Source organism: Thalassophryne amazonica, chromosome 3 (genome assembly GCF_902500255.1).
Source record: "Thalassophryne amazonica chromosome 3, fThaAma1.1, whole genome shotgun sequence".
Lineage (NCBI taxonomy): Eukaryota > Metazoa > Chordata > Actinopteri > Batrachoidiformes > Batrachoididae > Thalassophryne > Thalassophryne amazonica.
The window spans coordinates 83,986,500-84,130,678 of record NC_047105.1 but is presented as its reverse complement, the minus strand read 5'-3'; the positions used below and the strand labels follow the sequence as shown (position 1 = coordinate 84,130,678).

At 41.9% G+C, this 144,179-nt stretch overlaps 2 protein-coding genes across 5 annotated transcripts in view; both read left to right on the top strand.

The window, feature by feature from the left end:
- The window catches only part of LOC117507190 (calmodulin-binding transcription activator 1-like), a gene marked incomplete at its 5' end in the record, with an annotated part of 313,536 nt that extends 260,442 nt beyond the window's left edge, over positions 1-53,094 (top strand). Inside the window, 10 exons of the mRNA XM_034167003.1 lie at positions 2,409-2,593; positions 2,667-2,745; positions 2,839-3,106; positions 16,269-16,801; positions 20,553-20,710; positions 20,821-21,067; positions 37,284-37,352; positions 39,350-39,495; positions 39,750-39,821; positions 48,742-53,094. Coding sequence (XP_034022894.1) covers positions 2,409-2,593; positions 2,667-2,745; positions 2,839-3,106; positions 16,269-16,801; positions 20,553-20,710; positions 20,821-21,067; positions 37,284-37,352; positions 39,350-39,495; positions 39,750-39,821; positions 48,742-48,817 — 1,833 coding nt within the window. The remainder of the gene's footprint in view (positions 1-2,408; positions 2,594-2,666; positions 2,746-2,838; positions 3,107-16,268; positions 16,802-20,552; positions 20,711-20,820; positions 21,068-37,283; positions 37,353-39,349; positions 39,496-39,749; positions 39,822-48,741) is intronic.
- A 30,487-nt stretch (positions 53,095-83,581) lies between these two features.
- On the top strand, positions 83,582-135,478 carry si:ch211-160o17.4 (homeodomain-interacting protein kinase 1). Of its 4 annotated transcripts, none has more exons than XM_034167000.1 (18): positions 83,582-83,902; positions 91,557-92,293; positions 102,521-102,712; positions 102,816-102,997; positions 103,084-103,207; positions 104,066-104,185; positions 104,385-104,471; positions 112,092-112,276; positions 114,710-114,860; positions 114,943-115,129; positions 122,055-122,170; positions 123,279-123,413; positions 125,421-125,578; positions 128,295-128,363; positions 132,283-132,450; positions 132,573-132,787; positions 132,871-132,983; positions 134,473-135,478. In XM_034167000.1, the coding sequence occupies exons 2-18, from the start codon at positions 91,559-91,561 to the stop codon at positions 134,923-134,925; spliced, it is 3,390 nt and encodes a 1,129-aa protein (XP_034022891.1). In that variant the 5' UTR covers positions 83,582-83,902; positions 91,557-91,558; the 3' UTR covers positions 134,926-135,478. The 4 variants fall into 4 exon arrangements, with proteins under 4 accessions (XP_034022891.1, XP_034022890.1, XP_034022893.1 ...); XM_034166999.1 differs by having other exon boundaries at positions 83,583-83,902; positions 125,418-125,578; XM_034167002.1 differs by lacking the exon at positions 123,279-123,413 and having other exon boundaries at positions 83,583-83,902.
- Positions 135,479-144,179: the final 8,701 nt, after the last annotated feature.

Genomic DNA, 144,179 nt, shown 5'->3' with positions numbered 1-144,179 from the left:
ATCAGAGGTTGTCATCTACTGTCTGCAGCAGTTTCTTCAAAACATAAAGATCAATTTCTTTCAAATTTGGTGGGTACACTTAGTGGACAAGTCTCTCACAATACAGGTTGTGTCAAGGTCATAGGTTTAAGGTCAAGGTCAAATCAGAGGTAATTATCTAAATCATGTTAGTGGTACTATTTCATAAAAGCAAGAGTACATCACACAATTCAGTTCAATCTATTTCGGTTATTGGCGCAAAATCACAACAAAGAAACCTCAAGGCTCTTCACACCAGTAAGGTCTAACCTAACCAACACCTAGAGCAAGCACACAGGCAACAGTGGTAAGGGACAAAATTACCTCTAATGATTTGAGGAAGAAACCTCATGCAGACCAGACTGAAAGGGGTGACCCTCTGCTTGGGCCATGCTACAGACACACTTGACAATACAGATATAGAGGAAATTTTGGGAGTCCATGCTAGTGTTCAGGACGGGAGGCTGGCTGGGGAGGGGAGGGGAAAGGGAGAGGGGGTGGTTTGGGTCCACAGATCCCATCTATTTCATGACCATTACAGAACAAGACACCCACTCCCACCTCTGGATGGAGCCACACCTCGGACAGAGAGAAAAAACACAGTCGGGCGGCAGAAAGACTACAAATAAGTTATAATTAATTAAGCAACAAGAAAAACAGAAGTACTAAGGTGAGCCCGAGCCCTACCTTGACTAAAAGACCCAGACTTTAGGTAAATTTGAGGCCATGACCCGCTCTGTTTACTAATACAATGAATTTAAAAGGGCAGGAAGCATAGTAATATACTATGCCAGTATGCTAGCCATACGAAAGGGAAAATAAGTGTGTCTTTAGTCTGGACTTGAAAGTCTCTACAGAATCTGACTGTTTTATTGGCGCAGGGAGATCATTCCACAAAGCAGATGCACGATAAGGGAAAGCTCTGTGACCCGCAGACTTTTATTCACCCTAGGGACACAAAGCAGAGAGAATGTAGGGTTTAATTAGGTCAGCTAAATAGGCAGGTGCTAGTCGATGAATAATTTTATCGGTTAATAGCAGAACCTTAAAATCTGTTCTCACTGGGACAGGAAGCCAGTGAAGAGAGGCCAAAATGGGTGTGATGTGGCCAAACTTTCTGCTTCATGTCAAAAGTCTGCTAGTAGCATTTTGAACCAATTGGAGACCCCTAATGCTGGACTGCAGTAAACCAGAAAATAGAACATTGCAGTAGTCCAATCTGCATGAATCAGAGTCTCAGCATCAGCCATAGACAGGATGGGATGAATCTTCTCTATATTTTGCAGGTGGAAGAAAGCAGTCCCCATACTATCTCTAATGTGGAGGTCAAAGGACAAAGTAGGATCAAAAATTACCCCAAGGTCCATCACTTTGACAGTGTGATGTATGATACACAATCTTAGGTTAAGCATTAGCTGGTCAAATTGATGCCGATATCTCACTGGACCAAGAGCCGTCATTTCAGTCTAGTCAGAGTTTAAAAGTAGGAAAATGCTAGACATCCAGCTTTTCACTGATGCAAGGCAATCCTCTAAGGATTTTATGAGATTACCAGCAGTTATCGGAATGTATTATTGAGTATCATCAGCATAGCAATGAAAGGTAATCCCAAAACACTGGTCAGGTATGATGTCAAGCATGCAAGGGCATTCCCAGTAATCCCAGAATGATTCTCCAGCCTATCGAGTAGAATACGGTGATCCACAGTGGTTGTCCATGAATAAGTGTTTCTACCGTTTTGAACAAGAACTTTGAGTTATGCTTGTTTTTGTTGATCAAATGAGAGTAACAGGCCTGTTTTCTAGCCAGTAGTACATGTTTATAGTCTGAGACAGCATCACACCACGCGAGGTGGAATACTTCTAATTTTGAACTCTGCCATTTTCGTTCTAGACTTATACTTGAGGTCAGAGAAGTAATCATTGTGTTTTGGGGGTGTGTGGTTTTAATTTATGTGGAGCAATCATGTTGAGTGTACTTTTGAGCGCTGAGTTTTAAACTGTCCACAAGAGTGTTGTAGTTGAGAAGTTGATGTGTCGCCGCAATGATAAATAAGGTTGTTCCACTAAAAATGGCAGCGAAACTGTAAACGTATTAAGTGACGTATGAGGCATGATGTCAGTATTTGTGACAGCAATACCATGTGTGAGAACCAAATCCAGGGTATTTCCACTAATGTGTGTCAAACTCTGAATGCATTGCTGGAATCCTAATACATTCATAATTTCCATAAATTATTTGAACGATCAAACTCCTCTTTATGGTGTTTCAGTTCTCTTTTTTTGCAAAAACAAATGTTTTTAACACATTGAAGAAACTCTTTATCCTTACAGGAAACACTTATGATGATGAAATCTTCATGTGCTATTTGTCTTCATCTGTGCTGTCAGCTTTCACCAGATCATGGTTCATTTGAGGGCCGTGTGGTGGTGGTATGTGAGAAGATGATGTCTCAGCCATGCTGGGCTTCTTCTAACCAGCTTGTCCATAGTAAGAACTCTCGAGGAATGACCTTGCTGCATCTGGCTGCAGCTCAGGGTTATGCAGGCCTTATTCAGACACTCATTCGCTGGCGGTGAGTGACACTCCAACACAACATACAGTCTTGATGGCATAAAATCTGACAGTAAATTTCACTTGTGTTGCAGCACTAAACATTCCGACAGTATTGACCTGGAGCTGGAGGTGGATCCTCTCAATGTTGACCACTTTTCCTGCACTCCTCTGGTGAATGATTAATGCATGTGGAGATGTGTTTGGGTGTCTTATTTCCCACATGTGTGTGCATATGCCATTTATTTCTCCCTTTGGTCTCTCCAGATGTGGGCATGTGCTCTGGGTCACACTGAAGCAGCATTGGTGCTTTACCAGTGGGATCCTAGAGCACTGGCTATTCCTGACTCGCTGGGGCGCTTGCCACTCAACATCGCCCGATCCCGTGGCCACACTCGATTGGCTGAGCTCTTAGAGCAGCTGCAACAGACTCTTCAAGCTCAGAGCCAGCCTGCTGATACTTGGATGGACAGATGGAGAGGAGAGTCACAAACCAGTGGAATATGCAACAGCCCAACAACCAGTCCTAAATCAGGTGGGCCAGCCAGCAGTCTGCTGAGTTAAATAATTTGATGTTAAAGGGTCATTTCACCTAAAATATAGGCACAACATGGCAAAGACATGTTGGGACATGCCCAGCTCTACACAATTTCTCTTATACTCACTCGACTGGTAAGCACTGAAAGCCGAGATAGGCATGTCCCAACTTGTCCTCTGGCACTCCGAAACGGAGGTGTTCCTTTGTCTCGCTTCAGCAGCGAATCGGTCGTGACGCGCGAAGCCTCCACGCGGCTTTCCATGACAAAATCTCTTGTTAAAAGTAAAATCTGCCGGAAAATGGCTGATGTCCAGCTCTTGTGATAACCAGAGAAATTGCACACGACGGTCCCGGCTTCTGCCTCTCGATGGCGGCTCGGAGCGCGGCACGCCATGCGCGATTGTGGGCCGTCCTTAAAGCTGTAGTAACACTCCTTATTCTCTGTGAAGCCCGTAAAATTTTCACCAAAACCCAGATAAATTTTTTGAATGGTTTCCAGCTGCCTGTCTCTAACAGTTTCTGAAAAAATTCTGATGGAAAAAAAAGCCCAAATCATTCCGCCATTTCCTCGCAATGAAACAACGATGAGAGGGGTGGAGCAGTGCTCACTCAAAGCCTGCCCACAGGTGAATGACGCAACTGACAGGCGTGGAAAAACTCACGCATGCGCATGAAGGTTCAAGCTTGGCTGACGTAAAAATATATGAATCAAATCCATATAGTTTTTGAAAAAATAAAAAGGTCCATTACTTTTCTAACAGACCTCGTATACTCAATTCATACACAATACATACTCACTCTATGCACTGTATATCTGGCGTTAACCGCTGATATCCGCAATTGACGGGGATTTGCGGCTTGGCAGCGGACTGGGACAGTGTGTAAAACAGATATATTGCGTGCCCATCATGTCCACATCACAAACTAAAATATGTTGTAGCGAATGCATACAAATTGGCCACGAATAAAGTGTTTTTATTACAACTGCTTTGCAGCTGATTTGCGGACAATCTGTGAATGCATAACAAACACGTCACGTAGACCCAAAGTATTATATGTGGCAGAAAGCGACATACCTGCCAGTCAGTGCCAGTCCGGCTGTGTAAATCCACTAAGACGTAGCTGCTGCAATCCAGGACTTTTATTTAACACCAACAAAAGGAAGAGTTGCTGTTTAGCCACAACTCATGCTGACGTCTGTTTTCTGTGACACTCTCAAAAAAAAAAAAAACCCACCGTCTCACACCCCGAGCGGCTTCCCCCCTCCCGCTCCCCAAACTCATGAACAGTTAACCCTTGCATGACAACACTCTGTGATCAACTTGTCCAAGTCCAGCAAATGCCCCAGAGGCTGTATTGTTGGTGTGAATAGTGATGCCGACGGCCCGAGTGCGCTTATTTTATGACCGCATCGTGCACGCGCAACACATGCACGATGCATTCATAATACACCCGTAATACTGCCATGATAATCTCAAAGTGTCGGATCAGTTTCCTCACTATATGCGTTATATAACTGTGATTGTTCATCATATATTCGCTATATACTATTAATATATCCGTAATTCATACTGGGACATTTGTCATTTTTGGCCATTTTTGTTGCGGACGACAACAAACACCTGTAATTTGTGTTCTCAATTCATGCGCAATTAATCCTCTCCCCAGTGGGACAGGGCCCTAAAGATTCATCTGTGGTTTCTGTTTGACACTGATACTCATTTTTTTCTTTAATTTTCTACCGCTTATCTGGGTCTGGGTCACGGTAGCAATAGACCGAGCAGCTCACCCAACATTTCCCTATCTTCAACTAAGTCCTCTAACTCCTCATGGGGAATATCAATGTTTTCACAAGATAACTGTGTAATATAATATGTCCAGCATGTCTTGGGTTTTCCCCAGGGTCTCCTCCCAAGAGAAATGAACAGGGCAGATGCCAGAACCACATTAGCTGGTTCCTTTTGATGCAAAGGCCCTCTCAGATATTTGAACTTGTCAACCTGTCTGTGAGTGTAAGCCCAGATACCCGATGGAGGAATTTCATTTTCGTCACTTGTATCTGCAACCTTGTTCTTTCAGTTATTCGCCCAAAGTTCACGACAATGGGTGAGGATAGGAGTGCAAATTCAGTGGTAAATCGAGAGGTTTGCCTTCAGACTCAGCTCTTTTTTTTCAAGATGGTCCAGTACAGCATTCACAGAACATCAGGTGTAGCTTCAGTCTGTCTGTTGATCTCACAATCCATCTTACCTCCACTTGTGAACAAGAACCCAAGGTTCCTGAGCTCCTCCACTTGAAGCTATAACTCTCACCTGACCCAGAGGGGAGAATCCACCCTTTGCTGACAGAGGACCATGTTCTCAGATTTGGAGATGCTGATCCTCATTCCATTTGTTTCACAAAACATAAAAGCTCAAGCCTGTCCAGTGTACATCACTGTTTGATGAAGCCAACACATTCACACCATCCACAAAAAGCAGAGATGCAATTCTGCGGCCACTAAACTGGACACCCTTCAGTCCCTCACTGTGCCTTCAAGTCCTGCCTGCGAACATCTCAGACACAATTGGTGACAATTGGCGGAGTCCTGCACCTACCAGGAACAGGTCTGATGTAATGCAGAGAATGTGGGGACAGCTCCTACTTTGGTCATATAGAGACTGGATCGCGTGCTGCAGTGGTTTCGGTACCACATATTCCCACAGCATCCCCCACAGGGCACCTTAGGGGACCCAGGCGTTCACCTTTTCCAAGTCCACAAAACATGTAGACTGGTTGGTCATACTCCCATGCCCCTTATAATATCCTTGCAAGGGTTAGTTGTTCCTTCTGAATATGAGGTTTGACAAACAGTCTAAGTCCCCACTCTATATAGTACCCTAGTATAGGCTTTCCCAGTGAGGCTGAGAAGTGTGATTCCTCTGTAATTGAACACACCATAACTGAACACACTCTCCATTTTTTCAAAATGGGGGCCACCACTCCAGTTTGCCAATCTAGAGGTACTGTCCCTGTCTTTCATGCAACATTGTATATCATTGTAAAGTTGTACAACATGCAGATACTTCACCATCTCAGGGAAAATCTCATCCACTCCCAGTGACTTGCCCTTAAGGAGTTTTTTGACCATCTCAGTGACTTCCACGAAGGAGATGGCACCAGATCCTCCCTAGTATTCCATCTCTCCCTCCTTGAAGGATGGCATGTTAGCAGGGTTGAGGAGATCTTCAAAGTGTTCTTCCCAGCACTGACAATATCTTTACTCCAGGGGAGGTGATGGCCTAGTGGTTAAGCATTGGGCTTGAGGCCAGAGGATCCTCGGTTCAAATCCCATCCTAAGGGCCCTTTGGCAAGGTCCTCAATTCCCTAGTTGCTCCTAGTGTGTAGGTGCATTGTGGTGCACTTTGTGCAATGACACGACCACACCTTAGCCTGATGATTTTTGTACTGCAGATGTATATGAGCACCTTGCATGGCAGCACCCTGACATCGTGTGTGAGTGTGTTTGTGTGAATGGGTGAATGTAAGGCATAATTGTAAAGCACTTTGAGCATCTGATGCAGATGGAAAAGCACTACATAAATGCAGTCTGTTTAGGTTTACAGCCAAATGCATGATTACACAATTAATTATGAATGAATAATGAATTGATCAGCACAATGTTCTTGTAGAACAATGGGATTCAAGATATTAAAAAAAAAACCTTTAAGGTAAAGAGAAGTCACACAATATATCCATTTTGTTTAGGTTTTATTACTTAGCAGTTTTCAGTTATTATTTTTCATTTTTAATTTTTTTTAGTTATTTAATATTTAGAAGCTTTTCTTTGCTATAAGAGCATTTTAAATAGTTTTGCACAGTGCTGTACAGTATGACCTTTAATAAGATAATGTATAGCAGAAATATACAGTTGTGTTTGGGAATTAAAAAACACTCATCATGGGCATGAATGCCATGCTATATTTGGGCTTTTAATAATGTCTGAACTGTTCTTTTGCCAGGGTGGAATGATTGCACACCATACATCATTAATGACTTTAAAAGCAAGAATTGGGTGCACAAGGTTGAATTCATTTTGGCTTTTCTCTAATCCACACAGGTTCAAACGTATACATACAGGTTCAAATATATGCATACTTTTGGTATCTACAAGCGTCTGGCAAAATTTTTTTCTGTATATTTGACCACTATTCTTGCTAAAATTGGTAGAGTTCATTCAAATTGGATGGTTTCCTAGCACAAACCTGGCTTTTCAGCATAGCCCACAAATTTTTCATAGGGCTGAGGTTGGAGCTTTCAGAAGGACATTTCAGATTCCTGCTTTATTCAACCCTGCATCAGTTTTGATGTGTGTTTGGGATCATTGTCCTGCTGGAACACCCAATTGTGGCCAAGTTTCAACCATCTAGCTGTTGATGTGAGGTGACATTGAGGAACTTGTAGGAAGTACTCTTTCTTCATTATTCCATCCACTTTGTGCAATGCACCAGTACCACTTGCAGCAAAACAGCCCCAGAGCATGATGCTGCCACCACCATACTTGACAGTTGGTTCAGTGTTCTTAGGTTTGAAAGCCTCACCTTTACTCCTCCAAACATACCTCTTGTCACTGCGGCCAAATAGCTCAATCTTTGTCTCATCTGAAAATAAAAATTTTCTCCATGTGGACAGCTGCAAATTTCAGTTCAGCTTGAAGGTGTTAATTTTGGGGCAGGTGCTTCTCTTCACTGTGAACAGTGACGCTGGTTTTCCAGCAGTTACTAGTTCTTGGGAGTGTCAGGGGTTGAGTTTTTTTTTTTTTTTTTTTTTTTTTTTTGCTTGTCTGTTTTATTTTCATTGGTTTTCTGTGTGTTTATTCTCTTGCTGGGTTTTTATGCTTGGATCTGTCTGCCTCTATCTCTCTTGTCTGTCCCTGGGTTCTTGGTGTTGTGTGTTTCTCTCTCTCTGGCCACACCTTTGTTCTGGTGCTTTCCACGCACACCTGTTCCTAATTTGCAGCTCATCACCTGAGGTTATATAAGCTCACTGGGTGCTGTTGTTCCTCGCCAGATTGATGCGCCTTGAGCCTTCTCTCCAGGTCTGCATCTCATGTTCCATAGTCCTGTCTGCCTCGTTGTGTTTATGACCTCCTGCCTGTTTGAACAACCACACCTTAGGCTGATAATTTTTTGTACTGCTGTGTTTTTTGGACTGCTTACTTGTGTACCAACCAGAGTTGTTTGTGTGAGCCTCGCATTTGTGTCCAACCATCTTTGCCCAACCTGCCTGTCAGATCAATCTGGCCAACAATGGACACAGCAGGCTCAGACCCATTCCAGCTGGCGGTACACCATTATAGTCGGCAGTTTGTACAGCAGAAAGATCAGCTCACCGCGCTTAGCTCCAGGTTTAGCGAGCTACCTAAATGCCAGGACTCTTTCATGTCATCAGTCAGCGCACAGATGAGTCAGCTACTGCTGAGACTGAATCCTCAGGCTACGTCAGATGCAGCCATTGGTAATTACAGTGTTCCACCACTGGGGCCGTCAGCAGCCTCACCAGCTTCCGTACCTGCACCTGTGGTCTGCAAGCAGTTGTCACAACCTGAATGCTTCTCCGGCATTGTGAGTTGCATTTTGAACTTATCTATGTTTCCATCCGAACGGGCAAAGATAGCATATATGATAACTCACCTGACCGGTCGTGCTGCTGTGTGGACTACGGCAGAATGGGGTTGACAATTTTCTACCTGTGCTTTACTTCCTGCCTTCACCATGGCTCTTGAACAGGTGTTTCAACACACTGCACCGGGACACGAAGCTCCCTATTGAGGTTCAAACAGGGCAGCTGCAGAGTCACTGATTATGCTGTAGATGTCCGTATCCTGGCAGCCAAAAGTGAATGGAACCCAGCTGCACTGTTAGATGTTTTCTTCCAGGGGCTGGCAACTGATGTACAGGACTAGCTGATCGCCACTGACCTCCCGGAGAACCTGGAAAAGATCATTGCGTTGGCCATTCGCACCGACCAAGGCCTGCAAAACCGACCTCACAGAGGGAGTCACCAACTGGCTTGCTGGGCAAACACGCCTCCGAGCCGCTCTTCCTCCTCCTCCACTCATGCCCAAACCAACTCGTCTCTGCACAGCACCAAGGAGCCCATGCAGCTGGGGCGAACACGCCTGTCTCCAGTGGAACGACAGCGCCACCGTGTGGATGGACTCTGCTATTACTGTGAACAATCAGGACATTTATTGTCAGGCCAGGGGTGCCACTGTGTGGCCAAGGTTGGAGTTACAGGTGAGTCTAAATTCCATCTCCTCTGTCTCAGCTCAAAATATAATCCCAGCTAAATTAATGTCTGATCACTCCACCATAGCCGTGTTGGCTTTTGTTGATTCGGATTCTGATGCCAACTTGATTCTCTCTTCTCTTGCCATGTCCCTACGCCTTAAGATGTATGAGCTGTCGCGCCCTCTGGTAGTACGTGTTGTGGATGGCCACGTATTGCGTCAAATCACCCACCATACTCAGTCAGTGAAAATGTTTATTTCCGAGACTCATTCTGAATGCATAAGCATCCAATTTTTAGATAATATGACTCAACCAATCATCCTGGGTCACCCCTGGTTACAACGACACAGGCCAAATTTCAATTGGACAAAGGGCAAAATTATTTCCTGGCGCTTGGCTTGTAATAATGTATGTCTGTCAAAACCTGATTGCACTCCCCTGGGATCAAATCCGGATCTGGTAGGCCGAGAATGGTGAATTCCACAGACCCAAAGCGTCCTTTATGGACTTTGTTATTACAGAAGGGGAAATAAGAATGGATCCAGAGAAGGTTGCGGTGGTGCAGGACTGGGCCGTTCCCACTTCTTTTAAAGAAGTACAATGATTCCTAGGTTTTGCAAACTTTTGTCATAAATTCATACGTAGTTTCACTACAGTTGCGGCGCCACTGCATGCTTGCATGCTATCACCTCGTCTCTCCGTCCATTCTTCTGGATGCCAGAGTGCAAAGAGGCATTCAGAGTCCTAAAACATCGCTTTACCGTGGCCCCCGTGCTGCTCCTTCCTGACCCTGCTTGTCAGTTTGTGGTCAAGGTCGATGCTTCTAATGTGGGGGTAGGCACGGTCCTATGTCAGCGAAATCCGTCTGACAAGAGGCTGCACCTGTGCGCCTTCCTGTCAAAGAAGCTGACTGCTGCAGAGTGCAATTATGGCATTGGCGACCGCGAGCTGTTCACGGTTACAGTGGCCCTGGAGGAGTGGCGGCACTGGTTGAAGGGGGCACAGATTCTGTTCATTGTCTATACCGATCACAAAAATCTTGAGTACCTATGCACTGCTAAATGTCTCAATGACGTGATCCGCTGGGGCCATGAGAGCCATTTGTTTTGTCACCCAGGGATTATAAAGACCTTGTTTGTTGTCCAGCAGAGATTCTGGTGGCCAGGTATTTATAAGGATGTTACGGAGTATGTTAATGCCTGTCATGTTTGTGCAATGCATAAATCATCCAACCGCCCACCTGCTGGTTCCCTGTTACCACTACCTGTACCTACTCGCCTGTGGACTCACATCTTAATGGACTTTGTAACCGGTTTTCTGCCCTCAAAGGGTCACACCGCAGTTTTGACTGTTGTTGATCGTTTGTCCAAGATGGTTCATTTCATACCCTTACCAAGCTTTCTGTCAGCTAAAGAAACACCCAAAATAATGTTATCCCAAGTTTTCAAACTTAGCGGGTTGTCACAAGATATTGTGTCCGATCGGGGAACACAATTTGTGTCTCATTTTTGGAGGGAGTTCTGCCGTCTCCTTGGGGTCATGCCCAGTTTAACCTCGGGCCCTGTTTTTACTGTCCGGTGGCTCCTGGACTCCCTCTGCCGTTGTCATGATATCCAGTATTTGGTCGATTGGGAGCGTTATGGCCCAGAGGAGCAGTAGTGGATTCCATCCCGCTTTGTGTTGGATCCCAGTCTCATCCGTGACTTCCATGCTGCTCATTCTGGTTCCCCTGAGCCGTCCAGGGACGGGGTGTAGGTGTACTGTCAGGGTTTGAGTTTTGTTGCTCGTCTGTTTTATTTTCGTCTGGCTTGTTTTATTATTTTCATTGGTTTTCTGTGTGTTTATTCTCTTGCTGGGTTTTTCTGCTTGGGTTTGTCTTCCTCTATATCTCTTGTCTGTCGCTGGGTTCTTGGTGGTGGGTGTTTCTCTCTCTCTGTCCACACCTTTGTTCTAATGCTTTCCACGCACACCTGTTCCTAATTTGGAGCTCATCACCTGGGGTTATATAAGCTCACTGGGTAATGTTGTTCCTCGCCAGAATGATGCAACTTGTGCCTTCTCTTCAGCTCTGTAATCTCGTGTTCCATAGTCCTGCCTGCCTCATTGCATTTATGACCTCCTGCCTGTTTGAACGACCACACCTTAGCCCGATGATTTTTGTACTGCAGTGTTTTTTGGACTACCTACTTGTGTACCGACCTCTGCTATCCACACCACCAAGTCTTTCATTAACCAGAGCTGTTTGTGTGAGCCTCACATTTGTGTCCTACCATCTTTGACCAACCTGCCTGTCAGGGAGTCTTAGTGGTTCCTGGGTTGTTCTTGACCAGGTTACTGTTGGAAAAGAGATTTTTAATCTCAGTAAGGCTTTAACCTGGTTAAATAAAATATCTTATTATTATTATTATTATTACTACTACTATTATTTTATTTTATTATTACGTCTGTGTCATTTGATGTCATTTGATTTTTAAATGGACCACAATGGAAATAAGTGTTTTGACTTTCTTGTGCCATCCATATATTTTCAACGTATTTTCAATTATATTATGTACTCACATTGAACTTACTAAATAAAATCATGCATGCATGCACGTTTTTAATAAAAAGATGATTTACCACCCCCCTGCTGGAATGGTGTGAGTCCAGAATGTAATTATCAATGTCCATTGTTCAGTGTTGTTAGCTAGTATCCGTAGTTTCTCCAAAAATATATGTCCTATCAACGTCCCGTTTTGACGACGTTCATCCTTGACCCAAAATACATAAGCACACCAAATGGCAGCTCTCCCCAGTTTGTTGTTAAAAATTGTACGCACGCATGCAGAGATTTTTGTCTTCTCTGCATTCTGCCGCAAGCAGGTGCTTTTATTTTTTACACACCGATAAACAGATATGGTGGCGGAAGACATCAAACGCACCACCCGTTTCACTCATGGTAACAGCAACATGACACTTAGCTACACCCACATGCCTCAATTTGGATAATGGACTTCTTCAAACTTAGTTCACATAAACAATGTCAAATGTGTATGTGTTGTCTTTAATTCTGATGTGTGCCATTATTACGGTAAACAAGTAATAATTGTGGAGTAATTGCTGTCTGAGGTAACTGCAGTGTAAACATAATTTCTCCACTGTGAGATCAGTAAAGTAAAGTATCTCTCTCTCTCTCTCTCTCTCTCTCTCTCTCTCTCTCTCTCTCTATATATATATATATATATATATATATATATATATATAGATATAGATATATAGATATAGATATATATATATATATAGATATAGATATATATAGATATATATATTATCTGTGCCCACCACTATATATATATATCATAAAGATATAGAGGTGATAAAGATAAACCACCCAAAAATGTATCGGAAGTTACAGATAATCGATAAATTCCGGTGTTGTCTATGGGACATTTGCAGTTACTAAAGAGCTGAAATTGATTTTTAACACGATTTCTTTTGAAAGCATCAAAAGCGGTAAAAGACCTAAAGAATAAGTAAGAATGTTTGACCATGCTGCTCCCTGCAGGAAGCAGCACAGACAAATCCTGAGAGCACCCACGAAATCAACTCTTTAATAATCATAATCATTTTTCTTTCAACATTCTACCCCTGCTGGAAGCTCTTGTTTACAACAGCGCTCCCACCACAAAGGCACACTGAGAGAAGTCATAAAACCAACTCCCTATCAATTTCAACACTCCGGTCAGGCGGAGGTCTTGAAAAATAAAGTCATACTAACTTATGGTTTTTTGAAAATACTGATAGAATAACTCCATTAATGTCAATTCTGTCATTTGTACAAAGTTAAAATATAACATATATCTTTTAATGTTGAATAAGGCACTAATTCTGAGGTTTTGTAACAAACAGACCGCAAAGCATTCTGGGTAAAAGTGCTAAACAGTGATTGGTTCAGTAATCCATTATGTAAACCAACACGTTAATGTGACGTGTGTCGTGTGTTGGTTTAAAGATAAATGTGCTTTTGTAAAATATTCCATTTTAAAAAAAACAGGCATTTTTACCGAGCTCTGGAAGTGTCATTGCAATTGCATGTTTTAAAACTTTTATGATGTTGTAAAACGTGCACTCAATATTAGTAAGTAAGTAAGTAAATTTATTTATATAGTGCCTTTCACAGACCAAGGCCATGTACACACGTTGTCGAGTATTTGTAAAACCAAATATCTTACCCTTTCAGTTTGGGGAAAAAACTTCATCCACACTACGTCGTTTAAAAAAAAAATCCATCCACATCGAACCGTATAAATGTGTTGTAATTAGTTTGCCAAACCTTTGGGTGGCGGTACTGATTAAAATTTTATCCAATCAGGAGCCTTATTCTCTTGTCGTCACTTCCACAAAAACTGAAAACATGGCGCCAACCTCGTTCGTGTGGACCGATGAGTCGGAATTACTTCTAACCGTAGTTTTAGAATACAAAGTTAACAAATATATGCACACAAAAAGCGCCTGGACAATGGACAATACCAACACTTTGAGAGCAGCCATGTACCCAGACGTTTAATACTGCCATGAACACTCCTGGCCAGTAGATGGCAGTAGCGGCCTTGAAAAAATGTCAAACAAAATTCCAGATAATCCATGTCTGCTACATTTAAGATGCATGGAATTTAACAAACGCAAATACACTAACGTCTATAAACCCAGAGAATATATTCACGAGAGTTTTAGGCACTAGATTTTAATGCTGTTATCTGTGGACCCTGAACAGAGTGTCTGAAATGCATTTGTCCTGTCGTGAACGTCTGAGATTACCTTATGCTACCCATAATGCATTGCTGCCTGGCACAGCATGTGCTCACAAAACCTTAAAAATTAGCACATTACTTTAAAACGAAAACATATATCTGATATTTTCACTTTATAAACTTCAGACATGACAATAATTTTAAATAACTGTTTAAAATGAGTGGTTAAAATATGAACCATAAGTTAAACATGTACGCCTCTGGTTGACTTGGTGACATTGTAATTATATCAGTATGCTGTTAAAGGAAATGACTTTTTTGGTCACCGGTTCTCCTTTGCTTACAGACGATAGAGTGGTTTCTGTTTGCAGAGGGTAGAACAACATGCCTATTAGGAAACTTTTAACAGGTAGGTCTTAACAGTTTTAAAAATGTTTTTCACTGTTCAGCTTAGTTTAGTAAGTTATCGGACGGTTATTCATCGGAAGATAATTAGTCCGATGATGGTTTTTAAATTTATCTAAAAAGATAATCCAATAATGAAAACATTATCTTCGATAATTATCTGTTATCGTATTATGGGAAGTGTGCCCACTGTACACACACACACATATATATATATATATATATATATATATATATATATATATATATATATATATATATATATATATATATATATAGTATTTTGGCCATTTTTCAGAGAATATGAATGATAACACAAAACCTTTTTCACTCATGGTTAGTGGGTTTTTTTTTTGTTGTTGTTTGTTTTTTTGGACTTTATTTACATCAGTTACGAAGAAATACAAACAGTATGGCACTCTATGGTCAATCTGCATGGAGTAGACAGTTCTCAAAAACTGAGTGATTGTGCAAGAAGGAGAAGAGTGAGGAAAGCCATCAAGACACCAAGACAACCCAGAAGAAGTTATACGTTGTAGAAGAAGAAAAAGAAGAGTCTTTATAGAGTCTTTTTCCTTTTTTTTTTGTTCATTTTAAAGCATTAGAGATCATTGTAGATGAACAGCCTATAATTTTTTGCACCTGCATATAAGTTTTCCCCTCTCCAATCAACTTTTTAATCAAACTACACTGTTCTTCTGAGCAATGTCTTGAACGTCCCATTTTCCTCAGGCTTTCAAAGAGAAAAGCATGTTCAACAGGTGCTGGCTTCATCCTTACATAGGGGACACCTGATTCACACCTGTTTGTTCCACAAAATTGACAAACTCAATGACTGAATGCCACACTACTATTATTGTGAACACCCCCTTTTCTACTTTTTTTTTTTTTTTTTTTTACTAATAGCCCAGTTTCATAGCCTTAAGAGTGTGCATATCATGAATGCTTGGTCTTGTTGGATTTGTGAGAATCTACTGAATCTACTGGTACCTTGTTTCCCATGTAACAATAAGAAATATACTCAAAACCTTTTTAGTCACATAGCACTACTATTATTCTGAACACTACTGTATATTTCCAGAACATCCTAACCAGTTTACTCTCATCTGAGAGTGACAGCTGGTGTCCTCTTACAGCTAACTTGTACGTACTTAAGTACAGTTGTCTGATCTGATGATCTTGGAATCTGTAGTTGTTTAGAAATGGCTCCAAGAGACTTTTCCAACTTATTTAAATCTACAGTTCTCCTCCCTCTCTGAGTTCTTGGGACTTTCCCATTGTTCTGAGTATTGGTCAGTCCAGTGGGCACTGTCAGATACATCGTTTTTATTCTGGCAAAGAGAAACTGCCAGTGGTAGTCAATCATGATCATGATAAAGGAGCTAATAGGCCTTGACCTTGTCATGTTAAAAGACATTGTAGAACCTTCAGCTCCACTTAATAAAAGATTTAAGTGAATGTATGTATATATTTGATTCTGTATGCATAACTGACTCTGTGTGAATTAGAGAAGATCCAAAATACATTCAAACTGGTGCACCCAATTCTTCTTATTATTCTTTTTTTTTTAGTCATTAATGATGTATGCTGTACAATTATTCCACCTTGGCATAACAACAGTTCAAAGACATCATTAAAAGCCCAAAGTTATCATGACATTCATGCCCATGATACGTGTATATAAATGTCCAGCCACAAGTATATGTTGTTGTTGCTGTTATTATTATTGTCCTTTTATATGTATTGATTCAGACTTAAGGAGAGCCAGAACAGAAAGACAGACAGACAGCCAGAATCAGAACTGGAGCCAGACAGGACCCACAGCTCCACAAGGAATCCAGGGGGAACCAGGAGGTCCACCTCCAGCCAAGAGACTGAAATCCACTCCAGATACACAGAAACAGTTATCTAATTCAACATCTGGCACCAATAGCCTCAACTCACTCCTCAACTCTTCCATGAGTCCTAAAGCTCAGCATTCTGTCCTACCTAACACCCTACAGAGTCAACCCTTCAACCTCAGCTGTCAGACCTCACCTCCTGTCAGCTCCAGCCCAAATAGCCTTCAATCCTCAAGCACCCCATTCTCACGCCTGCAGGCCAGGATAGGAGGGTCAGGAGGGGACACCAGGTGGAGTCTCAGGCAGACTCTGGGGCAATGTAGCGTAGCCAGGAGGATACTAGGAAAGGAACGACTGGCCATTCATCTGCGCCAAAGAGTGCTGTCTGACAGAGGAGGGGAAACACAGCTACTGACCTATCAGGATAATGCAGAGGACTTACAGGTAAGGGTGTATTGTTAGATGTGTCTTCTTATAATTTCTTACACAAAACTGAACCTTTTATACTCTATGTGAAGGGATATATATATATATATATATATATATATATATATATATATATATATATATATATATATATATATATATATATATATATATATACGAGGTCTGTCAATAAAGTAACGGTCCTTTTTATTTTTTTCAAAAACTATATGGATTTCATTCATATGTTTTTACATCAGACATGCTTGAACCCTCGTGCGCATGCATGAGTTTTTCCACGCCTGTCGGTTACGTCATTCGCCTGTGAGCACGCCTTGGGAAGGAGTGGTCCAGCCCCCTCATCGGATTTTCATTGTCTGGAAATGGCGGAATGAAAAGGACTTTTTTTCCATCAGAATTTTTTCAGAAGCTGTTAGAGACTGGCACCTGGAAACCATGTCCAGCTCTCCACAATTTCTCTGATACTTACTGGACTGGTAAGCATTGAAAGCCGAGATAGACATGTCCAAACTTGTCCCATGACACGCCAAAACGGAGGTGTTCCTTTGTCTCGCTTCCAGAGCGAATCGGTCTTTACGCGCGAAGCCTCCGCGCGGCTTTCCATGACAAAATCTCTTGTTAAAAGTGAAATCTGCCGGAAAATGGCTGATGTCCAGCTCTTGTGATAACCAGAGAAAGAGCACACGATGGTCTCGTATCCACAGAGCCATCCGTTTAGAAATGGTCCGGTGGCTTGTGCCGCGTCGTCGCAGCTTGGAGCTCGGAGCGCGGCACGCCGAGCGTCCTTAAAGGGGTCCTTAAAGCTGTAGTAACAGTCCTTATTCTCTGTGAAGCCCGTAAAATTTTCACCGAAAGCCAGATAAATTTTTCGAATGGTTTCCAGGTGCCAGTCTCTAACAGTTTCTGAAAAAATTCTGATGGAAAAAAAGTCCTTTTCATTCCGCGATTTCCAGACAATGAAAATCCGACGAGGGGGCAGGACCACTCCTTCCCAAGGCATGCTCACAGGCAAATGACGTAACCGACAGGCGTGGAAAAACTCACGCATGCGCACGAGGGTTCAAGCATGTCTGATGTAAAAACATATGAATGAAATCCATATAGTTTTTGAAAAAAATAAAATGGACCGTTACTTTATTGACAGACCTCGTGTATATATATATATATATATATATATATATATATATAATATATATGCACACACACATACAACCCCAGTTCCAATCAAGTTGGGATGTTGTGTGAAATGTAAATGAAAACAGAATACAATACAATGATTTGCAAATCCTCTTCAACCTATATTCAATTGAATACACCACAAAGACAAGATATTTAATGTTCAAACTGATAAACTTTATTTTTTTGTGCAAATATCTGCTCATTTTGAAATGGATGCCTGCAACACATTTCAAAAAAGCTGGGACAGGGGCAGCAATGCTCAAAGAACACCTGTTTGGAACATTCCACAGGTGAACAGGGTAATTGGAAACAGGTGAGTGTCATGATTGGATATAAAAGGAGCATCCCCAAAAGGCTCAGCCGTTCACAAGCAAAGATGGGGCGAGGATCACCACTTTGTGAACAACTGCGTGAAAAAATAGTCCAACAGTTTAAGAACAATGTTTCTCAACATTCAGTTGCAAAGAACATCTACAGTCCATAATATAATCAAAAAATTCAGAGACTCTGGAGAACTTTCTACACGTAAGCAGCAAGTCCCAAAACCAACATTGAATGCCCGTGACCTTCGATCCCTCAGGTGGCACTGCATTAAAAACTGACATCATTGTGTAAAGAATCTTACTGCGTGGGCTCAGGAACACTTCAGAAAACCATTGCCAGTTAACACAGTTCGTTGCTACATCTACAAATGCAAGTTAAAAATCTCTCATACAAAGCAAAAGCCATAAATCAACAACATCCAGAAACGCCGCCACCATCTCTGGGCCTGAGCTCATTTGAAATGGACAGATGCAAAGTGGAAAGTGTGCTGTGGTCTGATGAGTCCACATTTCAAATTGTTTTTGGAAATCATGGACGTCGTGTCCTCCAGACAAAACATGCAATGAACAGATGCAAAGTGGAAAGTGTACTGTGGTCTGATGATTCCATATTTCAAATTGTTTTTGGAAATCATGGATGTCGTGTCCTCCGGACAAAAGAGGAAAAAGACCATCCAGATTGTTACCAGCACAAATTTCAAAAGCCAGCATCTGTGATGGTATGGGGGTGTGTTAGTGGCCATGGCATGGGCAACTACCACATCTGTGATGGCACCATCAATGCTGAAAGGTACATCCAGATTTTGGAGCAACACATGCTGCCATCCAAGCAACGTCTTTTTCAGGGACGTCCCTACTTATTTCAGCAAGACAATGCCAAGTGACATTCTGCACTTGTTACAACAGCGTGGCTTTGTAGTAAAAGAGTGCGGGTACTAGACTGGCCTGCCTGCAGTCCAGACCTGTCGCCCATTGAAAATGTGTGGTGCATGAAGTGCAAAATACGACAACGGAAACCCCAGACTGTTGAACAACTGAAGTCATACATCAAGCAAGAATGGGAAAGAATTCCACCTACAAAGCTTCAACAATTAGTGTCCTCAGTTCCCAAATGCTTATTGAGTGTTGTTAGAAGGAAAGGTGGTGTAACACAGTGGTAAACATACCACTGTCCCAGCTTTTTTGAAACATGTTGCAGGCATCCATTTCAAAATGAGCAAATATTTGCACAAAAACAATAAAGTTTATCAGTTTGAACATTAAATATCTTGTCTTTGTGATGTATTCAGTTGAATATAGGTTCAAGAGGATTTGCAAATCATTGTATTCTGTTTTTATTTACATTTTACACAACGTCCCAACTGGAATTGGGGTTGTACATACCATATTCACCCATTGGCACGTCCAGGGATCTCCACATGAAATTCTGCCTGGAGAAGGGGTGGGTTGATGCACGAGCATGGCCAATACTATATTCATCAGAAATGTCTGATTTCGTCACAAATAAAAATATAACGCAATGCTAAAATACCCTAGGCCGTATGAGCATTGCCTCCTTTAAAATTTGCAGTTATGTAATTGACATCCCAGTGCAATCTTTATATATGTACAATATGTATAAATTATACATTTATTGTTATTTACATTAATTATTAAAATCCAATTGTTATTTACAATTTGTACATGTTCAATCATGTTTTGTCACGTGATAATCTCACAAGGACCACAATGGAAATAAGCGTGTATGCGTTTTCTGTGTATTATTGATATAGTCACCTCTATGTTTATATTGGTGTCACAGAATAAACTCATTCAATCAATCATAAACAGTATTTTATTTAGGTTTTAACGGCATTTGCAGGAGGGTGTCCATGTGTGCATGCATGAACTTTTGAAAAAGCAGAAGTTACCTTTGACCACGTGTGATGCAATAATCATGCTGTCTAATCAGCATCTTGATATGCCACACCTGTGAGGTGGGATGGATTATCTCATCAAAGGAGAAGGACTCACCGACACAGATTTACACAGATTTGTTAGCAATATTTGAGAGAAATATGTCTTTTGTGTATATAGAAAATGTTTTAGATCTTTGAGTTCAGCTCATGAAAGTGGGAGCAAAAACAAGTCTTCGTTCAGTGTATATATATATATATATATATATATATATATATATATAAGTTAAGTAAGCAAAACATATCAGTACAAGTTATATGTGTCTGAGTAAAGCTTCAATCTCCATGTTGTAGGTGGACATAACAATGCTTGCTGACCACATCATGGATGCTTCAACTGGTAGACTTAAGCAGGAGGGCACAGTTACTATGGAGACTGAACCAGAGCCAGCAAAAGCAGAGAACAACAGTGATGTCAGGTTTCTGTCTGGTTACCTTAGTGAGGTGGAGAGGTGTGTCTGACACTAATCAAGTTCTGCCATTTAGCCTTCGGCACATAAATGGTCAAATAATGTAAATTGTTTTTGCAGTGAGAGATTGTTTTCCCTCTGCTTTTCTGCAGGTTTCTATACTCCAAGCCCCAAACAACTAGTCCCAAGCCAAGCTCCTTCTCAGGGCCTGAAGATCAGCAGAGCCCTCAACCCAAGCAAGGCCTATCCTCCCTGTTTGACTGGAGCGCCATCCTCTCTGCAGCTATGAGGGAGGAGAGGTTGAAAACTGACTCCTCCTGTCTAGCCATGACTGAGGCAGAACAGGCAGAGCTGTATGAGACCATCAGGCACGCTCTACACAGCCTCAGAAAACACAAGGTATACACATAACAAAGATATTGCCTGTACTTCTTAAGTAATCCACAGAGTTTATCAAATGCATTTTGTCATGATGTTTCATGAAATGTTACATCTAATTTTGCATTGCTTACAACAGCAAATCATTTTTAACATTTATTTACTAAGTTTGACTATCTAGAATTCGTATTACAGATATCAACAATGCCATTTTGAATTGTTGTACTGTCATTGTAACTAGAACTATTTTTTTATATGTATAACATTATTCTGACTCGTCAAAATGACAGAGATTTGACGAGTCAAAACTGAATTACAATGAATGGTAAAAGCAGTTTGACTCTTATACCCCCATCACACATAGCCAGAATGAGGCGGAATTGCATCATTTCGGCCCACATCCGAAAAGTGTCCAATTGCAGTTCGAAAACGTTCTGACAGCCATCTACGAGAGTCCGCACAGTTGGTCCCAATTGCCCGGAGGCCCCGAGTGTGATGCACATGTTCAAAACCTTCCGGGCACCATTGAAATGAGACACCTATCTGACAGCGGTCCACGTGCAATCTGACCACAATTTACATATTCTGATGGCGGCAAAACAGGATCCAACTATTTGAGTGCATACGAGGGAACCTCAAGATGGATCTGGAATGGAAAAGCCTGCCGTATGACCTGCGCATGCCACATGCAGGTCATACCATAATGTCCATGCCTCCCCGGAGCACAAAGGAACTGTTGATATGTATGTGGCACGCTTCATCATGTAAAGTGAATGTGAACAGCGGCTGTCAAACCGAAAGCACCATGCGCTACTGTGCGTACACTGCCGCAAATCTGAACAGGCTGTTATATCCACAATAGACCTTACAGTATAGATATTTGTCCATTCCTTCCCATGGGCGACGTAAATAATGTGAACTATTGTCTCCATCTTGTCGCTATATACCATGGATAGCTGCGCCTCTCCGTGGTCTCATGTGCAGTAATGCGTCATTCTATGCGTCAGGCTCGCAGCTGAATGGATCTCGCTGCTGTAATACATGATCACCTTCTAACTCTGTAGGAGATATGACATGGAACTGTTGTCCCAGGGCGTGACAGCATTAATAAACATGAATCTCACCTCCAACAGTGGTCCATGACTGTTTGACAGTGCAGGGTGGACGTGGAGCCGGGACCATAGCCTGTGGTCAAAATCCTCTCATCTGGCTGCTGTGTGCTGTAATCAACCACGCAAAAATAAATCCTGTGTGATAATCCAACCATCGGGGTGTACAGAGTTGCGATGTGCTGCTGAAGTGAGCCAAAACACACAAAAAAGAAATTAAAGTTCCCTGGAAAGACTGCGTCTGACGTATAGGACAGCATGGCCCACTGCCAGCAGTGTCCAGCAGCTGGCAACAGTGCACACATGCACCCCCTACACACGCGCACACGCGCGCATACATAGCTGCTCATTCAGCCATTATGAACACACACACACCCAGCGATCATGTCATCAGTCCAGCACCTCTGCTCTATGCACACACGCACATGCACGTGAGGTCAGTAGCACTGGGAAGTGGAGGACGAGCACAGATGTGATTGCATGACTGAGTGATTGACCGCACCATGCCAGCTTTGACACATATGGCATGTGTCCGGTCCATACGTTGGTTGTACTGCGCTGTTCAGTACTGGCGGGGACTGTGCAAAGGAAGGAACACAGCACTCCCTCCCAGTCTCGCAGTCTGTGTCATCTACCTGTTGTCCACATATGCTTTGGATGCCATCGTGCAGTTGTGGACAAGGTAGTCTGGATGCATTGTAGATTTACCCAAATCTATTGAGGGTCCACACCCTTCTGATTTTCTCTCCCAACTCCTCGTCTATATTTTTGGAATGGAGGTGCTCGCTTCACTACCGGAATTGGACAGGGCACACTGGAGCTTAGCTCCTAAACCAGCTCCTGAAAACCCGGACCAGTGAAAACTCTGGTAATTCGCGAGGCCATTAAGAGGGGTGACCTGAACTGCAATGGACATAAGATTCATTTTATGAAAATAATAGCCCCGAAGTGGTGAGACAGGTCGCGGAATACAAGAGTGCCATGTCGGAACTCTGCAAACGGGGACTCGGTCTTGCGCTCCTGTACCCGACCAAACCACAGCCTCCCAGACACTGTTCAGAGAGGTGTACTGTTTACCTTCACTGTAAATTTCCTTCTTCAGAAGGGCCCAAAAGTTCTCAATTGGGTTTAAGTCGGGTAAAGAAGGGGGCCATGTCATAATTTTTTCATCTTTAAGGCCTTTACTGGCCAGCCACGCAGTGGCGTACTTTGATGCATGTGATGGAGCGTTGTCTTGCATGAAAATGAAAGTCTTCTTGAAAGATGCAGACTTTCTTCTGTACCCACTGCTTGAAGAAAGTGTCTTCTAAAAATTGGCAGTAGGTTTGAGAGTTGATTTTGGGCCCATTTTCAACCTGAAAGGGTCCAACTAGCTCATCTTTAATGATACCTGCCCATACCAGTACCCCACCTCCACCTTGCTGGCGTCTGAGTCAAAGTGGAGTTCTGTGTCTGTTAGTGATCCAACCACGGGCCCATCCGTCAGGTCCGTCAAGAGTCACTCTCATGTCATCAGTCCACAAAACGTTTGAAAACTCGGTCTTCAGATATCTCTTGGCCCATTCTTGACGTTTCAGCTTATGCGTCTTGTTCAGAGGTGGTCGGGTTTCAGCCTTTCTTACCTTGGCCATGTCTCTGAGAACTGAACATCTTGTACTTCTTGACACTCCAGGTAGGTCGCAGTTGTGGAAAATGGCAGCACTGGAGGATAATGGGTTCCTGGTAGCTTCACGTTTGATTCTTCTCAAGTGTCTGGTGGTTAATTTGCGTCTTTTCTTCTCGACACGTTTCTTGCAACCCTGTTGACTATTTGAAATGAAACGTTTGATCGTTCTGTGATCATGCCCCAATATCTTTGATATTTCAAGAGTGCTGCATCCCTCTGAAAGACTTTTTACAATTTTTGCTTTTTCATCATCAGTTAAATCTCTTTTTTGGCCCATTTCTCCTGAGGAGAAGAAACTGCCTAATAATTATACACACCTTGATATAGGGTGTTGATCTCCTGAGGCTACACCCTCCCTTGTTACACAAATACACATCACCTGATATGCATTAAATCCAGTAACCATTCAGGTTTATACAGCTTGGAGTTGAAAATCCTGGATAAAATGATGATATGGTCAAAATAATCACCTGCCTAATAATTGTGCACACAGTGTAATATCGTTCAGTGTTAACTTTGTTGATCGAGCACAATAACTCTGCCTCTGCCAAAAATGTTCTTGTGATCATTGAAGGAGGGGTGGTGCGGAGAGTTATGCCTGTTTGTGTCTGTTCACCTGCTTGGACAATACCGCCCTCTGGTAGGAACTCAGTGCGACTACAGTTACTGTAGGTTTGTTCAGAAGGTTAAAATAACTTGTTGTACATTTTGTTCACACTGGCTGTTTAGGCTGTATTATTATTATTATTATTATTATTATTATTATTATTATTATTATTATTATTCAAGGATAGTGATAAATTAAGCAAAGCTTGTATAATGAGTTGGAATGACTTGTGAGTCCAGAAGGTTTTTAGAACCTTAGACCTCAACAATTTTTAGAAGAGGAACTCAACTTTATTTCCTATTATTTATATAATTTTTTATGTTAATTTGCTGTCTTAATGTACTTATAAATTGTTTAGGTTGTTGTTATCATATACACACTATAATTATTACTCACTCATCACTCATCTTAACCGCTTATCCGGTATCGGGTCAGGAGGGCAACAGTTCTAGCAGGGGACCCCAGACTTCCCTTTCCCATGCCACATTGACCATCTCTGACTGGGTTATCCCTGGGCATTCCCAGGCCAGTGTGGAGATATACTCTCTCCACCTAGTCCTGAGTCTTCCCCGGGGTCTCCTCCCAGATGGACGTGCCTGGAACACCCCCCCTAGGGAGGCATCTAGGAGGCATCCTTACCAGATGCCCGAACCACCTCAGCTGGCTCCTTTCAACGCGAAGGAGCAGCGGCTCGTACTCCGAGCTCTCCACGGATAACCGAACTGCTCACCCTATCTTAAAGGGAGACACCAGCCACCATCCTAAGAGAGCTTATTTTGGCCACTTGTACCCACAATCTAGTTCTTCCGGTCATGACCCAACCCTCATGACCAGAGGTGAGAGAGAGTAGGAATGAAGATTGACCAGTAGATCGAGAGCTTCACCTTTTGGCTCAACTCCCATTTCGTCACAACAGTATGGTAGAGCGAATGCAACACTACCCCTGCTGCACTGATTCTCCAGCTAATCTCACTCTCCATTGTCACCTCACTCGTGAACAAGACCCTGAGGTACTCAAACTCTTTCACTTGGGGCTAGACCGTATTCCCTACCTGTAGTAGGCAATCCATTGGTTTCTTGTTGAGAATCATGGCCGCAGAGTTAGAGGTGCTAATCCTCATCCCAGCTGCTTCACACTCAGCAGCAAACTGCTCTATTGAGTGTTGGAGGTCACTGGCTAATGAAGCCAACAGGACCACATCATCTGCTAAAAGCAGTGATGAGATCCTGAGCCCACCAAACTGGAAACCCTCCTCCCCCGACTACGCCTCAATATCCTGTTTGTGAATATCACAGACAGGATTGGTGACAAGGTGCAGCCCTGGTAGAGGACAACCCCCACCGCAAACGAGTTTGACTTACTGCCGAGCCCCCAAACACAGCTCTCACTTTGTGAGTACAAAGATTGGATGGCCCTGAGAAGGGATTCCCCCTCACTTCATACTCCCACAGCACTTCCCACAGTATCTCCCGGGGTACCCGATCATATGCCTTATCCAAGTCCACAAAACACATGTAGACTGGATGGGCATACTCCCAGGCACCCTCCAGGATCCTTGTGAGAGTGAAGAGCTCGTCGGTTGTTCCACGACCAGAAAGGAACCCGCATTGTTCCTCTTCAATCAGAGGCAATCCCTCCACACCCAGAGCCTTCAGCATTTCTGGACGGATCTCATCAACCCCTGAGGCCTTGTCACTACTATACGGAGTTGTTTGACTACCTCAGTGAGTTCCACCATGGAAATTGATAAAAAATCCTCCATCAGCTTCCAGTTCTGCCCCTACTATAGAGGGTGCTCCGGTCTGATGCAGGATTTCCTCAAAGTGTTCCTTCCAGCACTGGATTACATCCTCAGAAGTCAACAGTCCCATCCTTACTGTAGACAGCTTGAATGGTTCCCTGTTTTCCCCTCCTGAGGTGCCTCACGGTCCGCCAGAAGCACCTTGGTACCAACTGAAAGTACTTTTCCATAGTTGCTCCGAACTCCTCCCACATCTGCTGCTTTGCCTCCCCCACATCAGAGCCTGCTACCCTTTGGGCCTGTCGGTACCTTGCAACTGCCTCCAAAGTCCTCCGAGATAACATATCCCAGAAGGACTCCTTCTTCAGTCAGACAGGTTCCCTGACCACCGGTGTCCACCACAGTGTTTCGAGGGTTGCCGCCCCTTGAGGCACCTAAGACCTTTAGGCCAAAGCTCCCCGCTGCAGCTTCAGCAATGGAAGCTTTGAACATTGCCCATTCTGGTTCAATGCCCCAACCTCCACAGAGATGCTAGAAAAGGTCTGCTGGAGGTGTGAGTTGAAGATCTGTCAGACAGTGGGCTCCTCCAGACGTTCACAGTTCACCCGCACTCTCCGTTTGGGCTTACCAGGTCTATCCACAGTCCTCCCCCATCCTCTGATCCAAATCACCACCAGATGATGATCAGTTTACAGCTCTGCCCCTCTCTTCACCCGAGTGTCCAGAACATGCGTCCTCAGATCAGATGATACGATCACAAAATCGATCATCAATCTTCGGCCTAGGGTGCTCTGGTGCCATGTACCAGAGCATCCTTATGTTCGCACGTGTTTGTTATGGACAATCCGTGACTAGCACGGAAGTCCAATAACAAATGCCCATTCGGGTTTAGATCAGGGAGGCCGTTCCTCCTAGTCATGCCTCTCCAGGTGTCTCTGTCATTGCCCACGTGTGCGTTGGAAGTCCCCCAGCAGAACAATGGAGTCCCCCATCGGAGCCCCATACAGGACTCCTTTCAGGGACTCCAAGAAGGCCGAATACTCCAAACTGCTGTTCACACAAACAGCAGTCAGAGTCCTCCCCTCCTGCCACCCGAAGGCGTAGGGATGTGACGCTTTCATCTACTGAGGTAAACTCCAATGTAGCGGCACTCAGCCAGGGACTCGTGAGTATTCCCACACCCGCCCGGCACCTCAGACCCTTGGCAGCTCCAGAGAAGAATAAGGTCCAACCCCAGTCATGGAGAGTGGTTCCAGAGCGCGGAAGGCGAGGACCACCAGATCTAACTGGTGTTGCTCCACCTCACGCACAAGCTCCGACTTCTTCCACCACAGCGAGGTGACACTCCACACCCCCAGAGCTAGCCCCTGCTGCCCTGGTCTGGTCCGCAGAGACCCTCGACTTTCACTGCCACCCATGGGACAGCGCACCAGACACCAGTGGTTCCCCCTGCGGGTGGTGAGCCCACAGGGTGGAGATGGAAGGTCCAGATTGCCTTTTTGGGGTGTGCCCGACTGGGCTCAGTGGCAAGCCCAGCCACCAGGTGCTCACTGATCGGCCCTACATCCAGGCCTGGCTCCAGATGGGGGCCCCGGGCTTCCTCCTGGCCAGGTCACATTTCCTCTGCCTCGTTTTGTCTTGGTGTCTTGCCATTCTTAGTCAAGCCTCTCGCCTGAGACCAATTTGACAGAGGAAACCCTACCAGATGCACAAAGACTCCAGACAACACAGCTCTCAGGTTCGTTGCAGCACACAAACCTCTCCATCACGATAAGATGATGGTTCCTGGAGAGGTTATTATTGTTTTTTGTTGTTGCTGTTGTTGTTTTCTCTCTCTATTTGAACCCTATAATGTGCTACTTAAAACCCAATACGATGTGCATGCATGTACTGAGCTGGTGAAGTGCATTAAAAGGGTGTGACATGTGAGGCCCAACCCCAAGCAGCCAGAGGAAAGGAGAGGTGCAGTGCAGGGAGCAGGCCACACACACCAGCCCCATATTATTACTATTATTATTATTATTATTATTATTATTATTATTATTATTATTATTATATTTCATTGTTTACATGGTCTCCCTGTGTTTGCGTTGGTTGTCTCCAGGTGCTCCTGCTTCCTCCCACATCCAAAGACATGCAGGTTAGGTGAATTGGAAACTTTAAATTGTCCATAGGTGTGAATGTGGGTGTGAATGTGCTTGTTTGTCTATATGTAGCCCTGCGATAGACTGGCATCCTGTCCAAGGTGTACCCTGCCTCACACCCTATGACTGCTGGGATAGCAGAGACTCTTTCTCTCTGATTGTTCTGTCTGAGTTATTTTCATTAGTTACTTCATCCAAACCATCAACATGTTTATTAGACCCCATTCCTACCAAGCTGCTCAAGGAAGCCCTACCATTATTTAATGCTTCGATCTTAAATATGATCAATCTATCTTTGTTAGTTGGGTATGTACCACAGGCTTTTAAGGTGGCAGTAATTAAACCATTACTTAAAAAGCCATCACTTGACCCAGCTATCTTAGCTAATTATAGGCCAATCTCCAACCTTCTTTTTCTCTCAAAAATTCTTGAAAGGGTAGTTGTAAAACAGCTAACTGATCATCTGCAGAGGAATGGTCTATTTGAAGAGTTTCAGTCAGGTTTTAGAATTCATCATAGTACAGAAACAGCATTAGTGAAGGTTACAAATGATCTTCTTATGGCCTCGGACAGTGGACTCATCTCTGTGCTTGTTCTGTTAGACCTCAGTGCTGCTTTTGATACTGTTGACCATAAAATTTTATTACAGAGATTAGAGCATGCCATAGGTATTAAAGGCACTGCGCTGCGGTGGTTTGAATCATATTTGTCTAATAGATTACAATTTGTTCATGTAAATGGGGAATCTTCTTCACAGACTAAAGTTAATTATGGAGTTCCACAAGGTTCTGTGCTAGGACCAATTTTATTCACTTTATACATGCTTCCCTTAGGCAGTATTATTAGACGGTATTGCTTAAATTTTCATTGTTACGCAGATTATACCCAGCTTTATCTATCCATGAAGCCAGAGGACACACACCAATTAGCTAAACTGCAGGATTGTCTTACAGACATAAAGACATGGATGACCTCTAATTTCCTGCTTTTAAACTCAGATAAAACTGAAGTTATTGTACTTGGCCCCACAAATCTTAGAAACATGGTGTCTAACCAGATCCTTACTCTGGATGGCATTACCCTGACCTCTAGTAATACTGTGAGAAATCTTGGAGTCATTTTTGATCAGGATATGTCATTCAAAGCGCATATTAAACAAATATGTAGGACTGCTTTTTTGCATTTACGCAATATCTCTAAAATCAGAAAGGTCTTGTCTCAGAGTGATGCTGAAAAACTAATTCATGCATTTATTTCCTCTAGGCTGGACTATTGTAATTCATTATTATCAGGTTGTCCTAAAAGTTCCCTAAAAAGCCTTCAGTTAATTCAAAATGCTGCAGCTAGAGTACTGACGGGGACTAGAAAGAGAGAGCATATCTCACCCATATTGGCCTCTGTTCATTGGCTTCCTGTTAATTCTAGAATAGAATTTAAAATTCTTCTTCTTACTTATAAGGTTTTGAATAATCAGGTCCCATCTTATCTTAGGGACCTCGTAGTACCATATCACCCCAATAGAGCGCTTCGCTCTCAGACTGCAGGCTTACTTGTAGTTCCTAGGGTTTGTAAGAGTAGAATGGGAGGCAGAGCCGTCAGCTTTCAGGCTCCTCTCCTGTGGAACCAGCTCCCAATTCAGATCAGGGAGATAGACACCCTCTCTACTTTTAAGATTAGGCTTAAAACTTTCCTTTTTGCTAAAGCTTATAGTTAGGGCTGGATCAGGTGACCCTGAACCATCCCTTAGTTATGCTGCTATAGACGTAGACTGCTGGGGGGTTCCCATGATGCACTGTTTCTTTCTCTTTTTGCTCTGTATGCACCAATCTGCATTTAATCATTAGTGATCGATCTCTGCTCCCCTCCACAGCATGTCTTTTTCCTGGTTCTCTCCCTCAGCCCCAACCAGTCCCAGCAGAAGACTGCCCCTCCCTGAGCCTGGTTCTGCTGGAGGTTTCTTCCTGTTAAAAGGGAGTTTTTCCTTCCCACTGTAGCCAAGTGCTTGCTCACAGGGGGTCGTTTTGACCGTTGGGGTTTTACATAATTATTGTATGGCCTTGCCTTACAATATAAAGCGCCTTGGGGCAACTGTTTGTTGTGATTTGGCGCTATATAAAAAAATTGATTGATTGAATTGATTGATTGATAGGCTCCAGCCCACTGTGACCTGATATCAGTGGTTAAAGACCTTTAGTGGTCCCTCGCTATAACGCGGTTCACCTTTCGCGGCCTCGCAGTTTCGCGGATTTTTTTAGTGCAATTTTGCATGCTTCTTTTTTTTTTCTTTTTTTTTTAACAGTGCATTGTGTTCTGCGTCTTTATCAGGCAGGCCGGTCGCGGCACCGCGATTGCGCTCGCTGCCTCCGATGCGCTTACCGAGTCTGCTGGCTCGGTAAGTGCCGCAGCGGGCCACTCACACCACCCCACTGTCTGCTGTGTGGAGTTGCGGCCAAAATCTGGCAACAGGTCCAGAGACTATGCTCGCTGTTTTGATGCAGAGCGCTCCAGCAGCCCACAAGGATAGAATTCTTGCGGAAAAATCCGCAGCGCTGCATGGTCTCGGTAACTACAGCCACAGAGCTCCATGGCCACTGAGAGAGGTTTGTATCTTTTTAATGACTTGGATTCTTTGCGGGTCCCGCATCCGTCCCGCAACAGTAACACTGGAGGCAGTGAGTGAAGAAAGAGCATGCGCATTGTGTTCTGCGTGTGCCTGTTTATAATCTTCTCGCCCAGAAGAAAAAAGAGTGCCAACAACTACCCATAACTGTGTTCTTCACTCGGAAAAAACCGCATACACCGAGGTGTCACTCGTTGGAAAAACACGCTACAGCGGAGCGGCGCCAGGACGAAGAGGCGCAGTCAGAGGAACTGTGAAATACTGGTCAGTCACTATTAATAATTTCTTATGTGTCCAACCTCGTAGGTTGATCGTTAAAATTAAATTTGTTAGTTCTAAAAGCCATCATAATTATTTATAGGAAAACGTTCTATTTTTATTTCTCAAACAAATGTTTGGGCCTGAAAACAGGTTTTGATCTTTGGTTTCATTCTATAATACTGGACTTATTTTTCTACTGTTTGAACTTTCAGAGTGTTTACACAGGAGAGAAAAGTGAGAAAATGTTAATGCCTGTTTGAGAAAAGTGTATAAAGTGTGTAGTGAGGGGTTTTACAGCCTTAAAACATCTATAATTGTAAAAAAAATAACACTGACTACTTCGCGGATTGCCCCGATGTATCCATATACATACATGTGATAAGGTATATATACGTATTACAGGGCGTGATACATGAACAGACACGATACAAACCCCTCTGCTATGTCCAAATCCTTTTCAGATTTTATGACCCAAAACAGATACATTGATCCTTGGAGATTTCATAATCCACAAACCAAAGAATATTCTTTTTTAATTAATGGCTCTTTAATTTCAAAAATTGTAATGTCGAATGTCTTCCAGTTGTTACTGTATCTCAGGTCATGCACCTTTGACTTTGATATTGCCTTGTCCCCTTACCATACATCTTGACCTCCTTGGAGATTAAACCCCTTGGTACTCACTGACAATACCTTCTGTGAGTATATTTCATCTTCTTTGGATAACTTTTTAATTACTAATAAATCTGATACTATCTCGAATACTTTATTATAGGAAACTCTAAAGGCTTATCTTAGAGGCCAAATTATTTCTTATTCATCTCACCTGTCCAGGTCCAGTAGAGCTAGACAAAAAGACTTTACTCCAGAAATTTTAAAGCTTGACCGTCAGTATGCTCAGAAACCTTCCCCGGAGGTTTATAAGCAATGTCTTAATTTGCAACTTCAGTTTGACTTGATCTCGACGAGGGAAGCTGAGCAGTTGCTGCTGCAGTCTTGTGGTAAATATTATGAATATAGTGATAAAGCTACTTGCTTATTGGCCCATCAACTCAGGCATCACACTGCCACCTCCCAAATTGTACAAATAAAAAAACATCAAGTACTTTGACATCTGACCCAACTGAAATTAATTGTTTTTAAATTGTTTTATGCCACTCTTTACACATCAGTTTCCTCCCAACTCTGAAAATATGAAGCAATCCCTTGATGACCGAGAAATCCCTGCAGTTGATACTATAAACGCAGTAGAAGTTGATGCTCCCCTTAATTTGAAAGAGGTTTTATCCTCGATTAAATTGTTACAGCCAGGCAAATCCCCTGGCCCTGATGGATCCCTTCTAATTTACATAAGAAGTTTCATATGAAATTAGCCCCATTACTTTTGCTAGTTTTTGAGGAATCACTGAAACACAACGCTAATATGAGCCACCATTTCATTACAGCACAAGGAAGGAAAAGATCCAACTTCCTGTGCTTTTTATAGACCTATTAGCCTGCTTAATGTGGATGTGAAAATTCTGGCCAAACTGTTCGTGCCCCATATAGACGGAATCCTCCCTTCTCTTATATAAAATAAAAAGACTGGTTTTATCAAAGGATGGCATTCCTTTTTTAATATACGCACCCTTTTCAATATATACTTTACTTAAAACATCATAGCAATCTTCCTGAAGTCCTAATTTCATTGGATGCCAAAAAGCATTTGATAGAGTGGAATGGGAGATCCTTTTTGCAATCCTGAAGAAATTTGGATTTGGCGATAGATTTAGTTCTTGGATTCATCTCTTGCATACTTCCCCCCCAGCTTCTGTCTGTACTAATAATCTAAAATCTGAGTATTTTACTGTGTCACATGGTACACTTCGAAGTTGTCCACTCTCTCTTTTACTTTTTCCTTTAGCAATAAAGTCACTATCAATAAGTTTGACAACCCTTCCTTATTCCAGGGCGTGACTCATGGGAATACAGAACATATTGTTGCTCTGTATGCAGATGATTTACTTTTATATGTCACAAATCCAACTATTTAACATCTATTATGGCAGTACTACAAAATTTTGGCTCTTTTTCTTTATATAGGCTTAACATACAAAAAGTGAATGCTTACCTATAAACGTAGCTGCATAGCGACTGAGACAAACTCAACTTCCTTTCATTCTGACTCATTTTGGTTTTACATATTTGGGAGTGAATGTAATTGGTTCACCTGAGGCTCTGTAGGCCACAAATGTTTCTGCTTTATTGTCCAACATAAGGTCAGCTTTTCAAAAATGGGATAATTTACCAGTATCTCTCTTTGGTAGTATTAATATAGCGAAAATGAATGTTTTACCCAAGTTTTTATACCCGTTTTAGTGTATTCCTTTGTTTTTTCCCAAAACCTTTTTTAAATCCATTGATCAAATAATTTCCTCATTTATAAGGGGAGGTAAAATTTCAAGAGTACGTAAATCATTTTTACAAAAATGTCAGCTCAGTGGAGGTCTGTCTTTACCTAATTTGATGTTTTATTACTGCTGCTAACATTCAAAATACATTGACTGGCTTAAAGATCCTCATATAAATTGGGGTCAATTAGAAGCTTAGTTGTGTTTGTCTACCTCTCTCCCTGCCTTATTATTTTCGTCACTCCCTGTGTCCCTTTCTCAGTACACAGATAATCATGTTGTACTTACCTCTCTTAAAATATAATATCAATTTCGACTTCACTTCAAATGTATCCCTGCTTCTGCTCTTGGCCCATTATATAAGAAGCACCTCTTTCCTCCCTCCTTCTTAGGCACTGCATTTCATCTATGGGGTAAGAAGGGCATTAAAGGTTTCCATGATCTTTTTAAGGATAATACCTTTCTTAATTTTTCAGATATGTCTTCCTTACTGTTTTTGAAGTTCCTGGAGTCCCCACTGTGTCCCTTACTAACTCGCAGGCAGATGTAATGGGGGAATTTCAAGTTGCGCCAAGTTGAGTCTTGATACTGAGACTTCCGGTTAGTGAGCCTCTCGCTCGTGTGTTTGGTGTCATTTGAAACAACAGCCTGTAGTGACGCCTCACAGAGCAGCTAACTGAAAGGATGTTATGACCCCTCATGGAGCGGCTAACTGATCGGATGTTATGACCCCTCATGGAGCAGCTAACCGATCGGTTGTTATGACGTCTCACGGAGTAGCTAACCAATCGAAGCTGGACGCTGGTTAAATGATGTCTCTGGAAGTCAACTTAAGTTCAGATTTCTTGTTTCTTTTTGGCTTCGGTGTACTTCGTTAGTGCCGTGTGACTGGGGTTTTACATTTGTTACTAGGAAAGTTCAGCAACCAAAATACCAACATTCTGGTTGCAATGAATATGTTTTCACTGTTATTGGATTTCTTTGTGCGATTGACATCATTATTCAAGCATTTGAAAGGCTATTCCTACCACCACACAATTCCAAACAGTGATGAGAAACTTTCTTGACAGTTTTTGTTGTTGAAGGAAACCGTGTCTCACTAAATGGACAGAGTTGTGACGTCATCACGCACGTGTGTAGGCGTTGTTCCATCACAACTTGAAAATCCCCCATTGCCTTTACCTCTTTGCTAGCATGTCACAGAATATTATTATCCTGGAAAGTTCCACATCCCCCATCTATTTCTTTCTGGTTGAAATGTCTTATGTTTTTTTTAAAACTTCAAAAAAATCTAGTTTAGTCTTTGAGGGAGGACTTGGGGTTTCTAAAAGTGTGGCAACCATGTATTTCCAATCTTAAATCCTTGAAAAATATTGGACCTGATTGAAATAATTCTCATGGGAGCATGCATTTTTTTTAATGATTTATTTATTTATTTTAATTGCTATTATTTTGGAGAGGCTATGGTTGGTGTATTGGTGTTGGATATTTGTGAAGGTTCAGGTTGTGGCACATTCACTTACTTAATTGTACCTTCATTATGTTTCCACTTTGTAAGTGATGTGTTTGTGTTTTGTGCTTTGATGAACAAAAGATAATAAATGTTAAATAAAACTGAATTGCAGATATCTTCCATTCGAGCTTTGGCTTGGCAAAATGACATTGCAGACATCAGTAATGAATATCCAATCTAGCTAATACAAGTTAAAATGGCATGCTTACATTTAGGTGTTTATGTATTTGAACAGTTATACAACTTTTGTAATTTTGCCTCTGTACACCACCACAATGCAGATGAAATGAAATTAAACTATCAAAATGAGCTTGTCATGGAAACTTTCAGTTTTGATTCAAGGGGGTTAAAATTGACAAATTACAGCCATTTATATACGTAGTCCCTCCATTTCAGACCCCATAAGTTAGTGGATAAACTTAATTTAAAGCCCCGGTTACACTAATGACAGACAGAGCAAAAGGATTAGTTACGTATTTAAAATTTTTTTTGTCTGTTGGCAAATACACCAGTCTACTGTGGAGTTGGTTTACAGACAAACATGCTGCATTTGTATAGAGAACAGCTCCACTGCATCACCTCGCTGAGAGAGACACAGCGAAATAGAGAGAGACAGCAAGACAGCACGGTGTCTAGTCCTTTCTCCGCTTGCTGGACTTTTGACCAATCAGAATGCTAGAATTAAAAGTCATATAGGGCCATTATTTTAGGCAAAAGTATTTGCAAATGTGTTTTTCGATCTGTGTGTATGTAACCACATCCACAAATGTGTAAAAAAATATCTGTGTTTTTCAATTCATGCGTGTGTAACCAGATCGACAAATGTGTAAAAAAAAAAACGTGCGTGTGTGTGTGTGTGTGTGTGTGTAACCAGATCCACAAATGTGTAAAAAAAAAAAAAATCTGTGTGTGTACTTCGGTTTGTGTGTATGTAGCCAGATCCACAAATGTGTAAAAATTCCGTAGGTGTGTATTGGCTGTGTTCTTACACATGACTTTTGCTACACTCCTGGCGAGTTAGATCTGTAAATGCGTGCAGCGCAGTGTGTGTGTGTGTGTGTGTGTGTGTGTGTGTGTGTGTGTGTGTGTGTGTGTGTGTGTGTGTGTGTGTGTGTGTGTGTGTGTGTGTGTGTGTTTGGAGACTTGTCTGTGCCACCATGGCTATTCAGCTTCACGTCACCAGGGGGCGCAAGCACCAATGATATCAGTCACCCCTCCCATTTTATGCCTGGCCACCACGTCAAGTTGGATGCAATGCATTCTGGGTAAAATTGACTGATAAATAAATGTGTCCTTATTCTGCAGATTGCAATGCTTTATGTTACTGCTGTGGTGAACATGATGAAGTTTCTTAGATCTTGCTAAAATTATGTCCATACGTGCTTTTGATGTTTAAATTATGAAACATGACACCGTAAGTGAGTGGTCAGGTTGTTTAATGTGCTTCAAAATGCTATGCATTGTGCTTTTGGTTTGTAGTGGTGTTGGAATAATCCCACAGATTTTTCCTATTTGTTCACAAAAAGCAGACAGTTTAACACTTCAGAGTTTTTTCTGGAGTCTGACTTGTGCGTTTCAATATTTAAACTAACAGATTACCCCATAAAAAAGTTTTAATTTCTTTTATGGAGTAATACATTATCTTAAAGTTATTTAAAGTAACGTATCACTTCCTAAAAAAGTTTTAATTTGTTTTTATGGAGTGATACTTTAGTTTAGATAACTTTAAACTAATGTATCACTCCATAAAAAACATTATATGAAAACAGAAAGTTATTTAAAATAGAATTTTTCCTCAAAAGAAGACATGAAATTTAATGTACATTTTGCCAGAAGTACATGGGAAAATCACATGTATTTTCAATCTGTTTTCTTGTTTGAAAACCGTTCTCTGGTTCATTCCACCATGAAGGTGTGACTGGTGCCTAAACCGACAAAAGCTACACTCTGCACAGTTTCTCCAGTCACAGCTACAGAAGCCTATAACTCCTTCAGAGTTGTCATGGGTGTCTTTGTGGTTTGCGTCATTATGAGCCACTAAAACCACACCTTTTTTGTTTCACCAATGTGGTGGAAAAAAGAGGCAAAAAGAAGAAGAAGAAAAAAGTCACTGTCCAAATACATATGGATGTGGGTGTATATGCACTAAACTAATTTCATAATAAAATAATTTCACTCTATGCAGGGTCCCATTCAGGAACAACGCAAAGAGATTGCAGCAGTGATTCATCGCTGCTATAAGAGATATAAACAGGTAAGAGTTCATTATAGTTGGACAGTTAAATCTACACTTGCAAATATTCTTGATGAATCAACCCACTATATGATAATCAAAAGTACTAGTCTTTTGCATTGTCTCCAGCAGCATTACAGACTGTTTTTACAAAGTCAGTACTACATGCTCCTGTAGTGTCTACGTCTTAGGAGCCGGTAAAGTCTGCCCCAAAACAAATCTCGCTGCAAGTTTCATTTAGTGCTGCTGTTTTCCTGAAGCATTCACTTTCACTTGTAAATCCCGTTTTCTCTCACTCTCATGCTCTCTCTCTCTCTCACACACACATACACACACACACACGCAGATCAAAGAAAAGCAGTGGCCTTCCACACCACTAAAGATATGGTCTCTATTGCAGCAGTCAAACAAAAAGGTTTTAATAAGCTGCGAGTTAATATACAAATAATGAATGTCTATGAGTTCAATGGTATGAATATTTCATGAGGTGAAAGATGGAACGTACCATCTTAAATATTTGTTCCATTGAAAGAATGAAAAAACATTCATTGTTTGTTTTACATAATGTCAAAAATAGATCCTTTTCATTTGATATTTTATTAATTTAGAAACAACAGAAAAGGGACTTACATTTTGGTGTTCGTCACTGGTGCTTTGACGTCAACAGTCCAACATGAACTTTAAATAGGAATCCAAAATTGTTGTCAGTCAATTTACAAATAAACAATCCTGACGATGTAGTCAGTGATGCTGTGCACTGACTTTGTGTACAGACTACCCTCTGCTTCCCTCAAACCAGCGAAAAATCATGTCTGAAATTTGTCCAGCTTTTCATCCTAACTTCCTCCTCTTCATCCTAACAGCTCTTCATGTCTCCAAACAGCTTACAGCGTAGTGGATTTGTTTGTTTTTTGTGTTAGAAGAATTAGCATTGTCAGTTAGCTCCTTCAAATCATCGTCCGTCAGCAAAACAAACTCCACCATGTTTACCTAAATGCTAATGCTTCATATAGTATCAAAACTGCATGCTAAAAGCAACTATTGCACGGCAAATGAAACACAATGGCAAATGGTATGAATAATCCATGTCATGTGACATGCAAGCCACCAGTCAAATGACAAGGATCCACTCAGCCATTATATAAAACTCAATATTTAGCCTATTTCGTATATAATACAGATATATTTAACATATTGCCATTCAGCCTAAAAATACCAGGATATAATTTTTGGTCCATATCGCCCAGCCCTACTTCGTAATGTTTGAGGACCTTTTGGGTTTTTACCTGTTTGTGTACATCACTGATCTTATGCTATTACATGAGTTTGCACACATTACACACGCAGTCAGTTCTCCACAAGTTCCACTTGTGGAGAACTGACTGAGTGACATGACATAATGATCTGAAGAGCCTAGTTATTTTATTGGTACCCCCAGGGTGATTTTTTTTTTTTTTAGCAGTAGAGTCTTCATACGCACACATATGGGAAAAAGGTGGTGGGCTAGTTTGCACTGTTTTTACTGCACTGCTGTTTTTTCCCTCACTCTTTCTATCTCAATGTGCTTTTCTTAGCATTATTTTAAAATAAAAATGCTTTCTTTTTAAAAAGGAAGATTTAGTCTTCAGAATGTATCTTTCAAAAAATATGTGTCTTGAAACCTGGGAGATCTTAGAATTATACTGTTGATTGTTTTTTGGCTTGTTCCATTTTGTTCAGGGTTGCCACAGCAGATACAGTATAGATCCACATCAAGATTTGGCACAAGTTTTACACTGGATGCCCTTCCTGGAGCAACTACAGATCTACCCGTAGAAACAGCCTCCGGACTTCCTAAGCAGTGTCCCAGCCAATTTCTTAGCAGGACCTACCCTGCTTAGCAGCTGAGATTTGATGGGATCAGGTGTACACTGAGCAGATTGGCTGTTCATCGTATAGTAACATGCATCTTGGCTTTACAGAGGTAATATATCAAGTCTAGTGTGGATGAAAGGTTACACTGTTGTCCTTTCTCTCAGTATGCACTTTATAAGAGGATGACCCTGGCAGCTATCCTGATCCAGAGTCGTTTCCGGAGTTTCCATGAGCAGAGGAAGTTCCAGCAGAGTCGTAGAGCAGCGGTCCTCATCCAGCAATACTACCGCAACTACAGACACTCTCTCAGGTATACATGCACACATGTATACCATCCCGGTCTCATTTCTCTTTTCTTTCATGATACCTTCAAGAAATTTGTCACATCTTTGTGACTGTTTTTAACTCTACTCCTACCCTTCACCCTTACCATAACCCACACCCCAGTGTCACCCCAAATTTTGTGATACCATTACAAATTAATTCTGTGATACCACACACACACACACACACACACACACGCACACGATACTTTTCTCTAAGTGCTTTGTCTCTCTCCTGCAGCAGCCTCCTCACTAAGAAACAGAACCAGGCTGCTCGCAAAATTCTGAGGTTTTTGCTCCGTTGCCGCCACAGGTGAGGCACGAAACTCTTCAAACACTGAAGCACACCAAACATGATACCATTCGGAAGTATAAAACGGTGACACTTTCTAGTTTTGGCTAAGGGCTTTCCAGTTGCATTTTTACTATTCTCACCCTCTCCTTCTGAGACAGAGTAATTTTAGTCCCTTGCCCATGGGACGCAGTGGTTTACAGGAGTAAATAGGATTTGAATGACTCATCTTTCAATTAATTAATTAACAGTTTCTGTCACCACCTGAGCCACAGTTGTCAGTATGGCTTTTTTTTTTTTACAAAAATGCTTGTAACATCTCATTGTCCTTTTTGTGTTGTTTAATTCCCTGATAAAACACTCTCATTCTGCTTCAGTAAATCAAAAAATAAAGTACATAATATTTAATGACCATCATAAATAAGAGATGTCTTAAAGGTAATACAAGTAAATAGAATTAAATCCTAGAATGGAATTACCCACTTAAATAAAAGCAAAATGACTAAGACAAAGTCAAATAATAGCATTAGTGTAAAAAAATGATATGACATTTGATGACAGTTTGTTCACAAACTGAAATGTTGGCAATTCAATCTCAGGTCATGAAACTGTCCTCAAGCTGTGAAATTGATAAAAAAAAATTGCAATAGGTTACTGTGGAGAAGAGTATTTAATTTGAAGAACTTTAAAGTTTTAGACCATCAAAATCACATTAACCTCGTGTAGAAAATTACTGATATTTAATTCAGATAAATACACTGTTTAATATTTAAATTTTTTCAGGTATATTGCGCAAAAATGAAAAATGCTTATGAATCATAAGCTAATAGAACACAAATTGATCAAGTTAAATGTACTTAAAATGATTTAAATGCTTTAGCTAACTAAGTGATTATGGACAGTGCAAGTGGCTAGTGTGCTTGTTTCCAAAGGAGAAGGTTCCTGGTTCAAGACCACCCAAACTTTTTTTATTCACTACCAGATGTGGCATGAATTGTGTTTTTTTTCCCGGCCTGATTCGGCTTGGCTCGTGCTCATTCGTACTAAGTTTGATGAAGCTCTTACAGTTTGGTTGTGAGACTTGAATGTTAATCAATGACCTAAGATGATGACTCAGTCTCTTTGAAGGATCCTTGGGTACTGCTGGAATGACAGCGACAAACAAATTGTTATTTAGGGAGATTCAGATGAGGACTGCCACTTGCATCATGAGGTAGTATCAGTGACACCTCACTGGTCACTGCTGCATTCTCCCAGAACTCACATGATAACTAAACCTAAATGGCATAAGGCAATTGGTCTCCCCAAAAAATGGAGTGAAATAACCCATCAGGTTTTACAGTGTACATTTCCACACGTGTGCTCACATTCACTCACAGCCCACTGCCACACTCGCACCTCACTACATTGGTGCTAATAGTTGGTGTTGTTTTACTGTTCATGTGAAGCCCCTTGATGGACCATAGGCCTCTGAAGCAGGTGAGTCCTCTCAGTCTCTCCCTTATCTCACTCTTTCCTTTTCTCCCGGTGGCTGATGCCTGTTTGCATGTCAGCGGAGGGAGAGGGAGAAGAGATTCTGGTTTATCATCTCTCTCTCTCTCTCTCTCTCTCTCTCTCTCTCTCTCTCTCTCTCTCTCTCTCTCTGCCACTCTGAGGACTGCTGAATGATGCTGGTATTCCTGCATGATAGAGGGATACAGTAACTAGAGGAGGGATCTTGTTTACAGTATCGTTTTCTTTGGGGCATGTTCTGAATGACATCGCGCTGGTACACCTCAAGAGATGTAAGACAATGCAATGAAAGAAAGGCACTGAATGTCTTATATCACTGCATCCAGTATAGTCATTAAAAATGGATGCTACTTTTGCCACCCCATGCTGGCACAGGACACAGAATAGGCACCTAGCATCGCACTGTAGCACTGGAAACAGAGCAGCCAAGGGTAAACATGCAGCTAGCAGAGACAGGCATGAGCACTGGATAGATTTTATTGTCAATGAAAATTCAAAGAAGGATGAGATAGTCTATTCCATTTACATTTGCTATATAATTGTGTAGATATCTTTGAGATCATACATTATTGATGCTAATGCTGGCATGCAAGCAACGTCTTGCTGTCATTGCAACTGAAATATTGAACAAAGCCAAACCAAGATGCTGGCCCAGGTGCCGACTATTTTGTTGTAACCCAAATAATTATACAGCAGATAGAGAAAGTCTATAAACCCTTGGCTACATCACATAACAAAAGTCAGGACTCATAATATAAAAATGTGTTACATTGTGCTGGTAAATCTCAAACTGAAAACAATTCTGTACAATGTGATATCAGTCAATAAAAATACAAAACTCAAAATATTAGTTTGCATGAGCACGAGTCTCTTTAATATAACACAATAAATCACCACTTTGACAATATTTTTCTTTAGACAAATCAAGGGATAAATACAAGAACATTTCCATGTGAGTACATGTCTCTTGGAGGTCATTTGAATAGATCATTAATGAATACAAACATTATAGTACTCAATGGTAAATGCGTCTGGAACAAGGGTCTTAAAAACTGAGCATCTGTGCATGAAAGAGATAAGTGAGGGAAGCCACCCAGTGACAACTCTAAAGGGGGTCGAAGCTTCAGTGACTGCACACAACAACTGAAGTTTTAAAGTCACAAATATTTCAGAGCTGAATTTAACTCTTATTTTAACACTTTCTGTGTTTAAATCAAGTACACATTGCTGGAGAGATCAGAGTTGAACATACTAGTTTTATTACAGTGCTGTTGGTTCATAACCAAAAGGTTGTGGTTTCATGCCCAAACTGATTTTTTTTTCTTGCTATACTGAAACTACACTTTCATATGTGACAAAGTTAACACTCATAAATAGTAAAGAAGTGTAACTTTTACTTAGAATCTGCAAGAGTTACATAAACTCAGGAAAAATGTTCATTTTAACACACAGGAGATGAATTAAGGCTGAAGATTTTATTATGTGTGACAGGAGAAAGTGTGCATACTGTAACAACCAGTAATACCGGTAACTTACTTAGTAAGTATTACTTAGTAACGCGTTACTCTAATTTAATCACTTTTTTTAGTAACGAGTAATCTAACGCGTTAATCTTTCCAAATCAGTAATCAGATTAAAGTTACTTCTCCAAGTCACTTACTCTTATTTTTGCATTATGGGTCGATAGCAGCATGGAGGTCGGGGTTCGACTGAATTGCCCACTTTAAGCGAGCTGCGAGCTTTTCATCCGCGGTTTTCTGCAACAGCTACGACTCGTCCTCACCTCTTAAAGCGCGGTGACAACAGCACACCTGCATTGAGCTTAACAAAGACATTTTAATGCTTTTTTTTCCTCCTTTATTTAGAATTCTGAGCTGAGCCGCTCCGTATCTGCTCGTTAAAAACAGCTGATCCTCCGACGCGTCAACAACTAACACTATTTTCCACTCAAATGCACCTAAACTCTCTTTCTGGGGAGTACATGATGTGAAAATGCAATAAAACTTTCTTACCTGTAAATCTGGTCATGTTTTCTGCATAAACAAAATGTTATCCATTCTTTGTGCTCAAACGCCAATGCAGGGGCGAATTCAGGTGGAATGGGGGCGTGGGGCAAGGATGTGCCCCCCCCCACAACACCCTTAGATTAAAGGTCCAGTTTTGAAGCCTTTTTTTTACTACAACCACTAATACTACTTATGATAATAATAATTTTGACAAGTAAAATGTTTAGAGAGAATTTAAATGTTAGAAAAATGTTAGAAAGAATTTAATAGTTACATTTATAAACAATGTAGGCTAGAAATTGCAAGTTTTACTGTTACAGTGCTGTCAACAGTTAAATATGAGGTCAAGAAAGAGGTCTTTATTTTACTTTTTATAAAACAAGTATTTTCATTGAAGTCAAGAAAGGGTGACTATAAAGTGAGTTTTGGCAAAACAAGTATCAGTCATGTTCAGGTGGCAGGGGGTTGTTGTCAGCAGCTGGGGACAGTAACTAAAAAAGTAACTAGTAATCTAACTTAGTTACTTTTACAATTGAGTAATCAGTAAAGTAACTAAGTTACTTTTTCAAGGAGTAATCAGTAATCGGTAACTGGATTACTTTTTCAAAGTAACTGTGGCAACACTGGTAACAACACACAGCAAATGTATGTCAGTGTTGAATTTCCAATGTTAACGCATGTCAGTGTAAAGTGTTAGGTTTCTGGTGTTAATGTCAACCACATTTACACCACACGGGTGTCACACCTTAATAGTGTTAGTGTTAAATCAGATTTTGTTAGAATCAGAATCAGAATCGCCTTTATTGTCATTGTAATTTGCATTACAACGAGATTTGAGTGCAACTCCAAAAAGGTGCTTTCCGTGGTGCGAGTAATTTTTAGCCAATATAAAAGTTAGTGAAATTTAACAGTAAATTATTCAGAGTATATGTACAACTAATATAAACATAAGGTAAAATAAAAGAAAATAAAATGTGGACCATGTAAAATGTAAAACGAGAATTATATACAACTGTGGAATCATATTGCACGGGAATATTGCACATGGTTTACAGATATTGCACAAGAAACTTGAAAGGTGCGGATTAGAGTGGTTTGTTATTGTTCGGAGCAGTGATCACTCTGGGGAGAAAGCTGTCCCTGAGTCTGTTTGTCCTGGGGTGGGTGTGTGTGTGTGTGTGTGTGTGTGTGTGTGTGTGTGTGTGTGTGTGTGTGTGTGTGTGTGTGTGTGTGTGTGTGTGTGTGTGTGTGTGTGTGAGGGACATACAGAGATGGTCTGATCCAACGAGATGGGGGAGGGGAGTCACTTTGTACGCATGTTTTTTGTTTGTGTAGACATGGTCCAAAGTGTTTTCCCCTCTGGTGGCACACTTCATGTACTGGACGAACTTAGGGAGCACAGTCTTGAAACATGCTTGGTTGAAGTCACCAGCAACAATACAGACACCATCCGGGTGGGCCAGCTGCTGTTTATTTACACAGGCAAGCAAGAGGCTAAGGGCCGTGCTAACATTAGCAAAGGGTGGGATGTAAACAGCAAACACAATGACTACTGTGAACTCCCTTGGGAAATATAAAAGTCTGCACGAGACTGCCAGCACCTCTAAATCAGGAGAACAGTGAGAGTCAATGACCCTGCTGCTACAGCACCACTCGCGGTTCACATAAACACAGAGCCCTCCACCTCTGCACTTACCCGAATCACTGGTTCTGTCCTGCCGATGTAGCTTGCGGCCTGCTAGCTCGACTGCAGCGTCGGGGATCAGCGGGTGAAGCCACGTCTCTGTGATGAAAATAACGCTGCAGTTCCGCACAAAGCTGTTTGTGGCCATTTGTAGCTCCAATTCGTCCATTTTGTGGGTGATGGATCTGGCGTATGAGAGGAAGAGGCTCGGTAATGCTGGCCTGTGAGGTTGTTTACATAGTTTAGCATCGTAGCCAGACCGACATCCTTGCTTCTGCTTCCTGTCTCTACGCCGCCTACACCGCCTGCTGGGCAGGCTGGTAATTCACAGAGAGCCTGGTGTTCTCGCCATGTCCTCCGGGATGTTGTGGTACTGGTGGAATTTGCTTGTAACCGACAATTTGTACCTCAGACCGAGGTCGATAAGGTTCTGGCGGCTGAAGCTGTGGGTCGCTTTACAAAACTCGAAGAATATACGCGCAAAGAGTAAGAAAAACAAGTACCAAATTGGAGAGCTAAAAGCCGCTGCACCCATGCATGCCACCATCTTGCTCTTTTCCTAATAGTTAGGTGATTGTAGGTTGTCTTTTGGAATCTGTTTGACTTCATGTCATGAAGTCAAACTCATGACATGAAGAAAGACTCTTTCTCTCCGATTGTTCTGTCTGAGTTATTTTCATTAGTTACTTCATCCAAACCATCAACATGTTTATTAGACCCCATTCCTGCCAGGCTGCTCAAGGAAGTCCTACCATTATTTAATGCTTCAATCTTAAATATGATCAACTTATCTTTGTTAGTTAAACCATTACTTAAAAAGCCATCACTTGACCCAGCTATCTTAGCTAATTATAGGCCAATCGCCAACCTTCCTTTTCTCTCAAAGATTCTTGAGAGGGTAGTTGTAAAACAGCTAACTGATCACCTGCAGAGGAATGGTCTATTTGAAGAGGTTCAGTCAGGTTTTAGAATTCATCATAGTACAGAAACAGCATTAGTGAAGGTTACAAATGATCTTCTTATGGCTTCGGACAGTGGACTTATCTCTGTGCTTGTTCTGTTGGACCTCAGTGCTGCTTTTGATACTGTTGACCATAAAATTTTATTACAGAGATTAGAGCATGTCATAGGTATTAAAGGCACTGCGCTGCGGTGGTTTGAATCATATTTGTCTAATAGATTACAGTTTGTTCATGTAAATGGGGAATCTTCTTCACAGACTAAAGTTAATTATGGAGTTCCACAAGGTTCTGTGCTAGGACCAATTTTATTCACTTTATACATGCTTCCCTTAGGCAGTATTATTAGACGGTATTGCTTAAATTTTCATTGTTACGCAGATGATACCCAGCTTTATCTATCCATGAAACCAGAGGACACACACCAATTAGCTAAACTGCAGGATTGTCTTACAGACATAAAGACATGGATGACCTCTAATTTCCTGCTTTTAAACTCAGATAAAACTGAAGTTATTGTACTTGGCCCCACAAATCTTAGAAGCATGGTCTCTAACCAGATCTTTACTCTGGATGGCATTTCCCTGACCTCTAGTAATACTGTGAGAAATCTTGGAGTCATTTCTGATCAGGATATGTCATTCAAAGCGCATATTAAACAAATATGTAGGACTGCCTTTTTGCATTTACGCAATATCTCTAAAATCAGAAAGGTCTTGTCTCAGAGTGATGCTGAAAAACTAATTCATGCATTTATTTCCTCTAGGCTGGACTATTGTAATTCATTATTATCAGGTTGTCCTAAAAGTTCCCTAAAAAGCCTTCAGTTAATTCAAAATGCTGCAGCTAGAGTACTGACGGGGACTAGCAGGAGAGAGCATATCTCACCCGTGTTGGCCTCTCTTCATTGGCTTCCTGTTAATTCTAGAATAGAATTTAAAATTCTTCTTCTTACTTATAAGGTTTTGAATAATCAGGTCCCATCTTATCTTAGGGACCTTGTAGTACCATATTACCCCATTAGAGCGCTTCGCTCTCAGACTGCAGGCTTACTTGTAGTTCCTAGGGTTTGTAAGAGTAGAATGGGAGGCAGAGCCTTCAGCTTTCAGGCTCCTCTCCTGTGGAACCAGCTCCCAATTCAGATCAGGGAGACAGATACCCTCTCTACTTTTAAGATTAGGCTTAAAACTTTCCTTTTCGCTAAGGCTTATAGTTAGGGCTGGATCAGGTGACCCTGGACTATCCCTTGGTTATGCTGCTTTAGACGTAGACTGTGGGGGGGTTCCCATGATGCACTGTTTCTTTCTCTTTTTGCTCTGTATGCATCACTCCGCATTTAATCATTAGTGATCGATCTCTGCCCCCTTCCACAGCATGTCTTTTTCCTGGTTCTTTCCCTCAGCCCCAACCAGTCTCAGCAGAAGACTGCCCCTCCCTGAGCCTGGTTCTGCTGGAGGTTTCTTCCTGTTAAAAGGGAGTTTTTCCTTCCCACTGTAGCCAAGTGCTTGCTCACAGGGGGTCGTTTTGACCGTTGAGGTTTTTCATAATTATTGTATGGCCTTGCCTTACAATATAAAGCGCCTTGGGGCAACTGTTTGTTGTGATTTGGCGCTATATAAAAAAAAAGTTGATTGATTGATTGATTGATATGTGGTGCATAAAAAGGCTCAGTGTTTTAAACTGTAAGAGTTAGCCAGATAATACTAGCGTGTTAAAAATGTCAAACTTTCTCTATTGTTAAAATAACCCTGTTTCGTGTGGAGGTATATAGACACTTTGTGAATGTTTAACACAATCGTTTTGTAAAACTTTGTAAATGTTAGAATGGCCTACGCAGTGGGTCACCCCTCTGAGTCGTCTGCTTGAGATTTCTTCCTCAATATCATCAGAGGGAGTTTTTCCTTACCACTGTAGCCTGTGTGCTTGCTCTAGGGGTTGGTAAGGTTAGACCTCGCTTGTGTGAAGCACCTTGAGGCAGCTTTGTAGTGATTTGGTGCTGTAAAAATGAAATAAATTGAAATTGAACATAATGCTATGAGTGTAAATTCCAGATGTCTGCTTTTGCTGTCTTGATGCTATCTTGGATTGAGTCTCCTGTGTAGCCTACATTCCAACACGGTGCAAATGACATTTGACTTCTTTTTTATTAAATAGATGACATTTTTAAAAAATGAATGTGTAAAGGACAAGTAGACTTTCTGTATCCACTGTAAATATGTGGCTATCTACAAGTGACTTTCTTACTTTTGAACACAAAATGATCATACTTTCGCCATGCCAGCAACATGTTGCTGCCTTAGCAAGTGAAATGCGAAACAAAGTCAAACTAAACCAACTTGGCGGCCTTGGGTCCGATTCCTGGATAAAATAACGCTTGTTACTTTGTGAACAGTCACAGCGAGAGGAATAATTTAGAGTCAAGATCATTTGAGAATCTGTCAAATAAAACAAAGAAAGGACATCCATCACCACCTGGAGCTACTTGCCTTAAAATTCTGCTTCTTTTGAAGTGTACTGGTGCTTTAAATGTCTTGCTTGGCCTGCCGGTTTCTTTCGTGCCTTGATGGGTGGAGATCATAAAAAGATGGAGAATGTGTGTGCTGTGTGTACACACATACTTGTGTGGGAGGAATAGGATGGTTGTTGAATAATGTTCCACTTTGAATGGCCTTGATATATAAAAGATATGTGGAAGCCACATTGGCAACAACATGCATGGATTCACACACACATCAAAGGCCTTTCAGCATATTTCTAATGCATGTCTGCTTTTTCCTCAGGGCCAGAGAGCAGAGAACGGCCAGGGGTCCTGAGAGCCCACCGCCAGGCCCCACACATAGACCCCTCAGCCTGTGAGCAATTTATACACCCTACCCCCACCCATCTTCCCCTTTTTCATTTTCCTTTCTTCTACCCACCCCAGGTTCCTTCCTTTTCCATCCCTCACTCTTTCTCACACATTTTCCCTTCCTTTCCCCCACTTTCTCTCTCTCAACCCCTCTCCCCTCTTCTCCCAAGAGGGAAAGACTCTTCCCAGACAGACTGAGGACAGGATAGGTGTCCATCATGGCAGCTCAGACAGACAGACTGCTGGGTAGAGCCCAGGGACCTGGCTCTGCCCACAGCACTGATCCTCCTCCGCAGTTTCACTGGGAGGCCATCGCATTAACCTCATGGCATTCTTTGCACTCTTCATGGGTATGTTTCTTTGCAAGAACAAGTCTACAAGTCCGACGAGAGAAGAAGCACCTAAAGAAGAAGACATCTTGCCATTCGTGGCGAAAGGCACTCGTGATAAAGAAATAACATCAGGCTACTTTGATGTGTTGAGTTTTTACAAAGCCTGTTGTGTTTTGTATCTAAACCGTAATCCATGAAAGAATAAGAAAACAGAAACCAAAAAACTCACTTCTATGTTGCATTTGCATGCAAGGTTTTTTCGCTTAATCCTCCTCACCATCATTCTGAAGAGCTGTAGTGGCAAAACATTCTGCTGATTCGGTGTGTCACAATATCACCAACGACTATGACTCACAGGCTTACAAACCTATTAATCAGTCAGGGGAGGAAATGCACTTGAATGTATGAGGGACATTGTTAGATAAGGGTTGGGGTCTGAAAAACGATGTCTTAATTTGTTACATGGACTTTGTATGGAGTTGTTCTCAGAGGCAGCACTTTGCTAGCCCGATGTGGTGTGTCCGTGTTTGTTCAATTCAATGCATGTGTTTGAGCTATGAGCTCCTGCATGCTTGCCAAACTGCTTTAGTGTTGTTTCTTTTTGTACTTCTGTGTAGTTGTGTCTCACTTACATCCTCATCAACTTATCCTTGCCCTGTGTAATGTGAACTGTGTAAGGAAAAATGACTTATTTTGGGTGCTTTTTTAAACTTTATTTTATTTACTTGAGGGTCTGGTTATTTTTATTTAAGGGTCTGATTATTTATTTAATTGGCTCAAGAGTGGTTTAGCTTGAGAGTGGTCTCCCCTATTGTGTGGTAAAATCTGATCTGTTCCAATGGTTAACTGTCTCTGTTAGTTTGTTCTTTGCGCGAACCTCTAAATCCTAACTGTGGTTTTGAGGAGAGAGTCACATACTATTGCCTTGACTTCTTGTCTGTGAGAGGTCTCTATGCTTGCTCTGTACAGGACATTGGTGTTACACCTGCCCCTATACAGGGCTTTGGTCCCCATATTGGCCCATATGGGCAATCAAATCCATATTTTGGACTATTGCATATTTCTGTATATAAAATGACGAGGTAAGGGGATATGAGGACCCTGAAACTTTTTCATAAGAGGACTGTATTTAAGATTAGAAACTATTTTACTCCCATAATGAGAACTTAAGACAGAGAACTGGGTGCGCAGGATGGCTGTATCGTTTGTAAATAATGTAGATAATACAAAACAGAGTAATGTGCATGAGATTTAAGACAAAGAAATAACAAAAAGAATATGTTAGTGGCTACAGACTGTGAGGGGATTTTAAATGCTTCACTTTAGGAGTTTCCAGTATAAGTGTTACTGAAAAGAACATTTTGTTAAAGCATGCAACTGAAAAATCTAATGTTAGAAATATAAATGGGAAAACAATGATAGCTGAAACAATGATCTTTCTGACAAAACATTTACACATTGTGCTTCTGTTTCTTGGCTAGCAAAAATTAAACCCTTTTTGCCAGTAGTGCCAATTATTATGAATGCTATTTTGCCTACCAGTATGTTATGTTGGGAAAGCCAACAGTGAAAAGATATGAGTATGATCCACAGAGGTAACACACCATTATCAGTAGAACAGACCTAGTAATAGCTCAACCATAGACCACGTAAAAGTTACAAAGTTTGTCAAAAGCAGACTTATAGACTTATAGATTATGAAGATGGTGCAATTATGAAAATGGTTTCAGTGGTAATGAAGATGATGATCATTTTAATGTGAATGCAATGACTGATAAAAAAAAAAAAAAAAAAAAAACAAGAGGGTGCTACATTCTTAACAATGTGGTTGTGCTTCAGCAACATACTAGCTTTTATTAAGACCATTATCACACCTACAGCAAATCCAGCCTGGCCTTGTGTCAACGCTTTCCATTTTCCAACAGAATGTTTCCTCCCCCCTTTTTAAAATCGTATTTGTTACATTTTCTTTTTCTTCATGTCACTGCCATTATTATGACCTGTTCTTTACAATTCTTTAGGAAGTGCCTGCTCACGAACAGAGAAGTGCAAACTAATGTCAGGAAATATATATTGTATGCCCATGGGGGAGAAAAAAAATTGCAGTTGTCTTGTTCATTTTCCTAAATTGTGTGTTAAATTCTTGACAGTGTTAAATCTGATGATTCAAACCTGTATTGTGTCAGAGGTGAATGATTGGTCATGGTCTGATGATGCAACATGTTACTTTATAAGACAAAACAGTAATTAAAGTATTGCTTCATGCCCCACTTTTGCATGCACTTTACAGTATTGGAAGAAAACACTACAGTGTTTCGCTGCGTATGAACGTCACAGTCATGTACATGTCTGTTTCAAGTTCCAACGTTGCTGCAGGGAGTAAGATGTGTTTGTTTTTGGTTTTTGCTTGGACTTTGTCTTGCCTCGATAATAATAATAGTAATAATAATAATAATAATATTAAATAAACACAAAAAAATCCTAACGTGAATCCGAGCAGTTTTCCAGAGGACAAACTAACATACACATCTTCTTTGTCTTTCATGCTCAACACAAAGGTGCACGACAACATAAAAGCCACACTCCTCCTCTCTGTGCTTATGTCTTTGGGAAAAATTAAATCTCTCCCTTAGATTTTACTCAGGGTTATAGAGCAGGGAGCTGGTGTGTGGAGTGTGTAATGATACACTGACACAGAGAGTTGTATACCAACTGGTGTCTCTACATTTCTGTATGTATGTACACATATATTTGTATATTAGAGATACTCCAATTGGTCATTCAGCAATTAGTATTTGCAAATTTTAAAATGATATTGTTGATTGAACCTGTCCAACCGACAGGCCAAGTCACATTCGTGAAGCAGCTAATGTGACCTGTTTTAATGCATCCACTTTTTGTACAAAGAAAAAGCTCCCTTATTTCATGCAATGTTACTCACATATAAATGAAATGTAATGCAAGTAATGAGTATTATTTTTATACCATTGCTCTTGTCTTAAAACGCACAAGATTGTTAATTGTTAAGGGTGATGCAAAAATTAGCAGCAGACATGCATCATCTGGATTTTCTCGATTTTAAAAAGTTGTAAGTGACAGTAAGGTAAGATTTCTATTATCTGTGTTTCTCGTGTTTTCTGAATTTTCATCATGCTGAGAGACAGCCACGGTTAGGACAGAGCTGTAAGGAGCATTCATGCTACTGAATCACTTTTACCTCCTCTTACAACTGCCCCTCCTCTCACATCAGCACGACTGTCACAAAGAAATTTGGGCATGACTTTGAACTGCTTTACACATTGCACATATACACACCCAAATGCTTGTGCATACCAACACACAAACTAGATGTAAATACATGCAGACAAAATAATCCATCAAAATAGTCAAGTGTTGGAGAGGATGGTGATTGTAAAAAGAGTATGTAGAGCAGAAAAAGTAAAAAATAATATTTAGAAATATTGCAATAGTAGACAGCTGGTAGACATACGCAGAGAAGGCCTCTCTTCTTACAAGTAGAAATGAACGGTTTAATCTTTCAGGCCTTGTTGTAAGATGGTGTGGCCAAACACCGCATTGCATGCTAGAATGGTAGACTTATAAATAACCTACGGCTAGACCTCTTCTTGCCTTCCTCTTCTTTCACTCCATCTTCCTTCTCTCTCATTACCTGCTGTGTTCCCCTCTGCTTGCTGTTGGGTTCTCCATGCCTATCTGTCTTTCATTCCTCTTTTTTGTAACCTATATTTTTTTTTCCTTTTTGTTTGTTTGGTTTAACAATTGTGCATGCACAAGCATCACTAAGTTGTTGATGTTTTTAAAAGAATATTTTGTTGCTGAGGCCATGCAAAGTGTTTTGAATATTGCCCTTATATGTGGAAAATGTCTTCTGAATGCTTTACATAATTTCTGCTGTAAAATGAAATCAGAATAAAAAGAAAATTTGCACTTTATTTTCTCATATTTTATTCTTTTTCTTTTAAAGGAAGAGTTGCTTGTTTCAGCTGGTTGAGGATTCGGTCAAAATCTCAACATAAAAACCGACAAATTGTAAAAAGCTGACTTCATATCCGGAAAATTCTTCAAAATTCCCCTGGTGCACGTTACATGAATCCAAGATGGCCACCAACAACCCATTTCAATGTATGTTTTGAATAAAAATGCAAAGTATCTATATTATAGTAGTAAAGTGGTCTCTGTGTGTGTGCGTGCGTATGGCTTTGATCACGCAAAAACTGGGGAGAGCTGACATTTGCCATTTGGTATGCTTCTGTACATTAGGTCAAGGATGAACACTGCGAAAACTGATAGAACTAATATTTTTGGAGAAATTAGCTATTTTATCTAACCAGTAAACAATGGGCATTGTGGTCCAATGCATCATGGGAGTTTGGAGTTTTGACATTTTAAATGTTATTGTGATTCATGTTAGATTAATAGTGGTGTTAGTGTTACTGATTTATTGTGTTTTTGTAGTTCAATTGGTTTTGTCAGTTTAGTTAACTGGTACATTGCTGTTACGTACCATGAGTGACTTAAGTCTTATGTTGGTACCATGAGTGAAAACTGTAGTGCTTTTAATGTCTTCCACTACCGTCTTTGTTTGTCAAATTAAAAGCACCTGCTTACAACAGCTGTGCTTGCTTGCATGCATGCATGCATGCATGCATGCATGCAACTTCAATCATAGACAAACTGTTGACAGCTGATATTTGGCGTTTGGTATGCTCATGTATTTTGGGTCAAGGATGAACGCTGCAAAATGGAACATTGATGGGACTAATGTTTTTGGAAAAGCTATGGATGTTAGCTAACAACACTGAACAATGGATGTTGCTAGCTACTTTCTGGACTCACACAATTCCAGCAGGGGGCAGTATTTAAACTTTATATAAAAAGCGTTAGTGCGGTAAGTGATTTTATTTAGTAAGTTCAATGTAAGTACATAATATAATTGTATATATGTTAAAAATATATTCAGTACTTTAACCTTTCTCATAATCCCCCTACGCTTCCCAGAATGCACTGCGGCCCCAGCAGAGTCCTGGCGTTTCAAAGCCATGTAAATAATGCCTAGTGAGGATGTGGATGGTCCAATTCTGCGAGTTCACGTGACTATGATGATGACACGTTTCTCTCAAATTGAGAGGGTTATCTAGAGGAGGTGTAGCACCTGTGATGAACTTCTGCTGTGCCCCGATGTTGTCTTATTGTCCATACTTCACAAGGTGTATTTACATTGTGCCACAAACCGGAACTCTGCTGAAACTGACCTCTCGTGTGAGTCATGGACCGCGAGACAGCATGAGATTCACAACTGTAAAACAGCGAATTGATGACACAAGAAAGTGAAACTTATTTCCATTGTGGTCTATTTAAAAATCACATGACAAAATAGAAGTAAGAATTAAATAATAATAGTGTGTATATGACAACAAGAACCTAAACAATTTATAAATACATTAAGACAGTAAATAAACATTTAAAAAATTACATAATTAACAGGAAATAAAGGATTGAGTTTCTCTTCCAAAAATTGTTGCGGTCTGAGGTTCTAAAAACATTCTGGACTCACACACCATTCCAACTCAGTGAAGGCCTAACAAATTAACAGAATTCTGAAAGTTTTGTGAAGTTTGGAAACACCAGGGGGCCTCATGTACAAAGCATGCTTATGCACACAAACCTGGCACACGGCCATCTCCACGTCCACGTGCAGGTGTATCAAAAATGAGGTGAGCATGGAAATGTGCAGTGCGTCACGAAAAAATCCTGGCTGGCGTACGCACGTTTCTACAGCTATTGTGCCATCGCCAACATGTACAGGTGATGCAGGGAGCCTTTAATAGTGACTGTGAAAACAAGTCATCAGAGCAATGTGCACATCAGAGACGCACTGATGAACATTTAACACACCCACGTGTTTGCAATTATATGGCTGGATATAAAAGCACGCACAAAGTGATGCGTAAAATGGCACTAACAGTGGCTGTGTTAGCGTTGTCACAGGACCTTGCAAATGGTGCAATTCAACGTGAGCGTGTATTCAGAGAATGCAAGGATTTACTTCCAAATGAGGATAATTGGCTCTGAAACCAATTTTGATTACCAAGGCCACTGTGGGTGGAGTTGCACACAGAAGTTGTATTTGCTTCTCTTAGTTTGTTATTTTTTTAAATTCTCTTAGTGTTTATTATTTTTATTTATTTATCTAGATTTTATCTTTGTTGCCTATTGTGTTTTATGTAAGGACTACAATGTCAGGGCGTGGCACAAACCAGGTGGACACAAATGCGAACTCACAGCAGATGCAGTTAGAATTAGGTTTAATGGTAGTAACAGGCAGGGATTCGGTACACAGGTGGTCCAACAGTGAAGCAAAGGTACAGACAGACGTAAGGCTGAGGTGTGGTCGAACAAACGGGCTGAGGTCAAAATACACGGCGTGGTGGCAATCAGAAGCAGAGACAAAAACATGGTCGAGGACAAACCAAGGTCAAATACCGGCAGGCTGATCAACAAGCAAAACAAGGCAGGACGTAAGAGCTGGAAAGAGAAATACATTCAACACTCAAGCGAGGGGCTGTGAGACTGCGAGGGTTTAAATAATTGGTGGTGTAATTAGTGGAACAAGATGCAGGTGTCAGTGAAGGTTCTGGAAGGGGGCTTGGCCAGGGAAGACAAAGGTAAGAGCAAGAGAGTGCAGTGAGCCCAAAAACAAAGTAAACTGGAGCAAAATAATAATTGACAGGAAAAAACCCACGGTGAAGAACTGTGACGTGCTCAACAGACAATAATTAACGTGAACGAAACAAAAGGGGAAAACTGGGAAATGACGTGACTAATCAACATAGCGGGAAACAAGAGGATCACAGACTAGAACCAGACTGACCCATATCAAAGTATAAGAATAAATGCAACAACTGATGAGCAAAAAATAAATGAACTAAAACCAGTGACCAAACAACACAAAATAAATCATAAACAGAAAATGCAATACATACTAAAAGGAACACAACTGGATGAAAACACTGAAGATAAATATTAACCAAAACCAGTGATTAAAGCATAATAAAGAGTGCAATAAATAACTACAGGAACGCAACCAGACAGGAAACGCAGGTAAATAATAACCAAAACCTGTGACCAAAGCATAATATACACAATGTGATGAACAGAACTAAACTACAGCAACTTAAGGAACCAAGAGTGAACAAATACGAGGATGATGGACAGAAACAAAACCAATGATAACATGAGCATGAAAACCTGACATGAACAAGAAACAAGACCAGATGAAACCTATGACTATGATACATGGCATGATTAAGAAAAAAAGGCTCAAGAGCACAAACGTGGAAAAAAGTTCACAGCATGTTGGCCTCACACACACACGTTCCGTAGTTCCCATGAACATTTTTCCAGTTTCATGATTAAGCCATTTAACAGCGTACCGTAAACTGTTCCTGCATGTCTCCGCGTAATTTCCAGTCATCTATAGTAAAACGTCTTTTCTGTGTCCATGTTGTCTGGAGTGATGTCGTGGGGAATCCCTGCTCCAAGGGCCAGTTTACATGAAACTGCATATTTAAATGGGGCATGGCCAGGGAGGAGTTTGGTTCCACGCTCAATTCCATATTCAGTGGGATGTACAAACGGAATGTGTGTGGATTCATGTTTATGCACACTTTCATACATCTGAATATATTTGTGCTTACACCACATTCAGGGTTTTGATGTACACCAACTTTTAGTAGCAAGTCCACGCAAGTCTTTGTACATGAGGCCCCAGATATATTAGTTTTTTACTTTAAATTGAAAGAACAAGAAATAAGATGTATATGCACCCTGAAGCCATGATTACTGGTAATTTTCCCTTGATTCTGTAGCATGAAGCAGATAAGATTCTGTGAATTCCCCTGGACAGGACGTAGGTTACTTCCTCAGACACCCATTTGCAGCCGAGTGAAGTGAGACAATCCTTACTGTAAACGGCATGTGTGTGGCTCTATGGCTCTTCCCATTAGTCCTAGGGTCCTCTAGTCTCGAGGTCCACTCCTAGTTTTAAGGAGAGCATGTTGAAGTTGTTTTTACATTTATGGTAGGCTATATGTTGCACTAAAGTAAGTTAACTAATGTTACAAAAGTGTGACAATTAAAACCCCACTTGATTATGGTAAATTACCATTATTTTTTGATTTTCAATTCAATAGATTTATAGACAACAGTACAATAATGGTTTTATTTTTGTAAATTGAACTTTAAAATCAATTTGGGGTTGCAATATACACCATCAAATAATACAAAGAGGTTAGGACTAGTGGACCCTCTCCCTGTGACTCTGTGTGTCTGCATATGTACTCTTCAGCATCTTTCCATGTGCGGAAACCACCACCAAAAACTGGAGCACCTGCTTCTTAGATGACCCATTAACCCATTTAAATACATAAGCCATTATTACAGGTATTGATAATAAAATGCTTACAAAGGAGCCATTTGGTCATCCTAACATTAGCCATTAGCATCGTGCTATCTCACGCTATCAACTTGTAAAAGTCTATGTCATTTTCAAGACGTGAATGATTAAATCCATCAAGAATTATTACTTTAAGGTACTCACATTGGTAAAGTCATCAGCCACAACAACAGGAAGGGCATCCGGTGTAAAACGTGTCAAAATTAAAGATGCAGATAACAAATTTGGCGAGGCCCGGGTTAACAATAACCGCCACCGGTGCTGTTGCCCAACAGGGTGCTGGCGGAAATTGGGATTACTGCTGGGTGAAGAAGAAGAGGAAGGGAAAAACATGTCCAGAGACAGCAAGAGAAGAGGAAAACGATGCCCACTCTTCTTGTTTTCCTCTGAGAGTCGAGACTTTGAATGTTGACAGTATGACTGGTAAAGGGAGAAAGCTGGCTGACATGATGGAGAGGAAAAAGGTAGACATCATGTGTGCAAGAGTATGTAAGTAAGTAAGTAAGCTTTATTTATAAAGCGCCTTTCACAGACCAGGGTCACAAAGCGCTGTACATGGCATACAAAAATAATCTAAAAATAACATACGAAAACAATAAAATACAATATTAGGCTAAAAAGCTAACTTAAAGAAGTGCGTCTTTAGTTGCCTTCTAAAAGTATCTATACAATCCAGAGAACGAAGGGCACAGGGAAGCTCATTCCAGAGGCTAGGCGCCACCACTTTAAAAGATCAGTCCCCGCGAGTTTTAAAATGGGTCCGAGGAGCCATTAACAGGTTCTGATTGGATGACCTGAGGCTCCTGGAGGAAGCATAAGGCTGGATCAGGTCCCTGATGTACTCCGGTGCCTGTCCATGCAGAGCTCTAAAAGTCAATACCAGGATTTTGTAATGAATCCTGTAGGAGACAGGCAGCCAATGCAAAGTATTAAGAATAGGAATAATATGGTCCCTCCTGCGGGTGCGGGTAAGCAGGCGCGCAGCAGAATTTTGCACAACCTGCAGGCGGGCCAACTCCTCCTTATTCAGATAGGTGAAGAGACTGTTACAATAATCCAAACGCGATGAGACGAACGCATGAACAATCATCTCAAGCTCTTTTAAAGTCACCATCTTATGGAGCTTAGAGATGTTCCGAATTTGGAAAAAACAGTTCTTAACCAGGTAATTTGTGTGCTGCTCCAGAGATATCCCTCCATCCAAAATGACACCCAGGTTACGCAGGCTGCTTTTGACCGTGCAGCTTAGGCTACCGAGATGCTGCTTAATTCCAGGTACAGCACTATCTGGTGCTACAATCAGAGTCTCAGTCTTATTGGAATTTAACTGAAGACTGTTCTCAGTGAGCCATTCCGTAATTTTGGCCAAACAATTTGTGAGAGAGCAGAGTTTCTGTGGCTCAGTTGTCTTAAAAGAGCAGTACAGCTGCAGATCATCGGCATACAAATGATAGGACACATCACTGAACTGCTGGATCAGCTTGCTGAGAGGAAGGAGATACAACGAGAACAAAACAGGTCCCAAGACCGATCCCTGCGGCACACCCCACAGAAGATCTGCAGATTCCGACACTGCATTGCCCACCATCACACTAAAAGTTCTACCAGTCAGGTAAGAGGTAAACCACTCTAAAACACAACCTGACATTCCAACCAAATCCCACAATCTGTTTATCAGAATGCCATGGTCAACGGTATCAAACGCCGAAGACAGATCAAGCAGAATCAGCACAGAACATTTGCCAGTGTCAGCTGCCATCATCATGTCACTAGACACCTTCAACAGGGCTGTTTCAGTAGAATGAAACTCACGGTACCCAGATTGAAAAGTGTCATGGATGTCGTTAGTGTTGTGAAAGTGACGTGACACGGACCCACAACAGGGGGCGTTAATGAACGGACAATGGATAAGCCAAAAGTAACAAATTAATGTTGTGAAGCGCACAACAAAGTACAGACAATAACAATATGGTGGACTGTCAATCATACACCAGGTGACGTGTGGGCAGGCTCGACGATAGAAGACGCCTGGCGAGAGAAGAGCTGGATCCCCACACAGCTTCCACCACCAACGGAGCTGAAGAACACCGGAGCCGCCAAGCCCTGCGCCCCAGGTGGCCGCTGTCTTCAGCAGTCAGACCCGGTACTGCTGGCAGAGAACAGAGACAGTCCTGATGAGTGTGAGTTTGCACACTCAGTAATCCCACAGTCAGTGTTTAGTAAAGGAGGGAGAACCTCCACCTCCAATCACACACTCGTGCAGCTCCTGGTTAACCACTTATCTGGGTTGGGGTGTGAGGCAAAGCCGTCGCTGTCACGCCAAACGCCAATCCCCCAGACAAGGCAACACTCCAGGAAAGCGGCTGCAACAGAAGTTCAGGTTATTACACACAAAGTGTCAGTCAGCAGAGAAATTACCTGAATGGTAGTTGATTTCTCAGCGGGGAGGTGGAGTTGCAGTCCGGCCTTTATGGTGGTGGTGATGAGTAGTGGATGAGTGACAGCTGGTACGAATGATGAGTGACAGCTGTCACTCCTGGTTGCTCCGACGCCCTCTCGTGCTTGAAGCCCGCACTTCAAGCAGGGCGCCATCTTGTGGTGGTGGGCCAGCAGTACCTCCTCTTCAGCGGCCCACACAACAGGACCCCCCCCTCAACGGGTGCCTCCTGGCGCCCGACCAGGCGTGTCCGGGTGCCGCCGGTAGAAGTCGGCCAGGAGGGCCGGGTCCAGGATGAAGCTCCTCTTCACCAAGGAGCGTTCTTCGGGTCCATACCCCTCCCAGTCCACCAAATACTGGAACCCCCGTCCCTTCCGACGGACATCCAGGAGCCGGCGCACGGTCCAAGCTGGCTCCCCGTCGATGATCCGGGCAGGAGGCGGCGCCGGTCCGGGGGTACAGAGGGGTGAAACGTGGTGAGGTTTGATGTGTGACACATGGAAAACCGGGTGGATCCGCAGTGAAGCTGGCAGCTTCAGCTTCACTGCGGCTGGACTGAGGACTTTGAGGATGGGGAAAGGTCCAATGTATCTGTCCTTCAACGTTTGGGATTCCACTTGCAGGGGAATGTCCTTTGTGGAAAGCCAAACCTCCTGCCCAGGCTGATACACAGGGGCCGGGGCACGCCGGCGGTCTGCATGGTTCTTGGCCCTCGTCCAGGCTTTGAGCAGGGCAGAGCGGGTGGTACGCCACACCCAACGGCACCTTCTCAGATGGGCCTGGACCGAGGGCACCCCGACCTCTCCCTCCACTAGCGGGAACAATGGGGGCTGGTACCCCAAACACACTTCAAATGGGGAGAGGCCGGTGGCAGACGAGACTTGGCTGTTATGAGCGTACTCGATCCAGGCCAGATGGTCACTCCAGGCCGTCGGGTGCGCGGAGGTCACGCAACGGAGGGCCTGCTCCAGTTCCTGGTTAGTCCGCTCTGCCTGCCCGTTCGTCTGGGGGTGGTACCCAGACGAGAGACTGACGGTGGCCCCCAGTTCCCTACAGAAACTCCGCCAGACCTGGGAGGAGAACTGAGGACCACGATCCGAGACAATGTCTGATGGAATCCCATGCAGACGCACGACGTGGTGGACCAGGAGGTCTGCAGTCTCCTGGGCCGTCGGGAGCTTCGGGAGGGCCACGAAGTGGGCCGCCTTGGAGAACCGGTCCACTATCGTTAAGATGGTGGTGTTTCCCTGGGACGGCGGGAGGCCCGTGACAAAGTCCAGGCCGATATGAGACCAGGGGCGACGAGGCACAGGCAGAGGCTGGAGGAGGCCTTGGGCCTTGTGGTGGTCGGCTTTGCCCCTGGCACAGGTGGTGCAGGCCTGGACATACTCCTGGACGTCGGCTTCCATAGACGCCCACCAGAAGCGCTGCCGGACCACTGCCACGGTCCTTCGCACCCCTGGGTGACAGGAGAGCTTGGAACCGTGACAGAAGTCAAGGACCGCAGCCCTGGCCTCTGGTGGGACGTACAGTTTGTTCTTCGGACCGGTCCCCGGGTCCGGGCTCCATGTCAGGGCCTCCCGGACGGCCTTCTCCACGTCCCAGGTAAGGGCGGCCATGACAGTGGACTCGGGGATGATGGTTTCAGGGGGGTCTGACAGCTCGGTCTTGACCTCCTCTTCGTGCACCCGGGACAGGGCGTCAGATCGTTGGTTCTTTGTCCCGGGGCGGTAGGTGATCCGGAAGTCAAAACGCCCGAAGAACAGCGACCAGCGGGCTTGCCTGGGGTTCAGACGCTTCGCGGTCCGGATGTACTCCAGGTTCCGATGGTCCGTGAAAACCGTAAATGGTACCGATGCTCCCTCCAACAGGTGTCTCCACTCCTCAAGAGCCTCCTTCACCGCAAGAAGTTCCCAATTGCCGACGTCATAGTTCCGTTCAGCTGGGGTCAACCTGCGGGAAAAGTAGGCACATGGATGGAGAACCTTGTCGGACTCCCCGCTCTGGGATAGCACGGCTCCTATCCCTGAGTCAGAGGCATCCACTTCAACAACAAACTGGCGCTTGGGATCGGGCTGCACCAGAACCGGTGCAGTCGAGAACCGGCGTTTCAACTCCCTAAACGCGGCTTCGCACCGATCCGACCAGGTGAAGGGGACTTTTGTGGAGGTCAGGGCTGTCAGGGGGCTAACTACCTGACTGTAGCCCTTGATGAACCTCCAGTAGAAATTTGCAAAACTGAGGAACTGTTGTAGTTTCCTACGGTTCGTTGGTTGGGGCCAATCTCTCACCGCCGCAACCTTAGCCGGATCAGGGGCGACAGAGTTGGAGGAGATGATGAACCCCAAGAAGGACAAAGAAGTGCGGTGGAACTGACACTTCTCGCCCTTCACAAACAGCTGGTTCTCCAACAACTGCTGTAGGGCCTGACGTACATGCTTGACATGGGTCTCAGGATCCGGAGAAAAGATGAGTATATCGTCTAGATATACGAAGACAAACCGATGCAGGAAGTCCCACAAGACGTCATTAACCAAAGCTTGGAACGTCGCGGGCGCATTGGTGAGGCCGAACGGCATGACCAGGTACTCAAAGTGACCTAACGGGGTTTTAAATGCTGTCTTCCACTCGTCTCCCTCCCGGATCCGAACCAGGTGATAAGCATTCCTAAGATCCAATTTCGTGAAAATTTGGGCTCCATGCAGGGGCGTGAACACTGAATCCAACAGAGGTAACGGGTATCGGTTGCGAACCGTGATCTCGTTCAGCCCTCTGTAATCAATGCATGGACGGAGTCCGCCGTCCTTCTTGCCCACAAAAAAGAAACCAGCACCCATCGGGGAGGTGGAGTTCCGGATCAACCCGGCAGCTAACGAGTCCCGGATGTAGGTCTCCATTGATTCGCGTTCCGGACGTGAGAGGTTGTACAGCCTGCTGGACGGTTACTCAGCGCCCGGTATCAAATCAATGGCACAATCGTACGGACGGTGCGAGGGCAGCGTGAGTGCCAGATCCTTGCTGAAGACGTCAGCAAGGTCGGGGTACTCAGCCGGCACCGCCGCCAGATTGGGGGGGACTAAAACCTCCTCCTTAGCTGTCACACCGGGTGGAACCGAGGATCCTAAACACTCCCGGTGGCAGGTTTCGCTCCACTGAACCACAACCCCAGACGGCCAATCAATCCGGGGATTGTATTTTAACACCCATGGAAAACCCAAAATCACTCGGGAGGTAGAAGGTGTTACATAAAACACAATCTCCTTCCTGTGATTCCCAGACACCACCAATGTCACTGGCTGAGTCTGGTGTGTGATTAGTGGAAGAAGGGTGCCATCTAGTGCCCGCACCGACAATGGTGACGGTAAGGCCACTAGAGGGAGCCCAACCTCCTTTGCCCATCTGCTATCCAGCAGATTCCCCTCTGACCCCGTGTCCACCAGTGCTGGGGCGTGAAGGGTTAGATCCCCACTCAGGATCGTGACTGGGATTCGTGCAGATCGTCGGGGTTTCCCCACGTGGGTATTGTGACCCACCCTTAGCCCAGTCTCTAAGGACGAGTGCTGCTGTTTTGACCGTTTTGGGCATTCTCTCTGTATGTGCTCGGTAGAGCTGCAGAGAAAACACTCTCCACGGATCAGCCTCCTTTGTCTCTGATCTGATCGTTTTTTGGCCCTGCTCGTTTCCATAGCAACGTCAGCAGGGGGAGCTGTTGTCACGTGGAGAGCCCTGGCAGTGGAGCGTGGGGAAGTCGGCTCCCTTTCAGACCCGGGAGGAAGAGGGACGGCGTGTACTTGACCACACCTCTCGTCTCGCTGCCGTCGGTGTTCCGTTAATCGGTTGTCTAACCGTATAACCAGGTCGATAAGCCCATCTAAATCCCGCGGCTCGTCCTTCGCCACCAGGTGCTCCTTAAGGACCAGAGACAGTCCGTTTACAAAGGCGGCGCGGAGCGCAACAGCATTCCAGCCGGCTTGCGCTGCCGCGATGCGGAAGTCGACTGCATACTTCGCTGCGCTCCGACGTCCCTGCCGTATCGACAGCAGCACACTTGAAACGGTCTCGCCTCTATGAGGGTGGTCGAACACCTGTCGGAACTCCCTCACAAACTCAGTATAAACCGTTAGGAGCCGTGAATTCTGCTCCCAAAGCGCCGTAGCCCAGGCGCGTGCCTCTCCTCGAAGCAAATTTATAATGTAAGCCACCCGGCTAGCGTCTCACGCGTACATGACGGGACGCTGTGAAAAGACGAGCGAGCACTGCATCAAGAAGTCCGCGCATGTCTCCACACAGCCTCCGTACGGCTCCGGAGGGCTTATGTATGCTTCAGGGGACGGTGGGGGGGTTCTTGAACGACCAGCGGAATGTCTGTTTCTGGCACACGGTCAGCAGGAGGAGGTGCTGCAGCAGCGCCCTGAGCACGTGCTTCCACCTGGGCGGTGAGAGCCTCTATCCTGCAATTGAGAACACTGCTCTGCTCGGTAACTAAGTCCAACCGAGCGGTAAAGGCGGTTAAGATGTGCTGCAGCTCACCCAACATGCCTCCTGCTGGCGCCTGTGCACCTCGCTCTTCCATTGGCTGTTCAAGCGATGGTTGACGCCCCTCGGGATCCATGACGCTGGCCAAGAAATCCTGTTGTGAAAGTGACGTGACACGGACCCACAACAGGGGGCGTTAATGGACGCCTGGCGAGAGAAGAGCTGGATCCCCACACAGCTTCCACCACCAACGGAGCTGAAGAACACCGGAGCCGCCAAGCCCTGCGCCCCAGGTGGCCGCTGTCTTCAGCAGTCAGACCCGGTACTGCTGGCAGAGAACAGAGACAGTCCAGATGAGTGTGAGTTTGCACACTCAGTAATCCCACAGTCAGTGTTTAGTAAAGGAGGGAGAACCTCCACCTCCAATCACACACTCGTGCAGCTCCTGGTTAACCACTTATCTGGGTTGGGGTGTGAGGTGAAGCCGTCGCTGTCACGCCAAACGCCAATCCCCCAGACAAGGCAACACTCCAGGAAAACGGCTGCAACAGAAGTTCAGGTTATTACACACAAAGTGTCAGTCAGCAGAGAAATTACCTGAATGGTAGTTGATTTCTCGGCGGGGAGGTGGAGTTGAAGTCCGGCCTTTATGGTGGTGGTGATGAGTAGTGGATGAGTGACAGCTGGTACGGATGATGAGTGACAGCTGTCACTCCTGGTTGCTCCGACGCCCTCTCGTGCTTGAAGCCCGCACTTCAAGCAGGGCGCCATCTTGTGGTGGTGGGCCAGCAGTACCTCCTCTTCAGCGGCCCACACAACAGTTAGCCTGCAAAAACGATCTCAATTGAGCACAGACTACCTTTTCCAAGACTTTGGCCAAGAAAGGGGTTTTAGATATTGGCCTAAAGTTCTTGAGCCCTGTAGAATCCAATCCAGCTTTCTTTAACTGTGGTTCCACAATGGCATGTTTAAAATAACAGGGAAACACACCACTCGACAAAGATATATTAAACATTTTAGCAATGTAGGGCCCGATGGAGTCAAATACATTCTCAAACAGTTTAAACGGAAGAACATCCAAAATACCAGAGGATGGCTTCACTTTATTCATGATGGTTGAGATGTCCTCTACAGTAACAGGCTCAAATGAGGCCCAGCACTGAGTGGGAGGTTCCCAGTGCTGGGGACCATGGCATGGAGGCAGGTTGTCCTTTATAACTCTAACCTTATCAATAAAGAAATCCAGGAACTCCTCACAACTAGTTTTAGAGATAACAGAAGTGACGGCAGCAGGTGACACAAGAGAGCTGATTGTGCCAAAAAGCACTTTAGGATTTCTTTTATTGGAGGCAATCAGGTGATTAAAATAACTCGTCCTGGCCTCCTCTATCATCTTATTTAAGGAAGATATTAAGTCTCTTAAATGTAGCCTGTGAACCTCCAGTTTTGTTGACTTCCATAGGCGTTCAATCTGGCAACATGTTCTCCTTAGAGTCATAATCCCATCATTTATCCAAGGACAGAAACTTCCACGAGGAGCTTTATCAGCCTTGAGTGGTGCCACTTGATCCAAGATAGTGGCACAGTGGCTATTAAAGCTATTCATAAAACAATCAGTTTCAGTGAGATTGTTAAAAAGTAAAGGGTTGAACTTATCACAGAAAAGCGTAGCTGTTGTCTCTGTGATAATTCTGCTTTCTGCCTTAGTAGAAACAGGTCGAGGCTCAGATGGCACCATCAAATCAAAGAAAACACAACAATGGTCACTCAGAAGAACATCCTCCACACATACATTGGTAATTTCCAGGCCCAGTGCAAAAACCAGATCCAACGTGTGACCCTTGTTGTGAGTGGGACCTGACACATACTGTTTAAAATTAAAAGCCTCTGTCATAGTTATAAGCTCTCTTGCTGAAGTGGAAGAATCAACATCAATCTGGAAATTAAAATCACCCAAAATTAAGACCTTTTCCAATCTAATTATAGATGATAAAAAGTCAGTAAAAGCCTTAAGAAAAGCCTCAGCAGGGCCAGGAGGTCGATAGATCAAAATACTATAAAATTTATGTGAGGAACCAACTTCCATCATGAGCGCCTCAAAAGAGGGGGCGTGGCTCGTATCCGACAGTCTGCATGTGTACCGGTCCCGGTACACAGCAGCCAGTCCTCCCCCCGCATGACAGGGGCGGGGCTTACCCACTGCTAAGCAACCCGCAGGACAGAGCTCATTTAAATGGATGCATTCATTTTCCCTGTGCCACGTTTCTGTGAGGAAAAGAAAGTCCAAGTTTTTCCTGACAAAAAGCTCATTAATGGAGAACGCTTTATTTGAAATAGAGCGCGCATTAAATAATCCAATCCGACTCAACAATGAGGCAGTAGTCGAGTCTGCTGAACACAGCGGGATAGGCTGCAGACATCTCCCAGGGTCACGTGAGGCACCACTGTACCGGCGAAACCCACGCTGCTCCCTAGATGTAAACACGGAAAGCAGGGACGGACCCGGGACCCAAGCGACTCGTCCATCGGGGACCCAGTGATGTCCAGGCTGAGTCCTGCAACACAGAGGAGTGGTGGGATGCGTGAACAGGGCCGCACTACCAGCCGTATGGCCCTGCAAGAGTGGAACTGGACGAAGCCACCTGTAGCTTCGGTATCCACGAGCCGCACGCCACACTCCTTGTCTGATCCGAACCTGGACACCCGCTCTGCAGCCTCTTCTCCTCTTTTTTGGACTACCTGGACGTCGCCACAACATCAGGTATTCCCGGGAGGAGGGGGAACATACAAACGGAGGTGGGAAAGTTTGCTTGTAGCTATCGCAGTCATGAAAGAGGCATTCCATTGTCTCTTTAATTTTAAAAAGAGAGTCGCGATCATAACTCTGTATTGCACTCACGCACTCGCTATCCGTCAAAGCAGATATGACAGCACACACAATCAGGAAAATAACAAAAAAACGACATGGTAACTGGCAAGCAGCAGCCGGAACACACACAGGCGCCATCGTGACTATCGTGAATCGTGAGACCAAGTGGAAGGGAAGTAAGACCAGGAGCATAGGCGGTGGGTTCAGGTTGTTGTATCATGTTGAGGATAGAAAGAAAAATGGTGTTGTGGTCATTTTAAAGGAAGACTATTGGTCATGATAACAGAAGGCTCTGTTGCCTGCAGATGCTTTTATTCACCCTATGGACACAAAGCATTCCTGCACCCTGGGAACACAGAGTCCAGGCCGGTACATAGGGCTCAATTAGGTCAGCTAAGTTGGGCGGTGCTAGTCCGTGAATAATTTTGTAGGTTAATAGCAGAACCTTAAAATCCAACCTCACAGAGACAGGAAGCCAGTGAAGTGATGCCAAAATGGATGTAATGTGGTTGAACTTTCTGTTTCCTGTCAAGAGTCTTGCAGCAGCATTTTGAACCAACTGGAGACCCCTAATACTGGACTCCAGTAAACCAGAAAATAGAACATTGCAGTAGTCCAATCTAGAAGAGATAAATGCATGGATCAGGGTCTCAACATCAGCCATAGACAGGATGGGAGGAATCTTCGCTATATTTCGCAGGTGGAAGAAAGCAGGAAGAAATCCAGCTTTTAACATTGGCAAATGTGACAGTACGAGGGCTGTCCGTAAAGTATAGGTCCTTTTTATTTTTTTCAAAAACTATATGGATTTCATTCATATGTTTTTACGTCAGACATGCTTGAACCCTCGTGCGCATGCGTGAGTTTTTCCATGCCTGTCGGTGACGTCATTCGCCTGTGAGCACTCCTTGTGGGAGGAGTCGTCCAGCCCCTCGTCGGAATTCCTTTGTCTGAGAAGTTGCTGAGAGACTGGCGCTTTGTTTGATCAAAATTTTTTCTAAACCTGTGAGACACATCGAAGTGGACATGGTTCGAAAAATTAAGCTGGTTTTCAGTGAAAATTTTAACAGCTGATTAGAGATTTTGAGGTGATTCTGTCGCTTTAAGGACTTTTCACGGTGCGAGACGTCATGCAGCGCTCTCAGGCAGCGTCATCAGCCTGTTTCAAGCTTAAAACCTCCACATTTCAGGCTCTATTGATCCAGGACGTCGTGAGAGAACAGAGACGTTTCAGAAGAAGTCGGTTTCAGCATTTTATCCAGATATTCCACTGTTAAAGGAGATTTTTTTAATGAAAGACGTGCAGACGGGTCCGCGCGTCGGGACGCAGCCGACGCGGCGCGGCGGCACAGGAAAAACACCTCCGTGTTGATAACCATTTGTTAAAATCCAGTTGGCTTTTGATGGCTTTCAGTGGAGTGAGTATATGAGAAATTGTTTATCAGCTGGAGATGTTCCAACTTGTCCTCAAGGCTTCCAACAGAGGTGTTTTTCCTGTGACGGAGCGTCGCGGCGGCTGCGAGCCGACGCTGCAATCCGCCCGCACGTCTTTCATTAAAAAAATCTCCTTTAACAGTGGAATATACGGATAAAATGCTGAAACCGACTTCTTCTGAAACTTCTCTGTTCTCTCACGACGTCCTGGATCAACAGAGCCTGAAATGTGGAGGTTTTAAGCTTGAAACAGGCTGATGACGCTGCCTGAGAGCGCTGCGCGACGTCTCGCACCGTGAAAAGTCCTTAAAGCGACAGAATCACCTCAAAATCTCTCATCAGCTGTTAAAATTTTCACTGAAGACCAGCTTAATTTTTCGAACCATGTCCACTTCGATGTGTCTCACAGGTTTAGAAAAAATTTTGATCAAACAAAGCGCCAGTCTCTCAGCAACTTCTCAGACAAAGGAATTCCGACGAGGGGCTGGATGACTCCTCCCACAAGGAGTGCTCACAGGCGAATGACGTCACCGACAGGCGTGGAAAAACTCACGCATGCGCACGAGGGTTCAAGCATGTCTGACGTAAAAACATATGAATGAAATCCATATAGTTTTTGAAAAAAATAAAAAGGACCTATACTTTACGGACAGACCTCGTAAGTGAAGAAGAAAGCAGACATGCAAACTCCAGCCGTATAGTTTGACCTTACAGCAAACAGTGTTGTTTGGTAACCCGTGACTGTTGATCCGGAAGTGCTATAGGCTTGCCCAGAACTGCGCACTTGTAACCACAAGATGGCTTATTTTCTTGCTGACAAATCTTATAATGTCACTAGCGTGTTGCCCGTGGGGATCCATGGGCTCTAGATTGGGTAATGTTTATAAAATAGGTAGCTTACATTTTTCAAGGGTGGTAATAAATTAAACAAAGCTTGTATAATGAGTTGGAATGGTGTGTGAGTCCAGAAAGTTTTTAGAACCTTAGACCTCAACAATTTTTAGAAGAAGAACTCATTCCTTTTATTTCCTGTTAATTATACAATTTTTATGTTAATTTACTGTCTTAATGTATTTATAAATTGTTTAGGTTCTTGTTATCATATACAAACTATTATTTTATTTTGTTTTAACTTCTATATTGTCATTTAATATATACACATGTACACGCACACAGAGGCCACTTGGCTTTTAATATATAGATGATTTACCATCCCATGCTGGAATGGCATGTGAGTCCAGAATGTATTTAGCAACAGCCATTGTTCAGTGTTGTTAGCTAATATCTGTAGCTTCTCCAAAAATGTTAGTCCTATCAGTGTTCCATTTTGGCAGTGTCCTTGATCCAAAATACATAAGAATAAAAAATGTCAAATGTCATCTCTCCACAGTTTCTCTGTGATCAAAGTTATCACAGACATGCACCATTTTGTCTTTCTCACATTCTGCCACAAGCAGGTGCTTTTAATTTTAGACAGGCAGAAAGAGAGACATGGCGGAAGACATCAAATACACAACAGTTTTTACTCATGGTACCGGTGTCGCAGACTGAACGGTGCGCCCCTAAAAATTGGTCTGCCCTGCCTCCACTGCGCATGCGTCATTTCGGAGCTCTGAGACAGAGTCTCTACACTCAAAGCGATCAAATGGATTAATGGGATTATTAACCATCAGATGACAAGGTAAAACCTCTTAAATCATTCTAAAGTTCCGCTTTAAGCAGTAACGAGGCAATACTTGGTGATGCTTTGAAATGACCAACACGCAGTGAACGCATCAGCTAACAGCTCAGATCGCTTCCTCTGTCTTTTATGATGACATACTGCTAAATTTATGTAGAAATGATTGTTGTACAAAAGCTTCATATATCTGTCGCTAAGATAGATGATGTCTGGAGTGCAGTTTTAAGCAGAAATGAGGTGATAATCAGTGAACCGCGGCTAATGATGCATGCGCAGTGAAGGCAGGGCAGACCGATTTTTAGGGGGGACCAGTCAGTATGTGACACTGGCAACATGAAATTTAACTCACTCATGGTAACGGCAGCATGAGGCTTAACTAAACTGACTATCAACAATTTTTAGAAGAGGAACACAACCCTTTTATTTCCTGTTAATTATGTTCTTTTTATGTTAATTTACTGGCTTAATGTGTTTTTAAATTGTTTAGGTTCTTGTTATCATATACACACTATTATTATTTATTTTTACTTCTATTTTGTAATTTGATTTTTAAATGAACCACAATGGAAATAAGTGTTTTCACTTTCTTGTGTCATCATTGTATTTTTAATGTAGTTACAGTTATATTATTTACTTACTTTGAACTTACTAAATAAAAAATCACTCACCACACTCACACTTTTAATATAAAAATGACTTACCGCCCTCTGTTGGAATGGTGTTTGAGTCCAGAAAGTAGTTAGCAACATCCATTGTTCAGTGTTGTTAGTTAATATAGCTTCTCTAAAAAACATTAGTCCTTTCAATTTTCCATTTTTGCAGCATTCATCCTTGACCCAAAAAACATAAGCATTCCAAACGCCAAATATCAGCTGTCAACCCTTTGTCTATGCTTGAACTTGCATGCACGCACAGTAATTTGACCCCCCCCAAAAACACGATGACAGAAGACATTAAAACCACTACACATTTGACTCATGGTGCCAACATGAGTCTTAAGGCCCTGTCACACCATGATGATTTAGTCAGCGTATGCCAACCGTATTAAAAAACCCTGGCATAAGTCTAATAAGTTATGGGTAAGTTATATATAAGTTAAGAGGACGTTGAAGCACGTTGAAGCAGGTTGAAGAACGTTAAACCTTGCTGATATTCGTTCTAATATGCTGAGCTCCTTGAAAAATTTTGGGCATGTTGAAAATTGTTTTTTGTTTTTTTATACTTATCATTTTTATTTTTCATTATACCATAACAAAACACATTTAAAAGAACAATATCACAGCCAAACAAAGTGACATGTGACAACATATTACATAATTCACATAGAAGTCTTAGATAGATTGTAGATTTCTTCACTGATGTTTGAATTCTGTCCATTTTTTCCACAGCTCTTCACATTTTGGTAGCTCTAGTTTTATGATATGTGTAAGTCTTTCCATGTTATAAATGTCATCCATTATTTCTCTCCAATTGTCTGAGGTGGGAGCTGTGGCCTTGTATCACTTTTGTGTAATTGCTTTTTTATGGCCACCAAAAGAATCTTCACCAAGTATTGATCTTTAATTGGGATTGCGATGTCTGTTAAATATCCTATATACAATCCTGTACATGTTTTGGGTATCTCATATCCAAGTATGTCTTTTAATTATTTCCAAACATTATTCCAGTAACTTGTCAACTTAATACAATGCCAAAATGTATGTGTGTGATCAACGTCCTGCTCTCCACACAATCTCTAGCAAGGTTGATGTGCCGACAATGAACTCTTTTTTTTTTATCTTTGGAGTTACGATAAAACATACAATATTTTTCAAACAGAACGTTTTCCACATTTTGGAACTCGATGTGTCCTGTTGCAGGAGACTGAGTCCCCCTCTGCTCCCTCCGGTACCCCGGAGATTTGGATATTTTTTCTTCTTGATCTTCCTTCCAAGTCAGTTAACTTCTCTTTCATATCCCGTTGCACTTCCAAAGCAGAGAGGGGGGCTCGTTTTGACTCAGTACTCAATTCTTTCAGTTCTTCTATTCGCTTTTGCGCCTCTTCCAAAGCTTGTTTCTGCTCTGAAAGTTCTTTTGTGTTTTCCAACAATGTCTGGTCAACCTGTTCTTTAAACGTACTGAATTCCTGCTTTAAGTCTAACTTAACTTCATCTTTGAGCGTTGCAAAGTCGCTTTTCATTTCTTGTTTAAGTTCTCGTATTTCTTTTATTATGCTATCCAGCCCATCCTGCCATATAATAGCTGTTAGCTTAGCTCCCTTATCATTAGCATTACCCGTTAGCATGTCCTCTCAAGTGGTACCTTCTTCATCCATTTCTGAGTCATTTTTGGCTTTGTTTTGGGGTCTCTGTGTTTGTCGTCTTCCTCTTTTTTGTTCCCCGCTTATCCCCACTTGTCCTTCAATGTTGAATTTCGAGTTGTCTCAATTTTGGGGATAGGTTTGTGATTTTCTGCCGAGAGCTCTGAGTTAGGTGTTCATATCACATGCCACCGACCGGATGTCCCAAACAAGTTCATGATGAAAATTTTCAACGAATGCCAGCATGTGACTCATATGTCCGGCACATAACTTGTAGGTAAGTTATGTGATTGCTGGCACACATTTCTTGTAATTTATTCATAAGTCTAAATACTTCCATCAGTGCTGGCCACTGATTGGCTGAAACCTGCAGTCCTCATGTGGACAGACTGCTTCATTCACACACAGAGAAAATATTATCTGTTCATTTCAGTCCAATTCACCATCACAGTTTGACGAACACGTATCCATATAAATCTCCTGATTTTGGAAAACGACGTCTGAAAATACTTTAATTCCTTGTCATGGCTGGAAACATAATGCTTTAAAGCAAGTCCTTCTGCAGTTTTTCTGCTGCAGCTGCGTGTCTCAGAGGATGCCGGTGTCACGCTCTGAACACACAGAAGCGCTTTAACTCTTTAAACTTTTAAAGCACTGTCGCTCTCAGTGTGATCATCAGATGACCTGATCGATCAGGTGTGATCAGAGCTGAATGAAGTGCTGTGACTCTTTAAACTTTTAAAGCGCCATCGCTGTAATCACCACACCGACAGATCACACAGCACTTAATTCAGGTCTGATTACACCACATCGAGGTCGACTGGCACTTTAAAAGTATAAATCATCACAGCATTTCATTATTCAGGTCTGTGATCAGATCATCACAGACCTGATCAGAAAGCAACCGCTTGGCGCTTGAAAACTTTAAAGAGTCACAGCACTCCATTCATTCACAGCAGCGTTTAGCACAGCCAGTCGACTCATCAGCATTCTGTATACAGTGAAAATGGTCCACCAAGATAAAAAATTAAAATAAAAAACTAAAATAATGTTAAATTACTCTGTTTCTGACCTGCACCATACCGTGCAATACCGAACCAAACCACTTGGTAGAAACGGGGCTGTCAGCATACGCTGCTTAATCATTAAGGTGTGACAGCTGCATTAATTTATTAGACATATGCCTGCGTTTTTAATAAGGTCTGTGTTGGGTATTTTCTCCTCCAAACATTTTTAAAACCTTTAACAAGACAAACAGAGTCAAGAAACACCAGTGAGACAGAAAGTCAAATTTTACGCGCGGAGTGCAGTCAGGCTGTACACCAAGGCTACACTAAAGTCTGGCCTGCGCTTCGCTCTTTTTATTAGTGAATCCCTCATCACATAAACAAAAACTTGTCCTAAGGGTGGGGGAATGACGCAAGACAAGTTTCTTCCCGTAACATAAACACACACGTCAATAAGTGCAGCTGTAAGCAAAAACAGTTTCTTTTCTTTTACTCTTATCGTCGAAGGTCAGCACATCTTGTTCGCAGTTATCAGCTGTTCTGCATCTGCCTGGAACACTAAGCATCACATCACAATCAGAATAATAATAAGTACATCCAGCTTCTCATTCCCAGTTCAGATTGACCCCAGCATGCTAAAACAAGGTTGAATAACACGTACATTCTCGGGTTTAAGTGCAAACAGCACAACACCGTTCTCATCAGAAAGAAGACAAAAGGTACAAATGTTTAACAGTGATAACATATATATATATATATAAAATCCTTAACATTTCCCACCTGTTTATCACCTGTTAAACATACAGTAGGCATCACCCAGCTTAGTTAGTTAGTTTATTAACTTAGTTTATTCTGTCCACGTTTTTATTAATTGAACACCACCAACAGATGGAAGATTTGAATCCAGCTGCTATTTGATCAACCAGTTTATACTCGTCAGGCACTCCTCTGGGGACTCCTATTGCGTCAATATATGTTGGATTTCCTACTCCTTTCCAATCTCTTTTTACTCTATGTCTGGCTATGCCTTTCTGCCAATCCTCAGGGATAAGAGAGGCTGCATATGTCGTAACGTCTTCAGGGGTCATGGGTAACAATAATGATATTAATGCACAATAACCTGACACATTTCGTGGCAGTCTGTCAAAGATTCTGTTATCACCACACCACCACCATACATCACTCCTACCGACTGGTATAAATGAACCGTTTTTCTGTATTATTCGACTACACCACTTGTCTTATTACTTTTTCAGCTAAAGCTTCATAGGCTAAGAGTGTGTTAACTCATCACGTCAACAGTTCAAGCTTGAACTGGAGTTGTGAGCTTTTCAATATCATCATAATTCTCAGTACAGTCATTACAGTTTTCTCCACTAAGGTCTGACTGTTTCAATGCTTGATATTTTGGCATAGTTTGTTGGAAGGCCAGATTACACTGTACAAATGTATTTGACACCATTTTGCCAACCATTGTTTTGATATAAGGGATCACACAACACATGCAAAGTCCAATCAGAATTAGGACTATAATAACTGGTGTCACCATTTTCAATAGTAACTGCCAACATGGTCCTGAAGTCAACCAGGACCAGGGATTCCACCGGTTCACGGCTAGGGTGTCTTTATGCATTGCATCACGAAGTTTATTCAGCTCTTCCAATGCGTCCTGCATATCCACTGAATGAATGGAGTCTGGGATGAAAGTACAGCATGTTGTGTTCAGCAGAACACAAACTCCTCCCTGTGAACCAGTAAGCAAGTCTAAAACCATGCGATTTTGCATCACCATGGTACGTAAAGCATCTATTTCAGTGTTTTGAGCTGCTACTATTTTTTTTTTAGTTACATTCATGAACAGACCCAATCGATAATTCAGAGTTTCAATCATTAATGAATTTTTTTCCACTCCTATCCAGGGGAACAATGAATGTGCTATTTTATCTCCTACAGACCACAATTTTTTGGTCCTTTAGTACATCCGAGCCCCACATGTGATTATGTGGCAACACATCTGGGTATATCAATCTCCTCCGTCTGGTGCTGCCATTCTTCTCTGTGGAGGTCCTTGGCACTACCACATATGTATGGTCAGTCACCTGGGTAGGTGCACACACACCACCCCAATTTGGTGGGAGACTCATGTACAGTCTGGAACCATAAAGCCAATAGATGTCATCATACACCAGAGTACCATTTACAGGTGGTAGCAAAAACTTACTAACATAAGCACATGATTCATCCGTTCCCCATGGACAGGAGCCTGTATAATTACATCCCCGTCCAATGTGATGAAGATAAGTACCATCCACATATTATGTTTTGGTTAGGCTTAAATTATTTGATAAAACATACGTTTGGGTACACAGACGTTTCTTAATTTTACCTACATTTTTATTCCCTGTCCCGTAAAAGCAAATTGGGAATGGCCGTTGTGATGACAATTTAACGTGATGATATTTTTGCGTTTCCCTTCAGTCTAGTCAATGGAGCAGCACTTGGGCACGCTTGTACGTCCTCTGTTGAAATCCCTATCATATAAGTGGTTGCACTGAGGCAAGTGGTGTTACATCTTATCGGATTTGCTGAGAACTGCTGCCCCCGAAATACAGTTTGATTATGCATCCGTATGATAAGACATTCTGTCACCCTAGCAGGGTACGGTTTAGCCGTCAGAGCTGGGTGTGTTGAGGATATAGGTATTTGCGAACAAACATAACAATTAGTAACGTAATTCCATAGCCAATAAATGAACATATCTGTACCACATATTAGTATGGTATATATGAGGGTGTCCATCTGTCTCATTCACATTATGAATAAACCTCTTCTGACGTTGCTTGCGTTGTTCTCTGGCTCGGTCCACAGTGAGCTGCAATTCTTGGGTCAACCACCAGGCCAGGAATCCGAGGAGCACGAAACACACTAAGATCACAACGCAACCGGCTGCCCTACCAACAGTCCGGCAGCGGCGGCGCTGAGCACGCCGCTCCGGGGTCTGCTGTAGTTCAGTCATGATTGCTAGGATACAGTGTTGTTAACCACCTCACCTAATAGTGCAAGGATCTCCCTGCTTCACTGGCATTGAGACAATCTATTGCTAATTAAATAGACTCCCTTTGTAGCCAGACTTCCCCTTACACTGTGGAGGCCGCCAACACACGCTGTATCTTACAGTGATGTATCCACGTTGATCTCTCCGCTATCTTTACTGCAGTTGGTGTTGTTAACAGCACTTGGTATAGACCTTCCCAACGAGGACTGGACCAGTTCTTCCTCTTAATCACTCTGATGAACACCCAGTCTCCTGGCTAGACTACTGGAAGGCCGTCCTGTGGAAGATCAAAATTATTCGGCAGTAAATGTGTTTAAGTTATCTCTTTCTGCGTTAATGTCTTTTTCATAAAATTTGCTAATGTTTGTTCCTCATCTGCTGTTTTAGTATCCATGTCAAAATTGGTAGACGATATGGTCGTCCATAAAGTATCTCAAATGGTGTTAACCCTGATGGTGTTGGTGTTATTCTCATATACAATTTTACTAGGTCCAACATTCAATCCAGGTTCGTTTTGTCTCTTCTATACATTTCCTTAATCTTATTTTTATTGTGCCCTTTGTCCTTTCCACTAATCCGGCACTGTGTGGATGAGAAGCACAATGATTTTTGAGATTGACCTGTAGCGCTTCTCCTACGTATTGCACTATTGTATTAGCAAAATGCGCTCCATTATCTGAATAGACTGTTTCTGGTATTCCAAATCATGGAATGATGTCTTTGCACAATGCCTTAGCCACTGTAAGTGCATCTGCATGTTTTGTAGGGAACAATTCTACCCATTTTGAGAAGGCATCAATTATGACTAAACAGAATTCCTTCCCTTCATGTTTACTCAGCTGTATATAATCCATATGAATCACTTGAAAGGGATATTGTGGTGTTGGAAATTTGCCTCTTTGGGGTCTCAAATTGCCTTGTGAATTGTGTTTTGCACATGTCATGCATGCTCTACAATGCTGTTTTGCATATGCATCGAACCCATAAAGACAAAAAATAGATTGCAATTGCGATATCATACCCCCTGATGAGACATGCGTCACGCCATGGCTCATAATAGCTGCCCATTTAAACATATTTTTTGGCAATATGGGTTTCTTTTGTGGTCATACGTACAAATCATTTGCATACGTAGCTCCTTTAGCTATCCACATTTGTTTTTCTCTGTCAGTTGCCTGCTGTTGCATGTCAGCAAGCAGTGTATGACCTAAATGCAAATCTGGAGTAGTTTCCTGTACAACAAAAATAGAAGAAGCTGCTGCTGCCTCTTTTGCTGCTCTGTCAGCAAAATCATTTCCTTTTGAAATACTGTCAGAGCCTTTGGTGTGAGCCGCACATTTGCATATAGCAATTTGTTTAGGCAATTTCACAGCTTTCAGTAGTGCAGTTAGGAGAGTGGCATGAGTCACTGGCTTTCCAGATGATGTCACCATTCCACGCTCTTCCCACAGTTTTGCAAACACATGCACTGTGCTAAAAGCGTACTGGCTGTCTGTATAAATTGTTACAGCCGTACCTTTAAACAGATAGCAAGCTGCAGTTAAAGCAACTAATTCAGCTGCTTGTGCTGAAAATGAGGATGGCAATGAAGCAGAATCCAATACTTCTGAATTTGTGACAACAGCATATCCAGATTGTGTTTGTCCATAAGCGTTTTTAGTGGAAGAACCATCCACATACACAATTGTACTGTTTGGGATGGGTGTGTCCCAGAGGTCTGGGCGTGCTTTCGTACAGACCGTAGCTACATCAAGACAATTGTGCGGCTCACCATCCTCAGGTAAGGGTATCAATGTGGATGGATTCAATGTTGTACAGCGCTCTACCGTAAGATGTGGTTGTGATAATAGCAAGGACATACACGAAAGATGTCTTGCTGGGGACAAAAGGCTCATGTTTGTCTGCAACAGAAGTGCAGAGACTGCATGTGGAACTTTCAGTGTCAACTGATGGAATAGAACAACATTACTGCTACTTTGAACAGCCATAGAGGCTGCAACAACAGCCTGTACGCATGGTGGTAAAGCACTTGCTACTGCATCCAATTTAGATGAGTAGTAGGCAACTGGCCTCAATTTTGAGCCATACACTTGAACCAAAACACTAGTCATGAACTTATTCTTACAATCAGCTGTTTGAATGAATGGTTTACTATAATCTGGTAGTGCCAAAACTGTGGATGACACTAATGTTTGTTTTACTTTTACAAAAGCTTCCTCAGCATCTTTGTTCCATTCCAACACGGTTGACATTGAAATATCATCCTTGTACATCAAATCAGAAAGTGGACTAGTCAATTCTGCATAGCAGGGAATCCATGCCCTGCAGTAATTAGTCAGTCCAAAAAATGACATCATCTGCTTTTTGGTTTGTGGTTTTGGAGCGTGTAAAATTGCTTCCTTCCTGTCAGACAGGATCGTGCGCCCTGTGGCTGATAATTCATGTCCTAAATATTTTACTTTATCCCTACACAACTGAACTTTGTTTTTACTCACTTTGTGGCCATTATCAAATAAGAAACATAATAATGCTACTGTGTCAGTTATGCAGTTTTCTCGTGTGTCAGAGGCAATCAAATGTCATCGACATACACTAATAGTTGGCTATCTGCCGGTGGAACGAAATTAGCTAAACATGCTGACATGACTTGAGAATAAATAGTTGGACTCTCTGCGTAACCCTGCGGTAATCTGGTAAATGTATATCGTTGTCCTTTAAAGGTAAAAGCAAACCAGAATTGACTATCTGGGTGTACTGGCACAGAGAAAAATGCATTACTTATGTCAATTACTGAGAAACTATTAGAATTTGGTCTCAGCGGATTTAACAAGGTGTGTGGATCTGGAACACATGGTGCTCTTTTAATCACAGCAGCATTTACTGCCTGCAGATCTTGAATCATTCTCCACCCCACTGAGGGCGGAGCCTTTTTTACAGGAAATATGGGTGTGTTACATGGTGAATCTGGACATGGCACTATTACTCCTGCTGTTAATAAATTCTCTATTACTGGCCTGATTCCTTCAATTGCATCAGGTTTCAATGGATACTGTCTTACACATGGTCTGTATTCTGTTTTTGGTCTTATAACTACAGGTTGTGCATTTTTTATCAGTCCTACGTCTGAAGGACCTGTTGTCCACAATCCTGATGGTACAGAAGAGAGAAGATCATCCTCTTCAGGACTCAACTGAAACACTCAGGATTGTGAAGTGGACACATCAATGTGTGTTCCAGCTGTCAGCACCAATGAGACATTAACTGGCATTTTATACAATTTAGTTGATGGACTGAACTCCGTTCGTGGTCCAACTCTGCTCCAATCAGTGGCTGACAAAGCTGTTATGACTGTCAGTCCCAATTCTTGCCATTCTGTCAAATATGGTTTACAAAGTGACACATGTAATGGCATACCTGTGAATCTCAATTTTAAAACATCTTCAGTGGCACCTGTTACTGTTATGACAGCTGTTGAGTTGCCATCATGAATCAAATCGGTCATTGTCAGCTTCACAGGTGAAATATTTTTCAATTTGTTTTCATACACTGGTGTTCCTGGCAATATGCCACTATGGACTCTAAATACACTCTCAAATCTGCATCTAAACTCTATCCATGGTTCTCCTTCTTTCTGAGTTGTCCTGGTAATTTCAGTATAATTTATCTTTGGTCCTAACACACCTTTTGCCCGTGTAATCATAGCTTCCACTCTTGTTTCTAAGACTAGATCATCATGTGTCAGTGGTACGCCTTGTTGGTCTGCAGGATTCCAGTCTCCGCGTACCTGACTCCATTTAGGGCCACATGCTTTCATCCACACCTGTTGGACTTCAGGTCCACTAAGGTGGTAAGAATTTCTAATGTTTTCTATATCCTGCATAAATCCCTCAATATCGACATGTGGCGATGGTATCATGTCGACTGCTGCTTTGATATCATCAGCATTCCATGTTCGATATACGAGCATGGTTGATCGCTGTCCTGCTGTTCCTGCACGAGGATTTGGTACTTCTATCATAGGATAGGCACCTCCCTGGTCACTGTGTTCCACCATGGGAGGGGCTGTGGGCACTTTCGCTTGACTGCGTGTTTGTGGTTTTTCTGGTTTTTCTGGTTTTTCACTTTTTACCTTAGGTTTTACTGCCAAATCATACTGTGGTGGCGGTACATCGTCATCCTCTGGTAGAGGAGATAAAGGTGTTGTTGTCACCGACGATCCAGCCGGCGGTGGTTGCTGAGGCTGTTCTGGTTCTCTGTGCTGAATTATCACATCTTCTTCTGCCTTACCTACAGCTTTCTTTTTCCTTGCTTTCTCTAATTGTCGCTTCTCTGCTCCCTTCTGTCTGTTCTCTGCTTCCTCCTCCCAAAATGCCACTAAATCTGCCCCTACTTTCTGCATCTTTTTCTCATCACCTTTATGTTGCTGTTCTAACTCCTTCTTTAGCTTCTGTATGCTGATCAGGTTCAGTCGTCCGTCAAAGTCATGTTTATTTATCCAGGTCTCCAATTTCTTTGTTGCTTTTGGATTTTTTTTGCTTCCATAAATTTCCAGTCGTCAGTTGATAAATTTTCCTTATTTTTAGACGTCTTACCCCCCATTTTTATTATCCCTTGTTATAATTTGGACTTCAGACGGGGGCACACCTAGGGTGTTCTAAATCTGAAGTTTTCACACTTTCTTTGGACGTGACAATTAATTTGCCGTCGTGTGGTTGATTCCTTTCACCTCCCCGTAGGAAGCGGAATCACTTGCCTGCTGCTTCCACACACACGGTTGTCACTAACGTTGTCCAAAGTATTACACTTTCACACAGTTATTTACACTTACACAAAACACTATTTACACATAGAAACACTTTTAATAATCGTACGCGTATTCTTATGCCAGGGGAGCTCGCCCTCCCGTGAAATTTAACTAATGTCCTGCATTAGGGGACTCCGCCGTCCCTGCCAAATTTAACTGCTTTTTTACAGTGCACGTATTTCTACCCGGGATTTCCTTTACGTATTAAAACAGAGGAGTCCGTATCCTCCTTCCGGAATTTAACTACGTGCGTCCCTCGCAACCGTAGAGGAGTCCGCCCTCCTTACAGAGTTTAACTGTGTTTCATTAACAGACGATTCTGTATCATCGCTTACGGAGTTTAACTGTTTTATGTGATCACTTTTATCCCCTACCGGTACGCGTATTAAAACAGAGGAGTCCGCACCCTCCTTACAGAGTTTAACTGCTTTGCATTAACAGACGATTCTGTATCATCGCTTGCGGAATTTAACTGTTTATGTGATCTGATCACCACTCACTCAGTACTATTTACAAAGAAATTCTACTCACTGACTCGACTTCCTGTCTGTCTTCTTCGGGAAAATCTCGTCAACCAGACGATGCCAACGGTGGTCGACAATTGCAGACACGATCAATCGATCGGACCTTGGCCAAGGATTTACGTCTGGACTTGACGACCTCCGCTGGACACCTCCGGTATTGTTGAGCTCCCGGACGTAGCCCCCAGTCAATGTTGGGTATTTTCTCCTCCAAACATTTTTAAAACCTTTAACAAGACAAACAGAGTCAAGAAACACCAGTGAGACAGAAAGTCAAATTTTACGCGCGGAGTGCAGTCAGGCTGTACACCAAGGCTACACTAAAGTCTGGCCTGCGCTTCGCTCTTTTTATTAGTGAATCCCTCATCACATAAACAAAAACTTGTCCTAAGGGTGGGGGAATGACGCAAGACAAGTTTCTTCCCGTAACATAAACACACACGTCAATAAGTGCAGCTGTAAGCAAAAACAGTTTCTTTTCTTTTACTCTTATCGTCGAAGGTCAGCACATCTTGTTCGCAGTTATCAGCTGTTCTGCATCTGCCTGGAACACTAAGCATCACATCACAATCAGAATAATAATAAGTACATCCAGCTTCTCATTCCCAGTTCAGATTGACCCCAGCATGCTAAAACAAGGTTGAATAACACGTACATTCTCGGGTTTAAGTGCAAACAGCACAACACCGTTCTCATCAGAAAGAAGACAAAAGGTACAAATGTTTAACAGTGATAACATATATATATATATATAAAATCCTTAACAGTCTGCATACACAGGCTAAAGCGTCAAGGTATGACAGGGCCTTTAACTCACTCATGGTAATAGCAATATAATACTGTTCAACTAACATGAACCTCAATAACATTTAAAACCTCAAAACCCTGAACTCCCATGGTGCATTGCAGCACAATGTCCATTGTTTACTGGTTAGCTTAAATTGCTGATTTCTCCAAAAATATTTGTTCTCTCAGCTTTCCATTTTCGCAGTGTTCATCCTTGACCCAAAATACATAAGTATACCAAATGGCAAATGTCAGCTCTCCCCGGTTTTACAGGCCACTTGGGTATTATAATACACATGTTTTAGATGTATTTTTCTTTTTATGTAATTGCATTTTTTGTATTCATATACTAGTATTATGTAGTTTGTATTTATATTATTGTGTATACATGTACGTTTGCTGAATAAAATCAGTCGATCAGTGTGCGTTTGGAGGACAGCCTGTTTTTTCCTCCTCCTTTCAGTGTTGGCTCTCTGCTACTTCATACTTCCCACCAGTTGGTGACGGTAATGCACAAAGTGGCAACCTCCTTTATACATCACAGAATAAGAAAACGATAGTTTTTGCCGTAGACTCTATTTTTTTTTTTTTTTTAAGTTTTTTTTTCCCTGATAAGCTTTGGTGAAAAATACTAGTACTACCTCGATATTGACGGCTTTATGCCGTTTTAATGAACAGATGGACAATTATTTAACTCCAAAGGACTTAATTTTCCTGAAACGTTTGCGTTTTTCCCCCTGGAAACTCAGCGCTATAAAGACTTTGGTGTGCTAACCAATCTTCCATCGACAGAAACAATGCAGGCCTAGCTAGAAGCTAACAGAAGCTAATCTGCTAGCCGTAGTCCATCAGACTGCAGAGGAATTTAAATCCTGGAAGGAGCACTTTGTTCCACTCTGTAACATCAGACAAGACGGTATGTTGTGGCAGTCTCTGTTATAGATTTCTCAAATGGTGAAAAATAAGTATTTGAACACAACAGGTCGCCTCCATAACGCCATTTACAGTGTTAGCCTGTTAGCTTTGACGAGTTCAGATGTGACAGAACACTGAAGAATTACCTGTACCCAAGTGACAATTTTATGTGGAATTTTATTGTTGTCTGTGAACTAATGGATAGCTGATTATGGGTGGATGACCATGTAGTTCCGTAGACAGTGCCGTTAATTTATTTTTTTCTTCATTAGAAATTTTAGGAGATTGTCCACTTTATTTTTTTGTTCGTTTTGTTTTGTTAAAACCCTTATTTACAGTTTATAGCCCTATGGGCAGTCGGATTAGGGTTGATGTTGCGAGCATTTTCATTATTGACATATCTTTATTATTTTTATGTGGATTCTCCAAACTTATAACTTGATATGGACCTGATTAAATAATATGTAAGTGATGCCTTTCATAATAATAATAATAATTGTTTTATTCTCTGACTGGCTGATAGTTGTCACGTGACGAGCCCTGAGTTGACCCAAACACTAACCCTAAACCCTGATCCATGTGACTTTAAAGTGTAGGTGACACCAAAAGATGTGCACAAATAATCACTAAAAATGATGAAATGTTTATATTTTACAAAAAATCCTGAACAGTAAAAGTTAAGTGCACAGACGAAGGATAAAAAACAGCTGTCTGCAGCCTGCGCTCTATTTCAGCCGCAGCCATATTGTTGCTACATCATCGCGAGAATGGAACTTGCTGATTCAAGACCAAATCAATTATAAACACGGCGGACGTCGAGCTGTTTTCAGGCGATATTTTCCGAGTGTGGAGCTTTTTTTTTTTTTTTTAAGTCCACTCTGAAGGTTTTTCTGAAGCAGCTGTGGAGGACACAGCCTTGGTTTTGAGACCACAATGAGGGAGAAGAAACCTTGCAGAAAGACCTTCAGTCTGACAACAGTGATGATATTTATTGGTAGAGTTCAGAACACAGAATGATGATTATAAATAAATAATGCATGCGATCTTGGCATGCAGCAGATGATAAACTTTTTTTCCCCAGCTCTGTGGTTATAATCGACTGGTAAAATAATAAAAAAAAAAGTTTGTTTTACTGTCCTTGAAATGACATGAGGGACTGAAAATATCACTTATTTTTAAAATAAATATTGTTTTCCTTTTTGAATACAGTTAATGTACTGTACGTTAGTATCGTACAGAAGGCGTAAATAATGTCTGGCCTGTTGGTTTCAGTGAGATCATCTGAAAACCTATCCACCTTTACAAAATGATGTCTGAAAATAATAGTCCTACCAAGAAACGAACTTTCCCGAAATTTCTTGACCAAAAACCAAACGGTGACCTTGCCAGGGGTCATCAGAATTCAAGGCAAAAATACACAAAAACTCATATTTCATTATCTTTCAAGTGGTGTAACATTCAGGGCCATCAAGTCCCCAAGCCAGTTTAACTATCAAATGACTTATGGAGGCAAACTCTTTCATCTTACATACATATTTGGTTGTGGGATCGATGGCGGTGAATATAGGGGGCACTCAAAGTCTGCTCATTTAGCGAAATTGGCTGTATTTAAAGGCCCATAACCCTCTGCACCATCAAGACCCCAACCAGATTTCAATGTTATCAACAAATATAGGTCATTATCAATGTTATCAAAAGTCAGGTCATTGAACACATGCTTGCTAACCCAATTGCATGAATTACCACATGAATGCATGTATGATCTGATGATATTTTCTTTTGATTCTCCTTCCCTTATGTACAGTCAATCCAATACATGTGTATTGGCATCATTTGCTATGGCAACAACTTGTGAATATGTCCTGTTCAATAGAATATAATCATTTTCCTGAAGTTATTTTCCCATACCTAAATCCTCAAGTCTGCCAAGGGAAAAGGCAATTTGAGACATATCCAAGTAAGTCATGCATGAACTCTTGTACTGCAGATGATGCGGATCGAGAGACAAATGTCTGACCAATGACCTGATTTTAAAGGGGTATCAAATCAGTATCAGAGAAGTCCCCAAGATTCTGCCACCTGTTACATAAAGTAGAGATGTTGGTTTATCCACTCCTGCAAATTTCGTTAAAAAAGGCTGATGGCACGGGCCACCAGGTGGCGCTAAACATCTAAAAATTGGGCAAGTTGAGTACTTTGGTGCCCCATGGTGGAAAGTGCCATCAAGACCCCAGTGTTTTTTCAGTTGCATTTGATAGAGCAGGGCCTATATTTGTTGATAACATTGAAATCTGGTTGGGGTCTTGATGGCGCAGAGAGTTATGGGCCTTTAAATGCAGCCAATTTCATAAAATGACCAGACTTTGAGCGCTCCCTATATTCAGCGCCATCGATCTCCCCAAAAAATATGTATACAAGATAAAAGAGTTTGCCTCCCTATGTCATTTGATAGTTAAATTAGCTTGGAGACTTGATGGCGCTGAACGTTACACCACTTGAAAGATGGGAATTTAATGAAATAAGTTTTTTGTGTATTTTTGCCTTGAACTTTGATGACCCCTGGCAAGGTCACTGTTTGGTTATCGGTCGAGAATTTTTTTGGAAAGTAAGTTTCTTGTTAGGTTCCATCTCTGAGCCAAGGTTCGTTGAAATCCGAGTCGGCTTGAATCACACCCTAATGTAAAACTGCCTGAATTTTAAAAAATATTGGCTCTTAAACATACATAACAGAGACTGACTGATGACATCTTGCACTTTATTGTTCCAGGCAAATGTTATGTTAAAGATGTCGCCATACCTAATTGTATCAAAAGCTTCGAAATGCTGAACCATTGCTTCATATTGATTCAGTGATTCAAACACTTCAGTTTCTCAGTCACTAATTTTCATAAATAAAATACATCAGTAACCACTAATTATTACCACATATGTCCGGATAGACTTATAGTCATGAATACATGTATTCATGAGGACATTAATTAACATGCAATGACTTTTAAACACTTAAGGTGCATTTACACATAACGATGGCACATCACGAATGCCACGAAGTATACATTCTTGGCCGCTGATCACGAATATGATGATTCAGGGCAGAGGCGTCAGGTGCCCTCAGGAACTGCTACAACCTGTTACCACGCATTACGATTAACGGCACATGTTGCTGGAGAATTATCAGGAACCATTATAAGTTTCCATGTTGTTACACGCTATAGCACATAACAGCGCATCGTTAAGTTCTGTCATGTTGTGAAGGAGACGAATTGTCTCCACACACACCCCCATGTTCACCCATCAGCTGCTGAACAATTCAGATCGCTCCAGTTTGCTCCACAGCAGAAGAACTTTGAGGCTGCATGTTTAGTTGGGCTCTGTGCCATGGAGTGGCGTAGAGAGGAGGACGAGATGGAGAGAGACAGATGTGTGGCTCCACGTGGCTCTCGCTCGTTTTCCCAAATATCAGGCACATGGAACACCTGCAGGAGCACGCTGAGGAGCATTGGAACGAAACTTTTAGCCGACTTAGCGTCACTGTACTCCTTCGTCAGCATACTGCAGCAATGAAACTGAATGCGGTCTAGCAGGGTTTAATTGTGCGCACATCAGAGAAGAACGCTGTCATGGATCACCACTAATCAAGATGGATCAACAGGCTCAGTTGTGACCTCCACGACATGAGGCGAAAATGAGGGTGGTGCGTGACATTCGTGGGTGATTTTTTTGACAGCCAAAAACATGCGCCACGAAAATCACGAATATCACGCACTATTAAGAAACCTATTCAGATGCGTTGTCACGTTAAGAATGTCAGGAATGTGCCAAGAATGACGCAGACGGCATTTGTAACGCGTCTTGCCTATGTGTAAATGCAGCATTACTGAAGAATGAAGCAGAAAGTAACTCACCTAGATCTTCTCACGTAACATCTAATCCAGTGTGCTTCTCTGTGTGCCTTATAGCCCACGCAAAACACTTTGGCATAAGTTTAATAATGCATAAATACGCAAAAATATGCAAACTAGCTATCACATTCCTATAGCTGTCAATCAAAACTAGGTTCAGCCTTTCGACTGATCATCCAATCATTGTGCAGAACTCCAACATCCAGGCCCACCCACAGTTCTATTCACACCCAGAGACGCTCAGCGTCCCGGGACAGGACAAAATCGTGGCTTTATCCAATGACAGTCGCGTTTCGTGGCAATTTAAAAAAAAAAACTTTCCAGGCAGTTCCATTGAAGTGAACGGATGCTCAGCTTTTACAGGAAAATGCATTGACCGCAGACTGTATGAGAAAAAGATTTGAGACGTTAACAAAATAGTCAGTCGATTTGTAATAAGTAGCTGATTCTGAACGAACTCGTCTTCAAGATGAATGTGTTCTAACGCATTTGTAGTCAATGAAATGATAACAAACTGTACATATTTGACCATTTGATATTATTTTTATTTTATTTTATTTTTTTTGACATTTTAGGGGAAGCTGAGCTTTCCTTGCAGTCCTCTGCTGTACACTATTTTGTACTGGGTCAGTCCATGTGAAATCACTGGAGGCCTCCTTACTGATCATTTCCAGTTTGCGTCTTTCTTTCTCAAGCTGACACCATACAAAATTTTAGTTTTATATCTTGTTAGTTTTTGAGATATTGGGGGTTTAAAAATGGGATGTGACACTGATTTTACTGGAAAAATAAGTAGTGCAGAAAAATAGGCTACGTTTACTAACTCATTACTTTTCAGCTGTTCTTGCTAGATGTATGAAGTTTTCAGGAATTGTTCTGAGGTAGTACTAGATGACTTTAACTGGTATAAAAATACTTAAAGATATAGGGCCACTGAGCTTTTTAAGGTTTAAGGCATAAAAATCATTTTCATTGGCACCACTATAGTTTTATTCATTAGCCTTTAGTGGATTTATAAAATTACATTGCCAGTATGATCAAAAGTCATGGCTCACTGAAGAACAGTTGCAGAAGAAAGCTCCCCTCAGCAGGGTGATATCCGTCACTTGTTCTTTTTCCTCCTAATCTTGTGGTTATGACTCGCAGACTGAGTGCTTCACTTCTTACTTACTTTGTTTTTTTTTGGTAACATGCAAGTCTTCACAAACATGTCAACTTTCTGTGTTATTCAGTGTTCGACACAAAAAACAAACTCCACCCCTGTACTTATGGGCCTTTCACACTGAAACAGTCAGAAGCGTCAAAAATCGGTCTAAAAAGCATTATTTTCAATGAGACGCGTTGTTTTTTAGACGCGTCAGAAGCGTCGTGTCAGAAGCCGAGCTAAAGCGACGTTTCTGACGGGAGCGTGCATTGCCGCTTGTTGACAGGGTGACACGGTCAAAGTTCAATCCAGTCCAACTTTCGACGCGCTGAGCCATGACGTACGCGTCGGGCCAGAACACAGAAGACTAGTGGCAGAAACGACTGATCTATACAAAACGGATTGGTGCAGAAATGACTGATCTGTACAAAACGGATTGGTGCAGAAACCACTGATCTGTACAAAAACAGAAACATGTCACAGGACTGTTCATTTATAGAGCAGTTTTCTGAAGAAAAATCCTTGGAAATGTTTTTTTGTTGTTGTTTGTTACATCAGAATTTCTGATTGCTGTTAAAAAAAAGTTTAGAACACTTGTAATTAAAATAGATAAATAAATCAATAAATGGTTCTATAGAAATTAAAACCACCTGTTATTATAGATTAGATAATTTCTTGTTTAACATAAGGAACCTTGGACATTTATTTTTAGACAAATAAAATAACATGGAAACTTGTACATTTTTTAAAGTCTGGTAGATTATTTATATCTCATTTCAACCAGAAAAACAGACACTGTAAATAAATACAAATAGTAAGTAAGTCCCTTCGGCTGCTCCCTTGTTTGCACTCGGGGTCGCCACAGCAAATCCAACGTGGATCTGCATGTTGAATTGGCACAGGTTTTATGCCGGATGCCCTCCCTGACGCAACTCCACATTACATGGAGAAATGTGGCAGGGGTGGGATTTGAAGCACATTAACCACTTGGCCACCACCCCTGCCTTTATTATAAATGCAACAGGAAATCATTTAACAATGACTGCAGTGTGATTGTAAAGTAGGATTTCTGTGACATAAACCTCATGATGAATTTTTTTAATGGTCATTTCAACTTGTAATTTTGCCGAAATATGTAATTAATTGCCTTTAATGTTGTTATCAGGACAGAGTCATTTCTAAAATATGAATTTGAGCGCAATAAGTGAAGAGCTTCTACCTGTGCAAATGTCTTTTGACTTTGATTCGTGGACATTTTTAATGATCCGTTCATTTATTGTTAAAATATAAAATGAAACAGCTTTTTAAAAAATAATAAAATAGTTGCTGTTGAAAGAGCCTTTTATTTAGAAGCAGGTGATGTTATGCTGGATTCTCGGGACCAGATGAAAGTCTCTTCTGCAGCTTTGAACTTTGGTGGTGTTGCTGAAAGACTTTTGTCCTATTTTGAAGAGCAGAGATGTTTTCTTTCGACTGGACTTCGTGGTGTTCAGCTCATCAATGGAAGTTTGGTTGTCTGCACAGCAAATGTTCCTGATTGGAACAAATAAAAATATTTCTTTAAATACAAAGAAACACTAAACAATTTATATATTAAAAAAAAAAATGATGGGAAAAAAAAACGCCTGAAAAAAGTTATTTAAAGTTGAGCTTTTGTGGTCTCTGGAAAAAAAAGCTGTAGCTTTATTTGGTAAAAATAAAAAAGACTGAACCATTTACAAATTAAAACGTTCACTCAGATCAACTGTGCTAAAAGGCTAAGCTAACGTTAGCCGATCATTAAACCTTCATAGCAGTTCAGTAAACGTCACGTTTTATTTTTACATTATTCTCTTCCTCGATAAAGCTGCAGAACTAAACTCTGTTGGGCAAACTGGGACTTCGCATATATCCAAAAAGTGGGAGATTTTGGACTGAGTGGGTTTGTTCCATCCCCCCGGCTGCCTGCCTTGGTCTGCCCAGTGATGGTGCTTGAAGGCCGGCTTCTCCGTGCAGGTCGGCCTGCTGTCGCGGTTTGATCGATATCCCACCAAGTCATCAGTCCTCCCTCGGTCGGCGTCACTCTGAAAAGTAGCTGAAAAAGAGCTTCTCCCAGCAGGGTGATGGGAGAATCGTTCTACTGCTGTTTTTTAAAGCTTTTTTGTGCTTCAGGCGACGCAAATTCAAGATGGTGATCGCTGAACTTTTTTCAGGTTGTGGAAGCACCCAGAGTGTGACGTAGCAATCTCCGCCCCCTTGCCGCTTCCGAAGCGAAGCGTCTGAAGTCACACGTCGGACGCGTTAAAGCGTTGGTTTGCGTTGCGTGAAGCTTCTGGCGTGTTCAGTATGAAAGGCCAATTACTCTGTGCGTGCGAATGCGGCAACTGGAGCATGCCATGTGTGCGATCTGAAAGGCCCTTATGGTTTCAAACTGTGACCTTCCAGGAGGCATATCCGTAAAAGTGAGAAGGGAGTTTTAGAGGGTGAGAGGTTCAGCTCTCTGACCAGACAGGAGAATCACTAATCGTGTGTGTGTGTGCGTGTGTCATAAAGTATTTTGAGCATTTGCACCAGATTGAAAAGTGCTATATAAATGCAGTCAATTTACCTTTTTATAAATCTCTTTTCAGCTATGAGTTCCCAGCTGCAGGTCTTCTCACCTCCCTCCATCTCCTCCAGTGCATTTTGCCGCGTAAAGAAGCTGAAGGTGGAGAATAATGTTTGGGATGTGTCCAGCACTGAAGCCTACAGCTCCATAGCTGGCCAGTCAGGATACGCCTTTACCCCGGCCATGGCTGTCCCACCCTTTGCACGATCCCTAGTCTTCCCCACTACAGCTCCTGGCTCCAGAGGTCAAGTGGTGGTTCGGGCAGCTGATAGCACTGGCAGTCTTACCCGTGGTTCAAGTCGACGTGTCACTGAGCAAGCACCATCATCCTCTTATTGCCACGCTGAGACGTCTTCTGACACAAGGGGGCACAGGCATGGGCAGAAAAGGAAGATTGAAGAGGCCACTGAAGGCACCGGGAGCGGATCTGGCAGTGTCCAAATACTGGAGGAACTCTCAGCCCCTGCAGCTGTTTATTCTACCCGTACAGGTGGTGGTGGTGGTGGAGGGGGCACAGGCCAGTCCATACCCAACTCGGCACCAACCACCAAGAGCAGCAGCTCCAATGGTGAAGGGGATTATCAACTGGTGCAGCATGAAATTCTGTGCTCAGTTTCCTGCAGTTATGAAGTGCTGGAGTTCCTGGGAAGAGGTACCTTTGGACAAGTGGCCAAGTGTTGGAAGAGGGGCACTAATGAGATTGTGGCCATCAAGATCCTGAAAAACCATCCTTCATATGCTCGTCAGGGCCAAATTGAGGTAATTGCATTTTGTTGACATACACTATGCAACAATATATGCCCCATGTGTATTGTAACTTAAATGGAAAATGATTACAAAATTATATCAACTCTTAATAATTGCAAAACAGAGCAGGTAGCTCATTGGATAAGGAGCTGGCCTGCCAGTATGTACACCTTAGTTTGAATACTGTTTGTGCTATATGTCTGTGTCCTTAGACAAGGCTCATAATCATTGTCTCAGTCTGCCCAGCTGTAAATGGGTACCAGCCTAGGTTGGGAAGTAACCTGACTGGCATCCCATCCAGGGGGAGTTGTGGACTCTCTTCAGCTTCACGCCAGAGAAACCGAAGATAAGCACCAGGCCACTGGTTCTCAGGCCCTACAAGAACTTCAATTTATTTCATTTATATAGCGCCAAGTCACAACAAAGCTGCCTCAGCACGCTTCACATGAGTAAGGTCTAACGTTACCAAAACCTAGAGCAAGCACACAGGCGACATTGGTAAGGAAAAACTTCTTCTGATGATGTTGAGGAAGAAACCTCAAGCAGACCAGACTCAGAGGGGTGACACACTGCTTAGACCATTCTAACAGTTGCAGAGTTTTTATAAAGCTGAAGAAACAGAAAAGAGAAAAACCAGAGTAACATCCAGAACAAAGTGCATTATTGCAGTGATTCTCAACCGGGGTGCCGCGGCACCCTATGGTGCTGTGATCGATCGTCAGGGGTGCCGTGAGTATTTTTCATATTCACGATTATTTTTCATATTCGCGATTACCGTGAATTATTTATTTTATCCACAAAGCATAAAACAACTCAGAATCTGACGTCATTGTGCTGCAGCCTCGCTCTCGTCTTAAGGCGGGACAATAACAAGGAAGCTGACGGCCGATTAAAACAGTGCCGTCTCCTTCAAAAGCCGTCTAAAATGCGGAGCTGTCGGTGTGTGTGTCTGTGCCTGTGTGTGCACGCGCGCGGACTTAACAGGCTGCAGACTGCGAGGGAGGGGGTGGGTCAGGGAGGGGTGGGGGTGGGTGAGGGAGGGGGTGGGTGAGGGAGGGGGTGGGTCAGGGAGGGGAGGGGGTGGGTGAGGGACGGAGATTCCTGAATGCAGGCGCGACACGTTCAGTGCGCAGCGAGCGCGGAGCACTGAGAGGATTTTAAATGGAGTGAACATGTTAACAAAACGAAAACATGAAGCTTTTACTTCTCTCTGAACTTTCTCTAAAGGTGTGATTCTGCCGTTACCATCCTGTTCACACCATGTGCGCGTCGTATGCTGAATTTATGAGATCATGAGATGAAATAAACGGTCAAATATCTTTAAAAACATATTTAAAAATGAGAATATATGAATGAACTGAGATACACACACAAAAAAAATGTTGAGACGCACAGATCACAAAAAGCAGGTGAGAACTCTGAACTTTAACAGCTGTTATTTTCCAAAGGTATTTATTTGTTCAGTCTTGAGCTTAATGCAGTGTTTAAGCACAAAACGTGACTGATGAGGAGAAACAATTTCAGAAATGCAACAGAAACAACCACAAATCAGGAAAAGTTGGGACTGTATGTAAAATGAAGATAAAAATAAAAATGTTGCACCATTCCCAGTTTCTCCACTCACAGAAGCCAAACGTTCTTCCAGAGTTGTGTAATTATACTACAATAGTAGAATATAAAGAAGGGAAAAAAAGAAAAAAAAACAGACAATATATTCATCAATCGCAATTATTTGTCTGACAATTAATCGTCTCCAGAAATTTCTAATCGTGACAGCCCTACTTGAGATCAGAGCGCAAAATGCTTGAGGATTTTCGAAATGCGATGTTTTCTGTATCGATTTTCTATTGCGATAATTGGGTTTTGCGCAAAACCAGAGGTAATAGCATTATAATATTATTTTAGTTGGTGGTGTGCCGCAGGATTTTGTAAATATAAAAAGGGTGCCGCGACTCAAAAAAGGTTGAAAAACACTGCATTATTGGGATGACCACGCAAGCAATTGCACTGCAGACAGGGGGTAATCCAGCACCCTGGGGTGCAGGACCAGCGTCCGTCCATCCATCATGTCATCAGTAGGCCTGTCACCCTGTCAGAGTATATTCCAAAAGCAGACTGCGGTGCACTGCATCAGCTTCAGCGAGGGCATACCGTGGTAAGTCCAGCGCCCTATGGTGTGCAGCTGTCAGCCTTGTGCAGTGTCATCATTGAAGGGTTTTAGACAGCGAGCCATCCAGCCGTCATTTGGATGGTCAATTTTCGAAAAAGACGGTCAGATAAATAATGGGTGACTTGTTCAAAGCCGTCTAAAATTAGGACTAGGGTCGATCGATGGAGCCGACTGTCTGTGTGAGATGGGTGGCTGCGAGGAGGGAGGGGTATGAGCCGCTCTCATCAGTGCAGAGAGAGCCCGCGTGGAACAGAGGGAGAAGCAACATGTTAAGAAAACAAAACTGTGGTGCTGCCTTTATTTCTCCCTGCATGGTTCTGACGGTGTGTCCTGTTCACACCGTGTGCAAGTGTCGGTGACAGACAATACTGTATTTATGAGATTAAATTAATGGTCAAAATTCCTTTGCAAATTAGAATATATGAATGAACAAAATAAAAATCACACACACGTGTGTTTAAAAAACCTGATGTGTTAGGATCATTATGGGTCCACCATCACAGGGCTGGTTGTACTACAGCACTTTGATTGAAAAAGGTACTATTATATTATTTCAGGGGTTTTTTTGTAATAAATGTGAATAAAATCTCAATAATTATATCTTGAAGTGCAACCAAACTAAAGGTGCGTTTACACATAACCAAGACGCGTTACGAATGTCATTTTTCTGTCATTCGTGACACATTCCTGACATTCTTAATGTGACTTAACACATCTGAATAGGTTTCTTAATAGCGCGTGTTGGTGCGTGATATTCTTGATATTCGTGGAGCATGTTTTTGCCTGTCAAAAAGTCTTCCACGAATGTCACACACCACCCTCATTTCATCTCACGTCGTGGAGGTCACAACTGAGCGTGTTGGTCCGTCTTGATGAGTAGTGATCCTTAATAGAACGTGACAACATTCGTAGTGGTTCCTGTGATGGTTCTTGGAGCCCAAACTGTCACGCGTTATTACGAAATGACACGGGAACTGTCAAGTTTTGACATGACTTGTAACGCAGTGTCACATTTGACTGCGCGCCACAACGAATCAGTTTTCTGTCACGTGCGCACAATTAAACTCGGTTCCAAATGTCGTTCCACAGTTCCTGCTGAAGCTCCTCAGGACCCTCCTGCAGGTGTTCCACCTGCTGTTGTAACCGATGAGCGGGAGAACGAGTCTGAGCAACCAGAGGAGTGAGAGGAGACTCAGGTGCAGCCAGACATCTCTGCACCTCCTCCAGTCCGGCGGAAGAAGAAGCGCGCGCACAATTAAACCCCGCTGCACCGCAATCAGTTTGATTGCTGACACCAAGTCGGCTAAAAGTCTCATTTCAGTGCTCTTCAGCGGGCTTCTGCAGGTGTTCCACTTGCTGCATGTGCCTGATGTTTGGGAAAATGTGTGAGACGAGCTGCATGAAGCCACACATCTGGCTCTGTCCATCTCCTCCTCTCTGCACTACTCCATGGCAGAGCCCAACTACGCATGCAGTCCCAAAGTTCTTCTGAAAAACTGGAGCGATCTGAATTCGGTTGGATGAATATGGGTGTGTGTGGAGACAATTCACCTTGTTCACAACGTGACAGAACTTAACGACGCGCTGTTATGCGCAATAGCGCGCAACAACGCGGAACACTATTCTTGACCGTGTGTAATGGTTCCTGATAATTCTCCAGCAACATGTGCCATTAATCGTAACGTGTGGTAACAGGTTGCAGCAGTTCCTGAGGAGACCTGACACCTCTGCCCCGAATAATCACATTCGTGATCAGCGGCCAAGAATGTGTACTTCGTGGCATTCATGACTTGTCGTCGTTATGTGTAAACGCAGCATAACATGACATATTACACACATGACTGTTCTTCCTCTGGTTGTACTACAACACTTAAATGGAAAAAATAAACTTTAATATAGCTTTTGGGATTTTTTATTCCAATAAATTTGAATAAAATCTCTTATTTGTTGCTTGTAGTGCAACCAAACTCACATCACACATCAATGAACTCCCTCTGGTTGTACTTGGAAGAAAAAAGGTTTTGGTCAGTTGTAGTTTGTTGTCTGTATTGCAGCGATTGGAAAGAGGTGTTATTTGATTTAAAACAGGTTCAATTTGAAGTTATTGATTCCGGAAGGTCGAATCTTTGAATATCTTTCCAACTTTACTTAACTAACAACAGTAACGTGATCGTGACTACATGCCGTTTAGTAACTCCTCACCAATAATTGAAGATAAGGCAGAAACATTCAGCTTTGACTCACCTTGCAACAACTGGGCCAAGATGAATAAAAGAAGAATTGATGTTGCTGCCTGAGCATTCTTTAATCAAATCTGTGACAGAAATGTACATGTAACAGTTTTAGTTTCAACATGCGCAGTCAGAGATTTCTGTCATCCACCAGTCCAGATCCAGATCACCTCCAAAATTCAGTGGAGTCTTCCATGCCCTAATATCTATCTGTAGTGCAAATTTGGTGAGAATCTGTAAAGTAGTTTTGACGCAATCCATCAAAGCTTATATAAAGTGAAATCTTGATCCAGAATCTGAATCTGGATCCAGATCACTTCCAAAATTCAGTGGAGTCTTTCATGTCCCAATATCTATATGTGGTGCAAATTTGGTGAGAATCCATGACGTAGTTTTGACGTAGTCCTTGAAAGCCTATATAAAGTGAAATCTTGATCTGGTGAGAATCCCTGAAGTAGTTTTGACGTAATCCTCAAAAGCCAGTAAAGTGAAACTTGATTTAGAATCTGGATTTAAATTTAATGGAGTCTTCCATGGCGTAATATGTATTTTCAATTTTAAATTAAGATTTATTTAAGCAGGTTAGTCCCATTGAGATGGAGATCTCTTTTTCAAGGGAGACCTGGGCAATTATAAAGTTTCCAGTTCACATAACCTGCATGTCTTTAGATATGGGAGGAAACCAGAGCACCTGGAGAAAACCTACGCAAACACGGGGAGAACATGCAAACTCCACACAGAAAGACCACAGGTGGGGAATCAATCCCATGACCTTCTTGCTGTGATGCAACAGTGCTAACCACTAAGCCACCATGCTGCCATGGCGTAATAAGTATCTGTGGTGCAAATTTGGTGAGAATCCGTGAAGTAGTTATGACATAATCCTTCAAAGCCTATATAAAGTGAAATCTTGATCCAGAATCCAGATCTGGTGACGCAGACTGAACAGTCCCCCCTAAAAATCGGCCTGCCTGCTTTCACTGCAAATGCGTCATTTCGGAGCATCAGCAGCAATTCGCTGATTATTGCCTCGTTTCTGCTTGAAACTGCACTCCAGTCTTCATCTATCTCAGCGACAGATCTCTGAACCTTTTGTACAACAATCATTTCTACATAAATTCAACATTATTTCATAATAAAAGACGGGACCAATCACAGTGCAACACCGGTGCGTCTGAGTCTAAAGGTACCTTGACACTTGCACAGATTTGATCTGCACACAGTCTGCCATGCTACAGACTAAACTCTTTGTAAAGAAAATTTAGAAAGTTCAAAATCTCTGCCACGCATTAATTTTGTAAACTACACTTGTGCAAACAATTCAAAAACACTGTGTGTCACTGTACCAGCGCTGCTCACCTGAACGATTATGACGAGATGTTAAATGGTGAATGGATTGCATTTATTTAACGCATTTCCATCTGCATCAGATGTTCAAAGTGCTTTACAATAAATGCCTCACATTCACCCCGATGTCAGGGTGCTGCCATACAAGGTGCTCACTACACATCGGGATCAACTTGGGGATTAAGGACCTTGCCCAAGGGCCCTTAGTGATTTTCCAGTCAGGCTGGGATTTGAACCAAGGATCCTCTGGTTTCAAGCCCAACGCTTAACCACTAGACCAGTACCTCTATAATAAACATAATTTTACAGATACTCATAAGAAGGAATGATAATCCAGCTGTTACCAAGCCATTACAGTATAAATATTACAAATACGTTTGAGACAATTCCAAATGTATTCTCCACAGCATGAAGCGCACGAGAACAGCTGCAGCTGTAGAAAATTCCTCTGTGATTCTGGAGCGATTAGAGGTGGTTTCTTCAGCCAAGCTCAGAGAGAAAATGAATAATCTGCTACAAAATAATTATTTTATATAAGCAGCATCCAGCAGAATATAGCGGGTCGCATTGGCATGAGGAATTGTGCGGTGGGTGTGTCTTTTACTCTTCATCATCACCTCGGACTGCTAGTCCCTGCTTTGCGCGATACACTGTGAGATCTATTATCTGGTCAGTATTGCTCTGTTTCTCTGCCTCTCTCGCTCTCTGGCTTCTACTCCCTTTACATCTGATGCATCATATGAAGTCTTGAGTGCCTTTTGGCAACTTGTCCACCTCACCATGCTTGTCATATGGACCTCTGTGACAGAATGCTGCTTGGTTTTTTGTTTTGTTTTTGTTTTTTTTCCAAGAGTAGTGTTTCACTTTCTGATCCCATTTCTCCACTCCTGTCTGCTTAAGCTGACAGCTGAAATACTCTAGTCATTTTGGGGAAAAGAACATCTGGGCGACAGGGCCCTACACTGCAGCACATAGTAATGTAGCTCTCATTGCACCTGATGTGAAATGCTTCAACATGGGATAGATCTGTAGGATATGGCATGGTGGCTATTTTTGCAGTGTTAAGGGAGGTGCAGTCACCTCACCCTTTTCTTGACTCATCTACTCAGGCAACACTGTTTCCATTGGTGCCCCTGAACATGACTCAGTCATGCACTCCGCCTGTCCATCCTCATCTGTGATGGGCTCCTCTGGATCATGTACACACTGATCCATCTCCCTCATTTATCCTAATCCAGGATAGAAGAGAGCTGCTTCTCTGAGCTGCTTGCTGTAGTTCCTTTCTTTCTGCTTGTGTAACCTTTCTTTTCTTGGCTTTATGCTGCAAAATTTGTAAATGAGATAAATCAATGTTGTGCATAATAATCAAGAGTGACTTACTGAATGTCCATAAAGGGGAGAACAAGTATACAGGGTTTTACTATTTTCTAACAACAGTTGAAGCATTACACTAATGTACCATTGCTAGTATCAATTTACCTCACCAGACTGTCATGTATACTACAGTCTTCTCCTGTATGAACATTTAGGTTTCAGGAGCTAACTCCTATAATATTACGTAGTAACTATATATCTTGTATATATTGTTTACTATCCTGATTGTGTAAATGTCACTTATATACATGCTATTCTATATGCTATTCTTGAGCCGCTTAGGGGGCGTAGGGAGAGTTCCCATGGGATAATATGCTTTTCAAAGAAACCACCATCCCTGGTTCTCAAGACGAGGCACCTACGTGGCGCTACTCTCTTTTGATATTTAGATGTACCTTAGTATACACTAGTAGAGTTCTACCTTAGCTTTGGTAATGTATAATAGAAGATATACCTTACTGAATTTTCATGTAGCTCAACTTACGACCTACCTTTGATTTCAAACCACAAACCAACTTTGGGTAGTTAATGTTAACAATGGGCCTATTATTATGCCAATAAAATCAAATAGATAGCTAAATAACATTTTCCTATGTATTAATTGATTCATTTTTGTATGCTGTTCTATATCATAGAGCATTATATTTAGCCTTCTATATTAGTTTATAATGTTAATTACCTAGCAAAATTATTCCTCATCTGTAAACCTTAAATGTTGAAGTATCAATGCTTGCATGAAAAAAGCTCCTTGACTAAAGGTCGCTTTTGCTACAGAGTTTTGACCAGTATGCTGTAATTATAAAATATTGTATGTTTGTATCTATTTTCAACATTTTACTGTGACAGCTACTTAACATTCTCCTGCAAAATATTTGTGGTCATGTTTTTTTCTTCAGGCTTTCACATCAAAATTCCTAAGACTATAAATGAAACAAAACTAGCGAACTTGTCTAATTTAGCTGCCTTTAAATCGGTCAGTCCGTGTTTCTGTCTGCTACAGTTTAATGATCCGGTCATTAAACATGACAAACATCAGTAAACAGCTGGACAAGGCTTTGAAATCATGTATTTCATAACTCGTGAGTACAAAATGTGTAGGCTATGCGTTATGCATGGATGCTTTTTGTATGAAAAGGCAAGCATTTTCAGTGGGTGTGATGCCTAAATTTTGTGGTGAAGCGTTGGGCCAGTAGCCACGTAATGTTTTTGGCGGCACTATAATAATAATAAGTGTTGTGAATCATTTTGCACCAAACAACGTCAGGGATTGCACAAACATTGTCATTAGCTGTCCGTCTGATGCTACAGGTCAGAGGAGAAGTGTGTAGCAGCGGTTTGGCATCTGATGCTCAGAATTGCATGAGTGAAGGAGGAGGAAGAGGGAGGGCCAAGGGGGTGAGCTTGCGCGCTGCAGATCAGATTGGGGCAGAATTCTCATAAGAATGCAAATAAATGCCCGTCTGAAATCAAAACACTTTGGGGGGGATTGATGACAGAGAGGATGTCACAGACCAAACAGTCCCCCCTAAAAATCGGTCTGTCCTGCCTTCACTCTGCATGCGTCATCAGCCGCGGTTCACCGATTATTTTTAAATATTGCGGTTTTTGCGTGAATGAAGCCATACACGCGCATGCACACAAGCACAGGCCACTTACGTAATGAGTTCAAACAGGTGCAGTTAGCACGGGTAAAGAGTGCAGAATAGGAGGGCTTTTTAAAGAAAAATTAACAGGTCTGTGAGAGACAGAATTCTTGCTGGTTGGTAGGTGATGAAGTACTTATTTCATGCAATAAAATGCAAATTAATTAGTGAAAAATCATACAGTGTGATTTTTCTGAAATTTTCTTAAGATTCTGTCTCTCACAGATGAAAAGTACCTATGATAAAAATTACAGGCTCCTCCATTCTTTGTAGGTGGGACAACTTGCAAAATCGACAGTGAATCAAATATTTATGTGCCTCACTGTATATATATTGTAATGGATTGGTAAACACTAGCATTTTCATTCCTTGTTATGCGTTAGATAATGTATCTGTAAAATTATGTTTATTATAGATGTAACATCTTGTGATAATCGTTCAGATGCCCTGTGCGCAGAGATGCATTGACATGCAGTTTTTTTTTTTTTTTTTTTTTCAAATTGATTGCGCAATGTTCACGACTAGTTCACAAAATTAATGCGTTGCAGAAGTTTTGAACATTTCTAAATTTTCTTTGCGCACTGGCATGCAGCCGCACACAGTTCACGCACAGTTTATGACAAGTGTACTCACTGGCACGCCAGATCGCATTCCAGTGTGGTGATCAGATTTGTGCAAGTGCCAGTGTGCGTTATCAGCAGGGCTTTCAACAGGTCTCACAGACAAAAAAAAGCTAAAAACTATTTGCAGTCAGAAATTGGGACTGCAGACTGGTCTGCAACACAACCAAATGCTGACCACATTGCAGAACCTGTTGTCCAGTGACAAAACTAAGATAGTGGTAGTGGCCTGCTCCCTTACCCATGACTCAGGCTATAACCTGTAACTCCTCTGGAATGAGCTGTTTTAGCTTGTGTACACAGATCTCTAACAGAGCTAGCATTTTGTCAACATGACATGGCTAAGTCTAACCTTTGTGTTGGCCTTAACATCAACCATTTCCAGGTAACACTGCTAAATGCTAACATGGGCTAATGATTAAAGGCTACACAAACAGTTTCTGGAACTTGTACAAAGCAACAAAAACAACTCTGTCACTTAAGCGCTCACAGTATGTCAAGATATTTTGAATATTGAAACCAAACAAACTTAAAGACTCACTGAAAGGGTGAAACAATTACAACCCCATTAAACTATTAAGTGTTCTTGAGTGTGGCCAAAACGTGAAAACAGTGTTGAGAAGAAACTGTCAATGAATTCAAATATCTTGGGAGTTTATTTATGTCATTCTTTCAGAAATAAAAAACAGCATGGTATGGAGAATCTGTCAAAAGTAGACGGTGGCTGAAATTTGATCAGTTAATGAGCAACCACCATAAATGACCAACATGTTATTGCATTACTGTGTACGTTCTGACACAAAATATTGGAACATAAGTTTTTGTAGATAAATACATATTTTTTCCATCTGCAGGTGGGTATCCTGAACCGACTTAGTGCAGAGAATGCTGATGAATACAACTTTGTGCGTTCATACGAATGCTTCCAACACAAGGGTCACACCTGCTTGGTGTTTGAGATGCTGGAACAGAACCTTTATGACTTTCTCAAACACAGCAAATTCAGCCCACTTCCACTACGGCACATCAGACCCATCCTTCAACAGGTTTGGACATTTATGAAGACTAAGTCCTGATGACAGTCACCATTTTAATTAAATGCTTTAGTTATTAGTTTACGTTATGAATATCTGTGTCTTGTGTTTATAGGTAGCTACAGCTCTGATGAAGCTAAAGAGTCTGGGTCTGATTCATGCAGATCTGAAGCCGGAGAACATCATGCTGGTTGACCCTCTTAGGCAGCCCTATAGAGTAAAGGTTATTGACTTTGGCTCAGCCAGCCATGTATCCAAGGCTGTCTGCTCAACCTACCTACAGTCCCGCTACTACAGGTATTAATAAATCAGGATATTGTGATGCAGTTTTGTAGACATGTTTCTTCAGTATTCATGCTCTAAATCTTCTCTTTGCTGTCTAGAGCACCAGAGATCATTTTGGGTCTGCCATTCTTTGAGGCCATTGACATGTGGTCTTTAGGCTGTGTAATTGCAGAACTGTTTCTGGGATGGCCTCTCTACCCAGGGGCTTCTGAGTATGACCAGGTATGTGCCACATGCTAAAGCCAGGCTTGCTCTATTGTTAGGCCATTGTCTGGGTGCATGGACTGATGCCAGCCTTTGCTACATTCACCGAACCGCTTGGGTCCTTGATGGCAACCCCTGAGGCAAACAACCGGCCCATCCTCACGTCTTGAAAGTAGCCAGATATGTGCCTGCTGAAACATGACAGTAGACTGAGGTGCTGAGATCCTCACCTCTAAGGCTGCATGATGGATCATGCCCAGAGAAATGTACCACATGAACAAAATATCATACCTGACATTCCCTCTGAGACTTTATTGTTTAAGAATAGGAAGTGTTCAATATTAAATGCAGTCCATTTAAATAAGAATTTCATGATGATGATGATGATTATAATTTGTTGTTCATTATTTCTGTGTCCTTTAAAATTTTGATTGAGTACTAGTAATCCCAAACCATTTTGGTACTGTGTAATGTTTCTACACACAACTGCATTGACTGGGTTTGAAGTCAAGTAGTTATATCTCTAGTTTGGCTTGCATTGCATTCCAATGGATGGAGATACAATTGAAGGTTTTCATCTGTCCTGTAGAGTTTCAGTACCTTTATAATTAAGCATGGAACTCCTGTAGAAGTTTTTTACTGTCAGGTCTTGAAGGATTGTTGGCAAGTGAAAGAGAGACTTTGTGCATGCGTGCGTTCATCCGTTCAAGCCCCATTTCTGGTCTGATTAAATGAAGCAAAGGTGGAAGTGACAAATCTTGCATTTCCTTGAAAGGCCACTTGAGACTGGCTCCCAAGGGAAAAGGTATTTATAGTTTTAGTCATGATATTTACTATTTCTTGTTACTAATCTTTATTTTATTTTCCTTTGATTAGATTCGCTACATTTCTCAGACTCAAGGCTTACCAGCAGAGTACTTACTGAGTGCCGGCACAAAGACCAGCCGCTTCTTCAATCGTGGTCCTGACTCAAGCTACCCACTTTGGAGACTCAAGGTAAAGTAAAATTCTATATATTAATATTATATAGAAACATCTGGTCAGTACTTTATAAAAATGAAATTACCTGTGAGAGATTAGATATTAAAAAATAGTCAGTTTTCTTTCTGAAATTTGGTTTGAATGTTAGACATCATTTTTGTAATGAAAATGTTTTAATGTTTCAAGGCAACTGACAGTAATTTCCTTTTTCCAGACCCCATCAGAACATGAAATGGAGATGGGCATCAAGTCCAAAGAGGCCAGAAAGTACATCTTCAACTGTCTTGATGACATGATGCAGGTAAACGTTAGTAAGTTTTATATAGGCCCTGAGGCCTGTTCATGCCGGTGCTTATGTAGTTTCTGCAACATCATGCGGATGAGAGTGTATGACTCCTTCTGGATTGGATGCCAGTCCCAGGGCTGCAAAATCTCTGGTCGGATTTCCGTCAAAATGTGTTTACATGTTTAGTTTATTTCGTCATATAAAATCACAGGGTTCTCCCCAGACAATAAGGGTGCTGCCCTGCTGAGTGGCTTCATCTCAAGATGTTTTACCGTGAGCATTGATGAAATAGTTGCATGCACAAACCTACTTTTGCAGGGGAATTTCACATGAACAACTTCAGCTTTTTATTTTATCCTGTTTACATCCATACGACACAAACCATGACAAAACGCAAGTGTTACATGAAGCCCGATGATCAGAGGGCAATCTCTGCATTTTTTGTTTCATCTTGGCAATGACCACAGTCTGTGCAATCACCAGTCCATCTGGGGAGGGGGCATGTCAGCGTCGAGCCGCCACGGAGGCCAAGACTGGTGCACCACCCACTTGATCAATGCTGTCTGCCACAGGATCGACCAGAACGGAGGCCAGCAACAATGCTGCAGCCACAGTGACAGGGAACAGGGAGGGTTTTATGAAGAAAACAACAGAGTGGAAATAGAAATTCTTGAGGTAACAAAACATACTTTCATTGTTTGAGATTTTGGTGCTGGATAGCGGCGTGCATTATTTCCATCCTTCTATCTTTTAAAGTACGTCACACCAAAATCATAGCATTTTCGAGTGTTTCCAACAGCGTTTACGTAGCTTTGAGGAAAACATCCCAGCACGCACTTGAATGGAATGTAGCTGTAAACATTAAGAACAGAGTTGCAGATTAATTGCAAAGTTTCCGTAAGTGTGTTGTTGTGTTATGATGACTCGTTTTTAAGTGATAACTGTTTATTTTGATGCAGTCATGATAAAAACAGCAGCCGCTTTCTACTGTGAGAAAAATTAGTGCACGTGCTAGTTCATCATGAATGCAGCCTGTTAAAAACTGTTTGCTAGAGGCTTAGCTTTGTGCACGCTAATAAGTGCTGTCATCGATATAACTGTGAAAAAGAAATACATTTGTGTGATCAGACAGCCTGAAAAACAGCGGAGAGGTGAGTGTACATGGTGCATCCTGCCCCGTTACAGAACAGACTCACACACATCAAGACAGACTCTCTCAAAGTAAAATAAAAATATAACACAATGCTGAAATACCCTCATATGAGCATTGTGTTCTATATAATTTACAGTTGTTTAAGTAATTATTAGGTTCCAAAAACTGAGTTTGCAGCCAGCAACCAGACTGTGACGTCACGGTGCAGGTCTACTCTGATTGGCTGGTACCACCGCCACTCAAAATGAAACAACGCTAACGTCTGCTAAATGTCTTTTAAATCACTTCAGATGTATTGTTAGCTTCTATAAACAGCGTTTTCAGTTTCAGAAATGTTTATTTCTAGCTCACTTTTACATAATATATGACAGAGGTTGTATTTACACTCAAACAAAACAGAGTTTTGCTACCAACCTCTGACGTCACCACACTAACGTCCGCTAAATGTTTTGAAAATCCTTCCAGAGGTGTTATCCGGTTACAGACACAGCGTTTTTAGTTGTAGAAGTGTTTATTTCTCGCTAGCTTTTACATAATATATGAGAAAGTTGTTATTTCTAGCCAAAAGCGGAAGTGAAGTTAGCATCTAGTGATAGCAGGAAGTGACGTCACCATGCTCGTGCACTAACGTCCGCAAGATCATGCCATAACAGTAGGTACCAAATGTGAAGAAAGTGGTACCGGAGTCATTTCTGTGATGACAAGTCTGACCGTTTATTTTTTATTCACACTGTGCTCAGACTTGGATCCGCACCCTGGACGGGTATACCTGTTAAATCAGACACCGCAAAAGGCTGTGATTTGACACTTTTCTACTTTCACTGCTTCGTCTCATATTATAGCTTTTGCAGTGCGCACGCTGATTACAAATGGATCAGGAAAGTCTGCAACTTTACAGCACAAAGTCGGTAAAAGACGAAAATGTACAGCTTACCTTTGATTTGGAGGTGATGATTGTAGAAAGAAAAGCTTATTTTGGGTCAAATTAGTCAATAATAAAGCATAATCCAGAGACGGAGAACTTCAAAACTGTCACGCACATCATTGCATAATATGCAGTTACAGAGCTGCAGAAGCATAAATCAAGCTTTAAATTAATTAAATAAGTCATCATAAATTGTAAATTTATGTAAATTTGATGGCTTAACTATTTTTATATTTATTTTGATAGCACCTGTACCTGGATGTGTTGCTGTATGTGGTTAAATGATTTAAAAAATGTTGAAAACTTAAAAGGTCTGTTCTGTAGTTCAGCACAGTTGGAACCAAAATAGTTGAAGCCACTCTCTCAACTAAGGCACTCTAATCAGGGGTTTCTTGCTGTTTCCGGGTTTGTTGGTGTTTCTGAGGTTTTGTGATCGAACATGTCTCAGCTGATGGTTTCATTTCTGAAGCAGGGAGAAACCCACAGAAGGAGAAGGTCTCTGTGCAACGTGCAAGTTGGGCTGTCTCTGCCCTCGGGTGTCTCTGTATAGGCTGGAAGGTTCACCACCACAAAGATATCTTGTTCCCACTTATCACAGAGCTTGTTTGCCCCTAAAATGCATATTCCACACAAGTACCCTGTCTCTCACCTCCAGCTTGGATGGTATAATACGTTGATCAAATCGAGTCTTGTTCCTTTCAGCAGTTGGAGCAGCATTTTTTAGAGCTAGCTGATAACTCTCCATCAATCGAGACTTCAGATTTTTTTTACATACTGGGAATACAGTTGACATTACTTATCCCGTACCAGAAGATCAAAAGCAAGATCGATAGCGAGACAAGACATGCCCAAACATAAGCTCATAGGAGTATACCCAGGAACTTAATTTTTTGTACAGTTGTACACATGCACAAGAGGCTTAACATACTCTCCATTTTGAGAGAGTTCCCAGCATGGCTAGCAGAGTGTGATTGAACTGTTCCACAGGATTTCCTCTGGAATGGTATGGTGTTGTATGAAGCTTTTGAATTCCTTGCACAGCTCCTTTATCAGTTTGGACTTGAAATCTGGGCCTTGGTCCATATGTATTAGGGTGGTTCAAAAAAATAAAAGTTGGAAATTAATTACTCTCACCCCTTCATTTTATGATGCTTTGGGAAAAAAGAAAGCCTGCCAAATATTTTTGTCATACATTAATATTTAGAGGTAGCACATCATAGCTGAAGGTTGTAAATATATCAATTATCGCTGCCCGAGTGCCCGTGCAATAGGTTATCCATTATCCAGTATCTAATCACATCACTTATAAATAGAAGTTAACCACCTGAGTGTAACTAAAGTATAATTTTATATTCAATTTAAAACTATACCTGGGTTTAAATATTTCTCACAAACAACATACTTTCAGAAATGTTATTTTAGGCTACAAGCTGAAAATTTTGCTTCAATTCACAGCTTCTTTTCTTTCAGATCTTTGGTGATGGTGAATCTAACATGAGATAAATGTAAAAAGAGACACTTGCTGACTTAACATGCTTAACCATTAACTGGAAACTTCAGTAAAACATGTCAGCTACTAGAAGTAGAACATTTGTATACCTTATTGGTTCCACCGACTGAAATAAAAGGAAACAAATTGCCCTCAAATGGGCAATAAATACTCAAGGTATTTTTCTTCAAACACACTGATTTGAAGAAAACTGTCCATGATGCTGCTGTGACCTCTATAGACATGGCAATTCCTTTTTGAGAAAGAGCTAGAATCCCACTGAGGGCAAAGCAGCATCTGATCACAAAGTTAGAAAAGGTGTTCGGAAAATGAAAAACATTGAAAAAGACCAAGAATCGCAATACAGACAAGCAGAAGAAAGATGAAAACAGTGTTTTGTGAATCTTTGGAGGACTTGTTTGACATGGCACATCAGGATGTCCTAACAATGATAAAGTTTGAAGATGACAGACAGTTCCTACTTGCTCAGCGAGAGAAAAGTAGAGGATGCATGACAGGCATAGATAAAATACAAACTGCCAAAGAACAAAGAGCAGAAAAAAGGAAAGCTGCAGAAGCAAAATACAAAGAGAAACTGGAGGAGCCTGGACCAGCTAATGTCTCACTACCTGACACTGTCTCCAGCCAGAGTGAAGAGAACACAGAAAGTCCAGATGAAGAATTTGTTATGCCAGTGCCACAAAAAGCCAGTAAAATTAAAGCTGTTGTAACACCAGGACTTGCAGCAGCATTGGATAGGACCAAAACAACAGACAGAAGTGCCACCTATATTCTGACTGAAACGGCAGCAAGTCTTGGTCATGATGCAAGCAACTTAAATATCATTATCATGTAAAGGATGTTCTCTTATGTTACACAGCTGTATAAGTGGTTCTTGTGCTGATTCATACATTTTTGAATATTAAGTACTGCAAGGCATAACGAATATTATTGTTTGGAGCTAGATCAAAATATATGTGGAAATATATAAAGCATAGACTTATTTAAATTTATCAATAATGAAACAGTATTTCATCAATAAAATGAAAATGCAATGTTTGATTGTTACAAAATCTTCGCTACCCCAGTATGTAGGTATTGTAGGAGCATGATACATGTACGAGAAGAACTGCATCTCACAATTCATGTTTTAGTGTTAACTATTTTATGGGATATGAAAAGATTTTATTTTCCAATGTATTGCCATAATTTCTGTCCTGACATATCAATATTAAACTGACAGAAATAATTTGGAAATATCTGGAAATGACCATACTATATGACAAAGTTATTGCGAGCAAAATCTTTAAGGGCTGTGTGCTACCAGTAAAAATTATTAGAGTTTTATGAAATTGTACATGATGTGTTTTTATGTTAGGTACAACAAATTTAGAGGTTGAGACTTGTCAAAAAAAAATTTCAAAAAACTTCCCATTTTTATGGACCACCCTAGTATGTATCCTTTTCAAAATTCTGTAATAGACAATGAAGTGGTCTCATAAACACTTGGCTACTGTTATTGCCTTTTGATTAGGTGCTGGAATGGTAAGCGCAAACTTGGTAAAATGATCCTTCGGCACAAGAATGCCTTTGGTGTTACTGGTGTCAGGTTCAAACCTAAGGAAAGCCATGCAGATGAGTTCTTATGGATGTGAAGTTCTAATACTGACCAGAGGACCAGCTCTTTCTGGCAGACTTTTACAGTGAACACAACGGCCGCATGTTCTTATCTTCTGTTCCACATCCACAACCGTCCAGATAATGTAAGTTTCCCCGGGGAGCAAGGGTGCCGCCAGGGATTTTGGGCCCCATGGAAAGAAATCTTACCCCCCCCGATATTATTTTGTCCAGAATTATAATTTTATTAGGGGCCTCTCTGGGTTCCTGTCAGTCGTGGGCCCCTAGAATCCTTTTCCTTATTTTCCCATTTTTGGCACCTCTGCCAGGGAGTGATATTTAAAGGGCCGGCAGAGAGTGTAATGCATAGCTGCCTGCTATATAACGATGACCAGCAGGACTAGAGTTAAATCTTGGCGACTCTGCAGTTAAATAATCTGTTTGTTGCTGTCCGTGATTCTTGCTCGTTAAGATAAAACGTCGATAGTTTTCCCATCGGCCTCTCACTAAAAACATCCAGTCTGTCACTGTCAACACGTGAACTTAGTTTTCTCTGTGTTCACGTCCAAGAGTGCTACATGTGTCTCACTGTCTCGCACTCAAAACGGCAACCAAACATCCAGGCAGCAGGGAAGATCTCCATCTACAATCTACGTCTGAACATGCACTAAACTTTCTGACAAACTTTATGGGCATCAGCTGACAAGGAACTCATTTTGCTGGATGGAAAAAGGACTTTTGTCTGACAAAGACGAACATAGTACCTCCTTCACCATGTAACTGGGGCTTTACAGAGCTAACCATATTGTCACAGAACACTTCCTGTTTCTTGCACAACAGTCTTTCACAATAACAGCACAGGTCAAACAAATGATGTCATCACAAGTTAGACGTGGAAGAGACAAGAAAAACTGTGATAACTCATTATTTTTTGTTTTTTACAATGTGTTGGGGTTCACAGAATTCATTTATTTCAGGTGGGCATTTAATGAACTTTAATTGAAAAAATATTTTGTATGCATGTTTAACCAACTCTCTTCAAAAAAAGGGGGTGGCTTGATGCCTGGCCCAGGGCCCTCAAACACGTGAATACAATATTTAGATAAATAGATAGATTTTATTGTCATTACAACAAGAGCAACGAAGTTATCTTCACACCTAATCACCTCAGACAAAAATACAGCAATTAATCCACAATTATTACTAGTTGAACATAATGGCACACATCAGAATTAAAACAACCATACATATACATTTGATTGTTTATGTACACTAAACTTTGAGACAGTCCATCATCTGAATTGAGGCAATGTGAGTGTGGGGTGGCCGCAGCAGTATCCCACGCAGCCACAAGCTGGGGGGAAACGGAAAACTGCAGCAGCTGAGCCGCGCTGCATCCCGGGGGAGGAAAGGAGTGGTGGTGCGGAGGCCGGGGTCGTGGGGGGGTGGACAGAAACACGGGGGGGGGGTTCATGTGTGCAGGTGGCTCATATCAGTCTCTGTGTATGCTGGAGTTGCCTTTACAACAGGAGGCTGTAGGGGAGCACGGATAGATTAAAGGGGAGCCAAATGCTTCACCAAGGCTGATGAGATACTTCTGGAGGAAAAACAAATGGGGCATTTTGACCTACTGCGTGTGTTGAATGCAGTACTTACTGAATGTGTTGTTATTATAAAGACACATTTCTTTTGCTCATCCACGTTACAGCTCTCTTTGTTACGGTGTTCCTGGCTTGGCTCTTAACAGCGACTGTGTGTGTAGTGACCAAAGCAGGAAGCCCGGAATTTATATATATATATATATATATTTATTTATTTTTTTGTCTCACGTGCACTGATGGTTCTCAGCAGAATGTAACGTCTCCTGCCTCCGTTGAGGAATCTCCCACCCCCTCCCTCGCAGTCTGCAGCCAGTTGACTCCACACACACACACATAAACACACACACAGCTCCTTCAGTAAACTGCACATTTTAGATGGGTTTGCCTTTGAACAAGATGGCCACTGTTTTAATTGACCGTCTTTTTCAAAATTTGAACGTCCAAATGACAGCAGGATGGCTTGCTGCCTAAAACTATGTGCCAAGGCCCAATTGTCCCGTTTTTAATGTTGAAATGCAGATGAGGATGCCGTTTCTTTAAAACACAGTTAACATTGAAATGAATGAGAGACATTGTAAAAATATTAATTCAAAACAAGCCATGGTCTTACGCTGGCTCACAGTCTTAAGTATCTCTTTTTCAACCCAACTGATCTTTCCATCAACTTCATGAAAATCAGATATTTTACTAACATCCAGACAAATTTTAATCAACTCCAGTATCTAATGGTTTTCTTACTTTATTCTTTCAGTTGACTCTTGTTTTTCCAGTTTGAACATTTTCTTTAGAATTTGAGCAAAGTGCTCAAATCTTTTGGGTGTATATTATGGTGTATTCTTGTGTATTCCAGGTCAACCTGTCTTCTCATTTGGAGGGGACAGACATGTTGGCAGAGAAAGCTGATAGACGAGAGTTTATAGACCTCTTGAAGCGGATGCTCAGGCTTGATGCTGACAAGCGAATCACTCCTACAAAAACTCTGGGTCACCCCTTTGTCACCATGAGTCACCTTATGGATTATCCTCACAGCTCCCAGTAAGTTTGTACAGTGTTCAATGCGGTACAAATGCATGCGTGTATCAGTTTTTTGTGGGTTTTGTGTAATAAGCAACAATGGGGTTAGTGGCTTCACAAACCATTTGATAGGCCTTATTCTCATGTTAAAAGATGCAAACATCTCCCAACATAGGAGATTCACTGGCCCTCAGCAACAATGGAGCACAGCAGGAATTATAAATTGGCTCCAGGTAGCATTATACAACCCCTGGCAAAAATTATGGAATCACCGGCCTCGGAGGATGTTCATTCAGTTGTTTAATTTTGTAGAAAAAAAGCAGAAAATTATGAAAAGAAAATTATGGAATCATTAGAAAATTAGAATCATCATTAGAAAATTATGGAATCATGAAAAACAAAAGAACGCTCCAACACATCACTAGTATTTTGTTGCACCACCTCTGGCTTTTATAACAGCTTGCAGTCTCTGAGGCATGGACTTAATGAGTGACAAACAGTACTCTTCATCAATCTGGCTCCAACTTTCTCTGATTGCTGTTGCCAGATCAGCTTTGCAGGTTGGAGCCTTGTCATGCACCATTTTCTTCAACTTCCACCAAAGATTTTCAGTTGGATTAAGATCCGGACTATTTGCAGGCCATGACATTGACCCTATGTGTCTTTTTGCAAGGAATGTTTTCACAGTTTTTGCTCTATGGCAAGATGCATTATCATCTTGAAAAATGATTTCATCATCCCCAAACATCCTTTCAATTGATGGGATAAGAAAAGTGTCCAAAATATCAACGTAAACTTGTGCATTTATTGATGATGTAATGACAGCCATCTCCCCAGTGCCTTTACCTGACATGCAGCCCCATATCTTCAATGACTGTGGAAATTTACATGTTCTCTTCAGGCAGCCATCTTTAGAAATCTCATTGGAACGGCACCAAACAAAATTTCCAGCATCATCACCTTGCCCAATGCAGATTCGAGATTCATCACTGAATATGACTTTCATCCAGTCATCCACAGTCCACGATTGCTTTTCCTTAGCCCATTGTAACTTTGTTTTTTTCTGTTTAGGTGTTAATGATGGCTTTCGTTTAGCTTTTTTGTATGTAAATCCCATTTCCTTTAGGTGGTTTCTTACAGTTTGGTCACAGACGTTGACTCCAGTTTCCTCCCATTCGTTCCTCATTTGTTTTGTGCATTTTCGATTTTTGAGACATATTGCTTTAAGTTTTCTGTCTTGACGCTTTGATGTCTTCCTTGGTCTACCAGTATGTTTGCCTTTAACAACCTTCCCATGTTGTTTGTATTTGGTCCAGAGTTTAGACACAGCTGACTGTGAACAACCAACATCTTTTGCAGCATTGCGTGATGATTTACCCTCTTTTAAGAGTTTGATAATCCTCTCCTTTGTTTCAATTGACATCTCTCATGTTGGCGCCATGATTCATGTCAGTCCACTTGGTGCAACAGCTCTCCAAGGTGTGATTACTCCTTTTTAGATGCAGACTAATGAGCAGATCTGATTTGATGCAGGTGTTAATTTTGGGGATGAAAATTTACAGGGTGATTCCATAATTTATTCCTCAGAATTGAGTGAGTCCATATTTTTTTCCCTCTGCTTGGTCTAAAGAAGTAACTGTTACTGACTGCCACAATTTTTTTTCCAGATTTCTTATAGTGTTTCTTAAAGCCAGAAAGTTGCCATTTGAAATGACTTTAGTTTTGTGTCATGTCTGTGATCTGCTTTTTTTCTACAAAATTAAACAACTGAATGAACATCCTCCGAGGCCGGTGATTCCATAATTTTTGCCAGGGGTTGTATTGTGTGAGTGTGGTATCCAGTCACGTTAAGTACAGTTACGTTGCCTCAACATGCGTGAAAACTACTTCCTTTCTGCATCCAGTGCTTTACGTTGAAAATCTGCAAAAAAATTAAGTATGTTTAAATTAAATTAAATTAAACATGTTTAAATTTTGCATCTGTTTCACGGCGTCCTTTGTATCCCTCAGCATATTGTGGCGTTAGGCTGCAAAACTCAGAGTCGTCATGACGCCACACGACGCAACTCTATATTGGCCCGGTGAGAAAGGGGCTTTAGAAGAAAGTTTTGTAAAGGTCATATCCTTGATAGTTGATTGTTAAAACTAATTGTAAAATCATATAAAAAGGGTGTGTTCCTGACATACTCACCATTTCTCTGGTTGTCTCACAATGGATAACGTTACTTCCACATGAGGAAATTCTAGGCTAACTCATGAGGGGTACATCTATGTAAAGCCAAAAAAAACTTGGCAAATGGTATGATATGTTATGAATGTGAAAATAGAAAAAAAAACAGAAAGGGCAACAGCAACCAGTGTCAAGCTAAAAGGACTGGGGGGGGGGGGGGGCGTTCTCTGTTTGCCCTGCTAATCGCATAGAAAAATGACTTACTGTTGTACAATCCTTTCCAGTGTAAAATCGTGCTTCCAGAATATGGAGATTTGCAAACGCCGGAATGCCTACGACAGTAGCAAAGCTTTGTACTCCACCACTGCAGTCCCCAGTGCTGCAGCGGGCAACCTCACTGTCACCTTCAGTAGCCAACTCAACCAGCATAACCAGGCATGGTCCATGTCACCTCTGAGCATAAAGTCACTGACTTATAATTGTGCTTGAATTAATTACCGGTATGTTGTTTTGACAGGTGCCTTCAGCTGGAGGAGCGGTGCCTTTGCTCAACTATCAGCCGGCTCTGTACCAGCAGGCTACTATTAACATTCCTGGGCTGGCTCAGCAGAGCGTCCCAATTCCAACACGTCCTGCTGGTTTGTGTAGCCAGACAGAACCCTTCCAGCAAACCCTAATTGTTTGTCCACCCTCCACTATTCAAGGTAAACCATGTGGTATTCAAACTGAAACTACATTTGGAAAAAATAACTCGAAAGCCTGATTCATAGTTCACGGGTTTCTTTGAGAGTCACATTGAAGTAACCAGAAAGGCATGTTTAAAGGTTTATCACTTGCCAGGATGCTTCATAGTATATTGTTAAAGTCTAGGCCTCGTCCCCTTTGTCACACTTGTTACAAATTGATACTTATGGCCCAATCACACAGCACACAACGATTCCCGAATGAAGGGAAAAAGTAAAAAAAAAAGTTACAATTCATTGAGAAAAGGTGGACGAAAGAGGTTTATCACCGAACAGCCTGCGAAACAAGAGCGCAAAAGGGACGAAAGAGGAACTTAACAAAACCGAAGCTCACAATCTCGACGCTTAACGAAACATGCCTGGAGCCACAGCTGGAACAGTGTGTGTCTGCATCTCTGAGTTCCAAGACTCAGCGCTGGGACGGAGCTCATAGCGCCTGAGTCCTGGAGAAACTGCAAACAGAAGCTGTGGAGATCTGTGTGCACGTCAGTGGACCACCTGCTCTGGTTCCTCGTTCAGAACAAAAGAGAGATCATCTCCATCATCATCAGAGGCCACACTGTCTATTGACACGCTGCGCGCTCCTTCTTGCTCCGATTTAAAAAAAAAAAAAAAAAGTGTCGTAGTCTCTGCTGTATCACTGTATTATGTTCTAAGCCATATATATTGATTTATAACAGAAAACTGTCAAAAGGGGGAATAAATATAAATGTAAGTGTAAAGATGATTGAATATATCAGAGCAGTAAATTAATCAGTGCGTATGAACACACGCATTGACTCACATATGCAGTTATTCCACCAGCTGATTACTGATCCACAATGTGAATTCTGCCTTCCAGAACAGCTCTTTATACAGTAGTGTTCAGAATAATAGTAGTACTATGTGACTAAAAAGATTAGAATAGAAATACTTTATTCATCCCAAGCTGGGAAATTTCTTTGCAGTAGCAGCATTTACACTTAGACAGTGCACCCTTGTTCCCACAATTAATAGTAGAATAAAATAAGGAATAAAATAGAAATAAAATATATAAAATTAAAATTCGAAATAAAGAAAAAAATATATGTACAGCAAAGTGTGCAATAATAATGTACAATGTGCAGTAATAATGTACAGTAACAGTATATTAGAGCCGATATATGGATTAGCAGTATACACCAGATGTCATGGGGTGTCTTAATCCAGGTTTTGAGTATATTTCGTATTGTTACATGGGGAAAAAAGTACCAGTAGATTCTCACAAATCCAACAAGACCAAGCATTCATGATATGCACACTCTTAAGGCTATGAAATTGGGGCATTAGTAAAAAAAAAAAGTAGAAAAGGGGGTGTTCACAGTAATAGTAGCATCTGCTGTTGAAGCTACGAACGCAAAACTATTATGTTCAAACTGCTTTTTTAGCAATCCTGTGAATCACTAAACTAGTATTTAGTTGTATAACCACAGTTTTTCATGATTTCTTCACATCTGCGAGGCATTAATTTTGTTGGTTTCTTCAGCATAAGGCAACATGACCTCTTCAAGTATTTTGGACATATCCAAACTGATTCATGATACCTGGTATGCGATATATAGGCCCAACACCATAGTAGGAGAAACATGCCCATATCATGATGCTTGCACCACCATGCTTCAGTGTCTTCACTGTGAACTGTGGCTTGAATTCAGAGTTTGGGGGTCGTCTCACAAATTCTGCGGCCCTTGGACCCAAAAAGAACAATTTTACTCTCATCAGTCCACAAAATATTCCTCCATTTCCCTTTAGGCCAGTTGATGTGTTCTTTGGCAAATTGAAACTTCTTCTTCACATGTCTTTTATTCAACAGAGGGACTTTGCGGGGGATTCTTGCAAATAAATTAGCTTCACACAGGCATCTTCTAACTGTCACAGCACTTACAGGTAACTCCAGACTGTTTTTGATCATCCTGGAGCTGATCATTGGGTGAGCCTTTGCCATTCTGTTTATTCTTCTATCCATTTTGATGGTTGTTTTCCATTTTCTTCCACGCGTCACTGGTTTTTTGTCCATTTTAAAGCATTGGAGATCATTGTAGATGAACAGCCTATAATGTTTTGCACTTGCGTATAAGTTTCCCCCCTCTCCAATCAACTTTTTAATCAAACTACGCTGTTCTTCTGAACAGTGTCTTGAACATCCCATTTTCCTCAGGCTTTCAAAGAGAAAAGCATGTTCAACAGGTGCTGGCTTCATCCTTAAATAGGGGACATCTGATTCACACCTGTTTGTTCCACAAGATTGACGAACTCACTGACTGAATGCCACACTACTATTATTGTGAACACCCCTTTTTCTACTTTTTTTTTACTAATAGCCCAATTTCATAGCCTTAAGAGTGTGCATATCATGAATGCTTGGTCTTGTTGGATGTGTGAGAATCTACTGAATCTACTGGTACCTTGTTTCCCATGTAACAATAAGAAATATACTCAAAACCTGGATTAATCTTTTTAGTTACATAGCACTACTATTATTCTGAACACTACTGTATAATCATTTTGATTCATCTACCTGTTGCCACATGTACAGAAGGACTGGATTGTCATTCCTAGACTCATACTGTTATATTTAATACAAAAAAATAAGCGCACGCAGCACCTCATGCTGCTAATGCTGCATTCATGTACTGTCGGAAATTACACAACTTTTTTGTTGTTTCAAATTCAACAGTTGCTTGTGGCAAAATAATTAATTATATCCACACAAAAGATTAATTCTGGCCTATGTAAGGTGCCTGAGCCCATTGAAGCTGACCCCCCACACAAATAAAAAAAAACCCAAGCAAGCAGGCTGAGTTTGCCCTGTAATTTCCAATGGTACATGAAGCAGCAGCCTCGGCGCTCACAAACTGGCTTCTGCACTGTGTGAAAACATTCAGCTGCTCCAACAAAGTCAAATTAAACAATAAAGTTACAAAAACTAAAACGATTAAAAAACGTCAAGAACGACAGCAAAACGAAACACGGACAAATTGAGGTTTTCATTGCCCTTCGTTCAAATTTTTCAACAGTTTAAAAATCCAGACGAAGCGCCAGCTGCAGGAACAAAGCTGCGCGAAGGTTAAACAATGCCAACAACAGTCAACGAAAGTCCAGATTTCTTGTTTCGTCAGGGCTTTGTTGCCGTTCGTTAAGTGCCATGTGACTGGGCCATTACACAAACTACACGACAGCAATTGTGATCTGTTCAGGGCTGTGAAAACTCTGCGGATCCGCGGGATTCTGCAGATTTCATCATGGGTGGGGGGGGTGATGTACTCTTTAATCGTGAACATCACTGAGTTTTTAAAATGCTTATCGCAAAGTGTTCTCTTTTTTACGACATCGTGTAAGTTTTATATTTCCACGGACACTGATCTGTGTGTTACAGATACAAATCAGTTTCTTTGTAAAAATGCCACTCAAAGCATAGTTGTTACAACAGTTGTCGTAAAGCAGGACTGGTTGGTTGCTGCAGCGACGCTGTGTGGCTCCTGTGCGATGCTTAAGCTAAACTTAGCATGTGGACATCCCAAACTTTTAGAGCTTTCAAGTTTTTAAAAAAAAGATTTGTGCAGCATGTCTGTGGGCCGACGTCGCACAGAGAGAAGATGGCGAGAAAGACTGTTTGGGGGGGGAAAAGGACAAGAATCCGTGGAATTGTCACAGGCTTTATCAACACACCTGAAAGATAAAAGAAACGGGAAAAGTGAACTGTGCCCTCTCAGGAAAACACGGTAAGAATTTTTCTCTCCCTGGAAAATAAACATTCTGCTGTTCAAACAGGATTTTAGACAAGATTATGTGACTTTTTTCACTAATCTAGACTTTCTTTCATTGTAAAAAATCATTGTGGCTTTGAATGGATTTACACAAGAATGAATTTACACAAGAATATGTGACTTTTTACTATAAGGTATGTTATTGATATTTTACCATGATTTTCCAAATATTCTACAAGCTTTAGCTCTGGTTTTTGAAATGCTGTAACAGTCTTTTCAGTCTTCATGAATTTCATGTAGTTTAATTGTTCTTAGTTAATGCATAATTTGGTTTACAATTAAAAGGAAAATCATTCCAAGAAATTTTCAAAAACTCTTCAAGATTCAAGATAATTTGGGAAATTTTTTCCAAAGCGAACAAACTCAGTGATGGGAGTTTTCCAGGAAATCCTGGAAAACTGGGTTTTTACTTCCATGGCACATGTTTCTGGATTATTTTTTTCCTGGTGCATGTCAGATTTATTCTGTGGTCTGATTTCATGGTGTGTTTGTATTTGTAAAATCGTTTAGAAACGTCTCTGATGAGACGCCACAGTGGGTATTAAGTCTTAGGTTTTCACGTGCTGATCCGAGACTGAAGGAAAATTGTAACGTGCCACCGCTCGGCCACACAGCAGCCACTGAGAGACAATGTTACAGAATTTACTGTAAACTCCGTGTCGTGTTGAGACTACAAACAAATGGATGAAATGTTGTTCTGCCACCTCGGCTGGCGCCTAGCAGCTGACTTAGAACTGGTGCGGACCACGGCGGTCGCATCTCCTCCACTCTCCCTTATCTCTGTTCTCTCTGTTCTCTGCCTTTAACCTTCAAGTCCCGACTTCACCAGACTGTGAATTTCTCAAATTATATTGCACTCTGGATCTATTGGACTACTATTGGATTAACCATGGACTTGATCAGCTGATCTCTGAACGCTATTGACACCATTTTTTCTACAAGAAGGTCAGCACCGGGGGATCCTACCTGCCCAGATGGAACATATTCTGCGGGCTATGTCCTCGACTCCTGGGGGTCTTGACGTGTTGCATGCTTGGCGCCTTTCTCCGTTGAGGACGTCGAGGATTTATTCATTTTTGGTCTCATGGTAGCAGAGCTGGTACTTTTTGGCTTATGTGCTGCCCTTACCTACCGGAAAATTGGCAAGACGGCGGCATCAAGAACCACGGCCCCTCGCTTGTCCGTCATGAATAACGAGGTTGGCAAGGCAGTGCATTCTCAGACTGCGATGACTCTTGAACTCAGACGCAAATTGGATGACACCTTGGAGCTGATACGTGCCTTGCATTTGAAGGTGAAGGTTTCGGAGGCTGGTGAATATTCTTAATTCATAATTGGGATTTGGTTGTTCAAGTGGAACTGTTATGTTTTTCACTGCTCAACCACAACACTCCAGGCTTATCTAGCCTCAAGGACAAATTGCCCAATGTTTACCTCCAGAGGAATGTCTACAGGCTCTGGTGAGATTATTCGGCTAATTCTTATCTCACACCACAAAGACAATAAACTGACAGACTTACACATGGACAAGACTGAAGCATGCTCCATATTTTTTTCCCTTTACCTCCCTTCCTGCTCCCCCATCACTTTACCCCATCCCGTCCACCGCTCACACCACCCCTCCCCCCTCCGGGGGCTGCGCGGTTTTTAAGCTGCGGCAGGTCCCCGTTCCCCCCAAGCCAGCGGCGGCACAACTCCAGTTGCAGCGGCCTTCACCCACTTTACCTCAATTCGGATGACGGACTGCTTCAAGTTTAGTACACATAAACAATGTCAAATGTATATGTGTTGTCTTTAATTTTGAAGTGTGCCATTATTACGGTAAACAAGTAATAATTGTGGATTAATTGCTGTATCTTGTTTGAGGTAATTGGAGTGTAAACGTAATTACCCTTTTTTGGGATCAATAAAGTTGTCTGAAGTCTGAGTGTTGATTTAAAGTTCATAAAGATTTAAAGTTCATCATGAATAAATTCAAATATGTCTGGTTTGAGCAAAAGGACCAAAATGCTGACCCAACTTTTTAAATCGTTTCAGAAAAGCTAACAGTCCTAGTAAAGCCTGGGTCCCACCGAATAATGAAGGATGAAGAAGGAGCCACGCATGGGTGTGGAGTGATTATTCAAAGAATCACCTACGTTTTCATATAATACGTATCCACTACTAAGGTGCCTCTCTGTACCCCGCACGTGCCACGTAGAAGCCACGACCGACAGGTCATTAGAGCCTCGAATGGCTCGTATCAGCCATGCTAAGCCACGTATGAGCCATGCAGTGCTGTGTAGCATGATGTTATCAAGCTATAAAAGCATTAAAAATAGTTACCTTAAGCTGTTCAAAATATAAGGGAAAAAAAAAGCGTCCAGATGAAACAGTCCTCTGTGATTCCAGAACTGATTAGAGGTGTTTTCAGCATCCAAGGTTTGGCAGAAAATGATTACATTATTTATATAGAGCTCAGCGCACAGAGCAGGTGGAATTGTGTGCGCAAGAGGAGAGCCGTTCCAAAAATAGCCTCTGAGGTCCTGCGAAGGTGCCAGGCGCACGGATAATGGGCTTTTAGCAGACTCGTAATCACCACGTAAATGCCTCTAAGCCGTCGCAGTAACTCGAACACAAACTGCGCCACGCTGTTGTTGCTAAATTTCAACATTTTGAAATTAGCGCCACGCTCAGAGAGGAGCCTTGTTAACTGAAGATAATGCCTCTAAGAGCCCACTCTGAGCCGCTATACTGCCACGATAGCTCACGAAACAAAAAAACAGGGTGCGTGGCTCCTTCTTCACTCGGTGGGACCGAGGCTTAAGACTTTGTTCTTATTATAATCATGTTTTTGTTGGAATTCATTGTCAGTTGACATGATTCAAGTTATTTTACAGAAATCAAACTCTGTCTTTGGGATGAATTTGCTTCAAACTGTCTCCATGCAAAAAAAAAAAAAAAAATATATATATATATATATGTGTATATATATATATATATGTATATATATGTACACACACACACAATAGTGTAGAGTTTTGGGTTTGTTTGTTTTTTTAGCTATTAGGATTTTGAAGCTGTTCTTTACAAAACATTTGTTATGTTGATATATTTTCCAGGGCTCCAACCATCCAAGAGCTCCAGTTTTCCCATGAGGATGGAGAACTCTGTACCCATAGTGCCTCAGAACCAGTCTGCACAGTCACTGCAGATCCAACCGAGTGTGCTTACACAGGTAAGGTTTATATTGTCAAATTTTGGATGTTCTGTAATGGGGCAATCCTTCCAAACACTGGTTTTGAATCTGATCTATTTGACTTTGTATTTTTGTATTTTCAAACACGTGGCATGATTTGTATTTGTCAGCATTGTTCTGAATTGTCAGTGACCCTGTCATTGATTTACATGGTGTCAAGTCACATGTCACATATACAAACATAACCATTTGCATCTTTTACCAAGGAAGGTTGATGCTTTTTTTTTCTCCCTCCACCAGAACAGGGACCTCCAACAAGTGGATTGCAAGCTCTCAGTAGCTCATCATGACCTTTCAAACAGCCTGCCAAAGCTTCAGAAATATAATTTACAAAAAAAAAAGTTAGAGGATCAGTAAATGCAGTGTTTGCTGGAAAGTTGTCAAACTCTACTGGTATGGATTAATTTAAGAATAACTCCATTCTTGAGGACTATAGGGCATACAACTTTACCTGCTTGATCTTTCATCTTTTTCATCTTACATGCTTTGAAATATATTCTCACTTTTAAGTTGATAAATTTATAGTATTGTACATCTCTGTGTTGGTGTGTGGAATTTATCGTCTCCATGCAGGAATGTTTTGTTAGCCACCAGCTGACTGCAGTGATACAAGTATTTTACATTTATGGATGAGTGCATCCGTGGACCCTAATCGTCTTTGCTTGCTGCCAGCATAGCTTGTGCATTTTGGAAAGGAATATTGGTTATGTGTTCAACAAATAATATTTTCTTGAATCATTAGATGAATTTAGTGATGTGTTTTCATTGAGCTTCCATGCTCTATTGTTACATTGCACATTCTCTCACTTTGATTGGCCTCCCCAACTTGATTAGACATCCACTCTGGGGCCCAGACATGTCATGTGGGTGACTGATCTGGCTTATAAAAATAATTATGAAAATTAAAATAAGAATAATTGTGATTCATTTCAGAGGCCAATGGGTCACTAATACCAACATCATAATGTGTCCCTTGTGCAGTTTTACTTGGTCTATCCTGTATTCAACATTGGGTGGAGCCTCAAAGGACTTTAACTTTGCCTGTTTCCCTAATATTACCTTCCGCTATACTCCCGCCCTCCTCCAGGGTTCCTGCACACCCCTGATGGTGGCCACCCTACACCCTCCCTCAGCAGGCATGGCCCCCCAGTATTCTTTGCCTCTCGGGCTGGGCACTGCTGTGGGTCGGCCCACCCTCCTGGAGCACACAGCCACAGTGCTGGTAAAGCCATGATGACATCCTGAAGAAAAACATACATACTCCCTCTACCACTAACAGTGGCATCTTTCTCTGGACCTCTTCTTCCTTTTCATTTGTTTGCCATTTTAATTCCACATCTGTGCCACACCATACAGTTGCAGACATAAATTTTTATTCACCTTTGCTAAAACTTTCAAATTCAATGTTTCCTAACTGCACATTTTTATTGTATCAAACAATATATGTGTGTGTTCAGTCAGAATGTCTAATTTATGGCCATATAAAATTATTTATAAATAATAGTGAAAAGATGGATTTATTTCAGGCAGCACTGTGGCCCCACAGCAAAAACGTTCCACGTCCGCTTCTGACCTGGTTCTTTCTGCGTGGAGTCCAGACATAAAAAAACAAGAAAACTTTGTTCTAAATGTCTCCAGAACATCAGGATCACAATTAAGGTATTGGTGGAGTTGAAAGCCTCAGAAAGGAGTGTTACATTGTCTTTTATGAAAGCACTCCAACACCATGACCTAACAGGTTGTCAAATAAGAAGGTAGCCATCACTGTAAAATCTACAGTACAAAGCTTGACAAAGTTTAGTTGATCACCAAGACAAAAATGTAGGCTTTTTTCTCAACTTTGTTGATCAGCTGGTATAATGCAATAGGAATTGAGCTACCAATTATTAGACCACTGGTTTTGCAGGTACAAAATACAGGTAAATGTTTCCTACACAACTCAGAATTATTTTACTTATTCAATCAGAAGCTTTTACAAGCAATTCTGTCATGTTCTGGAATCTTCTTTGCTTTTTAAAGAGGCATTCATCTTGGTGAATGTAAACGTTAAGCCCACTGAAACTTGGACATAGTGTGTAAAAACTGAAGTAAATCTCTTGTAACTATTTTAAACAACTTTGCATAGACATTCTGTTTTTACACATTTGATAAAATGGAATGAAAGTTCTTAGTTGAGGTGTATGCAAACTTAATCTCACAACTGTGTATGAGATGAGCATTTTACTTTTATTTTGCATTTCTCACACATATTTGTGGTTGTAGGTGTCATGAGTGCTCAGTGCTGATGTATAGGAAATTCAGTTTTAGTTTATTTAACAGGGACAGTTCACATGAATTAATATTACTGTAAATGTGCTAGACTTGGCCAGAGGCTACTTTTTCCTTCTGTCGTCCCTCGACCCGTATTGCAGAGTCACCCTAAAAAGAAAATGTTAAGATTGAAATTACCAAAATATTGAAAACACGTAGAATCATGTAGGACAAGAATGATGAGAAAAGCTAATACTGTTAATAAGAGCATCCTTCTGGACACCTCATACTACATAATAAAAGTGGAATCTCACTGCACTCCAATGGACCAAACCCTTGTGGATCTCCACAGCCCTCTCCCACTTTTCCATTCATGTGTCCACAGTCTATCCCTGTAGGTGTGCAGAAGGCATGGAGCAGTTGTGATGCGGAGTGGTTCTGCGCTTTGCTTGCAGCTTTTCTTGTCCTGTCTTTACTTGATTTCACTAAAGGAAGTCACAAGTACAGAGCAAACTGAACAGGCTGATTTTGATACACATTTTGTTTCAGCTCCTGAACATGTGGCATGCTTTTCCACAGACAACTTGACAACACACGGCTTGGTGTCAGAGAACTACACTAATCTTTCTTCTCAGTTTTTTCTTCTTTTTGTTAACAGGCACATGGTGTTGTTTACTTGTCCTTATATCTGAACTGACTTTTGTTTGTGCTTTGCATGAAATCATGCTGTGGATTTGTTGCAGGGCAATGCTATTATAAGGGAATGGCTTGGAAAATGTCACTGGCTTTTCTAGCTTGTTGCTTTTGGCTGTGGACGAGATTAGTTACTGGTTTGCCTCTGTCTCTGTATTTACTTCTCAGCATGGCTCAGTTTGTATGGTCCATTCCAACAATCAGATCCTGTTTGTTGATGAGTAATGATCTCATCCTTTATGTCATGTACTGAAGTGTCTGTGCACCTGTTATCTTTTCTCAGCAGGCCTGGCCCACGGGCACCCAACAGATCCTTATACCATCATCGTGGCAGCAGGTGCCTGGCGTGGCCATCCACAGCACTGCCACCCAGTCAAATGTCACAGAGTCTGCACTGCAGTCACTTCATTCAGATGCTGCTAACCAACAGGGACACGGCTGGAGGTGAGTCAGCCAGTGCACATGCTGGCGTGAAAAAAATTGTGAAATTTCTTTAAAAAGAGAAAAAAATAGAGGAAAGCTTCTACATAGCAAATCTTTAATATTAAGACATCTAAACACTTGGGGCCATAACATTTGAAAAAAAATTGGTCTCATGCAATACAAAGTTTATTTCGGTGGCATAGTGGTTACCTGTCTTGCCTCACAGCAAGAAAGGCCGGCGTTTGAATCCACGCATGCCCAGTTCCTTTCTGTGGTGAGTTTGCATGTCCTCTCTGTGTTTGTGTGGATTTCCTCCAGACACTCCAGTTTCCGCCCACTATTAAAGCTGTATGGTCTTTCAATTTTCACAAAACTGACAAAATTGAGATTTGACCAAAATCTCAGCATTATATTATAATGTAGCTTTATTTTTGTAACATGTTGCAAAATTACAGCTTATTTTAATGGAGAGAATATGCAGTTGTGCTCAAAAGTTTACATACCCTGGCAGAATTTTTACTTTTTTGGCCATTTTTCAGAGAATATGAATGACAACACAAAAACTTTTTTTTCACTCATGGTTAGTGGTTGGGTGAAGCCATTTATTGTCAAACAACTGTTTCCTCTTTTTAAATCAAAATGACAAGAGAACTACCCAAATGACCCTGATCCAAAGTTTACATACCCCTGTTCTTAATACTGTGTATTGCCTCCTTTAACATCGACAGCTTGAAATTTTTTGTGGTAGTTTTGGACGAGGCTCTCTAATGGTAAAGCTGCCACTGAATGTGTCTTGGACTTTATTTACATTTATTACAAAGAAATACAAACAGTATGGCACTTTATGGTAAATCTGCATGGAGTAGACACTTCTCAAAAACTGAGTGACTGTGCAAGAAGGAGAAGAGTGAGGAAAGACACCCAGACAACCCAGGAGAAGTTATGGGCTAATGTGGCTGTGATTGGAGAAATTGTGCACAGTGCAAGCTTTGCATTTTGCATCACTACTCTTTGCTTCATAGTGGAGTAGAGCAGAGAAGGATTTTTCTTTCACCAAAACAGATCAAATCCAGGCTTGCATCTCAGATATATCTTCTGGCAATTTGTAGCTAAACTTTCAGGTCTTCTTTTTAAGAAAATCCTCCTTTGTACCACTTCATCATGAAGATGGATAACTGGTGATACAAAATTCAATGATTCTCACAAAATAGGGTGGTGTGTGATATCAAATTTGAAAAAAAAAATTCCTATACATTTTTTGGCCACCCTAGGGTACAGAAAGAAGCAGTGTGGAGCTACAGGGTTTTAGACAAGCACATGCAATGAGTTGGAGTGAGTTGAGTCAGGCACACGACAGGTACAAGTTAGTTTTCTTAGGTTAGTATAGTATTTAGTAAGTATAGTATTTAGTTCCCCAGATGCACTAGAATGCATCATTTAGGGTCTATTTTATTGAAACATTTCATGGGGGAAATGGACATTTTCAGCAAGACTGTGATCCCAAACACAACTAAGGAAACTCAGTTGGTTTCAGAGAATGAACATAAAGGTACTAGAATGGTCCAGCCAATCATCTGATTTGAATCCAATAGAAAATCTATGGAAAGACTTAAAGATCAGACTATAGAAGATGTCCATGTAACCTTCAACATTTGAAGACTGTGTGGAAAATGGGTCAAAATCACACCTAAGCAATGCATGCTACGAGTTTCTCCATGCAGTAGGCATCTTGAAGTTGTCATTGCCTACAAAGTAAAAGTTAATTACTTTTCCCCATCTTTCCATTTTAATACACGTAACTTAATGTCTGTACTTATTTGTTTTTGGTTTCTTTGGATATATGGATTACTTCGGTTGTTAAGATAAGATAAAACTTTATTGATCTCACAGAGGAGAAATTCACATTTGCTGACATTTGGTGAAAATTTTATGTCAATAATACCTTCTGAAATATAATTACTGAGAAAAATGGTGACATTTTTATTTTGTGTGGGTGCGCAGTGGCAGTTCTACACTAAATTACTCCCTGGCCGAGACCATCTCCATTTTTTGTTTTTGATTTTTGCACAACAGCCATTTTTTAAATTATTTTATTATTATTTTTTATTATTTTATTTATATATTTTACTTTTTATTTATTTTATTTGAATTTGCAATTGAAATTGACATCAAAAGACTACAGGCTACAATATAACACTTATACAAAATATCCATGAATTCCAATTCTGAATAAAGATGTCCTTACATGCTAAATGTCTGTCATTAGATGTTTTATTCATCTGTCTTTCAGGGAGGAACAGTTAGTTAATTTGTTAAGGTGCATATTTGTGTCACACATTTCAGGGATTTGTGGTTGTAACATGACTGCAAGGTAACTGCACAAAGTTGTGTTAATTTGAGTCATTCTCTGGTCTCCATCCACTGTTTTTCCTGTTAGTTGGCCCTAATATGTCAGTGCAACTTGAATATCTTTGGGTTTTTAAAATGTTGGTTTGACAAAGCAAGAAACCTGAAACCATCACTTCGCGCTGTGGAAATGGTGATGGATGATTTGCCCATTTTCTCATATTTTATAGATTGAAAGCTTAATCTACAATTAGCAAAGGGGAAACATGTTACGTGTAGCCTCTGTTTAAGGTTATGTTGTTTCCTGGTTAAAGGTAATGTGTTGGATGATTTTATTTTAGTGGTGCCAACAGCTGACCTTTTTCTTTCTTTCTTTCTTTCATTTTCACAGGATCACAACCCAAACCAGGACTCAAGACAGGAAGAAGGTCAAAGCAAGACGTGGTGAGAACAGAAACAGGTTTGTACAACCTTCTGTTTGAAATGACTTAGTTGTTTTTGTTTTGTTTTTTATTGTTGTTTTTTAATATTTTATTTATTTCAATTTCAAAATTAATATTGTCAGTGTTCAGTTAAACTGAGTCAGACTGAGAAATGCAATACTGACTCCAGCCCAGCTGATGGTGATAGAGTTGCAGACCTCTGTGACTCACAAAAATGAGCAGGGCAAGGAAGAAAACAGCTCTGAGTGAGAGCAGAAAGTAATCAGAGGATTTTTACCCGAGGCCATCAAATATGGCCATCGTGTATTGCAAAAGCTTCTTGTCAGTCTGTCCATCCGTCTGTCTGTGCTCAGCATAAGTCCAGTCCTATTACTGCCAGACTCTTGAAATTCACAGGAAAAATTCTTGGGACACAGACCTTGGAGAAGTTCAAAGATGGCTAACCTTGATGTATTTTAAGAGGTGCTTTAAAAGGTGAAAAAGTCACATTCTGTTTCAAGATAACCTCGGCCGTATGAGCATTGTCTTTATAATTTGCAGTTGTTTAATTGGTATCCCAGTGCAAAGTGTGTGTGTGTGTGTGTGTATATATATATATATATATATATATATATATATATATATATATATATATATATACACTCAAAAATATAAACGCAACACTTTTGGTTTTGCTCCCATTTTGTATGAGATGAACTCAAAGATCTAAAACTTTTTCCACATACACAATATCACCATTTCCCTCAAATATTGTTCACAAACCAGTCTAAATCTGTGATAGTGAGCACTTCTCCTTTGCTGAGATAATCCATCCCACCTCACAGGTGTGCCATATCAAGATGCTGATTAGACACCATGATTAGTGCACAGGTGTGCCTTAGACTGCCCACAATAAAAGGCCACTCTGAAAGGTGCAGTTTTATCACACAGCACAATGCCACAGATGTCCCAAGATTTGAGGGAGCGTGCAATTGGCATGCTGACAGCAGGAATGTCAACCAGAGCTGTTGCTCGTGTATTGAATGTTCATTTCTCTACCATAAGCCGTCTCCACAGGCCACAATTGACAACCTGATCAACTCTATGCGAAGGAGATGTGTTGTACTGCATGAGGCAAATGGTGGTCACACCAGATACTGACTGGTATCCCCCCCCCCCAATAAAACAAAACTGCACCTTTCAGAGTGGCCTTTTATTGTGGACATCCTAAGGCACACCTGTGCACTAATCATGGTGTCTAATCAGCATCTTGATATGGCACACCTGTGAGGTGGGATGGATTATCTCAGCAAAGGAGAAGTGCTCACTATCACAGATTTAGACTGGTTTGTGAACAATATTTGAGGGAAATGGTGATATTGTGTATGTGGAAAAAATTTTAGATCTTTGAGTTCAGCTCATACAAAATGGGAGCAAAACCAAAAGTGTTGCGTTTATATTTTTGTTGAGTGTGTGTGTGTGTGTGTGTGTGTGTATATATATATATATATATATATATATATATATATATATAAAATATGTGTGTGTGTGTTATGCATTTATTGTTATTTACATTCATTACTAAAATCCTATTGTCTTATGTACAATTTGTACATTTTCAGTAAAGCCCTTATATCAACCTATCAGTCATAAACAATATTTAGTTTTAATGGCATCTGCAGGAGGGTATGCGTGTGCACATACATGAGCTTAACAAGAGAGGAAGTTAACTTTGAGTTGGCAGAAGTTAGCGTGCATGCTGACGTCTGACATGTAAATCACTCCAGAGGTGTTATCAGATTCCAAAAACAGCATTATCACTTTTAGAAGTGTTTATTTCTTGCTAGCTTTTACATAATATACATGGTCTATTAGAAAAGTATCCGACCTTATTATTTTTTTCAAAAACCATATGGATTTGAATCACATGTGATTGCGTCAGCCAAGCTTGACCCTTCATGCGCATGCGTGAGTTTTTTCACGCCTGTCGGTTGCGTCATTCACCTGTGAGCAGGCTTTGAGTGAGGAGTGGTCCACCCCTCTAGTCGTTTTTTTCATTGTTTAGGAATGGCTCAGAGACTGCCGCTTTGCTTGATCAAAATTTTTTCAGAAACTGTGAGGGACATCAAAGTGGACACCATTCGAGAAATTCAGATGGTTTTTGGTGAAAATTTTATGGGCTTCAAAGAGATTACGGAGTGTTACTGTCGCTTTAAGGACGGCCCAGAGCGACTGGTGGTGCGCCACGCTCCGAAGCCGCTATCGACAGGCTGAGCGACCATTTCATTTCTAAACGGATGGCTGTATGGATCCGTGACCATCGTGTGCAATTTCTCTGGTTATCACAAGAGCTGGACATCAACCATTTTCCGGCAGATTTCACTTTTAACGAGATTTTGTCATGGAAAGCCGAGCGGAGGCTTCGCGCGTTACGATGGATTCGCTACTGGAGGGAGACAAAACCACCTCAGTTTTGGTCTCACAGGACGGCTTTGAGATGGCGTTCAGACAGCTGTCTGTGGTTTTTCCATCGAGTGATTATCCGAGAAATTGTGGATGTGCCTGGACATGCCAGAACATGTCCTGTGAGGCTTCATCACGGCGTTGCTTTGCGCCGTGCGGCACCGCCACGACGCGCGGAAGTCCTCCGCACGTCTGTTTCAATGTGCCGAAAAAGTGCTGATGTCCACGTCTTTTCACAATTCCTGTGCTAGCCAGATGAGATCCCGGATAAAACACAGCGTCCAGTTTGGAAATGAACGGCACATTCCACTGTTACAGGAGTTTTTGTCATGGAAAGAGGAGCGGAGGCTTAGCGCGTCGCAGCGGTGCCGCATGGCGCAAAGCAACGCCATGATAAAGCCTCACAGGACATGTTCTGGCATGTCCAGGCACATCCACAATTTCTCGGATAATCACTCGATGTAAAAAAAAAACACCGACAGCTGTCTGAACGCCATCTCAAAGCCGTCCTGTGAGACCAAAACGGAGGTGGTTTTGTCTCGCTCCAGTAGCGAATCCATCGTGACACGCGAAGCCTCCGCTCGGCTTTCCATGACAAAACCTCTTGTTAAAAGTGAAATCTGTCGGAAAATGGTTGATGTCCAGCTCTTGTGATAACCAGAGAAATTGCACACGATGGTCACGGATCCATACAGCCATCCGTTTAGAAATGAAATGGTCGCTCAGCCTGTCGATGGCGGCTTCGGAGCACGGCGCACCACCAGTCGCTCTGGGCCGTCCTTAAAGCGACAGTAACACTCCATAATCTCTTTGAAGCCCATAAAATTTTCACAAAAAACCATCTGAATTTCTCGAATGGTGTCCACTTTGATGTCCCTCACAGTTTCTGAACAAATTTTGATCTAGCAAAGCGGCAGTCTCTGAGCCATTCCTAAACAATGAAAAAAACGACGAGAGGGGTGGACCACTCCTCACTCAAAGCTTGCTCACAGGCGAATGATGCAACCGACAGGCGTGAAAAAACTCACGCATGCGCACGAAGGTTCAAGCTTGGCTGATGCAATCACACATGATTCAAATCCATATGGTTTTTGAAAAAAATAATAAGGTTGGATACTTTTCTAATAGACCTCGTATGACACAGCAGTTATATTTAAACACAAATTAAACAGTTTGCAGCTAGCTAGACCAGAAACTGATGTCACGGTGCCACTCTACTCTGATTAGTTGTCACCCCCCACCCTCAAAAAAAAAAAAAAAAAAAAAGAAACAGAATGTAAATTTTTAACCTCTTAAAATAGAATTTGAAGACTCTGGCAGTAATAAGTCTGGTTTTATGCTGACCACAGACAGATGGATGGATGCGAAGTCTTTGCAATATCTGATGGCCATATTTGATGGACTCGAGTAACGACCCAGAACACTAGTTTTATCATAGCTGAAAGTTCCATTGCCTTTTCCAGAACAAGCTGATTATTTTGTTTCTTTGTGAAGGGGTGTGTCCACAACGTCTTTAATCAACAGCAATGTGTTGAGCCCTCCCACATCCAGCGTCATATCCCAGCCAATCATCATCTCTGACACGCCAAGCCCGGCAGTTAGCATCATCACAATTCACAGTGACACAGACACAGAGGATGAACGCAAGTTCCATCCCGCCAGGTGACTAACACATAATTCTTACCAGCTGCAAGAGTGACTGTGTTCCATTTTGATCTCCTGTACCTGTCAAAATTATTTTCTTGTTATTTTAGCTTAAAACTAATATTTCTGTGTTCATGCAGTGTTGGTTTGAGCCAGCGCACTAACGTTATAAGCTGTGTGACGGTGCACGACTCAGACTCGTCTACAGCCAGTCCTCTGACTCCTCTACCCCACACACATGTCCCAGCTAGCACCATGTCCTCACGCCACGCCAAGTCTTTGGCGATAGTCACACCTTCAGTCAAAAGCCAAGTGTCTGAAAGGGGTGCAGTGTCACACAGCCGCCCAGAGGCCGGTGAGAACTGGTTGTGTGTTTTAGCCATAATTTATAAGTTTGAAAGCAGAATTTTGTAGTCATTTGATTCTTTCTATTATTAGTAAACTACATCAAGCCTAAGAGGTCATCCCATCGACAGCCGTGCGGTTCAGGGGAGATCACAGAGCGTCACAGACTGGTTCCAAGCCAGTCACACCCACTAAACCTCAGCCAGGTCTGTCCTCATCTGAGTGTTGCTTTAGTTATTTGTTAATCCTTTGCAAGAAAATCAAGGCTTTGTAATAATATTAATAATCACATTACACAGAACACTTCATTTTTTTTAAAGTTTTGCTTTCTAAAGAGACAGAGAGAGAGAGAGAGATTATGGGAGGCATTATCAAGATGAATACAGTAACTTCAGTTTTGTTTTGACAAATTTTTAGTAACTTGAAAATAACTATTGAATTTTATTGTATTATCTTTAAACATGTGATGTTGACATTGCATTGCCTGAATAACAGGTGTGCTCACATTAGTCGAAATAGCGTTTGTGAGAATCTACCCTGGCTAAGCATACCCAGGGCAACATTTGAATGGTATAGAGGAGGGTTTTCTTTAAAAGACCTGAAAGTTTAGCTACAATTTGTCAGAAGGTACATCTGAGATGGAAACCTAGATTTAATGTTTTGATGAAAGAAAGTCCTCTTCTCTACCATTTCATCATGAAGCTGTATAACTGGGGATACAAAATGCAAAACATGCACTGTACACAATTTTTCCAATCACAGCTGCAGAAACCTATAACTTCTTCAGAGTTATCTGGGTGTCTTGGTGGCTTTCCCCACTCTTTTCCTTCTTGCAGAGTCACTCAGTTTCGGAGAACTGTCTACTCCACAAAGATTTACCATAGAGTATCACACTGTTTGTATTTCTTCATAACTCATGTAAAAAAGTTCAAGACATATTTGGTGACTTGGAAATGTTCATGTATCCATCCATAGACTTATCTGAAGAAAACTGGCAATAAAACTGATTATTTACAAGTATTATACCAAAGGGACCTATTACTTATGCAACCCATCATCTTGGTTTGATTTTCTTTTTGTATTTGAAATGGTATAAACAAATTAAAATGTGTGAAATACCAAAGGGCCAAATACTTTTGCAAGGCACTGTATATGTAGATAGGAGTGTACCTTTCCAAATTATGTCCAATCAACTGAATTTACCCCAGGTGGACTCCAATTAAGCTGTACAAACATCTCAAGGATGATCAGTGGAAACAGGATGCACCTGAGCTCAGTTTTGAGTTTCATGCCAAAGGCCGTGAATAAATTTTATTAATAAATTTGAAAAAATCTCAAGCAAAACTTTTTTCACATTGTCATTATGGGGTGTTGTGTGTAGAATGTTGAGGAAAAAAATGAATTTCATCCATTTTGGATTAAGGCTGTAACATAACAAAATGAAAAAGTGATAATATTATAATATAAGTATTATTATAAAAGTGATGGTTAGTCCCTTCAGCTGCTCCCTTGTTAGCATGGTGGGTTGCCACAAAAAGAATCCATAGTGGATCTGCATGTTGAATTGGCACAAGTTTAAAAGTGATAATATAATGGATCTGAGTATGTGCTGCGGCATTTTGTCTTTATTCTAGTTATGAGTCAATTGAGTGGTTTCTGGATGTCTGACTCTTCCTTTCGTTGTGTGCGTTTCAGGTTCAGCCGGTTGTCTCTTCATCTCATGAGCGTTTAGGGGCGTCACACAGTGACTCCTCCTTGCGTCGGCAGCAGACATTCCCTCCAGCTGTTTCAACCTCACATTATAACTATCAGGAAGTGTCTGCCATTGCCCCAGCCCCTGGCCTGTACTCTTACCCGACCTCCACGTCCCTCTCCTCAACTTCTCAGTCCATGGAGCAGCTGCTGGGCCGTGGCCACAGCACCCACGCCCACTCTCCTTCTGCCTATGCAGCACAGTACATCTCCTCCTCTCGGAGAGACTCAAGTAATCGCAAAGATTCAGTCAGCAGTTTGCTACATGGCCTCCCATCAGCCTACCAGCATCAGTTTGCCACTGGTTCCCCCTACGTTAGTGTGACGCCTCGCGCTGAGGCATACGGTGCCTATCAGATAAGTCCAAGGCGCCTAACACAGTACCCCTACTTATGAGGAGTAAAACTTGGAGAAGGTGAGATCTCATTCTCCACATACTACCACAGATGACAGTGGAATAAATATTGGTAGATTGAAGGGGCTTCGATCATGTGACAATTAATTTTGACCTTCATTTACAAGCTCTTTTGGACTGTATTAATGTTTTTTAAAATGTTTTATTTGATGTTTTATCCTTTTATTTTCCTTTTTTAAAAAAGTTTGTCCCTTCTTGTTGTCTTCTTCAAATATACAACTAAGGCTTTGTAGTAACTGTGTTTTACTCGTTAATCTTGAGGTTTTGTGTGAAGAGAGATGGGTCTCCTGTCACAAGCTGCTTTCGGTGACGCACAGAGGACAAAGACTTAATGTCATTTGTGTTTCATTCACACTAACGCAGTGAGTCCCTGTGTTTTAACTCAGAAAATAACTGTATCATGATCTGTTTCCTCACATAATGTCTTTTACTGTTTAAATTATGTTGTTAGTGTGACGTAGAAGGAGGGCGGCCAAGCCTTCAGCACCTTAAAGTGTCTGTGTTGATATCAAAATAAAGGCTTGAAGGTGTGGACTGAATGTATTCATCACGTTACAATCCAGAAGAATGATCAAGCTTAAAATTGTACGTTGGGGTGGGGGTCCTCCTTAAAATATTAGATTTTACATAGAAACGCTTCAAATTCTGCACAAGGACATTATTACAAGAAATTCAAGGCCACATCTGCTGTATCTTTATAGCAGTAAATTGGTATCACTTGTTTGCATGCGTTTTGTCTGGATGTTTAGCCATTTTTGATGTTAAAGGACGTTACACGTTTTTAACCTCCCAATTAGCAACACATCAAAGTATAAATCTCTGTCCACATCCACTCATACTTAGTGGTCTCTGATGTTTTTTATTGTTCTCCCCGAGTAAGTTAACGGGTGCATTTCCGGGAAACATCTCACTCGGTTAGTTAAAAAAAGTAATATATATATATATATATATATATATATATACACGAGGTCTGTCCATAAAGTATAGGTCCTTTTAATTTTTTCAAAAACTATATGGATTTCATTCATATGTTTTTACGTCAGACATGCTTGAACCCTCGTGCGCATGCGTGAGTTTTTCCACGCCTGTCTGTGACGTCATTCGCCTGTGAGCACTCCTTGTGGGAGGAGTCGTCCAGCCCCTCGTCGGAATTCCTTTGTCTGAGAAGTTGCTGAGAGACTGGCGCTTTGTTTGATCAAAATTTTTTCTAAACCTGTGAGACACATCGAAGTGGACATGGTTCGAAAAATTAAGCTGGTTTTCAGTGAAAATTTTAACGGCTGATGAGAGATTTTGAGGTGACACTGTCGCTTTAAGGACTTACCACAGTGCGAGACGTCGCGCAGCGCTCTCAGGCGGCGTCATCAGCCTGTTTCAAGCTTAAAACCTCCACATTTCAGGCTCTATTGATCCAGGACGTCGTGAGAGAACAGAGAAGTTTCAGAAGAAGTCGGTTTCAGCATTTTATCCGGATATTCCACTGTTAAAGGAGATTTTTTTAATGAAAGACGTGCGGACGGGTCCGCGCGTCGGCTCGCAGCCACCGCGACGCTCCGCCACAGGAAAAACACCTCTGTTGGAAGCCTTAAGGACAAGTTGGAACATGTCCAGCTGTTAAACAATTTCTCATATACTCACTCCACTGAAAGCCATCAAAAGCCGCCTGGATTTTACAAATGGTTATCAACATGGAGGTGTTTTTCCTGTGCCGCCGCACCGCGTCGGCTGCGTCCCGACATGCGGACCCGTCCGCACGTCTTTCATTAAAAAAATCTTTAGTGGAATATCTGGATAAAATGCTGAAACCGACTTCTGAAACTTCTCTGTTCTCTCACGACGTCCTGGATCAATAGAGCCTGAAATGTGGAGGTTTTAAGCTTGAAACAGGCTGATGACGCCGCCTGAGAGCGCTGCGCGATGTCTCGCACTGTGGGAAGTCCTTAAAGCGACAGTGTCACCTCAAAATCTCTCATCAGCCGTTAAAATTTTCACTGAAAACCAGCTTAATTTTTCGAACCATGTCCACTTCGATGTGTCTCACAGGTTTAGAAAAAAGTTTGATCAAACAAAGCGCCAGTCTCTCAGCAACTTCTCAGACAAAGGAATTCCGACGAGGGGCTGGACGACTCCTCCCACAAGGAGTGCTCACAGGCGAATGACGTCACAGACAGGCGTGGAAAAACTCACGCATGCGCACGAGGGTTCAAGCATGTCTGACGTAAAAACATATGAATGAAATCCATATAGTTTTTGAAAAAATTAAAAGGACCTATACTTTATGGACAGCCCTCGTATATATAAGTATTTGAACACCCTGCGATTTTCCAAGTTCTGCAAATAAGTATTTCAACACCTGCCAATCAGCAAAAATTCTGGCCCTCAAAGACCTGTTAGTCCGCCTCTAAAAAGTCCACCTCCACTCAACTTATTATTCCAAATTAGAAGCACCTATTTGAGGTCATTAGCTGCATAAAGACACCTGTCCACCCCGCACAATCAGTAAGACTACAACAATTAACATGGCTAAGACCAAAGAGCTGTCCAAAGACAACAGAGACAAAATTGTAGACCTCAACAAGGCTGGAAAGGGCTACGGGGCAATTGCCGAGCAGCTTGGTGAAAAAAGATCAACTGTTGGAGCAATTATTAGAAAATGGAAGAAGCTAAACATGACTGTCAATCTCCCTCGGACTGGGGCTCCATGCAAGATCCCACCTTGTGGCGTATCAATGATCCTAAGAAAAGTGAGGAATCGGCCCAGAACTGCGCGGGAGGAGCTGGTCAATGACCTGAAGAGAGCTGGCACCACTGTTTCCAAGGTTACTGTGGGTAATACACTAAGACGTCATGGGTTAAAATAATGCATGGCACGGAAGGTTCCCCTGCTTAAATCAGCACATATCCAGGCCCATCTTAAGTTTGCCCATGACCATTTGGATGATCCAGAGGAGTCATGGGAGAAAGTTATGTGGTCAGATGAGACCAAAATAGAACTTTTTGGTCTTAATTCCACTCGCCGTGTTTGGAGGAAGAAGAATGCTGAGTACCATCCCAAAAACAGAGTCACTACTGTGAAGCATGGGGGTGGAAGCATCATGCTTTGGGGGTTTTTCTGCACATGGGACAGGACGACCGGGGCCATGTATTGCGAGATTTTGGGGAACAACCTCCTTTCCTCAGTTAGAGCATTGAAGATGGGTCGTGGATGGGTCTTCCAACATGACAATGACCCGAAGCACACAGCCAGGATAACCAAGGACGTGGCTCCGTAAGAAGCATATCAAGGTTCTGGAGTGGCCTAGCCAGTTTCCAGACCTAAACCCAATAGAAAATCTTTGGCGGGAGCTCAAACTCTGTTTCTCAGCGACAGCCCAGTAACCTGGCTGATCTAGAGAAGATCTGTGTGGATGGATGGGCCAAAATCCCTGCTGCAGTGTGTGCAAACCTGGTAGAAAAACTACAGAAACGTTTGACCTCTGTAATTCCAAACAAAGGCTGTACCAAATATTAACATTGATTGTCACAGGTGTTGAAATACTTATTTGCAGCAGTAACATACAAATAAATTATTAAAAAATCATACATTGTGATTTCCGGATTTCCTTTTTTTAGATTGTTTCTCACAGTGGATATGCACCTAAGATGAAAATTTCAGACCCCTCCATGATTTCTAAGTGGGAGAACTTGCAAAATCGCAGGGTGTTCAAATACTTATTTTCCTTACTATATCTATATATACAACCCCTGGAAAAAATTATGGAATCACCGGCCTCGGAGGATGTTCATTCAGTTGTTTGTGGAAAAAAAGCAGATCACAGACATGACACAAAACTAAAGTCATTTCAAATGGCAACTTTCTGGCTTTAAGAAACACTATAAGAAATCAAGAAAAAAAGATTGTGACAGTCAGTAATGGTTACTTTTTTAGACCAAGCAGAGGAAAAAAATATGGAATCACTCAATTCTGAGGAATAAATTATGGAATCACCCTGTAAATTTCCATCCCCCAAACTTTGAAATGACCATTTGAAATGACTTTAGTTTTGTGTCATGTGTGTGATCTGCTTTTTTTCTACAAAATTAAACAACTGAATGAACATCCTCCGAGGCCGGTGATTCCATAATTTTTGCCAGGGGTTGTAGATATTTAAGTTATATTCAGCACTTATAAGCATTTTGATTTTAACATTTATGACTAATGGCTGCAGGTGCACTAAACCTTCTCAGGGCTGCTCCTTTTACTGTGACTACATCAAAATGAACAGTTATCACTTAATGAGTTGTCATAACACGACATCACACTTATGTAAACTTTGGAATTAATCTGTGCCTCACCTCTTAAAGTTAGCAGATACATTCCATTCAAGCATGCGCTGGGACGCTTCTAATAGTCATGACACCACTGTCAGAAACACACGAGTACTCATGAGTACTTTGTTTTTCGGAAGTCTCCGTAGCTGTTTGCTGCGACTGCCATATACTTTGAAACCTGTCACGGAAGTGCAAAAGTAATCCCGGTGGATCATCGGATGGTCACTAAGAGCCTAAATCTTGTCATGATTTCGGTGCGACATATCCTTTAATGTATTTGCAAGGCTGTTTGGTAGAACTAGTTCAGGGAGCAGGTTTCAGCTTAACCTGTGACAGTGTTTCATGAATGTTAAAAGATAGTAATAAACTACGAACTGATACAGCCAAGTCCATACATATTTGGACAATAACTGATTTTACGCACACCACCAAAATAGACTGAAATGAACCCATAAAGACGTGCTTGTAGTGTTGACATCCATCTGACTTGTACGAGAGATCGTATCTGTTGATACATGTGAGCTTCAGCTGATGAAGACTGAATGATCTGGGGCCTCATGTACAAAGCGTGCTTCTGCACAAAAACCTGGTGTATGTCCGTCTCCACGCCAACATTCAGATATATCCATCCATCCATGCATCCATCCATTTTCTTCCGCTTTATCCGGAGTCGGGTCGCGGGGGCAGCAGCTCAAGCAAAGCCGCCCAGACTTTCCGATCCACACACACCTCCCCCAGCTCCTCCGGGGGAACCCCAAGGCGTTCCCAAGCCAGCCGGGGCCTCCTCCCAGTGGGACATGCCCGGAACACCTCTCCAGTGAGGCGTCCAGGGGGCATCCGGAAAAGATGCCCGAGCCACCTCAACTGACTCCTTTCGACGTGGAGGAGCAGCGGCTCGACTCCGAGCTCCTCCCAAGTGACCAAGCTCCTCACCCTATCTCTAAGGGAGCGCCCAGCCACCCTGCGGAGGAAACTCATCTCAGCCGCTTGTACTCGCGATCTCGTTCTTTCGGTCATGAGCCAAATCTCATGACCATAGGTGAGGATCGGAACGTAGATCGATCGGTAAATCGAGAGCTTTGCCCCCCCTACTCAGCTCTCTCTTCACCACGACGGTCCGATACAGTGACCGCATCACTGCAGATGCTGCACCGATCCGTCTATCGATCTCACGCTCCATCCGTCCCTCACTCGTGAACAAGACCCCGAGATACTTAAACTCCTCCACTTGAGGCAAGGACACTCAGATATATCAAAAGTAAAATGACTGGAAATGTGCGGTGCATCACGCAAAAATCCTGGCTGGTGTATGCGGGTGATTCTTTAACTACGGGCACTATTGGCCTTGTAAATGTAATTTCCACCACACCATTGCCTTACAATATAAAGCGCCTTGGGGCAACTGTTGTGATTTGGCGCTATATACATGTGCCACAAAATCACAACAGTTGTATGACATTGAATACCCCAATTATGTTTTGATTATTTTACTGATATTTTATTCAGAGATATTTTAAAACATTAGAAAAAATGTTTCTTTACCATTCATTTTTATCATTGAAGATCAAAAGTCTGGGTGTGGGACAAGCACAAAACGGCAATATTTGCATATAATGATGCTGAAAAAAGGTGAAAAAGTCATCATAGACTACTAGAACAACTTTCTTAACACACTTTCATTGTAAAGATAACTATAAAAGTGTGAAATTTCCCCTTTTTTCTGTTTTTCATACAATATGATCAAAGGACATAAGTGTCCGTAGTCTAAGAATCACCCATGCACGTTTCTACATCTCTTGTTCCACTGCAGACATGTAAAAGGTGATGCTGGTAACAAAGTGGTGATCCTCGCCCCATCTCTGCTTGTGAACAGCTGAGCCTTTTAGGGATGCTCCTTTTATACCCAATCATGACACTCACCTGTTTCTAATTAACTTGTTCACCTGTTGAATGTTCCAAACAGGTGTTCTTTGAGCATTCATCAACTTTTCCAGTCTTTTGTTGCCACTGTGCCAGCTTTTTTGAACTGTGTTGCAGGCATCCATTTCAAAATGAGCAGATATTTGCACAAAAACAAAAATAGTTTATCAGTTTGATCATTAAATATCTTGTCTTTGTGGTGTATTCAGTTGAATATAGGTTGAAGAGCATTTGCAAATCATTGTATTCTGTTTTTATTTACCTTTCACACAACGTCTCAACTTCATTGGAATTGGGGTTGTACAAAGTGTGCGTATGTACAAAAACCTGGCGTATGCCCGTCTCCACATCCACATGCAGATGGATCAAAAGTGACTTGAGCGTGGGAATGTGCGGTGCTGTCACGCAAAAATCCTGGCTGGCGTACGCACGTTTCTACAGCTTTTGTGCCACCGCCGACATGTACAGGTGATGCAGGGAACCGTTAATTGTGTGAAAACATCAGGACGATGTGCATATCAGAGACACATTGATGAACATTTAGCACATGTTTGCAATTATATGGATGGATATAAAACCATGCGCAAAGTGATGCGTAAAATGGCAGTAAAGCGTCAGAGGACCTTGCAAATGGTGCAATCTGACACGAGTGTGTATTCGGGGAAGGTGAGGATTTACTTGCAAATGACAATAATTAGCTAATAAACCAATTTTGATTACCAAGACTACTGATACTGGAGTTGCGCGCAGAACTGTGGCCACCCCAGAGCGTAATACAGCGAGGAGCCAGATGGGTGTCTATGTCCACACAGGTGCTGCCCACGCTGCACTTCCTAGAAACGGGCATTTCAGTGGGAGCTGGCCGATCAGTCAGGAGTGTGCCAGTCAACCTTGAGCCGAGCCATGCCAGTTGTGTGGAATGCAATCATCCGAAAGTCATCCAGATACATCCCATTTCAAATCGCCATTTGTAGTTTTCCATGCAATCAGAGCTATTGACTGCACACATGTTCACATCATATGTGATGCGCATCAGGCTGGTGTTTGACAGTGCGCGATGGCAGCTGCTCAATCAGTCAAACAACTTTATTAATCCCACAAGGGACAATGAAGTAGCTGCTTGCTGTGTAAATAGTGTACGAGGTCTGTTAGAAAAGTATCGGACCTTTTTATTTTTTGCAAAAACCTGATGGATTTTAATCACGTGTGCTTGCATAAGCCAACCTTGAACCTTCGTGCACATACACTCAACAAAAATATAAACGCAACACTTTTGGTTTTGCTCCCATTTTGTATGAGATGAACTCAAAGATCTAAAACTTTTTCCACATACACAATATCACCATTTCCCTCAAATATTGTTCACAAACCAGTCTAAATCTGTGACAGTGAGCACTTCTCCTTTGCTGAGATAATCCATCCCACCTCACAGGTGTGCCATATCAAGATGCTGATTAGACACCATGATTAGTGCACAGGTGTGCCTTAGACTGCCCACAATAAAAGGCCACTCTGAAAGGTGCAGTTTTATCACACAGCACAATGCCACAGATGTTGCAAGATTTGAGGGAGCGTGCAATTGGCATGCTGACAGCAGGAATGTCAACCAGAGCTGTTGCTCATGTATTGAATGTTCATTTCTCTACCATAAGCCGTCTCCAAAGGCGTTTCAGAGAATTTGTCAGTACATCCAACCAGCCTCACAACCGCAGACCACGTGTAACCACACCAGCCCAGGACCTCCACATCCAGCATGTTCACCTCCAAGATCGTCTGAGACCAGCCACTCGGACAGCTGCTGAAACAATCGGTTTGCATAACCAAAGAATTTCTGCACAAACTGTCAGAAACCATATCAGGGAAGCTCATCTGCATGCTCGTCGTCCTCATTGGGGTCTCGACCTGACTCCAGTTCATCGTCGTAACCGACTTGAGTGGGCAAATGCTCACATTCGCTGGTGTTTGGCACGTTGGAGAGGTGTTCTCTTCACAGATGATGCGAAGGAGATGTGTTGCACTGCATGAGGCATATGGTGGTCACACCAGATACTGACTGGTATCCCCCCCCCCCTAATAAAACAAAACTGCACCTTTCAGAGTGGCCTTTTATTGTGGGCAGTCTAAGGCACACCTGTGCACTAATCATAGTGTCTAATCAGCATCTTGATATGGCACACCTGTGAGGTGGGATGGATTATCTCAGCAAAGGAGAAGTGCTCACTATCACAGATTTCGACTGGTTTGTGAACAATATTTGAGGGAAATGGTGATATTGTGTATGTGGAAAAAGTTTTAGATCTTTGAGTTCATCTCATACAAAATGGGAGCAAAACCAAAAGTATTGCGTTTATATTTTTGTTGAGTATATGTAAACTTTTTCATGCCTGTCGATTGCGTCAGTTGCTGCCAAGCAGCCTTTGTGTGAGGATGTGTGTAGTGCTCTCGGCGGATTTTCATAGCAAGGAAAATAGCAGAACGACTGGAGGAGCACTGCATCAAATTTTGCCAGAAACTGGGCGACAGCCAGATGGAAACCATTCAGATGATTCAGACGGCTTTCGGTGACGATGCTATGGGCGTCACACAGATTAAGGAGCGGTACAACCGGTTTAAAGGCGTCCGCACAACAGTGGAGAGCGAGCCCCACTCTGGTTGGCCATCAACATGCTGAAATAACCAAATCATTTCCAAAGTGAACGCTGTGGTGATGCGGAACCATCGTGTGACTATCCGAGAAATTGTGGAAGAGGTGGACATCAGCACTTTTTTGGCACATTCCACTGTGACAGAAGATTTGGCCATGAAAAGAGTGACGGTGAAATTCGTGCCGAAGCTGACGGCGGAGCAAAAGCGCCTTCGTGTTGAAGCCTCACAGGACATGCTGGACTCCGAAAAATGATGCCCACCTCTTCCACAATTTCTCGAATAGTCACACAACTGAAAAGCCACTGAAAGCCGTCTGAATCTTCTGAATGGTTTCCACCTAGCTGTCGCTCAGTTTCTG

Excerpts from the sequence above, each read along its gene's own strand:
- si:ch211-160o17.4 (XM_034166999.1), top strand. The coding sequence starts at position 91,559 with ATGAGTTCCCAGCTGCAGGTCTTCTCACCTCCCTCCATCTCCTCCAGT. Across the intron at positions 102,998-103,083 it reads CTACAGTCCCGCTACTACAG|AGCACCAGAGATCATTTTGG; the intron begins GTATTAATAAAT and ends TTTGCTGTCTAG. Across the intron at positions 104,186-104,384 it reads ACCCACTTTGGAGACTCAAG|ACCCCATCAGAACATGAAAT; the intron begins GTAAAGTAAAAT and ends TCCTTTTTCCAG.